The sequence below is a fragment of the Lemur catta genome, chromosome 1 (assembly GCF_020740605.2).
Source record: "Lemur catta isolate mLemCat1 chromosome 1, mLemCat1.pri, whole genome shotgun sequence".
NCBI classification, from domain to species: Eukaryota; Metazoa; Chordata; class Mammalia; order Primates; family Lemuridae; genus Lemur; species Lemur catta.
Window position 1 is genome coordinate 211,622,167 of NC_059128.1, and position 144,179 is coordinate 211,766,345.

The 144,179-nt window shown below is 43.6% G+C and overlaps 1 protein-coding gene across 5 annotated transcripts; it reads right to left on the minus strand.

Annotated features, from left to right (window-relative positions):
• Positions 1-13,390: 13,390 nt before the first annotated feature.
• MASP1 (MBL associated serine protease 1) lies at positions 13,391-80,529 on the minus strand. Of its 5 annotated transcripts, XM_045539895.1 has the most exons (17): positions 80,135-80,529; positions 74,827-74,924; positions 74,322-74,553; positions 51,249-51,426; positions 49,454-49,585; positions 46,679-46,875; positions 44,079-44,226; positions 42,846-42,964; positions 41,747-41,825; positions 35,464-35,601; positions 33,968-34,042; positions 23,394-23,531; positions 21,733-21,846; positions 20,660-20,845; positions 18,808-18,875; positions 16,887-16,986; positions 13,391-16,479 (listed from the first exon to the last, which is right to left on the minus strand). In XM_045539895.1, the coding sequence occupies exons 2-17, from the start codon at positions 74,853-74,855 to the stop codon at positions 16,289-16,291; spliced, it is 2,124 nt and encodes a 707-aa protein (XP_045395851.1). In that variant the 5' UTR covers positions 74,856-74,924; positions 80,135-80,529; the 3' UTR covers positions 13,391-16,288. The 5 variants fall into 5 exon arrangements, with proteins under 5 accessions (XP_045395851.1, XP_045395852.1, XP_045395853.1 ...); XM_045539896.1 differs by lacking the exons at positions 13,391-16,479; positions 16,887-16,986; positions 18,808-18,875 and having other exon boundaries at positions 20,752-21,305; XM_045539897.1 differs by lacking the exons at positions 13,391-16,479; positions 16,887-16,986; positions 18,808-18,875; ... (1 more) ...; positions 21,733-21,846; positions 23,394-23,531 and adding an exon at positions 26,165-26,259.
• Between the last annotated feature and the right edge of the window lie 63,650 nt (positions 80,530-144,179).

The following is a 144,179-nucleotide window of genomic DNA, read 5'->3' on the forward strand; positions in this document are numbered from 1 at the left end:
TATATACCATATTCTGTTTATTGATTTGTCTTAGTTCATTTCCTGTTGCTTATAACAGAATACCTGAAACTGAGTAATTTATCAAGAAAAGAAATTTACAGTTATACAGGCTGAGAAGTCCAAGGTTGAGGGGCCACATCTGGTGAGGGGGACTCTATGTGGCATCTCAACGTGGAGCAGGGCATCACTAGCTCAAGTCTCTCTTTCTCTTCCTATAAAGTCACCAGTTCCCCTCCCCTGATAAGCCATTAATTCATTAATCCACGAATGGATCAATCTACTTGTGAGGGCAGAGCCCCCATGACGGATCACATCTTCAAAGCCCCACCTCTTAATGCTGTCGTATTGGGGATTAAGTTTCACTGTGAGTTTTGGAAGGGACACTCAAACCATAACATTCTTCCCCTGCCCCCTCAAACTCATGTCCTTCTCACATACAAATACATTTATTCTATCCCCGTAGCCCCAAAGTCTTAACTCGTTCCAGCACCAACTCAAAGGTTCAAAATCCAAAGTCTCATCTGTGAGCCCGTGAAATCAAAACAAATTATCTACTTCCAAGACACAATGATGTGACAAGAATAGGGTATGCTTCCTATTCCAAAAGGGAGAAATTGGTAAGAAGAAAGGGGTAACAGGCTCTAAACAAGTCTGAAACCCAAGAAAGTAGGCATTGGGTCTTAAGACTCCAGAATAATCTCCTCTGACTCCATGTATGGCATATTCTGCACCCTGGTGTGGGGATTGGAGTCCCAAGGCCTTGGGCAGCCCCATCTCCATGGCTTAGCTGGGCTCGGGCCACTAGCTCTCCCAGACTGGCACTGCATGCAGGTAGCTCTACAGTTCTGGGGTCTTGGTAGTGGTAGTGGTCTTACCCCTAAGGTTCCATCAGGCATTGCCCCAGTGAGGACTCTCTGCAGCAGCTTTGACCCCACATTTCTGCTCAGCGTTTCTCTAGTGGGGGCTCTCACTGGTGATTCTGTCCTTGTGACAACTCTCTGCTGGGCTTCCAGGTTATCAGTGATATTTTTAAAAATCTAGGTGGAGGCTTAAACAGCTTTTGCTTTTGGCAAGCCTGCAGATTTAGCACCATGTGGATGCTACCAAGGTTTATAACTTGTACCTTCCAGAGCTGCAGCATGAGCCATAACTGAGGCCACTTGAACCTTGGTTTGGGTGGACTCACAGTGCTTTCCCAGCATGCAGGGAGTACAGTCCTGAGGTGGCTCCAAACAACAAGCCCATGGGGAGTGTTCCAGGACTGTTCCCTGAACCCATTCTGCCTTCCTAGGCCATTGGGCCTGTGATGGGAGGGGCAGCCTCTTATGAATGTCTCTGTGGTCTTTCTTCCATTGTCTTGAGGAATAGCACCTGGCTTCCTTCTAGTTGTGCTAATCTCTTTAGCAAGAGGTCTCTGGGCCATACCCTGGTTTCCTTTCCTGAACATAATTTTTCACTCTTTACATGCCAGGCTGAGAATTTTCCAAATCTTTCCACTCTCCTTCCCTTTTCATTATACATTTGGTTTTTAAATTATTTCTTTTCTCCTGAATCTCACTGTAAGCTGCCCAAGGTAACCAAGTGGCTTCTTCTATATTTTGCTTAAAAAGTTCTTCTGCTAAATACCCTAGTTCATTACTCTCAAGTTTGGCCTTCCACAAAGCCCTTGGGCATGGACACATTTCAGCCAGTTCTTTGCCAATTCATAACAAGGATGGCCTTTACTCCAGTTTCTAATACCTTGTTCCTCAGTTCCATCTGAGACCTCATCAGAATGACCTTTACTGTCCATATTTCTTTTTTTTAATGATTTTTATTTCAAAATATTAGGGAGTACAAGTGTTCCTGTTACATTTTTTAAGTCAAATTTTTCTTTTATTTTAGGGTCTCATGCCCTGCTCCCCCTTAGCTTTAATACTCACAACATTGTATAGAAGGAACCAAATTGAAACAAAAATTGAAGTTTTAGGATGTAATAATTTTAGAGCTTAAATAAAACACATCTCCATAACAAAGAGAATAATAATCAAATTATTGGTACTATAATCTGTAGCTACAAAATTATATACTTTTTTTTTTAATATACTTGTTTTTGAGAAAGACACATTCCCTATGGATGAACCAATATCTCATTTTAAAGTCCACTGTACAGAATTTTGGGCATCAAATCCCAAATTCAGGGAGCTGAATTTAGTTATTAATTGCTGGGAGTCATGATTAAAGGAAAACTTGGAACAAATGTAACCCTCATTTCTTAGTTGGCAGAGAACTAGTATTTGAAAAAATATTCAAGAATCAGAAAGCAAAGAAGTGAATCCAGAAACAAAATGGGAGCCTATAGTGAAATACTAAGCAATTTTCAAGGCACCTGCTTGATTGATATGTTTGTTTGCCTAATGAGCTTGAGAACTTGCTAGAGGTGAGGAGAAGTCAGCTCAATGGAAATAGGATGGGAATCTGTGATGATTTTGAATAGCTGTCCTTGACAGTGTTAAATTTTCAATGGAAGAAATACAAAAGAATACTGCCTGTGTATTTACTTTCTATTGTTGAATTGTATAAAGCTGAAGTCAGGGCTTTTAAGTGTGCCTGTCACCAGAATAGTGTACCTTATACCCGACAGGTAAGTTTTTATCCCTCACCACTTTCCACCCTCTCCCCTTCGTAGTTTCTGATGCCCTTTACACCACTTTATGACCATGTGTGCCCATCGTTTAGCTCTCACTTATTAGTGAGAACATGTGGTATTTGTTGTTCCGTTCCTGAAATACTTCACCTAGGATAGTGTTCTCCAAGTCCATCCAAGTTGCTGCAAATGACATTATTTCATTCCTTTTTATGACTGAGTAATACTTCATTGTGTGTGTGTGTGTGTGTGTGTGTGTGTGTGTGTGTGTGTGTGTGTGTACACCACATTTTCTTTATTCACTCATCAATTAACAGGCACTTAGGTTGATTCCACATCTTCGCAATTGTGAGTTGTGCTGTGATAAACATTTGGGTATGGCTGTCTTTTTGATATAGTGACTTCTTTTCCTTTGGGTAGATACCCAGTACTAGGATTGCTGGATTGAATGGTAGATCTACTTTTAGGTCTTTGAGGAATCTCCATACTGTTTTCCATAGAGGTTGTACTAATTTACAGTCCCACAACAGTGTATAAGTGTTTCTTTTTTACTGTATCCATGCCAACATGGGTGATTTTTTAATAATGGCCATTTCAATATGGGTAAGACAGTATCTCATTGTGGTTTTAATTTGCATTTACCTGATGATTAGTGATCTTGAGCATTTTTTCATGTCTATTGACCATTTTTATATCTTCTTCTGAAAAAACTTTGTTCATGTCTTTTGCCCACTTTTTAATGGGGCTATTTTTTTTTTGTTGCTGATTTGTTTGAGTTCTTTGTAGATACAGGATATTAGCCCTTTGTTGAATGTATAGTTTGAGGATATTTTCTCCCATTCTTTAGGTTGTCTATATACTCTGTTGATCATTTCCTTTGCTGTGCAGAAACTTTTTAACTTAATTAAGTCCTATTTATTTATTTTCATTGTTGTATTTGCCTTTAGGGGTCTTAGTCATAAACTCTTTGCCTAGGCAGGTGTCTATAAGATTTTTTCCTATAGTTTCTTCCAGAATTTTTATGGTTTCAGGTCTTACATTTAGGTCTTTAATCCATTTTGAGATAATTTGGGGGTATGGTGAGAGATAGGGATTCTGTTTCATTCTTCTGCATGTGGCTATCCAATTTTCCCAGCACCATTGAATAGGGCATCCTTTCCCCAGTGTATGTTTTTGTCTGCTTTGTCAAAAATCAGTTGGTCATAGCTATGTGGTTTTATTTCTGTGTTCTCTATTCTGTTCCATTGGTCTATGTGCTTACCTTTATACCAGTACCAGGCTAGTTTAGTTACTATAACCTTATAGTACAATTTCAAGTCAGGTAATATGATGCCTCCGGATTTGTTCTTTTGGCTTAAGATTGCTTTGGTCATTCAAGCTCTTTTTTGGTTCTGTATGAAGTTTAGGATTATTTTTTCTAGATCTGTGAAAAGTGAACTGTTCATATTTCTATCAGCGTTCTGGTCATGACCACTTAACCCATCTCTAAGGAGTTCCAAACTTACCCTTGTCATCTTGTCTTCCAAGTTCTTACCAAAATCTAGGCTTTTTCTAGCCTGCTCCTCCAAATTCTTCCAGCCCCTGCCCCATTACCCAGTTCCAAAGCCACTTCCATATTTTCAGATATTTGTTATCAAAAACACCCTACCCCTTGGTACTAATTTTCTCTCTTCGTTCATTTTTTTGTTGCTTGTAACAGAATATCTAAAACTCTATTCATTCATCCAAAGACATTTAGTTGTTTCTGCCTTTTGGCTATTGTAAATAATGCTGCTATGGGCATTAATGTACAAATATCTGTTTGAATCCCTGCTTTCGATTCTTTCGGTAATTTTTGTTGTTGTTAAAAATGGGGCATTTAAAGAAACAGCCACTTCTCCCTGTCTTGCAGACTGGCTTTTGTGCCAGAGAAGTGCTTCACTTATTAGATGGGCATGCCCTGTAACAAGAGATCAGCTATAGGTAGAAGCTTAAAGTCTTTATGGCTCTTTTCAGAGCATGCATCTTGCCTGGGCCTGTGACTTTTTCTATTTCCCAGTATACAGGGCTGCTTTTAAATGTCTTCATTTCCCAGAGTCTCATCCCAGCTTCTCCTCTGTGTCGTAGACAGTCCACAATATGTGTCCACCTATAATGTCTTGCTCCAGGCATCTGTGGGTCTGTAGTCTCTCAGCAGCTTTCCAGAGGGGAACCCCCCGACTGTAGCCCTAGGGAGACAGAGATCGGTCCTTCAGGCAGCCCCAGACAGGTTAGTACATTACAAATAAGGCCTGCTCTGCTCCTTCTGCTTTGAGGGAGGAAACTGGCCACTGGGGTGCTGCCCCTTCCTGATCAGGACTGTGCTACCCAAGAAAAAGGGTGGGTTAAGAGTGGGTAAAAACACCATGAAATTTCTTACTGTTTTGAATGTGGCTTTTTCTTGACTAGGCATTTGCTTGGTTGCTGTCCTTTGACTGTTTTCTAGAGCTCCTATAGGGTTTTTTTTTTTTTAATTCAGACAGTTTCTGGTTGTTTTCTGATGTTTCTGTGGGGGAACACAGGCTCGGATCTTCCTAATCTGCCATTTTACTACGATGGACTCAACTGCTCTCCCTGTTGCTGCCTTCCTGCACCCAGCCTCCACACAGGGCCATAACGACACTTCACACACGCGGTTCCATCTGTTACTCTTCTCTCTGTGCCAGGCTTATTCCAATTCATTCAGCTTCCAGCCTACAATATTTCCTCTCCATTTTGTCCATTCAAGAATAGAACTGATGCTTCGGCTAAGAACTTGTATAACTCCCTCTGCTTCCCCTTTCATGGCCTCCCTTTCCAACTCTAAGATTTTGTGGTTCCGAAAGTCTATTCAGGGAAGCAAGTATTTGCAGAGTCGTGGGATGTTAGAGTTGGAGGAACCGTTAGAAACCTGATCGCTTTATTTTGCAGACAACGAAGTATGACCTGAGTGTGGTAGTGACTTACCCTAGGACCCGTTGTCAGGTAGTAGTAGAACAAGGAGTCCAACCCTCTCCTAGTTTTCACCTAGAACTCTTTCCCACCACTCTTCCTGCTCTGCTAGGAAGATGTCTGCAGTCTAAGAAGGCCTCACTTGTCTCCCTTATCATCCCTTATATTTGCTACAAATGGGGAATTTCAGACTTGTTCATAGGCTTAGCCCCTGTCTTGGCGACGACTTCTCTGGGACGGCTCTTTCTTTGTCACATGCCACATGATGAACTTTTTAGATGTACCCTGTGTTATAAATAAACTCCTTGGGGACATTCCAGAATCCCCGGCCTCTCGCACTGGAGCTTCTATACACTAGTCTTGATGTCCAAACCAGGAAGGGATCTACAGGCATTGAATTGTGGTTCCAGAGGCTGGAATCCTTAATGCAGGGTCAGCAAAAAGTGCTGCCTTGATTACTTCCCTCAAACCCATCAGGATAGAAGACCAGTCCAGTGGGAGAATTCTTCCTGGGGGTCAGGAGCCCTGAGAACCAAGAGGACTGCCAGCTAAGGAAAATTCCTAATGTAGGAAGGTCATAGACTCTTGGAACTATGAGAAAAGTTAGAGATGCCTTGATAGAGGGCCCTTATTTTATAGACGAGGAACTGAAGCCTAGAGAAATTAGGGAACTTGACCAGTATTGTACAGTATAGAGTAATAGAAGATCATGAAATTTGGGGACAGGAAACACTGAGTCTTGGCTCTGCTACTTACCAGCTCTGTGGCCTTAGGCAGGTTACTTGAGCTCTTTGAGCCTCATTTTCCTCCTCATCAGGATGGGAATAGTACTGCCTGCCTTGGAGGGTGATTGTAAGGAATAAATATGATATTATACCACCTGTGACAATGCCTGCTATGGAGCACATGCTCACTAAACGCATATGCTGTTTTTCTTCTTGTTTCCCTTTTAATTTTCAGCTTCCCCTTTAAGTCTAAAATTTCTCTTTGTGATTTCAGCAAAGCTCTGTTGGTAAAGGCTTTAGGAAACAAAATAGAAGTCAAGGATTAAATTCATAGCCCAAGATTTAAGGGTGGTTTGTTTTAATATATTAATATACAGTCATTTCTTTTCTTCCCCTCATGCTTATTTCAAAGCAATGACTTCATTTTTCCAGAAGCATGGTGGTCACTCTTCGTTCTTCAAAGATAGCTATTTTAAAAATCAAACAGAAAACACCAGTGATTTCTGGGCTCCATTCCCATTGCCTGGAATACCCGGCAGGAATTTAGTTCTTTTCCAACTCCCGTTCTGATTCTCTGTAGGGCTCTCAGCTAAGGAATTTCCTTTGGAGTCATTTTTGGCATTACTTGGGTACTGCCACATGCATCAGGGAAATGAAATCCGCCTGTTGTATGACTCCTTTGTGACAGGGCCTTGTAAGTGTGGTGGATGAGTGTCTGTGGCATTAGAAAGCTCACTGGCCTGGGAGTCAGGGAAAATGGGTTTCAGCCCTGGTTTAACTATAATCTAGGTGGCTGACCTTGTTGTGACTTAAGTTTTACCCACCTCTAGGCCTCAGTTTCCCTATTTGTAAAACAGGGAGGTAAGGTGATCTGAAGGGTCCCTGCCAGCTTTGACCTTGCTCACAAACTGCTGCTGAGCACTATTTGATTTTGGGCATTTAAGGTGGTACCCTTACCTTGACCCTCCCAACAGGCCATTTAGTTGTTACCCCAGCATTTCAGTCTGCCTAGGGAGGTTTGGAGTTTGATCCTCTTATCTGAAACATTCATAACATCTTCATTTTCATTCCTATCTGGAAGCAAACTTTCATACGTCTTACTCTCTGACTTTCCTCTAAAGGTATTCAAGCTTTAAAAGGCAGTTACCTTGAGAGGTGTTACCTTACACAAGGATTTGGGTGGTAGTGATGAAATTTCAGGCTGTGTTTTATTTATCCCCTCACTTTTAAAACAAGCCCAATAATTCTTCATTCCTGTCTTAATAGGATCATAGTGATATCTTGAGAATGTAATGAAATATTCCCTATTTTCAAAATCATTCATTCAACAAATGTTAATTGAATGCGTGTTATGTGCCAGGCAGTGTTCTAGGTACTTGGGAACTTAGCAGAGAGCAAAGCCACTAAATCGCTGTTATTGTGGATAGCAGAGGAGCTTGACAAAATGCAATGTGAGTAAGATGTGTGAAAAATTAGATAGTGTTAAGTACTAAGGAGAACAATGAAGTAGACAAGCGGGATAGGAAGGGCAGGGGATGGAGCTCAATTTTAGATTGGGTAGCTAGGGAAGGGCTCACTAAGAAGGTGACATTTGAAATAAAAGATGAAGGAACTGAGGAAGGGGAATGGCATGTGCAAAGGCCCTGAGGGGAACAGCCTGGGATGTTCAACCGTGAGGTGGCGCGTGTGGCTGGAGTGCAGTAGAGCCAGGTGACAATGGGGATCAGAGCATACAAACCATAGGTCATTGTCAGGATGTTGGTTTTTAATCTGAATTAGACAGGAAGCTACTGGAGGGGTTGAGCAATAGGGTGATGTTACCCAATTTACTGTTGCCATGTTGATAATAGACCACAGAGGGACAAGAGTGAAAGAGAAAACATTACCTAGGAGCCTCCTGTAGTAATCCAGGCGAGAGGCGATAGTGGTGGTAGCAACTGCTGTTGAGTCTGGATATATTTTAAAGGTGGAGCCGAGAGGATTTGCTCATGACTCAAATGTGTGTTATGAGAGAAAGATAGGAGTCAATGAGGTGCAGGATTTTTGGCCTGGATAACTGGAAGAATGGAGTTTCAACTTTCTGAGATGAGGAACAAATTTTGGGACACTATTAGGAGCCGGTTTTGGACATGTCAAGTTTGGGATGCTTGTTAGATATTCTGTTAGACATTAAATAAGAAAAATGCCAAAGTGGCAGCTGAATATTCATGCTTGAAGTTCAGAGGTGAGGCCCCAGCTAGAGATAAAATTGGAGAGTCATTAGCATTCAGGTGATATTAAATTTCATGAGACTAGATGAGATTATTTAGGGAATGAGGGTAGAAAGGAAAGAAAAGAGGCCCAAGGACTGAGCCCTGGAGCTCTCCATATATAGAAGTTGGAAAGACAGGGAGAAACCAACAGGGAGACTGTGGAAACTGAGGCACAGAGAGCAGCATTCACTTGAGTTTTCAAAGTCCAAGCAGCAGAAGGAGGACTGTAACCCAAGTCTTCCCTCACTGTGGGCTTCAGAGCTCTTTCTACCGGCCCAAGGCACCTTCTCTCTCATGGCACCAACTACTCCTTGGGTTGGAATCCTGCTGATGTCTCTTGCATGGGATGTGTTGTTTCATCAAGTCTGAGTAGGAGGTGGATTTTTGTCTCTATTTTTTTCCCAGTGTGTTTGGAGTATTTCATACTTATAAAATGAACTAAAATAAAAAAAAAACTTAGTGGGAGACCTAGACTGCCAACATGGATTTGGGCATTGGACATGCAAACTCAGACCACAGGGAGATGTTACTGGAGTAGTTTAAAGGAAGGATTCTGTTGTCTGGGATCCCACTGGCAGGCCTGAGCTGTGTGTGAGTGTTTAATGGGCAGGGATTAAATAAACCAGATGGTCCCAGGAGATGGGATTATGTTATAGGACAAATAGCCCAAGGGGTGATGAGAGTCCTTGCTTTCAAAGTCGGTCAGCATCTTCTGCCTAGACTGCGTCTACGCTGTACCCCTGAAGCCCCCAGGCTTGCTCTGGTTGGTGCTGGCCTGTCGGTTTGGATTGAGGTATCATAACCTCTCACTTTGCAGACGTCTCCACTGGGACTGGCAGATGCCAGTGGGGAGACATTTTCTCACCCACACTGGTCTGCTCATGATTCAGACGCTCGCCCTGGGCACCGTCCAGTGTCAGCACACCTTCCCCTTGTCATAACAATGCTTTGTCCCAATGCCCATTCCTCTGAGGGGACTCCCTTGGAGCCTGAGGGATCTGTGTAGGTGTCAAAATGGTCCTGGCCCTTTTTCCCTGTGATCAGAAGCTCGTTGCTGGAAATGGAGTCTGTATTTTGCATCCAAATGATGTTTTCCTTATCTTCTTGGGAAAAAAAAAGGCCAACACATACCAGATGCAGGAAATTGTTGTAAAGACCCTGTTTGACTCCTTCCCTCAAGTTCAGAGAACCCAGGGCTTCCTTTCTAGAAACAAGCGCTGGTGCCAGCAGGTCACAGAAAGATCAGGGACCTGGAAAGCCATTCCTGCCTTTGGGTTTTGCTTCCTGCCTTCTTTTCTCGCTATTTCTCTACTAATTCACTCTGAAGTATTAGCAGATGTTGGGAATCTGTTAGCAGCGGCTTCTGTAGGCCCAGCCCTAGGTCCCCAGGGCCCCAGATTCCTCCCTCTCTGCTGGGTCGCCTCCCTCAGGACCATGGGGTCTCTCTCCTGGTGCTCTGCAGCCTTAGTCTCCCTCAGTTCACTCTGCATTAACGCCTCATTTGAAAGGGAAAGATGATCACATCCCTCTTTGGTTCAAAAACCTTAATGTCTCCCTATTCCCAAAACCAATCAGGCTTCTCATGACCTTACACTTACAGATCTTCCTGAACGGTATGATGTTCTTTCCCCCAACCTTTCTGTCTCTCCAGGGACAGCATGTCACTCAGTTTTTCCCAAAAATTCCATGTTCTTTCAGATCCCGGCTTTGTCTTACGCTATTCCCCAGTTCCTGGAACACTTTTCCCTTTTTTGGCTTACTACTGCAAAGTAAAAGAGCACTGTTCTTTCTAGAAAAACACTAGTGCAAATGTCTTAGTGATGGTGTTGCTACGGAGAATCACAAAAAAGTTCTGGGTTGTGGGCTACATCACCAGGGCACCCATTTCATTTCTGTCCCTTACCAGCTGAGTGATGTGAACAAAAGACCCACGCTTGAGAAATGGAGACTCCCACTATTCCTCAGGGGTTACGTACTGGCAGGATAGCCTGGAACAGTGACTCTCAAACTGGATGCACATTAGAATCGCCTGGGAGTATTTTAAAAGCCTCACTGCTCAGGCCTCACTTCAGACCGATTGTATTTGAGTCTCTGAGGGGTGGGACCCAGGCATCGGTATTTCTTTAAACTTCCCAGGTAATTCCTGTGTGTGGTGTAGTTTGAGAACCACTGGTGTAGTAGTTCAGGGATTGGACTCCAGAGTCCATCAGAACTGGTTTCAAATCCTGTTTCCCCATCTTGTAGCTGAGAAATCTTGGGTCACATTTTTAAAAATGACACATTTATTTTTAGAATAGTTTTAGAAAAAGTTGTGAGGATAGTGGAGAAAGTTTCAATACACCCTACCTCAGTTGCTCATGTGATTAACATTTTACATTAGTATGGTGCTTGTGTCACAATTAATATATTAAAATCATTATTGGTATTAATATATTATTATTAAAGTCCACACTTTATTCAGATTTTCTTGGTTTCTGCCCAATGTTCTTTTTCTGTCCCAGGGTCCCATCCAGGATGCCACATCGCGTTAATTACCCTGCCTCCTACAGTCTGTAGTAGTGTCCTAGGGCTGCCATAACAAAGCACCCAAACTGGGTGGCTTAAAACAACAGAAATTTGGTATTTCACAGTTCTGGAGGCTAGAAATCAAGGTGCTCCCCCTGAAACTTTGAGAATCTTTCCTTGCCTGTTCCTCGCTTTGTTGGCAATTGTTAGCTTTTCTTGGCTTGCAGCTGCAGGGCTTCAACCTCTGCCTTCATCATTACGTGGTGTTCCCCACTCGTGTGTCTGCATCTCTTCTCTTCTTACAAGGACACCAGTCATATAGAATTAAGAGCCCACCCTACTCTAGTATGACTCTTCTTAACTAATTACATCTGTGATGACTTTATTTCCACATAAGGTCATATTTGGAGATACTGGGGATTAGGACTTCAATATATCTTTTTGGGGGACACAATGCAACCCATTATAGGCTTATTTAGGCTATTACAGTTTCTTAGACTATCCTTGTTTTTGATGACCTTAACAGTTTTGAGGAGGATTGGTCGGGTACTTTGTAAAATGTCCCTCAATTGGAATTTGTCTAATGTGTTTCTCAAGATTAGCCTGGGGTTATGGGATTTAGAGAGGAAGAGTACAGAGCCATTTTTATCGTAGCATATCAAGGTCACATACTATCAATATGACTTGTCAATATTAATATTACCTTGGTTACCTGGCTGGGGTAGTGTTTATCAGGTTTCCCCGCTGCAGAGTTACTGCTCCCACCCCCATACTATCCTCTTGATTTTTTATTTTATTTTATTTTATTTTTTTGAGACAGAGTCTCACTCTGTTGCCCAGGCTAGAGTGCTGTGGCATCAGCCTTGCTCACAGCAACCTCAAACTCTTGGGCTTAAGTGATCCTCCTGCCTCAGCCTCCTGAGTAGCTGGGACTACGGGCATGTGCCACCATGCCTGGCTAATTTTTTCTATATATATTTTTAGTTGTCCATATAATTTCTTTCTATTTTTAGTAGAGACAGGGTCTCACTCTTGCTCAGGCTGGTCTCAAACTCCTGAGCTCAACTGATCCACCCGCCTCGGCCTCCTAGAGAGCTAGGATTATAGGCGTGAACCACTGTGCCCGGCCCATACTATCCTCTTAAGTCACTAATTGCTGCCAACACTTAAGGAATGAGGAATTACGCTCAATCTCTTGAGGGCAGAGTATTTACATAAACTATTTGACATTCTTTTCTGTGGGAGATTTGTCTATTCTCCCAGTTTATTTATTTGCTCAATAACTTATTCATATATGTATGTACTGTTGGGTATTTATTTATTTTCTACTTTGGGTTATTACCCAATACTACTTTTTTTTTTTTAATTGTTGTTGCTTAAAATCCCAGCTTTGGCCATTGGACACAATTGGCTCCTGTGTCCCTTTCATGTATCCTCACCATTATGGATTCTCTGAGCATTTCCTAACTTTCTGGCACTACAAGACACTCCAGGCTCAACTTGTATATTTCCTGCCCCAGTCTTAGAATTAGCCATTTCTAAAAAAGCCCTCATTACTTTTATTGGGGAATGATATTAAAAACCAAGATCTGAGTACTAGCTGTGTTGGTGTTGGTGCTTCTAGGTTGGGCCACATTTTTAAACTCACTGTGCTTCAGTTTTCTCACCTATAAAATGGTGATAAGAATAGTACTTTCATCACAAGTTGTTGTGAAGGTTAAATTAGAGAATGTGTGTGAGAGCTTAGTATAGTCTCAGCTGGATAGGAAATGCTCAAAAATGTGAGTGATTATTATTTACTATAGAACTTTTTATATTTGAGCTAAGTTTATAGTTGAGCTAAGTTTATAGTTTCCCAAGTTCTTTCCCATCAGTTAATTCATCAGATTCAACAACCTCAGACAGGGGTAGGGCAAAGATTATTCTGCCAGTTTACAGATGAGAAAACTACATGGATAAGGGGTCAGCCTATGCTGCCCTGAAACCTAAGTCTCTTGATTTCAAGGCTCACTGTAGACCAAGATTGGCTACCAGTTCTGTCATATGAGGGGTCTAGATTTCCCTTCCCTGACTCTTGCCTACTTCTCGCTTGAAGAACTTCTTGGTGGTGGTACTTCTTCGATTCCTGCCCCCAGTGAATGAGATTAACTCATGGAAGAAGGAAAATATATATTCAATCCAGAACAGACTATTCATAGGCATGGTGCCATATTTTCTGAACCAAGCATTGAACATATGATTCAAAATTGTTTTTTCTATTCTGGGTATGGGTGGCATTCAATAAATGTAATTTAGATGCTGAAACATTGACATTCTGGGACATTTTAATAATTTACAGGAACAATAGAATGGGGTATTTAAACAGAACTGACCTGAAAAACCCAAGACATGCTTTTTATCTATAATACAATCTTCCCTTCATAGTCTCTTTCTCTCTCTCTTCATGGTACAGTGATCCTAATCGAATACAGCAAAATGTTGATAAATGAAAACAACTCACCAGAATCAATGCGTGAAAAACATAAAAGCCAAACAGGGAGCTTTGACTCAATGCAGATGTTTACGGGAACAAATGTGTAGTTTCCCATAAGAACAACAGCTTCGGTTGCTAATAAAATCTGGGCATGATTGTTATTGCTAATAATAGCATCACGGTATGAAATCGTAGCTTTAGTTATACAAACTGCATTCTAGGGAGGTGGATTTTGGTTGCATAGAAGACAGACCTTTTTAAGAGGCAGCACATTTTAAAGTTGGTATGGCCTGCATTTGGAGGTAGTGAATTTCTCATCACTAGAAATGCTTAAGAATGAGGTCGTGGAGCTAGACAAGGTGGTTCTATCAGATATGCCAACCCTCTGCTTCTGTGGCTCTATGAGAAATTTGGGCTTCTTGGACCTGAGCAGCAGTGCAAGAGCTGGAACATCTAATGTTTGTAGAATGACAGGGAAGCCTAAGTTTCATGGCCCATTGAGACATTTTCTCAGGATAAAGATGAAGTTGCAATTGGGGAAATAAACAGAATAAACTGGGTCCAGCCAGAAGTCATTATCCATACACAAATCCTGAAGCTGTGTCAAATCCCATTTAGTATTCTAACTGTAAGGAGAAGGGCTCTTTTAGATGTTGGTTCTGATCCCAGAACACTGGTCTACCGCACACGTAGTTTTTGTGAGAGGAACTGGCATAATCCAAGGAAAGCTCGAGTGGACATTGACTCTTGTTCTCCCTCCATCTGGAAGGCCTCCCTCTGTCTTACCTGTAGGAATGCCCACCCTGCTTAATGCTCTGCTCCAGCACCATCTCCTCCAAAAGGCTCCCCCATACCTCTGTACCAGAATGGACTTTCTTCTGCCTCCATGCCTCTCCGAAAAATAGCACTTGCTGGGGTTCATTCTATTGCACAGTAGTCACTTATGTATGAGTCGTATCTCCCACTAGGAGCTCCCAGAAGGCACAAATGGTACTCTCCTCATCCGGTAGCCCCCGTAGCAGCCCGCACAGCCTGGGACATGGCAGTACTGTGAAATAGTATGGTATCTTGAATTCCTTGGGGCAATTCCAAAACTTTGCATCATAATTCTTTGGTATTTAAAATAGAGCTCCAGGTTGCTTGACTAGTGAGTGTCTGATAGAGTTGAGTTCCATTGCCATTTTTTCTTTATAGAATCAATAGCAGGGCACAGAGAGGTAGGACAACTTCCTCACAGTACTAGAGGCAGGCTGTAAATTGCTGTCCCTGAGTGTTCAGCCTAGGGCCTAATGCCCATAAATTCTCATTCTTCATTATCTTCCTCTTTCAGCAAGAGACCCGGAATGACTCCAGCAGCTGCATACGGTCAAGAGCTAAAATCCCCCACGAAGACCAGTTTGATAGAACAGAAGACAGGAACTTGAGATCAGCCCCTCTGATCCCTTGAAGGGCTTATATCTTGACACTCTGGAGGGGATAAGGCCTATAGAAGCTTCCTTAGAGAGGATGAGGGGAGGCATTCTGCTTGGGAAACATTTATGACCTTGCAGGGCTAGGGAGTTCAGGGTGAGGCACAGGGGTGAGGAGTCAGGGGAAATGGCTGCTTGGGGTCAGCTGTGGATGTAGGGAGGGAGAGTGTAGGGGCCTGAGCTCTAGCTTGTTAGGGTCCACCCTGTGCAGCCCAGGTTCCCAGGAAGGGAAGAAGGCTAGGGACCAGAGTGAATGCTCTGCTTAGTAGTAAGGAAAGATCCCTTGGCCAGCACTTTGCCTGGGCCGTGTCTTTGGGAACCAGCATATGGTGGATGGGGGTGGGTGTTGCAGGAGCAACAGTAGTATCTTGTCTCTATCAAAGCCCTTTGGAACCTAATGTAATTTTTACCTTTGGGTTGCATTGGCTTTAACTCATCAGGGAAGAAAATGGCTTCATGTGATCCTAGATTGTCAGAGCTGGGAGGCCCTTTCAGATGAGGGGAAAGGATTTGCAGAGGGTAACACGGGGAGCTGGGGGCAGAGCCAGCTGCAGAACCAGGTGTCTGCCTTCCCAATCCAACATTCCCAGGCTCCTCTGCCCCTGATTCTCTCAGGAGGCACTCTCCCAATTTGGTATCTAGCCCATGTTCATAAGTATGTTGCTAAGGGACATGCCATATGACTAAGAACCTTGTCTGTTTCACTTCTTCATGACAGGAGGATGCGGATTGGAGTTGGGAAAGTTGCATGATGGCAAGTAGCATAGAGCATTTGGGGGCAGATGAAGGAGCTGGTCAAGGTTGAGGTGTGTGCCTAATCAGCTCTAAAACCCAGCCAGGAGTTTGTAAGAGAACTTGGTCTGCCTGGTAGACACATTGATTTTTTGCTACACCACATTTATTGAACACTTAGTTTATGCTATGCACTGTGTTAAGTGCTGCACATCTATTAATTAATTTCATCCTCATCAGACTTTTATGAGGTAGGTAGCATATGCCATTTCCATCTTATGGATGAAGAAACTGAGGTTCCAAGAGGTGAAGTCGCAAGCCCAGCACTGCAAAGCTGGTGATAGAGCCCAGAGTTGACTCTGTTCTGACCACTCTGCTGCTCTGCCTCCTTAAAGAGAGTGAATGGGGGCGGGGATGCCCCTCTATTGCCCAGTAATGGGTGGGCTGAATTAGGGAGGTGAAGGACGAGGGGCAGAGGAGGGACGGCCGCTTGCATCAGATAATTATTCTCTGCTGCTGACTGACCCGCAGGTGGTGCCCGGGCTGAGGAATGGAATTCAGTTCCTCACTCTCATGACATCCTGGATCCAGCCCTTGTGGTGGTGCACGTAGGAGTACACTCCATAGCGGTCCTTCTTCCCACAGTCCACGCCCCAGGACACCGTGCCCACCAGGTACCACTGGCCTCTTTCTCTATCCAGGGTCACCATGGGGCCTCCAGAGTCGCCCGAGCAGGCATCTTTCCCCCCTAGATAAAAAAGAGATGCAGAGTGTAGTAAAATGTCCCTTCCCCAGCCTTCTTGCACGTCTAACTTGTTGTTCAGAGAATTGGGCACTAGAGGGCGCAGCAGACCGTTTGACCCAAACCTGGGCTCCACGCAGCGCTAGGTGGGCTTCCTAGGTGCTCACAGGGATTTTAGAAAGTGCTAGTTCAGGCCCCTCTGTTTCACACAGGAAGCATTGGGCTTGAAAGGGCAATGATGGACATGCCTTAGAATTCTTTTCTCTGATGCATCTTCTTCAAGGGAATCCCTCCCCCATCACCTATCGGGCCCTCCGCCCCGGCCCCCCACATGCCAGCACCCACCCAGCTGGGAGGTTTCCACTCCTCCCTGGCTGGCAGTGTCCCTATTGTATGCCAGCTTCTTAACCCACCTTCCTTCTCCCCAGCGCAGATCATGTCCCTGGTCACTTTTCTCTTCAGTGGGGCATAGGCCTCCTGGCAGGTGTGGTGGTCAACAATAGGGATTTCAATCTGGAACACAAGGCTGTTATTGGTTCCATCCTGGCTCAGGAGCCCCTGCTGTCCTGACATCCCTGGAGCTGGCTCCTCCCCACCCCTTACCTGTCTGGGCCTGGGTCTACCTGAGACTTGGTTTTGGAAACTACCCTATGGTACAGGTGAGGGAACAACTGGACAAAGAATCAGGAGACCCATGTTCTGGTGCAGTTTCAGCTGTTAAGACTCAGCTGAGTGAAATCGGGCAAGTAACTTTCCCTCTCTGGGCCTCAGCTCTCTTATCTGTAAAATGGATGTAATAATTCTTGCCTAGGAGATGCATTTTTCAGATGCATTTCATCTGAAAAATGGAAGCACAGTATTTGACAAAATAATCACATGCTAATCATTAATCACTGTACAAAGAGGAAATGCATGAACAAGTGCTTTGTAAACTACAAACACTATAAATATTAGGTACTTTAGGTGTTGTCACTGTTTGCTTTGCAGCAAGCACTTACTTATATTATTTCCCTCACTACAAGATGAGCTTCTAGACACTGGGTCTGAGTCTTGTCCATTTCTCTCTTACATTGCTTAGAACATAGAAGGTACTCAGGAAAGATTTTTTTATAATTGAGGCAGTAAATTGATGCATATAAAACTAAGGCATTGTGATTATTATTGTCCTTGATTCAACATGGGGGTAAATGTTAGAGCAAATATCTAGAATAAAAAGGGGAAACATGTGAGTCTCATTCACCCAAATCCCAAACTGAATGGGCCATATTCCCTAAACATGTAACTCTTGTTCCCTTGCTAGGAGGTAGCCAGAGTCCATTCAGATCCCTCTTGGACTGTGGCCTTCCCTGGATATGTGGAAAGAGGAAGCCAGGGGAACGTGGTCATGATGACATGTCCTCAGCAAACATCGAGTACCCCATTAACCTTTAGTCATCATTCAAGTATAATTTCAAGTGTCACTTCCTTTGGGAAGCCCTCCTGAACCCCCACGATGAGGCCAGGTCCCATGCTATATGTTCTGGAGCATGCCACACTTCTCCGTCATCGCCTTTATCCATACATAACTATTTTCCGTCCATCCCATTTGACTGTAAGCCCAAGGGGGCCAGGGACCAGATCTGGCCTTTTACCTCCCAGCACAGCTAGTAGCTAGTACTGTGCCTAGCACACAGGAGGCACCAAATCAACTCCTGGGAGTTAATGAATGAAGGGTTGTTAGTCATAGAACCTGGTGATGTCAGTGCCAGGCAGCTCTTAGCAGACATCTAGCGTTGCCATGAACTTTGTAGTTTGAAATAGTATCCTGTGGTCTGGAGAGGCAAAATGACCTGTTTCAGATCACCCACTAAGTTAGTAGGCGTGAGGACTTGGAGCCATGACTCCTATTCCTAGTTCGGTGTTCTTCTCTGAAATGATAGGAATGTGAACTTCTGAATGTGGCAGTCAAGTTCATCACTGCAAGGACTGCAGTTCTCGAGAGCCTGGCTCATTCTTGGCTAATTTGCTATATAGTCCTCATGGTATATAGGTGGATTATGACCCTTTCAGGTACCTAAACCTGCTGTTTTCTTGGAGAATTTCCATAAGCTGAGCATTTAATAAGCTATAAGGAACACTGAACAGTGTTTAGAGACTAGAGCCCATGACGTGTAGAACAAACAAATCAAGCTTTCTGGGGTTCAAAGTCCCACTGAACTTTGGAGGTAAGTCTGGGCCCCCAGCATCTCTCTTAACAACCCCCTGCCTAAGCCTCCAGATCTCTAAGGGGGCAATGTGGAGAAGGAAGGCCCAAATGCAGGTGTCACTGTCTGTAGGGTATAAAATGAATGTCACCTCCATCAGGGTCTCTGGGAACCTTTGCAAGAACTGCTTCCCCCAGCCACTGACGATGACCACGGCTCCTGGAGGAGAGGAGACACTGTGAGAACCGAGAGGCTGTCTGTGGGGTTTCCAGAGGGTTATATCTTACAGCCCTATCATTCTCTGTCTGTGGAGGAAGGGCCAACTTGTCCCCTGCAAGGAAAGGCAGCATGGTGGGGAGGGAGACAGGAAAGGCTGCTGGGCTGGAGGTTACCTGCAACAGAGCTGGGGACACTTGTTATCTGGTTTACTTGCTTAGTTGTCTCTTCCCTCCAACCCCCAACTAGCATGGAACGTAGGCTCCATGAGAGCAGTAATCTTTTCTATTTTGTTCACTGCTGTATCCCCATGCCTATAACAACGTTGGCACATAGTAGGTGCTCAATCAGTAATAGTGCATAAATACAAAGCCCAGCCTACTCAACGATATGTTGTCCTGCCTTCAGCAAGGCCTTCTCCCCTCCCCCCTTCTAAGTCTCAGTTTCCCAAAATGAAGATGTTGAACTCAGTATTTTCTAAAACCCAGCTCTGATATTTTAGAAGTCCATGAAATTGGCCAGTTGGGTGCAATGTGGAAATGGGTTGAACATTGACAGAACAATTATTTTTTTATTTGAAATAGAACCTGGATACTGAAAACAGCCTGAGCTTAAAGACGGAAAATCTGCGCTATAGCCCCAGATCTCCTTCATATAAGCTGTATCCTAGGTGAGTCACTTCACCTTACTGAGACTCAGTTTTCTCATCTGTAAAATGAGGCCACAATGCCACCTTGCAAGGCTTTCATGAACAGTAAGTTGATGAATATAAAGCAACTGGCACATGGTAGCCACATGGCACCCAGTGTGGCAGAGCCAGCTGTACCTGTGCCTTCCCTGTTGGCTCAGTTCCTGTAAGTAATTCTCAGGGTTCCATTGTAGCCATTTTTTTTTTTTCATATTTGAGCTAAAGGAAGTGAACTATGACATGGCCCCACTGAATTTTTCATGAAAGGAAGCCAACTGGCATGGGTTGGACTCTAACTCTGTGTTAGATAAGTCTAAGTATGTTATCTCACTTAAATATCACAACCCCCCATGGAATATTATCTCCAGTTCTTCCTCAAGATCACCCAAGTAGGAAGCGGCAGCAATGGGGTTTGAGCTCGTGTTGGTTATTAAGCCTTTGTCCTTCGGCTCTAGACTTACTCTTCTATACTTTGCTCCATGGTGCTGTGGATGGGACCCTGACCTGGCAGTTCTGCTTTGCTAGCTGTTTTTCTGAAAATAACAGGCACTTTCAGGGAGACTGGAAGACTTTCTGTGATTGTTGGTGTCACTCTGGTAATGGTTTTTCATCCCAGTAGTGGCAGTTGGTTCTAGCTATTTTCCTTAGCACATCAGCCTCTTCTTCAGAGGCCTAAGTCCTGGCTCCATAGGGCCCCTTTTCCAAGCTTCTAGGTTCTATAGTTCCAGGCTCTTCCTTTTGTTTCCTCTGCCCTGGGGTCGGTGGCTTCTTCCTGCAAGCACTATCTCTATTATCTCAGCTTTTCCCTTTCACTTATCCAGTCCTCCAATACCCTGTATTAAATTCTCCCTGTTATAATAAGTAGTCTAGGTTTTGTTTTCCCATCTGGACCATTAGACCTACCTGTGTACTGTGTGCTTCCTACTGCTTCTGCTACCTGGGGACCAGTTCTGACGCGGCTTTAGTGGGGAGGCAGCTGGTGCCATGCAGACCCTGTCAGCTGACTCAGCTGGCACCAGGGCTTCACCAGCAATGGGGAAGAACTCCCTGCTCAGGCATCAGCTGCTCTGCAGAGGTGGGATCAGGTGGGGGAGGATACCTTCCTGCGGGGGCTCCTCAGGCAGACAGATGGGCATTACGAATTGATTCAGCGTTGGGCTGTCCAAAAGCTCCACCAGAGCCACATCATTCTCGAATGTTTGGGGGTCATACAGGGGATGGAGGATGATGCGTTTGACCCTGAGATGCTGTTCACTTTCATCTGACCGGATCCTCCAGTGCTTGCCTGGGTAAGAAGAAGGCACATAAGGCATGGGAGCAGTGGAGGGTAAGGTTCCCCCTTACTCCCCATCAGCCCCCGACCTGGGTCCCATCCAGCCCATGCTTCCAGCCTTAACCCTTTCACTGCCCTTCACCCACCTTTCCCCAGCCATCCCACCCTACTTGCCATTCCCCACATATTCTCATGAGTTCCCACCTCTGTCTTACCTCATGAGCTGATCCCATTGCCTTATAATGCTTGTTCTTATGTCTGTTGCCACATGTTGAATCCATATACTCACCCTCAGTGCCTGGGTCACACGTTGCTTCCTCCATAAAGCCTCTAAGATTCTTTATTAGAAGTCTTTTCTTTATGAGCTCCCATGGCACTTTATCTGTTCCCCTTCTACAGAACTTACTGTTTCCTGCCTTCTGTTAGAGGTCTCTGTGCTCACATCTTATTCCTTTATTAGACTGTAAGCTCCCTGTGGGCAGGAACTAGGTCTTAATTATACTGTGTCCTTGGATGCTGGCATAGTGTCAGTAAATAAATATGTGTTGAGCTGAGTTGAATCAGTTAGTGGTCTTGATTTTATAAAGGAGAAGGGAGTCTGATTGTATATGTATGATCGATTTGAAACCATGGATTTGCAGGAGCCAAAAGGATCTTTGGAAATTACCTAGACTGGGCTCCTTACTTTACCCTTGTGAAAACTGAAGCCTAGACTTTAATGACTTGCTCATGGTCACATAGCCTTGGACTTGGACTCAGGTCCCTGAACCTTCATCCCAGGTGTCCTGCCCTGACAAATGAGTGAGGGAGTGAGTGGGCATGCCTTGCAAAATGGCAGCAGTGTCACCCCATTCCCAGAACCACAACTGGCTTCGGGAATCAGCTTGCCCCTCACTCACCCATGATGATTTTGAAGTCAGAAGGGCTGAGCAAGTTTGAATTGTGCAAGGTTGGGTCCTCTGGATCAAGCGGCTGGTGGAGGCAGTGAGCGGCTGTCACAATCCAGCTGGAGCCTGGAGAACGGGGCATATGTACCCGCTGCCCTGCACTGCCAGGTCCCGCCTACCCTGCCTGGAGCTGAGGACCTTCAGACTGCTCCAGGGCACCCCTCCAGACCCTGCAAATGGCCACACCCCTCTCCATGGTATTTCACAGCCCCTACTCAGACTCTCGCATGATCCCAATCTGAAGGTGAAGGGTTAAACCTATGATGTCAACTGCCTCTTCCAATCCAGGCCAGGACTGGACATTTTAAAGAGGGTTTCAGGGATCCCTTAAACCCATGTTGCTGGTAAGCACCAGATAGAGCAACGCAGGTGCACAGAAACCCTGTGCTCACGGGCTGCCCCTCAGGCCTTGCCTCTCAAAGTGTGGTCCCTGGGCCAGCAGCACCAGCATCACTGGGAGCGTCTTAGAAATGGAGACTCTTAGAACCCCCTTGCATCCTCTGAATCACAATCTGCATTTTAGCAAGATCCCCAGCTAATTCCTATGCACATTAAAGTTTTAAAAAGTACTGATCAGTAGCTAGCTGTACTGGCTGCAAATTGGAGTAACCTGGACAACAAAAAAAGAGAAAATCAGTTTCTGGGCCTGTATCCAGAGCATTTAAGTCATGGGGGTGGAGCCTACGCACAGGTAAGTTTTCAACATTCCCTTAGGTAATTCTACTGCTTCCAGGACTGAGACCCACTGCTCTGATCCAAACCTCTCATTTTATAGGCATAGACCCTGAGACCTGAAGAAAGCAGGGATGTCCAGGGTCAGCCAGCATGTTAGTGGCAGGGCCAGGCCCAGGCCCTGGGTCTCCTGGTGGTCAGCCTAGTACGTTTCTACATCCAGACATAGATCATCTGGACCAACCGTGGCAGGGAGAGCCATCAGCCATTCCTTTCCCATCCTTGCTCCTACCCACACTCCATCCAATACAAAGGTGGCAATCTTATTTCCCAGTGCTTTTGAATCTGCCTCCTTATTTCCATCCCTCATGCCCTGTTCTTATTTAAAGGCTAATGACTTCTATCTCTGCTCCTGCAATAGACCCCTCACTGAACTCCTGGCCTCCAGACACCCTCTCCTTTTGGTCCATGCTGCCTCTGGAGAGAACTTTCCAGAACATGCTTATAAACCTACAGCTGCATTCAGGGTAAGATCTAAATTCCCGAGCATAGCATTTAAGGCCTTTGTATAATAAATCTACCTTCCTGACTCTCCAGGGGTGAGTTTCCTGGTTAGCCTTGATCCTGAAGCCTTGGGACACCCTGCCTTTGAGCCCCACATAGGTGTCTTCTGCTGTAATTCATGGCTGGGGGGCTGACTCTCTGACTTACACCTTCCCAGTGCCAGAGGCTGATCAGGATTCAGTAGCTATCTGTTGACTGAAAAAATCAGTAAGAGCAAGAACACATGTCTCATGGCTCCAGTTAAGGACTCTTTCTACCACACTGTACTGCTGGGCCCTGACACCAGTGGGGACAGTGATTCTCAATGGAGAAACCTTGGTCAGTCTTTAGGAAGAGGGTTCGGTGCCTTAGCGTCCACCCTTCTACCTTCTCCTTACCTATAAGGGAGCCCCCACAGAAGTGTTGCCCATGCGGCTGTGACAACATGGCAATCCAGGGAGTGGTGCCCTTCTGGGCTGGGCGTCCATTGAAGATCCTGGCCATCAGCGTCCGGGAGAACTTGGGGAGCCCACACACTGCAGCCAAGGGAGGGAGGGACAGGTCATACTCTGGGCTCCTTCTTGCCCATTGCCAGAGCTACTAACTCATCACCCTGTTGGGAACAACTGTTATTTTTGATCTCCCAGCACCCTTTGCCCCTTCTGATAATACCAGCCCAATTTTTCTTTGGGATCTGTACTTACCCCATCCTTAGTCTATGCAGCCAGAGTTGGAATGACTTCACCTCTGGGCTCAGGGATAGGAATGTGAATGCTCAAAGCCATGTACCCCCTGGTCATAGCAATCGCTCAGAGGTGGTTATGTAACCTTGGCCAGGCCAATGAAAGCCTGACTTGGGAATTTTGCTAAACATATTAGAAAAAAAGAGTCATTCTCTGCTTGGGCTGCTAAGCTGTTGGCTATAAGCTAAGATCTTCCAACAATCACTTCATGGAGAGTCTTCTGAGAATGACCCTACCTGTCAACATAGAGGGAAGTGGAGCCGAAAGATGAGGGGTGTGGAAAGCAAGAGAGATTATTTCCTGGCAGTTGAGCCCTTTGATCTAACCATACCTGAAGCCTTTTGGTATGGTCTTTTCAGTTACGTGAACCTATACATTCTCTCTCTCTCTCTCTCTCTCTCTCTCTCTCTCTCTCTCTCTCTTTCTTTCTGCCCCCCTCCAACTCCACCCCTTAAGCTGTTTATGTTGAGTTTCTGTCACAAATGAAAGGATCCTGACTAATAAGGAATCCTCATGTTCCATCCACCGAGATCTTGTTTCCTCAGAGAAGCCCTTACTCGAGGCCTTCTGGGGTTGGAGACCCCATAAATGCCTGCCAGTTCCACCATCTGTTTTCCACTGATGTGGGTTCATAGATGCACACACACACACACATTACAGCTGAATAGCCCTTGGAGACCACCTAGTCTGTCCCTCCCCTCACATAGCTGAAGAAACCAAGGCCTAGAGAAGGGAATTGGCTTGCCGAAAGCTATTCTATGGGTAGTGGTGGCAAGGCTGTAATTCTGGATCTCCTGACTCCCAGCTCTGGGCTTTTCCCACTCTGGCCAGCACCACTAACTCTTCACTATGTGGTTTCCCAGAGCACTCCTCCCCCAGCCCCTGGATCCAGGCAGTCACCTGCCCCCTTAGTAGTTGTCACAGTCTGAGAAAAATCACAGATCAATGTGCTGCAACCTCAGCACCTCCCAGCAGCATCCACATGCCCTTGGCCAGCTGCCCCAAGCACACAGCCTGCCCCGTTCCCAGCAGATGCTCAAAGCCCACTGGTGGGAACTCCCCGGACCATCGTCCTCCCCATCTTCTCCTCCTGTAAACTTTCTTCTCTTCAGAACAAATTCTGTGCTCTGGGTCTCCTCACTTCTAAACTCCTGGGGACCTGGCCTTGGGGATTCTCACCCCTTTCCTGTAATTTCCATTGCCCCTCCTATGCCTCCAAAACAAAGTCAAGACTTCTCTTCCTAAAAGTAAGTTTCCATTTCCCTGCTTCCCACTCATTCCCTCTCTGCCCGCCCATAGTAAAGCTTCTGCAAAGAGGAGTTGACACCCAGTCCCCACATTCTTCCCTCTGCTTTGGAGCTGGATTCAGGGGAAGAAAGCGCCATGCACTGCACAAACTTGGAAATGAGCAGCCATTTGAATATTTAATAGACCTACCATCATAGATGAGCTAGAATGGCTCTGGGACCATAAATGGAACTTTAACAGTGATATTTACATATATAGGAGGTTACTATTTCTGAAATTTTATCTGATGTATATTCCATTCCTAGGAATTCTCCTTGCCTTGTGGCTACGCAAGCATTGAAGAATGGATGGGTCCCCATCCGCTGTTTTAGGTGAAGACTGGATATGGTTTTGAATTTTGGAAGAGCCAAGTAGAAACCAAAGTCTGGAAATGCAGACTTTCATTTGAATGGTCAGGCTTTGTGGTAAGAATAAACATTTGTAGGTTTCAAGGAACCAAAACCTGGAGAATTGGGCATATAATTTTTATCACAAGCCATAAGGAAGGGAGGATGCAAGGGCAGTTTCCTGACTCTCAGGAAAGAGCTAAAAATCCTTCTTGCAGAGAATGAGGCCAGAGAGAGAGCAGGGAGGACAGAGGGAGGTGGGAGAGAGGACAGGGGAAGAAAAAAGTGTTAGAGACTTTAAACACAGGCACTGAGCCTGCTGCCTGTGTACTCCCTCAGACATGACGAAAGACTGGCCCCTGTCCTGGGGCAGTACCATCCTATAGGCATTCGCCTGGACCCTCAAGCAGTGTTGGACACTGTGACCACTTCATCATCCCTCTTGACAGTTTTCCCTCCTTGGCTTCTGAAGCATGAGGAATGATAAATTCCTCTTTTTTTTTTTTTTGGTCTATGTCTTTCTTGGGACATCTCTTTTCTTCATGCCTTCCATGCTGGTGTTTCTCTTATTCAGCTCTTGGTCTTCCTTTCTTTTCTGCAGATTTCCAGTAGTTAATACCATCTATCTCCATGCCATCACATGCTGATGAATTTCAAAGCAGTGTCTTTAAATCTACCCTGTGCTCTGAAATTCACTCCTTTTCACTGCCTACTTATAATTCCAGCTACACTGCTCATAAACTCTTCAAACCCAGCAAAACCAAGCCCTGGTCTTCACTGTCACCAACCTCCTGCCCTTTGTTATTCCAGGTGTCTATCAATGTCTGCACCAACTGCCTCCCTTTTCTTCAGTCCCGATGATCAGTCACTAAGCTGGTGGTAAATCACTAGGAGAAGCAGAGAGTAACTCCATGTCACAAAGTCACAATGCACTCTCCATGTAACCAAGGTACCCCAGGGTCTGAATATGTCACAACATAAAGTCCAAATACCTAGAAGAAAATGAAAATCAGAAATATAACAGAACATCAGACGTAATAGTCCTTGAAGCCAGCAACATATAAAAATGTAAAGCATAATTTATGCTTCTTTTTGTTCTCAGTAGTGTAAAAAGCATGACGTTTTCATTAAGATACAAACCAAAAACAAAGGCAAACCAGATTGCGTCCCCTGGCAAGCCCTCACTCTCAGGTTAGCTTTGCCACACAGGCACCCCCATGCCTGCACTTTCTGAGAGATGCCTACAGTCCAAGCCCTGCCGAATATACCACTTAAATGCATTTAAACGGCCTGCCCCATGTCTGCACTGCCTCAGCCCTAGGCTGGTGGTTCTTCACCATCTCTCATCAGGGCAGTTGCAGCAGCTTCATAGCTGCCATCGCTAGCTCACCTCCCCACTTTCCACACCGTGCTGCCTGCCCTCAGACCTGCTGAATTCAAAATTTCTGATGGGTGAGACCCAGCAGTTGGCACTTTTAACAAAGCTCCCCCGGTGGTTCTGATATATATATATCCTAAACTTAGAGAATCACTGGTTCCAGAACAGAGTCCAAATAGAGTATGGCTTGTAAGACTCCTCACACTCTAACAACGCCCGCTGCTCCCACTGGCCTGACTTCCTGCTTCAGTATCTTTGTCCACTCTGCCCCTTCCCTCCCACCTCCTGGTGCATCCTTTGAAGCCTCTGCAAAGCTATTCCAGTCCCTTCTAGCTGTGTGAATCCCTCCGTCCTTTAAGTCCCCATAGTACTTCAATCTCTATTCCTCTTACGTTTAACTCCTTTCGCCTGTGTGAGAGCTTTGCGCACACAACCTTGTTTTTCAGGCTAGTTTGAAGTCAAGGACTTAAATGGCAGCACATAAATGAAGGAACATGCGGCCTCTGAGAAGGAAACCCATCAGTGTACCAACTCCTTTCTTCATTGCCTCTTCCTGGATGATGTCCAGGTGCCAAAGATTGTACTTTTTCTGTAGCAAGGGAGATTTTGGCTTAAAAAGGGGCTGATTTTTTTTTTCAAAAAGTCAAAACCAACAAACATACTTCAACAACAATAACCAAACACCCAAACGGAGGCTGTTGGTTATCCACAGAGGGTTTATTTCCACTTTAGACCACTGGCAGGAGAAACAGATTGCAGAGGCCCCTTACAGAGTAGTGAAGCATGTGATATAAAATATACAAAATACAGCATCCTCTACATGTGCTGTTCGCAGACATAGGAGTGTGCTCTGATGAACCAATGGGAAAGCGGACACTTCCCTGTTGTTCTCCTGGAATCCCTGTCCCAGGGTTCCCTGGCTGCCTCTCTCTGATGGAGATTCCCAAGAGAGAGTGCTCCAGGGGGAAGGAGGACAATCGAACCTGTGAGAGCCAGCGACATGCTCCTGGCAATCACGGCAGCTCTGAGTGCTAGAGGGTCCTCTTGCCTTCCTTTTACTGGTGGGGACACTGAGGCTCTGAGAAGGAAAATGATTTGTCAAAGGTTACACAGCCAGTTGGGGCCAGAGCTGGAGCTAGAACCCAGGACTTAGCTCTCCATCTCTTTTCACTGCCTGTCACGGGTGAGTCTCTCCTTCCCTTGACCTCTGGTCCCTGGAAAACAAAGAAGTAGATCCCTCTGCACATCCTGCTGGGAAGATTCTCCACCCGGCTCAGGCCCAGGGATGCTGGGCAGCCTGGCAGGACTTGGGTGACTCCTAATGTCCCAAGCCCACCCTTTCTTCCATCATCCTGCCCAAAAGCACAGCAGGGCACAGTGCGGGTCTTTTCTTTTTCCAAATAATCAGCCAAGTCTTCACATCCGGGGCTGGAGCTCAGGTAGCCTTTCTAGATGATACATTTAAAGGCTGAAAAGTTGCTTTGTGCTTGTTTGGAGCAGCAGGTTGGACACCCTGTGGTGTCAGCTGGTGTTCGAGAGTGGCATATGGGCCCAAATGACGTGTTCTGAGTCAACAGTAGGAATTTAAGGAGTTGGAGGAGCCTCCTACTGCTATTCTACTCGCTCCAATAAACATGAACCTTCCCAACTTTCTCTTTGCCCTTTGAAATTCCTATAATGGGGAACATAAGGGATAAGGCTTAGATTGCAAGAAGCTTTTGGGAAAGAAACCCCAGGGCTGAAAGTGCTCCGATGCATTACACTAGGAGAGGGGGCCTCCAGGCTGTGAGCCCTATCTCGCAAGACCTCAGTGATTTTCTCCTAGAGGCAGAGCTGGGAAAATATATAGACTAGAGTTTAGTTCAATGTAAAGAACCATTTTGTAATAATCAGGTCCAAGCTCAGTTACATCAACAGTGAGACCAATAGGTTTGATAAATGGTGAGGAGTGAATGAAGGCCACAGGGATGAAGCCGGGCACGGCCTGGCCAGGAGTGCTGGGGTTGGCCCAGAGGCCTTGGTCCAGCTCCCTCCTTGTATTGCTGGGGAAACTGAGGCCCAGAGAGGGGACGGGACTTGGACACAGTCAAGGGCCCAGGTCTCTTGCCTAGAGCCTTTTCCCTGACCCACACTGCTGTCTTGCAGGAGGATGGCGTCTCTGCTCGGTCAGTGTGTTCCATTCTATGTGGCCTGGTCAGGAACATGGAGTGTGCTGCTGGAAGTGTGTGGTGTAGCCTCGCTCAGCCTGGGGCAGAGTAGATAGGCCCTGAGGAAGTGAGTCAGCTCACCGCTCTACCTGGAGCTCCCCCAGACTTTGCGGAGAGCCCATCTGCTCCCACACCCAGTCCACATAGTTGGAGACCTTCGTGTAGACTCCATAGACCTGCTTGCTGCCACATTCTTCAGGTCCACCCCAGGACACCAGCCCATGGGCCACCCAGCGCTGGCTCAAGTCATCAAGGATGATGAAGGCCCCACCACTATCTCCAAGGCAAGTGTCCTTGCCGCCCTCATAGTAGCCAGCGCAGAACATGTTCTCTGTGACGCTGTAGTTGCCGGAGCGGGACTCATAGCTGGTTTTGCACTCAGCGTGCGGCACCACGGGTAACTTGACATACTGTAGGACATCCGACAGGGTCCGCGTGCCACTGCTGATGATCTCATCCACCGTCACGTTGGGATTGGAGATGCCCCAGCCGGCCACCAGGCCCAGCACGTGGGGGGCTGGGCCTTCGGGCTCGAGCCTGGGCAGGCAGACAGGCATGACGTGGGGCCCCAGGGGCACGGGCTCCCGCAGCTGCACCAGAGCTATGTCGTGGTTGTAGTTCTGGATGTTGAAGTCTGGGTGGAGCACCACCCGGGCAGCTGAGCTGTTGACTGCCCCCGATTTGTCCCGCACGTCGTGCAGGCCAAGGTAGACAGTGACGTGCTCCTTGGAGACTGGAATCACCGTATTGTCCCTACGCTGCGAGCGCAGCACATGGGCCGCTGTGAGGATCCAGGACTCAGAGAGCAAGGCCCCGCTCCCAAACCACTTGTCATTTGGCACCCTCGAGGTGTCCTCCACCACTATCAGGGCCTGCCACGGGAAGAGGCCGGGCTCAGCGTTCCGGCCGCCGATGATCCGCTTGACCAGGTTAGGCAGGGAGCGGGAGGGCTGACCACACACTGTAAGGAGAAGCGGGGTGGGGACAGGAGATAGACTGATCAGGTCAGCCATGTGAAAGGAGCCTCTAAGAGAAATTCAAATCTCACCCACTATAGATTATGCCACGGTGGGACCCTAACCTGCATGGGCCATGCTAGCCTGGGAGAGCCCTGTCTAGGGTCACTTTGGTTCTAAGTCTCTCCAGGCCAGCCCATCTCCAGTCTGGCCCTTCTCTAGCTGGGCCTCTGGACTGGACCGTTTCATGCTTGGGCCTTCTCCATCCTAAACCACCTCTGGCTAAGACCACTTTGGGCCTGGACCATCTACAGCCAGGCCTGTCCCTGGCAGTGCCACTTCTCCCCTTTCTTCCCTAGAAAAGACAAGTCTCATCCCAGAAGGGGGCCACATAGTGGGCACTTAGAAAACTTTCTAAAGTTTTCTCTCCATGTCCATGAGCATGGAGAGATGGAAGGAACCTAAAAGGCCATCTAGCCGGCTACAGCAAACACTGGACTGGGAATCAGAACACCGGGAGCCTTCATCAGGGTTTTCTCTTCTGTTTTCTATGTTACTCTGAGCCCACAAATTTCCCTCTCCGATTCCAATTTTTCTGATCTGCCAAATGAGGCAGGTGGTCAAGATGATCTCCAAGAAATTTTCACATTCCAAACACCTGTGGTTTTTATTTCACTTGCCCTGGCCACTGTCGTTTCGTAGGTGAGTAAAACTCTTCCTGGGTTAAGTGATTAGCCTAAGGTGACATGGCTGTCAAGTTGATAGCAGGGGCATAACTAGATTCTAAAATGGATGGCTTGTCCTTTATTGCACACTGCCTCGTTACATATGAAGAGCATGGTCGTGGGCCCACAAACTTTTTCTTCTCTGTCCTACAGGACTCATGCTGCCTATCTATGCCTGTGAATCAGACCCAGGGCATCCAGGGTTGGGGAAAGTGGCATAATCTACAAGCAATGATGCATGAGCCCTGCTCTGGGCCACCCATCATTGCACCCAGGAGCCCTGTAGTACCTTAGGGGAAGAAGAAAGGTCTGAGCAAACTTCATTCCACTGAGTTGCACCCTGAGCATGCACATGCACCACCAGCTTCCTGCAGCAAAAGGCCTCTGGCCCATGAGCAGAGGGTCTTCAGTACCAGCCCCCTGCTGGCTAAGAACAAGCTCACATGGGTCCTTCCCAGGCAGGGTGCTTGGGCCTGGGACGTAAGCCTGGTGTGGGTATGGGCCTCCTCCCGGTTGCAAATGGCCAGGCTACACTCCTTAGCCTGGAACCTTTCGGCAATCCTTTAGATACCGTGAAACATTCGCGTTTTCTTGGTAACTTTGAGAGAGCAGTTTCGGCAACCTAATGTTTTTCAGATGCTCTTCTTGCTGATACCAAATGCTTCTTGTGTGATCCTGAGGCAACCTGTCATTCACCCCAGGCCAGATGTAAATTGGCTTTTGTAACCTCTGTGGCCTGGCCTTTCAAAGTTGAAGGCCAGCCTCCCCATTACAAGCAGCAGCCTGCAAGGTGACATCTCAAGGCAGAGCTGTGACCGGCCCTACATAACAACTCATTTAGTGCTGCAAGGCCTTCATCTGCTGAGGGACATGTCTGTGGCTCAGTCCATGGTCACAACAAAGCCAGCACTGATCAATGCCTTTCCTCAACCAAGGTGCTGATGGCACACCCCAGGTCACAGAAGATCAGAGCCAAAGAGACCCTGGAGAATAGCTAATTTTCAGATGGAAAAATGGAAGTTCAGAGAAGGCAAGTGACTTACTCAAAGTTGTTAGTGGTAGAGCCAGAAGTGGGACCTGTTTCTCCTGACTCTAGTTTCATGTATCCACTAAAATCTATTTTTCTCCTTGATGTACTCCTGTCCTTTCAAGAGGCTAAATGATACAACACGCCCTTTGGAGAGCCCATTGAAATGGGGTCATTCTTATTGGCTGCTGCCATTCCCTACCCAGTCTTTCCTGAGACAAAGGAATTTTCTTGAAATGTTAGCTTTGGCTGTGCTGAAGCAAGATTTGGGCTCTAGAAGACAATGGGTAGTGAGGGAGGGCCCTTGAAACAAAGATGTGCTGCTCTAGGATCCTGGATTCATGAGCATGATGTGGAAAATGACCAGAGTCAAAGAATAGCTAAGCATTGCTTATGATGACATCAAAATTCTTCAGTTCACCTTCCAGCTCTGCCCCTAACTCCCTGGGGGTAGCCTTGGACAAATCACTACACCATTCCATAGTTTTCTCATTTGTAAGATAAGAGGGCAAATAATACTTGATTAACAGGCACTCTGGAAGAGTAGGCTTTGTAATCCTAAATGAAATGACTTTCTCTATTCTGGCACGCATCCTCGTTCAATCTCAGGGTTTTAAGAGGAGATAACCTAGAAATTTCTGGCCTGGTCCAATGATACAACATGGTTCTCCCAAGCACTGAGAGTTAAAAGCATTTTGTGACTCTTTGTACACAAGATGGTTTGTACAAACATAGAGAATGATGACCATTGAAAGTCATGGGATGACCTAGGTCTCCTGGTCCTGCCCCCTCACTTTTGAGATATGGAATCCCCACCCTACAGAGATATGATTCCTTACAAAGATCATAGTTAAGAAACAGTAGCACCAGCACTAGAATCCAGGCCCCTGACTCACAGCTCAGCACATCTTCCCCTTCCCAAGGTTGCAACATGGTTTCCCAGAATAGAATCCACTCCTAGTTTTCTTTGGCGCACATAGTCTCTTAGCAAAATCGGGATTTGATCCTGCAGTTTGCCACAATGCCACCATTGCCCTCCTCTATGAGGCTTCCCTGCCTGGAGTCCATGGGTGTGCTCCTGGGCCAGCCCAATTGAGCAGAGTGGGATCAGCCGATGTGAGTGGGGTGGCCTTTCCCTTCTTCTGCCCTCTCACAGGTTCCTTCTTAGGCATAAAGACTCTTATGTGAGGTCTTCCTAGCCAGCTCTCACCCCTGCACTCCTGGACAACCAGGCACAGTTACTTCCTTCTTCTCTGGGATCCCATAGCACTTACAATGGCCAAAAACTGACTCTCAAATGCTAACATGGTCTTCACTTCTTGAGGATTAATGATAGATGACTCCTTAGTCTTTCCATTTTAGTGTCTAATATGTAGAAGCCCACTGAGTGAATATGGAGGATTATTGAAATGTACCATTAATATAATATACTATCTCAGTTTACCCAACACTCTAATTCAGTAACATACAAATGCCACCCAATGCCTAAGCATATTGCAAAGCTCCTGCTGTTTGTGTAAACATGCAGATGCAATTAGGACAAACACTTTATTGTTCAGCATTCCTCAGTGCTGTCTTGAGTTGCTGTATCATTTCATTACTGCTGTTTTTGTTTTTTTAAAAAGTATACATTACTCTGTTGTGAATATTAAACTTAATATTTTGTAGATTATTTGTTTAATCCTACAGTGTTCATTTTGGGGCTATAATTTTCTAACTCTATTTGAATATGTATACACTGTTATTGCAATGCAAATCATTCATACCAAAGCAAATATCCCCAAAATCTATAGGTATAGTGACACTTCCTGTTACCACAGAACTTTCTTTCCATTTTAAAGTGGGGTCAGTGGGTAAACCATGGGCAAGGCAGCAATCAGAGACTTGAACACATTGCTCTTTGGAAGAACTTCTTACTCTGTCCTACAGTTATTTGTTATTTGATAGCATGGTGAATGCTGGAGAGCAGGGTGCCCACTTTCTTGATTTCCCTGGCACAATAGCAGGCGCACACACAAGCTGTGTTGGATGAAAAACCTGGTGGGAAGGGCACAGAACTGGACAGAGGAGACAGAAGAGTTCTTGGCAGGATAAAGCAGGAGGACCATAAAGGCTGCTTGGTTAGAAAAGGTGTGAAGCTGGTCTTCCTTGACCTTTAACCTTTTGAAGACATCTCTTAAAAAACAATCAAAGCATCAGCCTCCCCACCCCCCATCTCCCTATTAACAACCAGAGCACCTGGGGCCTAGGGCCTCAGATGGGAGACCTTGGGGTAGAGGGTAAGGAGACCAGAGTGAGGTACCTGGAAGACAGGTAGGCAGGCTTCTTCCCAGGACTTTGTTCATCCAGACCCCTTGGGCAGAACAGGAATATATACCTGGGTGAGTTAAAAAAGGTGGAAAATGAGAGAGAAAATGGTTGATTTATAGCATATGGGAAATAGATCTAGATTTTTAATTCCTTTAATATGGATCATTGCAACAGTCTTCCCAACGGTCTCTCTGATACCATTCTCTGAGCCTGTCCTCTCTGCAACCCAAAGGATCTTTCTAAAACGGGAATCTGACCATGTCCCTTAAAATTGCCAATGGCTCCCCGCTGTCCTCAAAAATAAACACCACACTCCCCAGGATGGTGTCCAAGGTTCTGTGCAATCTGACTCCTGCCTGTCTGAGAGCTGCTCCCCTCCCTGCCTGAAGCTGCCCAGGCTCTGGCAGGCTCTTTCCCCTCGTTAGTCACACAGACCTGGGCTTACCCTCTTCTCTGTGGTGCACAGGCCCTTCCCTCCCTTCTCCACTCGGCAAACTCTTTAATAAGCCACATTCGTGTCCACCACCTCATTTGAGTCTCTGCGAGGTGTTTCAGTATTCCCTCTTTGAAAAGTGAGGACTTGGTGGCTTAGAGAAATTAGGAGAATTTCTTAGTGCTTGCGTGCCACAGAGGCAGAGCTGATGGCCTCTCTGCCTCCTGAGAGCTCCTTTTCTGTTGGGGACTGTGGGTGTGCAAGGGTGAGCAAGGGCTGCCAGAGGCAGGGAGGGAGGCACATCTCCAAGTGCTTCTCCTCCCCATGCCTCCCACAGCTCCACTGTGGCTAATGGATTGGCAATCCTGGTCCTTCACCCTTTGGCCTGTGCACTGCTGCTCAGCCCCTGGGGCAGCTAGAGGTCTCCCTGCCAGGTGGTGTGGATGAGGCCTGGCGGGGACAGCTGCGGCTGTGCTTCAGCCTTGATCAGGGAGGTGCTGGGCTACCTGGCGAGGCAGACAGATCTTCTCCTCACCCCCCCCCACCCCACCTGGACCCCTGTGCCTGTCGGAGGAACAGGGCTGTGAAGGAAGGACTCCTTCGCGCTGAATGGGTCTGGTCTGGTCAGGTGGTACACTCAGCCGGGAGCCAAGGCAGAGACTGGCTGAAGCAGCAACGCTGGCCATTTTTTGGAAATCCCAGCTCAGCCCCAGGCAACATGAAGGAATTTATCTTGGGAGATCTCAAGTGTATGACCCCTATATCCTCCCACCACCAAGATCTATGTTCATTCATAGCATCAGTGCTACATTTAAAGTTAAAAGAAAAAAAGCCTGGGTTTTGGTCCTGAGTCTCAGTTTCTGCATTTCTAAATGGACACAATAATGGGAGCTCCCGGGCAGTGAGGATCAGAGGGGATGATGTGTGAGACGGCGTTACAAGGCTTCCCAGACTTACAACAAGGTGTTCCTTTCAGAGCTGTCTCAGCCCCAGCCTAACTCTGAGGCCCGGAGAGTAGGAGGTGGACGTGGGATGGTTTAGCACAAAGGGCTTACCTGTGATATTGTGGAGCATCTTGTAATAGGGCTGCTGGCAGAAGTATCTGATGTCAGATTTGTATGTGGTGAGATTGTTCCTTGTGGAGAAGGTGACTAGTCCATGTTCCAGTTCTGCTGGGGCTCCACAGTCTACAACTGATAGAGAAGAAGTGAGACCCCTCAGCTACATTTTGCCCTTCTTCCTAGGGCCATCCAATAGGTCTGACTCATGAGATGTGCAGGTTGTATAGTCTATCTGAATGGCGCACCTGGAATTGTGCAGTGTGCAACCTGTGCAGCTACCAGTGGCCCTGCTTTGGGGTCTCTTCCTTCCATTATATACTACTGTGTGGTCCACTCACCTGGCCTGGTGTCAATTTCAGGGAAGGGGCAGTTCTGCTGAGAGTTAAGCAGACCCTAGTCTTTTACCCACCACGGTCCCTTTCTTTGACTTTCAGTTCTATTGTGCAATCCTCTGTGCCTCTTCTGCCCAAGCATGAAGCCCTTGGCCCAGTGAGAAAAGTCTGGCTGAATTGAACCAAAAAATCTTCCATTCTTTCAGTCCCAACTATAGGCTGAGTAAGATCAGTTAATGTGCTCACATTGAAGTTAGCATAAAAAACCAAAACCAACCAAACAAAAGCCCCAGTTCCTGCATGAGTGCACAGCCCCACCCCGTGGGCTCTCTCCGGGCAGCTTGCTTGACCACAGAAGGCAGGAGGTGGGGTCATGGTGGGCCAGCTTTTACTCTGTGAAGACTCTTTTCTCCAGTTTCTGCCCATTTTCTCCAATTGTTGGTGGCTGGACACTGGGGCTGGCTGTAGTCCCAGTACAGGACATGGCCAGAGGTGCCTGCCCCTCAGAGGGGGGCCGAGGGGAGTTGCCAGCACTGATGGAGTCCAGCATGGTCACCTGAGCTTCAGGGCATCTTTTCATGGCCACATGAGAGACGGAGGACCCAGTATGTCTATGTCTTGTCAGGAGCCTCCTTTAGAAGATGATGCTTATTTCTAAGGAAATCCTAGTCTTAGGCATAAGTCTATGCCAGAGTCAAGGAATCATCCAGGAATCACAGGAAGTCACAGCTGGAAAGGAACCTGAGGTAGGCGATCTAGAATATCCTCTTTATTTCACAGGTGAGCCCAGAGAGGAGACTCAACTAGTCTAACGTCTCACAGTGAGTTTTTGTCAGAGTGAGAACTAGGTCTGACCGTGAAATTCATGCTGCTTTAGAAAATGGAACTAATAGTTCTTAAGGATCTGTTTTCCAATTAAACGGCCTGTCCTAGATATTAGCTGGCTAGTAGTGGACATCAGTTGTGAGTATTTACAAATCCCTGGTAGAATTTCCAAATCCACCTCCTCTTGAATTTTACCTGCTCACCTTGGGAAACAGCTGTTAAACCCTGAGTGCTATTCAGACATTGCGATTTTAACTTTAGGACTCAAAATTCATCTCTTTAATTGACTAGAGGGTTATCTCACTTGAAATATAGATAATTCCAAGGCCCTTCAGGAAGGGGATGAAGGAAGGGAGTAAACGTAGATACCTCTTATCCCCAAGAAAGGCAAAAGCCAAGAAAACTGCTTTTGTCCTGGCCTCTAGTCCCCCTGGACAAATAATCCTTATTTGTTTTGATTGCTTAAAAGTAGACATTCTTTTACTTTGTGAGGTGAGTGTGTGAAGGTCAACAGGATGATAACAAGAGATAATATTTTTTTTTATTTAAAACTATGAACAATTTTAAATTTATTTTCCTAGGGAGACTCAAAGCAGATATTTTTCTCCTCTTTTAGGAAATGCCATTGACTGGTGCCTAGATATTGGTATTGCTTTTGTCAGGCAGTTCATTTTTCCTACAGTATCCTCAAGACCTAACTACCTAGGTCCTAGTGGAGGAAGTCCAGGGTGACCTTACACGGTCAGGCTACTGAGAGCCTGGTGTGTGGCTGGCACTGGCAGGGAGGTATTTTTGGGGTGGAGGGCCTGCTTTCACATCACTCCAGAGAAGTGACTTTGCCCACTGATATAGCTGGTCTTACAGCCAGATAAGGGGTGGGGATAAACAGCAGGAAACAGAGGATCACGTCAGCTTGGGTATAGTGAGCGGGGAAGGGTGCCCCTTCTTCCTTTGTCTATGGTGCCAGGCAAAAAGCCATGTCTCTCTGGGACCTGGAGGCAAATTGTCTTCACGAGGGGTCTTGAGCATCTCTGCCCAACCAGCACACATCAGACCTGCTTCCTCAGCTACTCTATCTTCTTTGCTTTAGGAAGTTTCATCCTTTTCTCTAAAGCTCTCTCTGGCCACTTCCACTCCCTGAAATCACCGCTTCCCTTTCCAATTCCCTTAGCCTCCCATTCTCATTGTTCTCTGGGGTGGGCTGTACCACCCCACACCCCATCCCCACTGTCATCTCCCGCTGCCATTCATTTTCCTTCAGACACACCTTTCTTGACCTACAGTCCTGAGCATGCTTTGCCATACGCAGGGGCTTCCTAGAGAGCTAGGTGCAGGCAGCTCACCCTGGCACTCAGGCCCCAGGGGTGAGGCTGCGGCTTCTTCCCTCCCCTCCGTGCACCCGCGCTCCGGCGTCACCAGCCCCTTCAGTGTGCCACTCTCCCTGGCTGCCTCCCACGCTCAGGCCTTGCATGTGCCATCCTTGCTGCCCAGGGCACCCTGTGTCCATGCTCTGGCCACCCATGAGGCCATCATCAAATACTATTTCTTTTTGAAAGCCTTTCTAATTCTTCTGGCAAGGCTGCTTCCTTGTTCTGGAACTTTTATTCACGTCTCTCTGATGGCATGTATCTTATGGTGCCTGGTTTTGCAATTATTTGGGTACGTATCAAATATTACTCTTAAATTATGATTTTCTCTATCACACCAAGTATGATGTCTGCTAATACTTTGTGGGCTTCCAGATAGTTATTCAACTGATGCTTGTTGTTATAGGCAGCCCGTCTCCTCTCTCAGTGGCTCCTCTAACCTAGCACAACACCTGTCTCCACACTTCTCAGAATTCTGCCCTCGTTAAGTGGCCTTTTAATCACCAAATAGATTGGGCAATCACAATTCAGTGCAGGATTTCTCTGACATGTGTATCCAGATGGTGTTCAGGCTGAAGCAGGGACTCCATAGCCCTTTCTCTATCACTGTTCAGGACCCAGTGACGTCCATGGCACCAGAGCTGAGGACCATTGCTTTCAAATGTGATGCCTATCTTTTTAAAATTTTTAATGAGTGAATTTTAAGAAACACAGAACTTGTAAGCCCCAGAGGGAAATACCCTCGAATGAATGGAATTTCAGCCTCGTGTTAGGTAGGGGTAGAAGGGATACTTTTGTGAATGAGAAAATGTCCATATTCTCAAACATTCACGTTATATGAGCTATCATTTGTTTTACCTACTCATGGTTATTAAGAAAGTAGTAACAGGTAACAATTTTAAAGTCATAAAGTCACAGGCATTCTGGCCCACTTAAACTTGAATTATGTAATGGATTAGAAACCAGGGCCCACTATGATCTCATCAGGCTAAGGTCACGTGAGTGTCTATTAGATCTTGTGTCTCTAGGACCGAAGGCATTTTTCCTTTGAGAAGAGTACAATCCACTTAGAGGTGACAAAAAAAAAATTCTCCATTTTTTTCATTATTTTCTGGAGTAATGTTTGAATGATGGGCAAACCCTCAAGTGGAGAATCTGTGTTCTCACACAAGCAGCAGCTTCAACTGCTGAGACCGTGTTGCCTTGTTCAGAGCCCGTTCTAATCCACACTGAAATGGGCAATGGAGCGTTGGCAGGTGGGGAGGGGTGGAGCAGCTCTGGGACCCGGGGGTCTTGTGAGTGATCCATTCTTGGATGTCTGCACTGTGTGGGGTCCCGTCATTCACTCTGTCACTTGCTCTGACTTGAGTTCGCTCTCCAAATCGATTTCGCTTTCTGCCACCATGGTGAAGATCAAAGAAGGATAGAGAGATACAGAGGAAGGAAGCAGAGAGGAAGAGAGAGAGAGAGAGAAAGAAATTAGCAAGCAAAGCAGAAACAGTTTATGCAGGAAATACAGAAATCACTCCACCAGAATTGATTAAGAATGCATAGTTTAGGTAACAGCCAGTATGAAGAATAGTTTGGGTTTGTGGAGTTTGTACCATTCTGAGAATTTGCATAGTCACACATCCTGGTTCATGAGAGTTATAAAATGTTGTCCCTGGGGGGAGCTTTGTGTTCATTTAATCTAAACCCTCATTTGACAGACAGCATTCAGAGTAGCGCAGGACATGTCCAGGGTCACCACAGCAAGGCAGAGGCAGGGCCAGGACAACAACCCATAACTCTCACTTCCTTTTCCCTCATCTGATCCGAGTCCTTTAACACACAATCCCTGAGGACTCTCAATGTTCCAGTCTTGTCTTTGCATCTTCCTTAGGACCTAGCACAGTGTCTGGGACAGAGAGATGGCTCAATAAATACCTGCTGAGTGAGCAAAGATGCCAGGGATGTCTGAATGGGAATTCTCATAGTCTTTATACAGCCTACTGGGGGAGAATAGGGTCATATTAGGGAGGAAAAAATTCCCTTTTCATTAGCACAAAATGACAGGGTATTCTGTTGTGTGTTAACAAGCCAGGGAAAAATTATTAATCAGAGAAAACATTATTAATAACATTTCCTACTTTCTAAAAGCAGGAATGAGAGAAACCAAACCTCTTCCTAGTGAGAGGATTAGGTAGGGGCTGGGAGTGGGAGATAAGCTCTACCTGAGCCTGCCCATACTCCTGGCACTCCTCAGGTGTGGGATGCACATTGACCAGTTAGTCTCCAGAACAATCTTGAGGACAGGAAACCAAGGCCAAAAGAATCTGAGTAAATTGGTTACAGATACTCAAATAATAGAGTCTGCATTTGAATCTAGAACTTCCTGGCTCCAAACCCAGATTCTGTCCTGAACTCTCCATACCCTCCTTTACCTCCTCCTTCAAAATGACTCCTGGCTTGTCCTGCAAAGTGCTTTGTAGACCGCCGTCACAGCACTGCCCCTCAAGCCAGTGCTGGAGGAGGTGGTGGCTGCACCTGCCAGCATGTGAGTTCCTCCTTGTCTGGGCCTTGTCTTTCCACCTGAATCCCCTGTAGAACTCTGTGCAGGCATCCAGTAAAGATTGGTTCAAACTTTTGTCAAAGCCATAAAATGCCCCTCTTTTCCTACACTAGATTTTAACTCCAGCCGCATCATCATATGAAAAAGAAAAACTAAGAACAAGCACTTTCTGCTTCAAAGTTTTGCCTGGGATTCATCTTTAGGGAGCTCCACGTCCTGAGAGTGTCCCCCAGTGGATTTGTCTGCCTACCGGATGGGACCATTTAGGAGAAAGGGAAGAAGACAGCACTCCTGTTTACAGGAAAGATCATGAAGTGAAGGTGGGTGGGACCAACCCTAATTCTTGACTTCTCACCTCTCCATTCTACAGCAAATCCTCTGTCCCCTTTCCTTCCTTACTTCCCTGACTCTTTCTGTCCCTGTGTGTCTGCTCATCACTGTTGCCATAGGTAAGTTTCTAAAATTGTGGTACTTATAATTCTCGCATTGAAATCACCTGGGTGAGGAGTGAGGGGTAGTGGTTGGAAACTTGTATTTTACAAAGGTCAATAGATGATTTATACAGACTACTTTGTTTTAGAGCCACTGGCATACATTCTAGGCTGTTAAAGCTAGTCCAAGCTCTTTATTTTACAGTTGAGGTGAAGGATCTTGTCCACAGTCACAAAATGGGTTAGGGGCAGAGACTCTGGGTCCCAAGAGCCGGGGAAGAGCCATAACCCCTGCTTCACACAGGCCCACTGTGCCGACCCCACAGCCCCCACAGCCCCCCACAGCGCCAAATCATGAGCTGCCCCAGAAGACCTAGTGGACCTGGCTGGTGGCCACGTGGAGACCAGCAAGGTCATGAAACTCTGGGCACCAGTGACAGACTAGTTTCCTGAATTAGTGATTACCGGACCTAGTTTTGAACCTGGAGACGTGCTATTCCTTTAGCTAGCATGGCAACCTATCTGTGGACTGAAGTAAAATTAGTATTTAGAAGGTAAATGGCGGGGTCACATGAAGTTTCTTTTGGGATCCTAAAGTGTTTTTGCTGAAGGGGGCATTGATACTCTTTTTTTCCAACTCTCGCATGTCTGTTGAACTCCTGCCCCTTAGAGAGCTCCTGCCAAGCTCCTGCCCTTTCATGGTCTCTGCCTGGATCCCACCAGTGTGGGGGAGCTCATTGTCCTCATCATCACCCCGTCAGATTTTCTTACTTTTACAGGTGGGGATCCTGTTGCTCCATGTCCCATCCTTCAGACACTCGATCTGGAATGTGTCCATCTCCACATTATCCTGGGGAGAAACAGGAAGAAGGGAGGGGAAAGAAGGAGCTGGGGGTGGGGTCCATGTCTGCTTCCTAACAAACCAACTCAAACTCCAAACCTGGCTGTCCTCGCCTGAGATTTTCCCACCCAGGGCCTCCAAGGGAAGGCTTAAAGATATGGGAGAGATAGATGCTGAGTTCGTAGTCTCTGTTCCTACTCTGGAGAGAGGCAAGGGCTGTGTGCAAGGAGTTTGGGCAATTGTCTCTGAAGGGAAATCTGTAGCCTTGACTCCTTTTTCAGAGCAGTGGTTCTCAAAGTAGGACAAGTGGTCAGCATCACCTGGAGGGCTTATTAAAACACAGGCTGCTGGGTCCCATTCCCAGAGTTTCAGAGTCAGTGGGTCTGGCCCTACCCAAGAACTTGGATTCTAACAAGTTCCCAGGTGATGCGAGGCTGCTAGTCCAGGGACCCCTCCTGAGAACCATTCCTTGAGAGCAGTGGTCCTCCAGCTTGGCTGCATGTTAGACTCTCCTGGTGAACAACAGAAACCCAATCAGCAGTCCTAGCCCCAAAGGTTCTGCTTTAGTTGATCTCAAGTGAGACCTGGGAGGTGACTTTTGATTTAATGCTAGCCAGGTGATTCCTAGCAGAACCACCATTTCAGAGGGTGGGGGAATGAGGACTGCCTGTCTGCCATGTTTCAAACCTCGACTTCCTGCCACTCACTCCACCCTGTAAGCCTGATGAACATTGTTACCATTGTCAGCCTTGATTATAGAGCTGAATGGATCCATATTTTTAAAAAATTCAAACCAGTCCCTGCTCTGACTAAGAACAACAGCAACAAAAACTTCTGTCCCACTTCCAGAAGTGTGAGAGACAGCCTGAGACATATGCTTTGGAATTTCTGGAGCATTTAGGAGGTTTATGGGCCAGTTAGGAAATATTGTGCTGGGACTATGACAAGCTCTGGCAGCCCATCTGCCCCCAGGGGGTTGGAGAGTTTCTCTGGCCTGGTTGCTGCCCCTCCCCAGGCAGGGCCCCGCACCTTCAGCACTTTGTAGCCTGTGTCACAGCTGATGAGCACTTGGTCTTTGAAGGAATAGTTGGCTTGCAAGGGCTCTATTTTCCCATTGACAGGAGGATGTAGGTCTGGGCACTCATTTCCTGTTGGGGAGTGAATGAAAGAATAGCAGCAGGTGAGAAAATCAGAAGTCTGGCAGTAAACAGCCAGCCCTAGAACGCAAGGCCTGATGGAGGTGGGAAAACCACAAGACTGGTTACTGGAGGCCTGGGCCTTCTAGGCCTTGCAAGAGACTCACTCTGGATCTGTGAGCAAGTCACTTTCCAACTTGGTGGTTGCCCAGATGGTTTCATTAAAATTTGGGGTTGAAAGGAATATTAAATGTCTTTGAATACAACCCTCGTCTGATGATGCTTCTTTCCAATTTCCTCCACAGTAGGTACCAAACAGTGACAGGGAGCTCGGGAGCTCCCTAACCTGCACCTTCCATACGCGGATTCTGCTAATTTAGTGAACAATGCTTTTCTTTTCAGCTGAAATGTGTGCCCTTGTAATTTTTACTTCACATAATTTGCCCTGTTGGGCCACCCAGGAGGACCCCAATCGCTCTTTCCTTCTGAGACCCTTCTTCAAATCATTAGAGAGACTGTGATCACATGCCTCTAAGACCTCTCTTCAAAAGGCTAAATCAGACAGGATCCCCAGGCCTGGGCCTATCTCTGACACTGTTTCCTGGACAAACTCTCTTTTGTTAATATCCTGTCTCCACTCTTCTCCGCCATGGGGCACTGCAGGTGACCATGCAGGCCAGGCCAGGGGCTCCCTCTGTGAACTGGATTAGTCATGCCCAGCTGGCTCTTTTGTCTCTGATGTTCACTCTCTTCTTCCTTGAGTTATTTCAATCAGTTACTATGGGTCAAATGGCTCTGTCAGGGTTTGGGCCAGGACTGGCTGCTTCAGAGGACTGGAGAATGAGACCCACAAGAAGGCAAAGCACCATAATGAAATGTTCTGAGCTTTAGTCCACATCCAAATTCCAGCCTCAGGTTTAGAGAAGCCAGTCTGGTCTACCCAACATTATTGCTGCCCTTGTCCCCATTTTATAGATGGAAAACCGAGTCAGGAAAGCACCTTGGTCCCAAGCTACTCAGCTAGGAGTCCCACTAGGTCCCAGGAGGCATTCTTCTTCTCTTTCAGCCGCTGCTTCCGGGCCGGCTGAGCACAGTGGCTCAGTGTGGCCTGGGAGGGAGAGCTTACCTGTCGCCCTGTAGAAGAGCCGCCAGCCCCGGTTCTCGCCAGAGTTGTCGCTGCGGAACATGATCTGGACGCTGTGGCTCTGGGTATTGATGGGTTCTGGGGCTTTCTCTCCACAGAAGGGCCCCAGAATGTTTGGACCAGCCTTAATCTGTGAGAGGCCAGATAGAGAGGGTCACATCTGGGCACCCGGGTGGCTGCTGCAGGCAACACCTCCACACTGCACTCTAAGGTTTTCTGGAAGCCTCTATGTGAGCCCATGGTATTCTTGTACATTTTTAGTGGGCCTTACCTCTCACCAAAAGATTTCATCTCTACTATCTCGTTTATAATTTACAGTGGTCCTTAAAGTAAACAAGACAGGTTAATAATCCTCTGCTTAAAGATGAACATATCGTGGCTCAGAGAAGGGCAGAGAGCACTGTCTGGAGCACAAAATAGACAAGGTCTCTGCTCTCAAAGAGCCTGTAGTCTAGTTGGGGAAGACTAACAGTAAATAACGAACAAAAGAAATATAGGCTGTCATAAGGATAACAAAAAGTAATCAAGATGATATAGGGAGGGACTCGAGTGCAGCTTCTAGATGGGTGCTATCAAGTGTATAGATAGGTGCATGGCTTATACGCTCACGGGCACCCATCTTTACCCCAGCTCAGTGTCTCTCATGGGATCAGACCCTAATATTCAGTTCCACTTGGATGTTTCATCTTATCACTCTCTAATATATAATATATAATAGAAATATATACTATATGTTTATAACTTATCTATTAATAGTAAAATATATGTAATATACAGAATTCATCTTTTATATAATAGACAGTGATATAATAGATAATAACTTCAAATAGGTGACCAAGGAAGGCCTTTCTGAGGGGGGACATTGGATCTGAGACATGTAGGATGAGTAGGAGCCTGTTTGAAGATGAGGGAACGGGACTTTCCAGGTAGAGAAAACAGCCCATGTAAAGGCCAAGGCCAAAGCAGGAAAGAGCTGGGCAAGTGTTAAGAACAGGCAGGAGGCCAGGATGGCCGGGACAGGGTGAGCGCCATGGCATGAGGCCAGAAGACAGGTGAGGGACGCATTGTGTAGAGGAATTTAGGTTTAATTCCAAGTAAAATCTTACTTTAATCTAGATTTTATGAAGATAACCCAAGATCCTTGGGGGAATAGATTGTGTAGGGAAAGGGTGGAAACAAGAAAATCAGCCAGGAAGCTTTGCAGTTGAGCAGGAGGAGGCAATGAGGTTTTGACTGGGATGGCAGAAATGGAGGGCAGATGGCAATGGGTGCTATTAGCTGATCCAGATTCCCACACACACCAAGTCCTGGGTCCCTTCTATGCCTTTCACCCCTTTTCCTTCCATCTTTGGGAACCAGGACTCCTTAACCATCATTTGGTTACTTCTGCAATCCTGGGTGACATCTTCATCTGGTCCCCCTCATTGTGCAAAGGGGGAAGAAATGCAGCCCCAAGAGGTCACATGTTTAGGTGAGGTTCTCATGTGTATCTCCTGGGACACTATGTGGGGCAGGCAGAATTCCAAGACAGTCCCCTCAACCTTCACCCGAGCGTTACTTTGTGATTATATCACATTCTATGGCAAAAAGGATTTGCAGATGTATTAAAGTTATTCATTGGCCGCCCTAAAGACAGATCGATCATCTGGGTGGGCTTAACCCTTCACACGAGCCCTTCAAAGCACAGTTTTCTCCTGCTGGCAGCAGCAGTAGTGGAAGTGAGGGTAATTTGCAGTGTGAGAGGAATTTGATATAAGTGACCATCTCTTAGATCTGTTGGGAGGGGACAGCAGGGAGGGACTCGAGTGCAGCTTCTAGATGGGTGCTATCAAGTGTATAGATAGGTGCATGGCTTATATGCTCAAGGGCACCCATCTTTACCCCAGCTCAGTGTCACTCATGGAATCAGACCCTAATATTCAGTTCCACTTGGATATTTCATCTGATCACTCTCTAAGAATTGCTGATTTCACTTCCTGCATATCTCAAAAGTGTCTCCCCCACTATCCCAGCTGTGGCTCAAATTCAGGCTGCCTTCACATCTCACCTGTACTATTGGAGTGACCACACATTGAGTAGTTATTGGCCTATGGCATTCTGCTCACTATTTGCTTTTCACATAGCCTCTTCCCAAGCAGGACCAGCACCATAATTTGTGAGGTCCACTGCAAAATGAAAATATGGTCCTCTCGTTCAATATGTATTAGGAATTTCAAGATGGTGATGGCAGGACACTGAACCAAGCGTGGGGCCCCTCCGAGCCTGGAGCCCTCTGTGACTGCGTAGGATGCACACTCATGAAGCCGGGCCTGCCCCCAAAGGCACCTTTCCAAAATGCAGATTTGACCCTGTGACTCTCTTCCTCAAATCACCCTAGTGGCCAGGGAACTAGTTTTGGATCAGAGAAGATTCCTAGACTGGATCTGATTAATATGGTAAATGTTATTTTAAATAATGACTTTTTGGGAAACTAGCTGCTTGGCCACTTATCCTAGGAGAAGATGAAGGGCCCAGAATATCAGTTTTTCCAATTAGCCAAGATTTTACAGCATCCTCAGGACAAATGTCCATTGCAGGCTCACCTTGATGTAGTCATAGGGACAGGGCACCTCAGGATGGTCCTCAATGTCGAAAATGTCCTCAAATTGTAGGCTGACCATGAAACCCTCCTCCAGCTCGATGGTGTAGAAGCATTCGGAGCTCTTGGGGTAAGGGTTTGGGAAGTCAGGGCTGGTGATCACCCCTGTCCTCTGGGTAAAGAGGTTGTCACTGCACTCCACTGTTGGAAACATAGCAGAGAAATGGCACACTACAAGCATGGCCACAGTGGCCCCTTGCTTATCTGTTACTGTATGATTTCCCCAGTAGTCCCATGCAGTAGGCAGGGAAGGAATCAGCACCCCCATTTTACAGATAGGGAAACTGAAGCTTAATGAAAGGATGTGACTTATCCAAAGTCACACACCTAATAATTTGCAGAGTCAAGACTCAATTCTGTCCAGGGCTGTTCACCCTGTGTGATAGCCCTTCTCATCTGGTATAGGCTGGGGTAAGGGGAGTCTGGGATGCTGGGATGGGAAAGTTTTGAGATAGAGCGGTCAGGGGGGTGTCTGGACCTCTTTGGTCCTGTTCTCCCCTCCACCCAGAACTTCACTCAGACGTCTGCACACAGCCACCTCGATCCTTCATCTCCTACAGGCCCCTCACACACTCTCTTTCTAGCCCCTGCCTTGCTTTGCTGTTCTTCATGGTGCTGTCCACTCTGTTAAACTAAGTTTAGCCTAAAACTGTCTCATTGCATATTTCAAATTCGGCCTAAAGTTTTCTCTGTCCATAGTGAACTGTAACCTACCTGGATGTGTAAGCAGACTATAACCTACTCTTGCACTGGTCACTGAGTTTCAGCCAATCACAGGGAGCCAACTATTCAAACTACAATCAAACAAGGCAAACACTGAGCTATAACCAATACGGCTGTTTCTGCAGGTCACTTCAATTTTTTGTCGGCCGCTTACCTTTTTCCATCTATAAATATTATCTGGCCATGTGGCGGCCCCCAGAGTCACTCTGAGCCTATTCTGGGTTAGGGGGCTGCCCACTTTGCAAATTTTTCTTTGCTTAATTAAATTGTCAAATTTAATTTGGGTGAAGCTTTTCTTTTAACAACTCCCTGATGTTACGTTGTATATTCATTTGTTGATTTTCTTGCCCTCACACGACTGTAGGTTCCATGAGCTCAGGGATTCCACTTTGCTCCCACTGTGTTATTGCAACCAGGAATCCAGTGTCCTGGGATCCTAGACATGACCTGGCACTGCTGAGGGACCTTTATTTGCCACTGCACCTTTACCCTGGGCAGAGCTATCCTAGATCTGGGATGTCAATCTTTCTAGGGCCTTGTTCCTTCTGCTCATTTGCAAAACAGAAAACTGTGGCCCAGAACAGGAGGCATGACTAACAAAGTTTCACAGCTACAAGCTGCAGAACAAGGCTAAATTGGCATTCCTTGAGTCCCCATCTGTTTTCGTTTTCTACCCCAAGGGTCCTCATGGGGTGATCTCACCCTCAAGGGGTGGAAAATTGGTTCTTGGTGGGGGAGGTCTTACTTTTCTATGCCTAAGAGACTACACAAACAAATATACGGTATATCTGTAGTGTTAGAATGTCATGGGGGTGGGGAGTTATTAGAAAAATAGTGTTTGAAAAGGCTCCTGGAGGCAGGGGTGAACATGAAAAGAATGACTGAGAAAACTTGCTCTACCCTTAGCCCCCACTGTACTCAGCACATAGTAAATACTCAAGAAAAACTTAACGGAATAAAAGCAATGGAAAACACAACCCTCTTCAGGAATCCTCTGGGGTGTGTCTATTCTTTGCTCTACTATTGCTTTATGCTGATGGGTTCTATGGAGTTTTACTCGGAAGCAAATAGCAGTTTTTGAAGGAGGAAAAGCCACTCTTGTCCCCAGCTTTGCCCCCCTCCAGTGCTCTTTCCCTTAGGTTCCGAGTGAGAGCTCAGCGCAGCCCCTAACCCTGGATCGCACTCGTCTACTGGCAGTTCCCCAAACGTTCCAAGTTCTATCACACCTCTCCATGTTCACAGAAAAGTTCTCTCTGCCCGGAATGCCCTCCTTCTCCTTATTCTTTCATCTGTTATCTCTGCCCACTTCTCCAGGCCTCCTCAGGTCTGACTGTGCCGTGTCCACGTTTCCATGACACGGACGTAGTAAATGTTGCACTTACTACACTTCATATTTGCTCACGTGGCTGTCGCCCCACTAGTCCAAGAGCTCCTCCTGGAAAGCGGCTGAATCCTTCCATTCTTCCACCCCTCCCCCAGCCTGAGACTAAAGTACAGTGGCCGCATGGATGAGAGATAGAAGAAATGGGAAGATTTCCTGCTGTGTCTGTCTTTTCCTCTCTCCTCCCTTTTCTTTCCTTCGGGCTGAGGTCCCTCCAAGTACAGGAATTTAGGGCCATGGAAGAGAAAAGAGAAAGGAACTGCTGGGGCAGGCATTGTTCATGGCTCAGAGAGAAAGGACTGGGAAACCCAGGTTTCCCCCTAACTCTTACATGAGGAAAGGAGACAGGACCTATAGAGCAGAAATGCTGCCCAGGAATAAGGAAGGCCTGGTAGTCCAGAGCGTCTCTCACGCACTCCTTGGAGAGCTCAGGCTTCTGGTCTTTCCAGGCTGGCTGGGCATTTCAGTATCTTCATCCATGTGGTATCTGAGGCACATCTCTGACTTCATTTTTAATTGTTCCCACGGGGTATCTGTCTTTCCTATGAGCTTCATGTAGTCTTCCTAAGGATGTGGCATCTAATGGTAAGGTACAGAATCATCCCTAGGCCCTACCTCGGCAGGTCCTGTTGTCTGTGTGGAGGATGTAGCCAAAGCGGCAGGAGCAGTAGTAGCCACCAATGTAGTTGTGGCAGTAGTGGTCACAGGACAGCTCCTCGTCCTCCCTCTCCTTGCACTCGTCCACATCTGCAGGGTAGGAAGAGCCTCTCTGTCAATGTGTACGCTGTGATGAATATGGCAGCTAACATTTATACAGCATTTAGTATGCACTACTGTATTGGGAGGTTCATGCATTCTCTTATTTAATCTTTACATCCAGGCTAGAGGTAGCTATTATCTTCATTTTACAAATGAGGAAACTAGAGCTCAGAGAGGTTAGGCAACTTACCCGAGATCACAGAGAGCCAGGTTCAAACCCAGGCAACATGACTCCTGGTGGGACCACTATCCTTTAACAGTTGTGATAATAATTGTGTGCCAGGCAACAACCTTAGGAAGCATTCCACATTTATTACTACATATTCCACTACTATTCTCATTCTACAGGTGATAAAATGGAGACATAGAGGCTTTACTTACTTACTCAAAGTCACACAGGTAGTAAGTGGCAGACCCCGGATTCAAATCCAGGTGGGCTGGCTACAGAGCTTGTGCTTTTAATGTCCACTCTATGTTGCCTCTTTCTTTCTTTCTAAGCCCCTAATGTGGGTCAAGTCTTGTCCGACGCATTTCTCCAAAAGGGGTATGTGAATGGCCAACAAACACATAAAAAGATGTTCAATATTGCTAGTCATCAGGGGAATGCAGTTTAAACCATAATGAGGTATCACTATATACCTGCTGGAGTGGTTAAAAATTTAAAAATTGACAACATCTAATGTTGGTAAGGGTGTGGGGCAGCCAGAACTCTCATACATTAATGGACAGATATAAAATGGTGCAATTGCTTTTGAAAAGATCTGGTAATTTCTTATAGAAGTAAACATATAACTATTCTATGAAGCAGCAATTCTACTCCTGTATATTTACCCAATGGAAATGAAAACATATGTTCACAAAAAGACTTGTACAAGAAAGTTCATAGAAATTTTATTAATGAGAACAAAAATATGGGTAAATCCCAGGTGGCCATCAATGGGAGAATGGATAAACAAATTGTAGTATGTTCATATTAATAACAATGGAAAATTACTCTGCCAGTAAAAGGAACAAATGACCGATGCATGCAACACATGAAATGAATCTCAAAAAAATTATGCTGAGTTAAAGAATCCTCCCTCCCAAAATATATTCTCTGTGTGTTTATTTCAATGAAGTTTTATAAGAGGAAAAAACCAACGTATGGCAGAAAAAAATCAGAATAGTTGTTTCCTCTAAGGGAGGTGGGAGCAGGAATTGACCAGGCAGGAGCATGAAGGAACTTTCTAGGATGATAGTAAAGTTCACTGTCTTGTTAGGTGTTTGGGTTACACACAAATAGAGATTTTTCAAAATTCAACAAATGTATACTTAAGATTTGTGCATTTCATCATATGTAAATTTTATGCTAAAAGAAAAAACTTTGAACAAATATTGAACTCTAGCAGAATGATATGTATGCTGAAGTATTTAGTAAGGAATGTACTAATGTCTGCAATGTACTTTGAAACACATCAAAAATATGAATTGCTGAATGGACAGAGGATAAATGGATGGATAGATATGTGAGAAAGCAGATGCAGTAAGACATTAATGGTAGAGTTTATGTGGAGGGTATACAGGTGCTCACTGTAAAGGAGAGGGCACAGGCAGCTTCACCTTTAGGCAGACAGGGAGACCTGGGGATGAACCACCCAGTTCTCCAACTTACCCACAGCCACGTAGTGGGCATCAAAGCCTGTGAATCGCTCCTCATTGGAGAAATCTGACCGGAAGGTGACAGACATGAAGGAGCCAGGGGAGAGGATCACCTCCTGGCCAGGGGTCTGCTCCGTGTCTGTGGTCTCCCTGCCACAGAAGGTTGCCAGCACTTGGTCTTCAGTTTCTACCTTTGAGGTCAAAGAGAAAGGGAACAAGATGAGCAGCTTCCCATTTTAACTTATCTCCTGATCTTTAGAAAGAAAGAGGAAGGGACTGCCCATGAGGAGACTAGACAGTCTGGGAAACCCAAAGAAAGGGGATTAGGGATTCTGGAATTTGAGGAAGGACATGTTATAGGTTAAGGTAATGTGGTCATCTGACCATTCATTCATTTTATTTAGTTCCATCAGAAGTAGCTTGACAATTATCCTTCCTATTGACAACCAATTGGTTAGTTTATTAAAAATAATTCAATGCTGAAATTTTTAAAACTTAGTTAACCTGGCAGATGGGTTCTATGTGCAACAGGAACTTACCACAGAATTTTTAAAAGTTAGTTAAACTTGTAGATGGATTCCATGTGCAATAGGAACTTAACCACATTTCCAAAGCAAAGAAACTTCATGCACAATATAAGTCATTCACTGAGCATCAATGACTGCCTGCTACTGAACAAAGCATGAGATGGAGCTGATGAGAGATGAGTAAGACACAGTGCTGTGCACAGGACAGCAGTGTTGAGATCGAGGAGAACAGACACAGACAGAGCTATTATACAGTGTGACACGTGCTTTAATAGAAGCACAAGTACACTCAGAAGGAGATGAAAGATACCCATTAGAACATAAACTATAGGAGAGCAGGGCTTTCTTTTCTTTACAGATGTGTCCTCAGTGCATGGAACAAGACCTGGCATATAGAAGCTACCCAATAAATATTTGTTTACAAGAACTAAAAGTGCAAGACCCATTCTAAAAACAATGAGAACAATGAGAAGCCAGGGAGTCTGTGGGGATTGTAGGAGGAAATGTACTTGGAAGGATATGTGGAAAGTAGATTATGGCTGGCCTTGAATGTCATTAATGCTGTAACTGGAAAACATTGAAAACTTTTAAACAGGGAAGCCATGTAATCAGAACTATATTTAATAGGTAGTCTTAAGAATACAGAAACTATTGATTAGAATCATCCAGAAAGTGTGCATGTTTGTGTATCTCTGTGCATGTATGCATGCTTGTTAAGACTTAGATGCAAAAAAATTGCCTATTTGCTAAAAGAATTCCCTACTCTGGAAAAGCCAGAAGCCCTGTGCAAATTCAGAGACTCTAGCAGAGATCCTAAAGCAGATTTTATGACAGTCTGATTTGAGAAACTCAGTATGTTAGCTGGTGGGTATATTTATTTGACTATGAATACTTGACCTACCCACTACTCACTCTATTGTCTTACGCCTAACTCCATTCTTTTAAGCTTGTATTTGTGTTTGAAACTTCTGGACTAATGTTTTAGCCAAGATACATGAGAAAATCTTTTACCAAGAATGATTTCTGCTGCCTTTCAAAGTCATTAAAGAAAAATTCTCAAAGACTGCCTATCTCTAGTAGCCTCTAATGAATTCATTGTTTTTGTTCATTAGCTTAGTATGTCAGAAGTATCTTGACATATGACACTTCTGTTTTGAAACTAATGGTTTATTTATTTAAAATAAGTGGGAGTTTTAAAGAAAAACAATTTGCCCTGGCAACAAAACACAAGGACAATTAATCACTAACTTTGGGAATTGAAGTGTAAACAGAAGATGAGATCATGGCTTTGCTATTTATTCCTCTTCTCTGCAGATACTAGGCGAACTCACACCAGACTTATTTATTAATGTAGAATGTGACTATCTGCACACAGTTGAAATGTCACTTCCTTGAATATCCCAGCTGCTGTGTTATTTTGTTTGAGTTTTCCAGATAGCTGAAGATTTACCTAACTATAATTTAAAAAAATTTGTACTGGTATAATGCTTTTTTTTAAAAAGTGCTTTATATAAGTTCCTACTTTCTTAAGTGAAATATGCTGACCCTTTCTTGGTGATCCAAGGACATTGTTATGAATGTCAGCCATCATGATACTACATTAAAGTAATAATCTTGGGATGTTGAGTTGTATAATGTTGCTTGCCCTACGTTGAACATTGCCAGACTGTAATGCCTTAAAATTCTTATTTCTTTTTAATGCAGTATTTTATTTCCTGCCTTTTTATCAGTCTATTAACTGCATTTTCCTGTCTGCTTAGTTTTAATATGTTACAAATTAGAAACCAGTTAAAGTGCTCTTGTTGGAACTTAATAAAAAGAAGAGTAAATAGATTTAGAGTGAGGGCCTAGGAAAGGAATTCTTGTTTGAGTAACTGCATGAACTAGAGTGCTCTGTCTTGGTGATGTCTGCTTTGGAGTAATGTAAAGTGTATGAACCTGGCAATTGGAGGTCCTAGATCCTATTCCTGATTCTACCATAAACTGCTATATGGCCATACCCTTTCCAGCTCTCAGTTATCCACCTGTAAACAGGGGCTTCAACTAGCCAAATTCTAGATTTCCTTCCAATTCTAACACAGCAGTCCTTATATATAGTCTGACATAGTGCTAACAAGTCATCATAGCCATATAGTACATAAACCAACTCAAAGATGGTGAGCAGGAGTTTCAATACACAGATTGTTGTCTGCTGATGAACTTGAACTTGTTTGTGGTTTATGACTATGTAATACCAAATCAATTACCAGTGAATAGTCATGCCTTGAGTATTGACAGTTTTAGCCACATAGTGTCCTTTCTGTAACTTGGCATCTCCAAGACCTCTTGGGTTCCATAGTGACTAGAGCATGAATACTTTCAAGTGAACCAAACCAGAGATCATTTGGACTAGGGAGACACTACCTAGAGTCTGTAACAAATAGCCTTCTTCCTTGTAACTTCTGAGCTTAAGGACCTTTTCATAATGTCAGGCAAACGGTCATCACCTGCAGAGTCACAGTATTCCAGAGAGTAGGTAAGAGACCCATGAGGAAAGCTAAGCCATATACACTTAAAGAAGCAGAGAGGAGAAGACCAGTGGCCTGGGGCCCTGGGAATTCAGCCTGCAGCCCAGAATAGAGCCCTGGAATATCAGGGTGGGGAGGGACCTTTAAATGCTCTTTCAGTCACCCTTCTTCTAGAGGAAACCAAGGTCCAGAGAGGGGAAGCGACTTGCTCAAGGGTAGAGAGATAACATGAGCATTTTCTGATATCAGTTTTGCTTTTGGAACTGTCCTAAGACAGGGGAAAAGAACTCAGCAATGCAGTACATGACAAAAGACACAGATGCTTGGCCAAACAATTTTCCTGGCTCGAGGGCCTCTTGAAACCTTATCTCAGTGCATGGACTGTCTCCTAGAGAGGATGTGGCTGTGACAGCTCCAGCCATAACCTAAACAGAAGGGTCACTGGCCCTGGTTAATATTTGCATCCCCTGCTGTGGAGCATAAAGTGCCACAAAGAGTATAGGAGGATTGAGCTCTAGCTTCTGCTTGGACTGTCCCATGTCTGGGGTCATCATATCAACATGATGGGAGGAACTTATCAAGTGAAGACAAGAAATTCACTTATCACAAGGGTGATAATAGACACCCTTGTGGTTGAGGATCACAGACTCTTTATTTTTCTATTATTGTAGGCAACGGTGTCCTTATAGATTATTGCTATGTAAGGCACCAACACGTGGCTGCATGTCCTCGATGTTTTCTTTTAACTCAATTCAACAAATATTTATGCACCAAGTTCTATATAGACTATAATGTGGAGGATAGCAAAAATTATTTATTTGTTGTATGAGCTTAATAAACAAGTCCCCTGCCTCTGGGAATGTGACATTTAGTAGGAGAATAAGATAAATACTCTTATGTACATGTGTTAGGGTATTGTCAGGGTATGGAAACTGCAAGGAAAGATGGAAGCCCTGGGGCTTTAAAGAAGGGAAAAAGCTGCATCTAGCTGAGGGGAATCAGAAAACATTTATAAAGAAGAGAAATGAATGATGTTTGCATTGAGGACTGAAAGGTGAGTAGGATTTAGGCAGGTAGAAATAGTGAGTAGAGGTTGGGGGGTGGGGGTGGGGAGAGCATCCAGGCAGAGGGAATGGTGAAGGCCTGGGGTACTCAGTCTTCATCGTGCTCCATGTCCCCCACCCCAAATCACCTAGTCTTGGAAAGGAGCTCTGTTGAAAACAGGGAGCTGGGAAGGGAGATCTAAGGAGAAGCCGGAGTCTTTCTTTTCCTTGAGTTTTCTATCTCAGCAGATATAGAACAAACCTCTTGGGCAAAACTGAGGCAGAGCAGCAGGAAGTTGGTCAAATTTCTGTGGAAGAGCAGCTACCAGCTGCTCTCCACATGCACATAGATTCATCACATCAGCTTAACAAATGCATTGACAGTTACCAATTGGCACCAAACGGCTCCCTGAAGCAATGTATGGGGAAACCTGCTAAGGAGTGATTGTTCCCATTTGATAGATGAGGAAATTGAAGCCTAGATAAGTTAAATGAATTGGACAAGGTGAATGGTGAACAGAGAGAGTGGTAAATGAATCTAGTGAGTAGTGGATACAGGTTCAGAGTCGCAGCATCCTGATTCTCTAGCCAGTGCCCCTTTAAGACACAAAGTGAACAAACAAAGGCTGTTTTGCAGTCCAACTGCCTCATGGCTTTGCTTGTCAATGTTCCCGAGCTATATTCTGGAGCCCTTCTGAAATCTACTCTGGGCTCTTGAGCATTTCAGACTTTATCTAAGTAGATATTCAGGGATTATGCTATTGTCAATTTAGTTAGTCTGGGAACTACATTCCCTGGAATCTCCTTCCCTGTATAGTTCCAGGTTAGAGTGGCCAAAAGAGGAATTTGTGCACTCTTGAAGGGCAATAGACATTACTCTCAAAGGTTGCTTTGCAATCATATAGAGAGATGAACAGATGTAAACATGTCCAATGAGTTCTAACTTGTCCTCACATTTATGCATCCAGCTCTTCTTTCCAACTACTGGCTCCAAGGACCAACAACGACCCAGGTCTAACACCAGATGCTTGCAGATGAACTTGTAAGAGAGTTCTCTTACAGCTGCTTAGAACCAACAGCTTCTCCGAGATTTCCTTCTATGAGCCTCACCTTCTCAGTCCCACTTTGGCCCCTTAGATGGACTTGACTAACCAAATCCCCTTGCAGATGCTAACATTTCCAACATTTCCACTCATTCCAGGGCTTTAGGAGAACTAGTTGGTGACCTTTTCTGTGGTCCTCTGACTCCCCATTTACAGCGTTCACTTGCCCATCTCCTCCTATAATTGCATGAGTTCTAATGCCCATGATATTCATTATCTCATGATACCCATACAAACTCTGCTTTCCTGATTGAACTCAGACTGATACAGTTATTGGTACCAGAAGTAAAATGCTGCAGTAACAAAAACTAGAACATGTGGCCTTGGTTTTGGGACTGGCTAGCAAGTGCATGCTAAGAAAATGCTGAGGAGACTGCTATAGGAGGCTTGAAAAAAGGCAGGTGAGTTACGTAGTGGTGAATCAACTGGCAAAACTTGTTTGTGGCAACCTAGAAGGTAGAAAAATGTACATAATGAACATGTGGGTCTGGCTAAGAAGATCTCTAGACAGAACGTTGAAACTGTCAGCATGCACTTCTAGCTGCGTATGGCAAGGTACTTCAGGAAGTAAGTCTTCAGTGTGCAAGCAGAACGTGGAAATATAGCGGGCCAAGAACTAGCTAGATTGGAAAATTGTCTCTCCATTAGCAAAATATTTTATTTTATTTTTTTGAGACAGAATCTCATTCTCTTGCCTGGGCTAGAGTGCCGTGGTGTCAGCCTAACCCACAGCAACCTCAAACTCCTGGGCTCAAGCTATCCTCCTGCCTCAGTCTCCCAGGTAGCTGGGACTACAGGCATGCGCCACCATGCCCGGCTAATTTTTTCTATTTTTAGTTGTTTGGCTAATTTCTTTCCATTTTTAGTAGAGACGGGGTCTCGCTCTTGCTCAGGCTGGTCTCGAACTCCTGAGCTCAAGCAATCCTCCCGCCTTGGCCTCCCAGAGTGTTAGGATTACAGGCTTGAGCCACTGCGCCCGGCCCTAGCAAAATATTTTAAAAGCAAACATGGCTTCAAGGTAAATATCAAGTCAAATGTGTGGCTATGATAACCCTTTGTTAAGATTTAAGGTAGTGCCTAGTACTCCCAATCATCTAGACCAGAGACATCTAAGACTCTTAGGGATATTACTTTATAGCACCCTGACATGCCCCCAAAGTAGAGAGGCCTATTTTGAAAAGAACTGTGGGTGTGTTTTTCGTCTAGTGGAGTGGCCTATATTCTGTTGTATAGAAGATCCCAAGAGATGTTAAGGGAAACATATCAGCTTGGACTAGAAATGACTAAGACAATTCAAAATGAAAACAGGCCTCTGGGCTTCAGGTTTCTATGTACAGAGAGTAGGCTGAATAGACTACCCAGCTGCAAATACTAGCCATTTCTGATAGAAAGGGGGGAATGTCTCAGAAGGTGAAGCTAAAACGCCAGAGGCAGAATCAAGGCCAGAGTTAAGAGCCACAGAGAGCAATGGACTAGGGAACTGTTTTATCATTCCTAGGGAGCAGAACTGGGCTCTAATCAGGAATATTCCTGGTATCTGGAGTAGGCCACATGTGCCTGGCTGTATTTTAGAATTACTATGAAGCGATGATTGTTATATGACTCCCATTCTCTTTGCTTTTTCAATAAGAGTTCTGTTGTTGTTATCTTGTTCTTATCTCACCAAGAAAAGGAATTATTGGGTACATGAAAGCAAATCACTTTCTTTTTAGGTTTAGAGATCTCTGGAGCTATACCTAGAGAGCTATACCCTTGGTGTCTCATCTGCCTCTAGACATGATTTAGATCATGAGGTCCTGGGCTTCGAGCCTGATCTGCTAATGGGATGAAACTCTGGGAGAGGGGGCAAAAGTATATTTTGCATATGAGAAGGATGTGAATTATTTTGTACCAAGGGTGGACTGTGATATGTTGTTTGCAAAAAAAGTAACCACAATAATCCTTTCCATGCCTACACTCAGAGCCTTTTGCAATGTGACTTTTCTGCTCATAGATTGGTCTGGTGAATTGTTTTGACAAAAAGCATATGATGTATTAGAAGTGGTATGTCACTTCCAAACTTAGGTCTCAAGGGGCCTTGTGGCTAATGACAAAGATTCTTTGCTTGGCCACACCTTAGTTATGCTTCTGAAACTTCTCCTAGGCTCATCTGTGCACTTCTTTGTAAAATCCAGTTTTAGAAAAGAGCATTGCTGAATCAGTCTAGCAAGAACTCCCAAACTGAAATCTTATCACCCTAAATATCTAATTGGGTTCCTCATCCTCCACCATCCCCCAGGTGATGTCTGATCACCCTGGCCTGTCTTCAGAAAGCATCCTGTTGGGTTGGTTTAGCCAGAGTCCCCCTAACCCCTGATGTTTCATCTTATAATTTTTTATCCACTAACCCCACCCTGCTCCTTGGCTGTAAATCTCCACTGGCTCATGCTGTGTTCGGAGTTGAGCTCGATCTCTCTCCCCCTCTGCAAAATCCCATTGCTGTGGTCTCTATGTTTATCATCGTGATCCTGAATAAAATCTGCCTTACTGTGCTTTAACGAATATCACTGGATAATTTTTCCTTTAACAGTTTCCCCGTGGAACACTGCCCTGAGGCCACTGTGTGAAGAAGCCCTGTGAGGCCTACTGGAGAATGAAAGGCCACACAGGGCAGAGAGGAGCCGTCCAGTTGAGACCTCTAGACCAACCCACTGGTATTCACCACCAGCCCCTGGATGAGTGAGTGAGTCCACCTGGGACCTTCCAGCTTCAGTCAAGCCTCGGAACAACTGTAGCCGCCTGAACGACCCCAGGCAAATCCAGCAAAAAGAACATACCTCTGGGTCCAGTTCAAACTCCTGACCACAGAATCATGAGCACACAAAATGCGTGTTGCTTTAGCTACTAAGTTTTGCAGTGGTTTGTTACACAGCAAAAGATAACTTTTATGGGGAATAAGAAAATGATTTGGGACAAAGAATAAGACCGATGTTTTGTAAACTGAAATTTGGAGAATCACAATGTTATAGGTTCTTGAGGCCTAAAAAGCCACCTAGTCTAACCTATTATCTTTGTATCACACCCTTACCAAAAAAACCATTGCCACTTTTTCATTACTAGCTGCAGAGGTGAGAAACTCAGTATCTTTCAAGACAGATCATTCTGAGTTATCCTTGACTTAGAAAGTTATCCCTTTGTCTAGGGGAAAATATTCTAAATGTGAAAAAAATTATTATGAACAAAGATATTTATAACAGTCATACAATAATAGAATATTAGAAACAATGTAAATATCCAATTCTAGAGGAAGAGTTAAATTAGCATTAACTTAGTAAATATTAGGCAGCCATTAATTATCACATTAATGGAGAATTTACAATGATCTAGCAATATTCTTAATAGGTGATATTAAGTGAAAAAGCAGAAAAAAATTGTATATATGATATAATTACGTTTGTTGAAAGTATGCATTAAAAATAAAAAGTGGAAAGAGAGGAAACTGTTAGCAATGGTTAGTGGCAATGGAGGTAATTTTTCTTTGTACTCTGTTTTTACATTTGAAAAGAAACTTGGGCCCTGAAGCTGCTTCTCTGTAGGTTTTATGCAGATGCATAACATTAGTCAGTTCAGGTCAACAAACAAAGGGAGTGCAGAGGAGGGACAACTAAACTAGCCTGGAAGTTCAGGGTCCCTCATCTCCTATAATCCCCAATTCTTCCCTTCCTCATAGGATATGGCATGGGGATGCCTCAGCACTCTGGCACCTCCTTGGGTCTCAACAGAGTTGAAAAAGACATGAACATCTTTTGCTTTATAAACAGTAAGGTGACAGATAACATTCCGATAAAACAATCAAGAAATTCTGAACAGGCTGAACTCAGTGGCTCACACCTGTAATCCCAGCACTTTGGGAGGCTAAAGCAGGAGGATTGTTTGAGGCCAGAAGTTTGAGACCAGCCTGGGCAACATATTGAGACCCCACCTCACAAATTTAGCTGGGCACCTGTAGTTCCAGCTACTCAGGAGGCTGAATCATGAATTTCACTTGGGCCCAGGAGTTTGAGGTTGCAGTGAGCTATGATGATGTCACTGTACTTCAGTTTGGGTGACAGAGTAAGACCCTGTCAAAAAAAAAAAAAGAGAGAGAGAAAGAAAGGAAGAAAGAGAGAAAGAAAGAGAGAGAAAGAAAGAAAGAAAGAAAGAAAGAAAGAAAGAAAGAAAGAAAGAAAGAAAGAAAGAAAGAAAGGAAGGAAGAAAGAAAGAAAGAAAGAGTCAGAATAACTAAAATTCACATATGACAGTATACGCAGGGAGGGTCTCATGTCAGGGGATAGTGTTTGGGATTGTGAAGTCCAAGAGGGGGAGTAGGTGAGTGTGAGTGGATGGATAAGAGGAGACAGAAGAGCTTCTTGGTCTGGAGTTCATTAGGACTTTGGGAAAAGGAAAGGGAGTGGCAAGGAGGGAGGGACGAGGAGAGAGATAGAAAAAGAGAGACAGAGAAAGATGATAGATATTGGATGTTTAAGAAACACTGCAGTAAGAACATTTCTGCCCTTTTTAGATTTCTTAAGAGTGAGTCAAATTGTGAGTTGCTTTCAATTTTTTAAGTTTTTTATTTCTTAGGATGCAGCCCCTTACTGAGACTGGATCATGTGGGACCTCATTTTTACGTGGGTTGCACATGATCTTCACCAATTATTAGATGTTGGAAAAATTATTTAAGCTCTTTGTGTTGTCAGGTGAATTGTGTTCCCTCCCCAAATATACGTCCCAGTCCTAACACCCAGTATCTCTGAATGTGACTTTATATGGAAACAGGTCTTTGCAGATGCAATTAAGTTGAGATGACACCATACTGCATTAGGGTGGACCCTATCCAATGGCTGGTGTCCTTATAAAAACGGGGAAATTTGGACACAGAAACACACACAGAGGGAAGACGGCCATAGGAAGACAGGCGGAGATTGGAGTCACGCTGCCATAAGCCAAGGAAAGCCAAAGGTAGCCGACAACAACCAGAAAGCTAGAAGAGACAAGGAAAGATTCTCCCCTAGAGTCTTCAGGGGGAGCATGCTCCTACCAACATCTTGATTTCAGACTTCTGGCCTCCAGAATTGTGTGAGAATAAATTCCTGTTTTTAAGGAATTTAACCATTTAAGGTGGCTGTTAAGCCATCCAGTTTGTGGCTATTTGTACGGCAGCCCTAGAAAACTAATGCACTCTGTATATAGGATTTCTCTTATGTAAAACAGTGACAATAATAGTATTTATATCACAGAACTATTGTGACTATGACAGGAGCTGATATACACAAAACACTGAGAAAAGTACCTGGGATAGAATCAGCACTCGGGAAATCAGTGAGACACGCGGGACTGCTGAGATCCACCCAACCAGCTGAGGTGACACCTTCCTGGGCCCCCAGCTAGGCGGGGCAGGGGCCACACCATGGGTTTGAAGACGGATTCAGAAACTGCAGTTGTCTTGGGTACGCTCTATTTTCTAAATTTCACTCCTTCTTCCTAATCTCACTGAAGCCACCAGCACTGGCTTCTCCTTTTATGAGGACCCCAGATGCTGGGTGTGTAGGGCTGGAAGGGAACCTAGGGAGACCCCTCAGCCCAGCCTTCTCCTCTGGCGGGTGGCTTCCTAGGTCTGATTGGCTCTCTGCACTTTACAAAGCCTCCCAGCAATCCTGGGGGGTGAGATCTCTAAAGGCTTCTATCAGTCGATAAAAGGATAGTATCAAGTCTAGCAATTTCTCTTTTTACTGTCCTGTGCTTCAGAAGATTTTCCTAGGTGTGTGAGTGTAGGCCAACGATTCATTGACAGCCCTGGGCCCAGGACTCCTGCTCACAGGTGAGTGCTGTGTACCCCTGAGCTCACCCTCACTGAAAGTCAATCACTTCCCAGGGGCTGGGCCAGCGGTTAATGGCCCAGTCTTACTACTTTACCAGGTGGCCTCAAGTTTCAGCTAACGATTGTGAGTAGATGCAGGTTAAAGGTACCAGATGCCAGACAAGAACCTGAACCTAGAAAAAAAGGAGGCATCTGCTACGTGTGTTTGCATGTGTCCTGCATTTCAGAAGCTCTTGAAAGCCAAGTAAAAATAACACAGCTGGCAGATCTAAGACTCAGAGTAACCTCAAATGACAGATGCTGGAGGTTGATGCTCCAGTCCTGGCCCAAGGTATTTGGCCATTAAAAAAAAGTAATAATAATAATAATAATTTGGCCATTAAGAAAAGATAATAATAATAATGATAATAATAATTTCTTCCTCTACGTAGAACTTTCCAGTTGATAGGGCATGATCACTTTCCCTATTTTATTTGCTCCTAACAACAGTCATGTAATGAATGCATTTCAGGCAGATATAATTCTGAGCCCAGAGAGGTGATGTGACTTCTCCAAGACCACATAGCCTAGTAGTAGCAGACCTGAGACAAAATTCAAACTTTCTGAATTCCAGGTTTGGCTCAGTAACTGCAATCAGGCAACTATAGAAGGTCAAAGTGGAAAAGAGCATTAATGGACCACAAGTCTATACCTTTCCTTTTTCAGGTGGAGAAACAGACTTGTTCAAAGTCACGTGGCCAGTCAATGGCAGACCCAGTACCAGGGCCCAGGTATACTGCATTTCCCAGACGGTGTTCTTATTTTTTATTTGTTAATCAGAGTAAAAACCTCCTGAGAGAGTTGGGTGAGCCTCTCAGAAGGTATTGTGTACTTGCAAATGCCAGGCACCATAAAGAATGTGGGGGCCTGAGAGAAACAGCTGGCAGGTCCTAAGAGGCCAAGAATCCCACTGCTGCCAGGAAGGACTGCCCATTCTCAGGGAGGGCTCTGGACAGAAACGGGCAGCATAAGCAGGGGAGAAGAAAGAGCTGGCAGGGGAGGGGTCCGGCTGAGAGCCTGGGAAGCGGGCATCCCGCAGGTGGGAAACGGGCAGTGCCCACCGTCTCACAGCGGGCAGGGCTGGGGTGGGGCTAGGCAGGAGGGCCTGGGAGGATTTACACTCCCTTTGGCCTGAGAATGGCTCAGACTCCCCCTACCCCACCCCTTCTGGGACTTCAGAGCTGGGCTATTCACATGCAAATCCATTCAGCAACTTGGAGGCTGGGCCCCAAACATTTCAGTACAGGAAAATAGCCGGAGGACAGGAAAAACAAAGGCTTGTTGTGTTCTTCTGCAGCAGAGGCTGCCGGGCTCAAGGTATGTCACTGTCAGGACTGGGTGCAGACAGTGAATAGGCCAGTGCTGAGTGGACGAAGGGATCGCAGCAGGCCAATGTCGTCCAGCAGAGCTCCCGGGAGTGGAGTGTATGAGCTGGTGTGTTCATCTGCCACCGCCCAGGACCCTGCCCCGACCCAGCCTAAAGTCACATCCTCAAATCTCTGCACCGGAATGGGGACCAAACAACCTAGGCGCTGGTCTCAGCTCTGGCACTCGTATGTCATGTGTCACTTTCACCTCCACAGGCAGGGGTATGCAAGAGCCCTCAGCTCACACCAGCTTAAAGGACCCAATTGTCAACTTTTCAGGGACTTTGCTATCCTGTTGTTAAACACAGCCACCATTAAAACTAAGCTTCATCAACTTACAATTAAATAAATCCTATTAGAAACAAATTATATGAAAACTCATTACTGCCTGGTTATTTTAGCATGGTTCTATTACCTGTGCTCCTGAGGTTACTGATGTCTATGGTACCTGCATAGCGAATGGTGTGCCACTGCACACCTCTGTCCCCACCCCCAGGCTGGTTGTTAGCACACACGCCACTGTCTCCAGCCCTCAGTTTTCACAAACACAAAAGGTGGTGGTTAATATTGTCCTCTATGCATCAGATGAAATGGGACCTTGGGTGTGAAAGCAGCTTGTAAAGTCTGCCATTGCCCAGCAGCCTTTGCCAGGAACCCTATCTCCCGGCCTCCCTTCCTGCTCCCTACCTGTCTGTACCTCTGGGTCTTTGTCTCCCATTCCGATCCCTCCAGGCACGTGACCATCGCCATCCTAGCTGTTCTTCAAACATGACAGGCACATTCCACCTGAGGTATTTGCACTGAAGGCTCCCTCTAGTTGGAACCTTTCTCCCCAGAAAGCCACATCTTCTCAGTCACATCTTCTAGCAAACTTTCTTTCTTTCTTTTTTTTTTTTTTTGAGACAGAGTCTCACTCTGTTGCCCGGGCTAGAGTGCTGTGGTGTCAGTCTAGCTCACAGCAACCTCAAACTCCTGGGCTCAAGCAATCCTCCTGCCTCAGCCTCCTCTGCCTCAGCCTCTCGAGTAGCTGGGACTACAGGCATGCGGCACCATGCCCGGCTAATTTTTTCTATGTATTTTTAGTTGTCTAGCTAATTTTTTTCTATGTTTGGTAGAGATGGGGTCTCGCTTTTGCTCAGGCTGGTTTTAAACTCCTGAGCTCAAAGAATCCTCCCTTCTTGGCCTCCCAGAGTGCTAGGATTACAGGCGTGAGCCACCGAACCTGGCTGCAAACATTCTTGTCTTCTTCATGTCTTTGCTCAAATGTCACCTTCTCAATGAGGCCTGCCCTGATCACCCTATTTAAATCAGAGCCCCCATCTCAACTCATACATTTTTTTCTGCTCAATTCATTTCTTCACCTATCAACTTATTACTCACTACATAATTCATTCATGGGTTATGTTTAGAGTCTATTGTCTCTTTACTGCAATGTTAGCAGAGATTTCTATCTACTCTACTGCTGTACCCTAAGCTCTAGTAAATTGTAGGCACTCAATGAATATTTGAATAAATGAACACCTCTCCTTCCCTACCTTTTCCCTCTATAAGCACACCAAAGTAAATGGCAGCTCTGCTTTTTACCAAGGTGTTTCCAAGAGCAGCCCGTGTACACACAAGCACACAGATGTGCACGCGTGAGCACCCCGACACTCCGACCTCACACTCTGCCCAGCACGGGCGCTTCCTTCTATTTTGCATCACCCTGGAGTCTGTGCTGTGTGCACCTCCTGCATAAAATGAGCTTTTGTCACACTTTTCTGAAGCTCATTTTCACTTTCTGATTCTTCTGAATCAGCTGGAATTGGTGTTTGGGACCTGGTGTCTCTGGAGTGGAAGAATCCCACTGGGGCTACAAATGAAATTCGTGAGAAATGTTTATCCATTTCTCATTTCCTTCTGTGACCTCCTGTGTATTCCCAGAGAATTAGCAGAGCTGCTGCAGTAGGTGAAGCCGGTGCAGGCTGAAGGTCAAGGGCTTGTTCTAAGTAAACATAGAGCACTGCACAGAAATTAGGAGCTCAGGAGTCAGAAGAGTCCCCCTGGGGAGGGACGTACCTCTCCATTACTCAGCAGGATGCAGACTGACCAATGTGGCCTGGGGGAAGAGGCAATGGATAAGGAGTTGTAGACCATCAGCACTGGAAGGGCTTGGAGAGACCAGCTAATCCAAATTCCCTCACAGGGCAGATAGGGAAACTGAGGCCTTGAATGAAAAGGCCACTTGCCCAAGGTCTCAGCAGGAGGTGGTGGCTGTTTGCTAGGCCAGAGCCCTTTCCTTTACACTCACTGCCAGGAAACATGTATCTTTTCCTGTTCTTCCCAGGACTGGGCTTTCCCCTGGAGAAAACACAGAAATGTGCCCTGATCTCGTGGGGCTGACAATCTGCTGGGAGTAACCTTGAGCTCACATTAGAACCTGTGTGCCGCAGACAGATAAATCAAGCACTACCCCTGTCCTTGTGCCTCCGACTCCATTTCCTATTAGTTTTCTTCTCAAAGTCAGAATAAAAAAGAAATTCCTTTAACATAATCTAGACAACACAGGGACCAAGGACCCTCAAGGACCTTCTGTTTTACTAAGTTTCACTAAATTACCCTGCCAGGCGAAGCGTTGTCTTAGGAACACCACACGGCCAGAGAGCACATAAGGCTCCCTCCAGAGAAGAACCTGCTCTGAGAAGGGCTCACAGAGACAGAAGCATGACTCGGGATGACGGGCACTGAGACCTGGCTTTGCTGCAGAGACTTAGACAAACTCACTTGTGCCTCGGTTTCCTTTTTTGTAAACTAAGCGTAATATGGATTAGAAATTGCCATAAAATTTGTGTTTCTACAAGGTAAACACAAAGGAGAAGTAAACAACCTTCTACATTTGAATAGTCCTGTCCAAGCACTTTTCCATAAAGTAGGGAGGTGGGGACATTAGCGAGGTCACATAACATATAGCCAGTCAGTGGCAGAGTCAGAGAAGGTAAGAAAACTGACATTCATCAGGCAAGCACTTTATTGCTCATCCCATTGCCTTCATTCCCTCTATAATAGTATTTATGAGCTAATTACATACGTGTTGGACACACGTCATTAAAGCATTGACCTCATTTGGCATTCACAATAAGCCATGAGATAAGCATCGTTATTATTATTCCCATTTTTCAGATGGAGAAGGAGAACTTAGCAAGGTGAAGTAACTGCTCCAGTTTGAGGTGGAGGCAGGCCCTGACCTCCGGTCTCAATAGGTCCAAAGCTTGAGCTCCCAACTACTGAGCACGATTGCTGGCTGGAATACTGATCCCCTTACAGCCACCATTTCATTTGAACCCTCCTGTGAGGAAGATATTGTATCCATTTTAATTTAAAAAAAAAAAGCTGATGATAAAACCAATACCAAGGGAGATCAAGAAGCTTGGCCAAGGTGTCTCATTCAGATGGTAGCAGAGACAGGATTTAATCCCAGTGTGTTCACCCTCTCTCCACCACCGTCTCTGTGCTCTTTCCACATCTACCCTTAGGATTCTTTAAGCCCTGCCTCAAAATTTAAACCAGCATTTCCAGCTACATTCCAAACTCAAGGCACTTCAACACATTCTATATCTTCCTAAATCTACCCATCTTCTTCATGTTCCTGATCTCCATTTCTGGGAAAGAGGCCACTATGCTGTCATAACGTGGGCTTGAAACCTGTGATTCCTCCTTCTTCCTCCACCCCACACAGCCAGTTCCTGTTCATCTCTAGCGGGGCTTCCGTAGCTGTCAAAGAGCCCCGTGGAATGTACTGTACTCAGGGCAGCCATATCCAATCTATTCAATACAGTCACCCAAATGGCCTTATTCAATAACTCCAGTTGCTTTTGGCTTTACCTGTGCTGAACTCCTGTTACATGGAGTTCCAGATTAACCTTCCTCAGGCATCACCCTGACTGTGTCTCCTTCCTGTACCCCCACCCCAACCACTTCATAGCTTCTAACTGGAAGTCCTAGATCAAATACCAAAAAATGCCAGGCAGAAAACATAAATGAATGAAACAAGCTGCTTTGAAGTCTTTAGACAGAAATATACTTCGCACATTAAGTACAGAGAGATACCCTTCACTCCACAAATAAATTGTTCACCAATTTTTCCTGAAGTGTATGTCCTGCTTGCACACTTTCATCTTTCCTACTTTTCACAGAGATAGCAAGGGAGAAAGTTTCACTTTCTTACTGCGAGAGAATCAATGGTGCCATCAAGATGCTAGAAAGCTTTAGCATGGGGGGATCTATAGGGGATAGTGGGGACCCTACCCATAGTGCACCTCGACCAGGTGCCAGCTGATTGTTGGCATGCAGGAAGCTGCCAGAGTTGCCAGATTTTCTGATATTCTAAGGGAATTTAGAAAGTGGATTTTTGTTTGAGATCAGAAACCTTATGTTGATATTGTTTTCTTTTCTTTTTTCAAAACACAGTGTAAGCCAATACTAGGATGTCCAAAAAAAATATATATATATCTATGGAATTGATTCAATCTGTTGACCACTTATTTGTGACCTTGGGTACACATGCTTAAACCCAAATTCACCAAAATATTTTCTCAGTTGATCCCAAGATGATCTTTCTAGGCTTTTCTCTTACATTTCCCTAAAATATGCCAACCCTGATTATTCTCTGTTCTGCCTCATTCTCATCCGTTTCAAACGCCACACCTTTATGGTCGCTCTGCTGAGACTTCCTGCTTAGGGGACTGCACTACTGAATTCCTATTCACCCCCCAAGACTTATCTCAGTCACCAATTATTTTCAAAGCCTTTCCTGGCCATGCAGAAATGACCACTCCCAAACGTTTCTACTTCCTGATATCCCTTGTGTTACTTTGTATGACTTGACTCATGGCACACTATGGAACGGTGAATTCCTTGAGCTCAGGAACTGTCTTACTCATCTTTGCAGGCCCAATCTTTGGTATGGTGTCCAGCTTATGATAGGTTTACAGTAGGATTCTTGGGCTTTGTTCCATAGACAATGGGGAGCCATTGAAAGATTTTGAGAGTGGCATAATCAAAGCAATGTTTTAAGAAGATCCCTCTGGATACATGTATAGGGCAGAATAGATGGGGAGAGACTGACATCTGGTAGACATTTAGCAGGCTATTGCAATAGACTAGGTGAGAGGAATAAGAATTGGAACTAAGGCACTAACAGTGGGGAGGCAGAGGAAATGTTGAATACATCAAGGATATAGGGTTAACAGGAGGACAGTGACATTGCATTACATGAACATTTAACAGATACCAACTGAACTATTGCACACAGTGAGAGAATGAGCCACAAAGTGAACTTGGAAGTGAATTGTGTGAATCTGCTGTTCTCTTGGTGGTTCTGGTTTCTAAGTAACTGTACTTCTTTTCGTAACGATAGCTCCATGGCTCCTTTGTAAGTACATATTGAACACTTCATTTGATATTCAACCAAAAGAACTGTAATTTGTTGCATTTCTGGAAAAAAATATCTTCTGGACATCTAAAAGATAATACTCTATAATATTTAAGGGATTTTTAAGAGTAAGTTTGACTATAGACAATATTTGCCTTACATTACCTTAAAAACCTAAGCATTCATAAGATGGGACTTCACTGTAGTTTAAACTATTTAAAAGAAGAAAAGAGTGAGAGTCTTGACATGTAAATTCTGGGCCAAGTGTGACCTTGGCCAATGAGTTGCCCTTCCCTGGGCTTTGGACATGATGATCATGGAGTTGGACTCTGGTTTCTAAGGTCTTAGATACACAGATTATCAGGGCTGGGTGCACCAAAGAGAACGTCTGGTTGAACTCCTGTTTTTGACAGAGGAGGCAACAGAGTCCTCCCTAGGGGTAGTCACTTGCCCAAGGTTAGTTAGTATAGAGTGGCAGCCAGAACCTAGGTCTCTTGGCTCCCTGACTAGCATCTGTGCTCTGTCTCTTGCCAGCAGCATTAACTAGCTGTGATTCATATGCATCATCCGTGCACTGCAGGAATCCACACATTGCAGCCACATTCCAAGGAAGCAGATGCTGCTATGCAGATGTACACATGCCTTGAAGACCAAGAACTGCGGGAAATCAGGCTGGAGAGGAATTTTCATAAATGTGAGCATCCGGACCACAGCCTTGGGGTCCTGCTCTTCTTCAAGCTCCGAATGTGCAGTGTCAGCAGTTCCATCACCATCACCCTGATGGGCTTGGGTGGGAAGGCCAGTCTGTGGGCTTGGACTGGGCTATAAAGGGTTCCTATGTACTGGAAGTTTCTTAAAGCCCATTCCTACATAGGCCTGCTAGAGGAATTTAGTTATAGAGCAAAAAAGCCTCAAAATAGGGAATGTTATTCTGCCAAAGGGAAGTCAGTGATATTTAAAGTTTCTTGGTAAAGGGCAGTGGCAGCATGATATGTTTACAAGTTCTATCCAAATGACATGCCACCAAGTTGTCCCCAGCAGACTGCAAGCTGTGATTGGCATGCTTGTGGCCATAGAACTTTGAGAAGTGGCTGTTAGAAACATACTATTCCTGTTTTTTGGTATTATCCTGACTAGGATAATGAGAGTTTGGTGAGGTCATGTGGAAAATTCTGGCAGGAAATAGGATCGGGATTAGAATTCTGGAATTTAAGGGACCTTAGGGAATCATCTCTTCCCACCCTCTCATTGAACAGATGAAAAAACAGAATTTTGGAGAGGGACATTGACTTACCAGGGGGTCACATGGCATGCTCATGCTTTTATTCAGATGGAAATGGAAGATTTTCTCTCCCATTAACAGCCAGAAAAAGCACATATTCTGGGGGCTAAGGTTAGGGAGGCGATTAGAAAAAGTGAGTGGGTTTCAACTAAGTGTGGAAGGCTTCTGGGTTTGAGATTTCAGAGGCAGAGTGGTCATCCTGTCCCTGAACTCTAACCTTCAGTCCTCTCTTCTGTCCCATGAGAACTTGACCAGAGTGGCAAAATTCAAGCCATAATTCCTCAAGGTACTTCAGGGTAACCAAGGAGGGTGAGTGAGCAGAACCACCTTCACCTAGAGCAGCTCCACTTCTGTCTGTTTTCTATGTTGGGCCTAACTGAAGATTTGTTATAAGAAAGTGTTCACTGGACAGAAAATATTTGAAAAACAACAATAATAGTAATGAGACTAGGTAAGTCTCTGGAGGGCCCCTGAAGCCCGATATGCTGGGAGTTCTCAGCTCTGGGAGGGAGACTGGCAGGGCGTGTGCCTGCGAGGCACGAGGCTGTCTCCACGTGAGCGCTAGTCATCAGCCAGCATGGCTGCAGTTTCCTGCCAAGGGAGGCCCAGTCACCCCCCACGGCTGTTGGAGCCTCTGCAGGAGGCTAATATCGATCCCACAGTGCCATTCTGGAACAGGGACAACTGTGCCTGCACAAGTGGAGAAATATGTCTCCCTGCCTCCACCATGTTAATGTCCTTTTCCAAAGGAATTGGAAACATGTATATGACTCATAGACTCAGAATCCAGTAAGCAGTTCAGTCCCTGACTTGCCTCAAGTAGACAACTTCTTTGCTATGCCCAGAAGCCACCTGTCTAATTTTGGAGCAGAGACGGTGTTATAAGATTTTCTTGTCCACTCTAGATCATTTGGGGAGTTAGTGACAGGTCTGGGACTAGAAAAGGCATTTCTTGGATCCCAAGCAAGAACCTAGGACCATGGCTGCCCCTTCTAAAGGGCCCAGGTCCATCTACCTGGGGTTTCAGGAAGGAGTCTCACCACCCTGGATTGAAATCATCAATCAATTTCCAGAATATCCTCCAGCCAGAAAAACTGAGCTTTAGCTAGAAGTATATTTCAGCATCTGATTCAGTGTCAGAAGTGGTCTTCAGATTTTATTTTCACCCTTGAAAATACCTTGTCATTTTTTCCCACTAACAAAATGCTACTGATGTCAGCTGCTCCATCTGCCTTGCCAGATTCAATTTATTTGGAAAAAAGGAATGAGTTAAATTCTCTCTTGTGTGCTTATCATCTTGATAAATGAGTCCTAACAAGGTTAAATTTATCTTCTGTCTAAACAAGAATCAAACTTGTGAGAAACAATTGTTCAATGCACATCAAGTTGGAAGTCAGTTCTTGGGTGGAGAAAGGGAGGAATTATGAGAAGTAAGTGCTAAAACTAAGGAAAAAATTCTGTAATTTCTGAGCCTCAGACACCAATAAAGGCAAATGTTTGCACTGACAAAATTTCTAGATGGTTGGCATGTTTGAAAGTGGAGAAAAAAATGGTTAGAAAGTTCACACCTAGGCTTGTCTAAATCTGTGGAACTCACTATCATATAAAGCCAATGTTTGGTAATTTTCCTTCTGGTTAAGACCACTTTCCAACCCAAATGTTACAGAATGTCATGTTTTATGACCAGCATTGGTTTGGGGGATGGGCTGGGAGATTCTGCTTAACCTAATGCTCCATAGCCATAATCCATCTTAATCTAATGCTCCATACCCATATTCTATCTCATCCTGGAGTTTGGCTTTGGCAGAGGCTAGATTATATCCTGGAAGTCATAACTGACCATTTTGTCAGAATAGTTTAGGACCACACATACTTAGGGTCTCCATGAATACTCCTTTGGTTGATCCTTGTGACCCTGAGAAGTGGGCTCCATTTTTAGTGAATTTATAGAAATTGTATGTCAATGTACATTACTAACCCATGTCATCTCTTAGAGGACCAGTTCTACCTCTTCTCATCCTTTATCTGTCAGTCTTTTATTGTCATTACTCTTTTGTATCTTGTGCAATGGTTATTTTTCTAGGTTCAGCTCTCTTTGTAAGAGACCAGATCTTTTGTATCCTAATATTCCCATCATTCCTAGCACAGGGCATTGTAAGAGGGGCAGCACCCCATACAGCAGCAGTTCTGGGACATTGACAATATCTGGAGGCGACAGTTTGGATTGTCACAAGTGGAGGGGGAGCTGCTATTGCAATCTAGTGAGTAGAAGCCAAGGATGCTGCTAAAAGTCCTACAATGCTCAAGACAGCTTTTCTCGGCAAAGAATTATCTGGCTCAAAATGTCAGTAGTAATGAGATTCAGAAATCCTGCTCTGAAACACCAATTTTGGACAATTTTTAGATGTAGAAACCTATCATAAATGGGATTTTGCAAGCAGACTCAATATATATAATGGTAACGCTCTTCATGTAAATAGGTTGAAGATGGGAGGAGGCCACATAAGAAGGTGCCTTCTTACGTGGCCTCCTCCCATCCAGGGCTCAGTGACTGTTGGATGTAGCCAAAAGAGCATGAGACTCAAAGTCACAAGACACAGGTTTCAGAACTTGATCCATCCAGATGTGCAACTTTGAGTGAGTTGCTTGACCTTCCTGGGTTTGTTTCTTTGCCTGTGAAATGGGGTAGTAATTTCTATCTCATGCCTTTTTTTTTTATTTCAGCATATTATGGGGGTACGAATGTTTAGGTTACATATATTGCCTTTGCCCCACTGAGTCAGAGCTTCAACCATGTCCATCCCCCAGATGGTGCACACTGCACCCATTAGGTGTGAATATACCTGTCCCCTCCTCCCACCTCCCACCTGGCCGATACCCAATGAATGTTACTACACATAGGTGTAGTGCACATAGGTATTAATCAGTTCATACCAATTTGATAGTGAGTACATGTGATTGTTTTAAAGTTCGAATGAGATTAACAAGTGTAAAAACACCTTGTAAACTCACTTCTTTGCCGTTGATCAAATATTCTGGTTAATACAAGGTTAAATCTTATTGAATTACTGGCTGTGGAAAAATGAGACTATAATAATATTAATACTAAAAGTACATAAAGCCCACTCTAGAGTTTTTTGATAACAACCACTTCCAGGAAGCCAGAGAGAGTTTAGAAAGTAGGTTCTTAGGTCTCCACATCTTTTTAACTAGGTACAACTTCAGTAAACTTGATGTCTCAGAAATACTCTGACCTTTCTTAGCCCTAATTTAAAAGGAGAACGGCTTCCAACCCATGGAACTGCGTGGTTCTCTTTACATTCCAGGGTATATTGTTGTGATTTTGTGTTGTAATCTCCCCTGCTTTTCCCCCATGTATTTTTTATATCTACTTCTGAAAGTGATTCTCTCCTCCCTGCCAAAGCTCTTTACTGATAAACTGCAAACTCCCTGGCATGACATTCAAGGCCTTTAAGAATCTCTCTCCAGCCCACCCTTCCAACCTCATGCTCTACTGTCTGCTACTGTGCACCTTACACTTCCCAAACATGCAATCATTATTTCAGAAATTGGGGAATGCTTTCTAATACCTCAACTTTGGACATAATTATGGCTCTGTTTCTGTCTGATTACTGCTTACTTTGAGGTCTCTGCCCTTTCCCACTTGGTGAATTACAGGTGACCTTGGAACAGAGGTTAGTGGAATCACTAAAATTTGGGAACAGAAAGAAAAAAGATTGTGTTTGGCTGAGTCTACTGACCTCAGCTTCCCTCATGGATCTTTCTAGTTCTGCCCGCCCAGCTTTCACTTAGCACAGCACCCCGACCTTTGTTCATTACATTGTGATGTTGTGTATCTCCCTCACTACCTGCCATCCCAGGAGGGTAAGGACAGTGTCTAATTCATCAAGCCTTCTCTAACTGCCAGCAGAGAGCCTGGCCCAATGAGGGGGACATCGGGAATCTCACCTTCACATAGTCATATTCACAAAGGTAGGAGGATTCCAAGTTGAAGTGCATGAAGTAAAGCTTGATCCGAAACCCATCTGGGACAGTGATATTCCAAGTCACTTCTGAATCACTCGGATAGGAGTCTGGATAACCAGGCGACTGGATCTGGCCAAACATATTGTTTAGCTCCACGGTGTGGGCTGAAGCGTTCGACAGGAAGAAGCACAGAGCATGATAGAGAAGCAGCCACCTGAAAGACACGCATGTGGGTCACTTAAATTCATGGACACAGGTCCCCAACATTCATCTAAATCAGCAGCCAGGAGAACAAGTTCTCAGCATGTCTCTGTCTCTGGCCTGCTGTGGTTACTTTTCCCCTCTGGACCTTGCTGACCCAGTCTGCAACATGGGAAGATGGTAACTAGATGATTTCTAAGGTTTCTTCCAGTTTTGCTCATTTGAAGATTTTATAATAGTGCAAAACTTTTCCAGAAAGTGCCACATTTGGGACTCTGACACTTACCATTTGACTGTTGAAAATGTAATTTTCATAATTAGGTAAAAGTTGATATTTCTTCAGCTCAGCTTCATTTAAGAATCATAAACTCTTGATTCCTTTTTCTAAAAAGTAAATGATAATAACATGGTAATATTGGGATGAGACTTAAACTCCTTGATGGAATCTACAGTACCTTAAACAGATTTAACATTTGAAAGAGATGTTTTATCACAAAATAAGTCAGGGTGTGTGAAATCTTAAATAAAGAATGACCAAAACAAGTTTTCTTCCTCTTGGTAAGTGTCATAATAAAAGGGTCAAAATCCTACAACTTATTTCTGCAGGAATCAGAGACAATGGATTCATAAGGAGTTGCAAAAGAGGCAAGGAAAATTCAGTAGCCCCTACAGAACACACCAGTGTGGCTGATGCAATACTGAGGCAGAATGACCAAGGCTGGTCAAAGCCCTAGTGTTCAGCACACATCACGCCAGGCATCTGTCTGATGGATTGCTTCCCCTGGGAGACCCAGGGACCTTGAACTCAAACATCCCAAACTTGGTTCATCACATCTCTCCTAATCATTTCCTGCTCTCATTTCTGATTTCTGTGAATGGCATTACCATCTACCAGTTCCCTAAGCCTGACTATATACCATTCATGTCTCCTTTTACACCAGATTCAATAGTCACCAAGTCCTATTTATTCTACTTCCTATGTTGTGGAAATTCATTTCTCCCCCTCTGCAGTCAATTACTTAATTTAAACTTTCTTATGTGGCTTGGTGTCTAACTGATCTCCTCTGGCTCCCCAGCAGTCTTCTGCCAACGTTGACTTTCTAAAACACAGATGTGACTATGCTGCACCACTGTACCTGCAGGGTAAAGCATTTGCTCCAGGGATGGCTGAAGAGGCCTTTTTTGATTGGGTGCTGTTCCTATCTGTCCAGCCTCATCCCAATGCCAGCAGGGCTCTTGTCAAATATTCTGGGAGCATCTGTGCCCTTCCATGCCTCAGCCCCATTCCTGCAGCCCACATGCCCTGCTCATTCCTCACCTGCTGTTGTCTTAGGTACCCTGCACCGTCTGGCTCAGAGCGTCCCAGGCTATGTAGCGTCCCTTCTCTCCTCCAGATGCCACGGCTCCCTGGACATGCCTCTATTACAGCAGGAAATGCACTGCACTGCTTTAGGCACAGTCTTTGAAGTTAAATGTACTTTGTTTTAAATCCCACTTCTTCCACTTACGGGCTGTGAAAACTTGGGCATCTAGTCTGTCTGAGCCCTAGTTTCTTCATAGATAAAGTGGAGATTATAATACCTAATTTACAGGGTTCACATGAGCATTAAAGATGATGTATGTAAAGGTCCTGGTATAGAGTCTGATACGTAACAGATTATGAATGAATTAATGAAGTTGGAACCAGAGTCTTAGATAGCCTAAAAAGTCAGTGCTGGGGGACCATACCAGCATCATCAGATTAATAGTTATATCTTTGCCAACCAGGAAGTTGTTTCCTCCCAATATCCATCCCTCCACCCCCATGCATTCAGATACATAGATGTGGAGATATGCATATGTATGAGTTTTTGATTGCGTAAACAAAGCAACATAACTACCTACCTATATTATGCAGCTATCTCATGTAATATTTACCTAAAAGGTAAACAGGTAAGTACAAAAAGGTCCAGAAGGATATACCTCAAGTTATTAACAGTGGTTGTCTCTAAAAAATAGGAATATGGGTGTTTTTATTTTTTATGTATTTTAAGTGTTTATGTTTGTCTAGAAGGACCATGTACTATTTTTTCAATGAAAAGAAAATAGTGTTATTTAATTTTTTCCAACAGCCCTACAATAGCAACATATGAGTTGTTATTAAGAAAACAAAATGTTTTAGTCCAATAGCCAATGTCAATATTTTTTAAAACCAATCTGTGGAAGGAGGGCCCCAAAGGGGGAGAAAAAGGAAGACATGGGTCCAAGTTAACCAGTGAATTAGTAGGAACGCTAAGTCCAGAAACTATAACTGGCAGGGCCCAGGTGCCTCCATTTTCAAGTGAGGAAATGAATTGATCTTAACAGGGTTGGGAGGGCAGGTTCAGTCCCGCTGAGAAGGGAGAGTACTGGGTCATGGGTCAGAAGAGCTAGATTCAGCCCTAGGCTTTGACTATTTACCCTACCCATTTTAGGGAAGTCATGGAAGGTCTTGTTTCCTCGTCCACTAGTGGTAATAATTACGACTTCCCACAGGGCTGCTATCGGAGTAAAGGAGGATTGGAAAGTACTTTGTTAACCGTCCAGCCCTAGGCAAACATCAGTTATGATTACTCCATCATGCGGCTTCCCGAAAAGCAGGAGTTGGGAATGAGCTTTGGCTCCCAAGCTGGACTTCCCTGCAACAGCGACACTCGGATTATGCAAGGCTGAAAGGTCAGCTTTCTCCATGTCTGCTTTTTCCAGAGGACGTCGAGGAGACTCTGAGCCTCCTAAAGCCAGTTTTGTCAAGGGCTGGCAGCTGACAGCTCCATCTAGCCCAGAGGCCCAGAGCCATGTGTCGTAGGCAACTGGTCAGCGTGGGAGGAAGGCCTAGGAAGCTCTCTGTTCTACTTTGTTTGCATCTCAAAATGGTTTCAAACATATGAAACAAATATCTCCTTTCATGTAACGGACTTGAACATATGCTTGCTTGCTTGCTTTAGGGGCTGTAAATTGAAGAATATAAGTGGCAGCTTTCGTTCCTCATCACACTCTCTGAACGTTTTTGGCTTCTTGTATACCAGGCACCGGCTGTACGATTCCTGACACCTGCTATCTATCCTCCAGCTAATCAAAAAGTTTAGCTACATTTGCTCAAAATGTCAAAAGTAATATATAGAGCTGGGATTTCATAGGCTCCACTGTAGGAGCAGGCTATCTGAATGCATAAAAATGCCTGCACATATCTAAGATTATGGAATGGATAGCACTTTCTCTCCTCTCCATACACTGTCCTCATTTTAACCTACACAACATCAAGACTCTGTTTTTGAATTCAGGAGTTGGAAGGGACTGTATAGATCCCTTACACAGTACCCTAATTTGACAGATGATGAAAAGGATACCCCAAGAGATGTCATATCATGCCCAATACCATATGGTGAATTAATTTCAGCAGAAGAAAGGAAGTACAAGAGCTCACAGAAGAAGCTGGGTCCATGCCCATATCATGCCCAGGCATCTGGCCAAAGCAATTAATCCTGTGAAAAATAATTTTAAAAACCCAAGCCTTTATGTGGAAATTTTAAAAATACTAATGCCAGAGCCCCTCTCCAAGAGATTGTGGTTTACTTGGTCTGGGATGAGTCCTGGGCATTGGCATTTTTTAAGGCACCACATGTCATTCTCATACGTAGCCAGGACTGAGAGCTATCGATGTATAATAATACACTTGGTTAAGAGTCTAGTGGAATATAGTAGAAAAAAATCCTGGTCTTGGAGCCCAAAGACCCAAGTTCGAGTCTCGGGCTTTTCAAGATCATCAGTGTGGCTTTGGGCAAGTTACTTAACTGCTTTTATACTCACTTATCCACAAATCCTTACCTCATTCAAAATCTGAAAATCAGTGCCCATGAAAGTGCTTTACAAACTCTGAAATACCGTATCCATGTGAGGCAAGACCCTTTAGAGACTTTTCTAATGGAGCACTTTTCTAGGAGTTGCTTCGTTGTTCAACAATTGAATTGAATTCAACAAATAGTCACTGAATGCCTAGTAGGAAATAGACATCATGCTAGGTGCTGGTCACACAAAGATGAAGACATAGATCGTGTACCTTAAGGAGCACTCAGTCTTGTAAGATGAAGTGGACATTCAAACAAGGAGATGTAATAAAGGCGATAAAAGATGTATTATAGTTGCGAGGATGGAGAGAACAAAGGGAGAGATGCTCACTCTGGAGGATGGTGGTCAAGAAAGAGAAAATGATATTTGATCCAGTTGGAACAATCAGGTCTCCTAGGTAGAAAATAAAGGGGATGGTTGTTTCAGGCTGAGGGATGAGCATATGCAAAAACATAGGATGGTTACTCAAGTCCTTTAGTATGGCATGGCTGGGCATTGAGTGGTAGGGTGGGATTCAGATGGTTGACAGGTAAATCAGATCACCATCCTGTGTAGATGGACATAAATCCCATATTTTTTAGGAGAAAGGAAAATGAAGTTTGATGGCAGGTTTAAAATTACAATGCATTTAAAAAGAACAGAGTGATTGAAATAACTGTAATGACCTGATCATCTCTCTGAACCACAGGTAATTGGAGTTCAGAGAGTAGCACAGTCTGAAGCCCCTCATTGGCCCCAGACCCAGCAAAGTTGCTAGGTTACTGCAGAAGAGAAACAAATAGACACACTTTCCCAACGGAAAAGAAAATTAATGGGAAAAGTGGTGTTTAGGGACTTTACACATCTGCAGAGTGTTTGTGTGGGTGTGTGTATGTGTGTGTGTGTGTGTGTGTGTGTTTGTGTGTGTTTAACAGCATTAACACTTATAAGTAATATAAATAACTAGGGTGGTTGGGTTTTCAGACTTGCAGAAAAAAACTTGTAAGGAATGTCTAGTAAGGAGCATCAAGCAAGATGAGAAATAAGAAAGGCTGAGGAGCTTAAAACCAATTAGAATTTAAAGTCCTAGGTTTCAGAACTCCAAAAGACCCTTTAAAAAAATTGTAGTATCTCTTTAAGAATCATTTGGTACAATTCATAGCCTGATTCCTGCCACCAGCTGCCTCAGATTTCAGTGAGAAATGAAGAAATTTATAGGGAACTATAAAATGGGGACAGGTTTTTAGCTTTCTAAATTGAGGTTTAACTGGCAAACTTGTTAAGGTTTAAGAAACCGCAGATCGGAGCTGTGATAAGCTGGTTTCTTTTCTGGTCAGAACAAATAAACACACAAACGTACCTAACTCGCAAAGTGTTGGGAGAGATAAATCAATGCTCTTTGCAGAGGAGGAAAATGAAAAATCAGCCTTGTGGGCAACAGGAGGAGAGTCACATTCACCAGCAGGCAGCACCCTGCACTGGCAGAGGGAGAAATCTGGGCTTCAGCAGTGTCCCGAGCAGGATTTGTACAAAGTCTCCCATCTCAAGTTGCATGTCTCCAGAGTCCCAGGGACGGCGCCCAGCCCGCCCACGGCTCCCTTCTCAGAGCCCCAAGAATTGATGAGAAACTCCCTCACCACCACCCACAGGACACGCAGGTGAGCCTGTCCAGAGACAAGGTCAGACCCTCCTTGCTACTTGACAGCTGGTCCCCAAAAGGGCACTGTGCCCTCTCCTTCCCTGGCACTCACCTCATTTTCCTGCCCTGGGTGCTCCCGGCTGCCCGGCCTTGGTCTTCCGGGCCCGACTGGTCTGTGAGCTCGTCCCCGGTGTGGTGTCAGCGATGCCTTATCTTTGTTCTGAGGTCCCTGTGTGTCTCTGGAATTGGCTGGCATTCTCCATTCAGGTCACGCCTTCCCCTGCCTGCAACAGATCCCCTCTCCCCCTCTCTCCCTCTGGCTTTTCCTCTCTCCTTTCTCTCTGAGCTGACTTGCTCTTACACACACTGAGGAACCTGATATAAAAGAATCTGTCTTCTTCCTTAAAAGATCTGCTCCTTTAGTTCCCTCCTGTATCCGGTGTGGCTGACTCCAGCCCTTGAGAGAAAATAACTGGGAGGCTCAATAGGTATTTGTATTACTGTGTGTGTGTGTGTGTGTGTGTGTGTGTGTGTGTGTGTGTGTGTGTGTAGAGAAAGAGAGAGAGAGAGAGAGAGAGAGAGACAGAGAGAAGAGGCAAACAAAGTCTAATTTCTCTTCAGTCTCCCTTGCCTGATGGCTATAATTTTCTGCTCTTCTTCAGCAAAAGAACAGCAATTAAACAGAAACGACCAACTAAGAAGGCAATTCTAGCATCTACACTAGGAGGAAAAAAAGATCGAAATCCCAAAGCTTCTGTCTGCAAACAACTACAGGTTTTCTTGAGAACAGAGCCGCTGGCCCAGAAAGTGATGAAGCTCCATCCACATCCTGCAGTTGGCTACTTGCTCTTCCCCACTTAAAAGCAATACTTGTGGTGCTGTTTACCAACTCAGAGTGTGCAGGGGTCTAATCCAGCCCAGAAAGGGCTGTCACTGCAAGAAAGCCCATTACCCAACAGGTGTAGAAAGACTTGTGCCTTTAGACACACCTACACTCATGGTTTGTGAAGAAATCAACACTGGATCTAAGCTGAGCTGAATAGTAAGAAAATTATCCCCTCTACACCATTAACAATCAACACTGAATAGAGGGAGATATATCTGGGTGTAAAAATTAGGTTTGACTTTGCATCTTTTCTGCATTAGACACAGTGCTAGGCACCTACATCATCTCAATTACTATCACAAACCTGTGAGGGTCCTGCTATTATGCTCATTTCAGAAATGAGAAAACTGAGGCTCAGAGAGATTATCCAATTTGCAAAGATTATCCACCTATTTATTATTCCCCACTGCTACTACCACTAATAGGTAACAGTTATTGACCTGCTTAATGTATTAATTCTTTTCAGTCATTTTTATATCTTGTATAGGTGGGTAATAATATTATCCCCATTTTCCAGATGAAGAAAGGGTAAGTTTTACACAGCTAGAAAGTTGATGGAGGAAGAATTTGAGGTCTTAGCCACTATATTATACTGCCTGTCACTGATGTATTATAATACATATGGAATTGCAGACACACACACACACACACACACACACACACACACACACACACACCCCATTCATAGAAACTCAATTTGAGTCATTTTGAAAGAGTATTAGACTCTGAGTCAGAATGTATCCGTAATCTTTCCTTTCTACCTAACCTAAGCTGGCTGTGCACTTTGGGCACAATACCTAACATATCTGATCCTGTTTCCTCATTTGGCAAATGGGCATTATTATGAGGCTTAAATGAGATTATGCCTGTGGAAGTGCTTTCTTAGTTGTCCAGTGGGGCACCAGAGAGATGGCCACCAGCCACTCTAACCAAAGCAGCAAACACACACACCCTCCAACCTCAGATAATGCTCTCTTGGCACATTTTGGGGAGAAGTGGCTTGACTTTTGCTGGAATTCTTGATCCATTTTCTCTCTGTTTTAACACTTTTGAATGTCAACCTTGCCAAGCTTGACATTAGTAAGAGGCTGTAGTTGATAATGCAGCTGCAAGTATATGAGATGAGAGAGTACATTTGAACTCAGGCACTATTTCAGCAAAATGTTGTTTTCTGTTTCAGGGAGAGTAGGAAAAAGGCCTTTAAAATTCCCAGTAAGAAGACTCACAGGCTCCTCACACATCAAATAACTCTCACAAAACAACATTTTAATGATTTCAGTGTAAACGAATCAGAAACACATGGACTACATTTCTCTTGGAATACACAAGGGCTTTAAAACTGAAGGAGAAAGAGCTAGGGAAATTCATACTGTGCTGGGGAGCCGGCCCTGCCCAGTAAAGACATTCCCTTGATTCACGCTGCCACGAAGCTGGCCCTTTCCTAATTTGGGGAATATATTGGAAAATTCAGTCATTTGTTCTGGGCACAGAGGGAAGAGCTTGGGCGAGAAAGCCATCAGCTTCTCCTTGTAAAGTGTCACAGAGCAATTAGGCCTCCTAGAATAATTTCCTGGCCATGTTTTTTCAAGGCTGCCAATGTTCAATGGGAGGCATTTGAAATATGTTCTAAGCCAGAGTTCTGCCAATATACAGCAGATCTGATATGTGTGCTTCCCTGGGAGTTAGCCAAGGCTCAGATGAGATCTGCATAAAAACAGGAACTGCGTAGCTTAGCGAGTGATCTGGGTGCAATTCAGAACAGTTTTCCATTGGATTGGACTGTGTATCTTCCTATGCTTTTGGTAAATACCCCTGAGGTGTCATTAACAGATCATAGGGTCATGAGGGGTGGGAAGCACGGAAGGGATGTTGGTCTGGGAGCAGGAGAACTGTGCTCAGCATCTGTGGACTCACCGGCGTGTGTCACCACTTTCTTAAGTGGGGGTGTAGGAGTGACGGGAGGGGACATCCATTTGTTCAACTATAAAATTGGGGGATTGGACTCAGTTAAGATCATGGAGCGTGGGTGTGGAGACTGTGGGACGGTATTGTGGTGGAGGTGGTTACGTGGTGCTAGAGCTATAAGGAGCGTCCAAGAGCCCAGAGTCACCCTCATAATCTTCACACTTGCTTTATCTTTTTCTTTCTTTCTTTTTATTTATTTATTTATTTAATTCAGGATATTATGGGGGTACAAACATTTTGGTTACATGTTATGACTTTGCCACTTGCTTTTTCCATGATCATAATAGTATTACCATCCTTTGGGATTCAATTGTAGATATTCAAAAAAATAATTTTTAAAGGGATTTAACTAGGTTTTTTTTTAAAAGTTTGACAAAAATGGTTAAAAATGCATACAAGAAACTAACAGTACATCACTTAGAATCATAAAAGTGTAGATGATAGAGGTGGGCTCAACACCCTTGGGTTGCAGTCAGGGAAAGGGGTCAGAGAGCTAGCTGCTAAGAGAGTAAACGCTACAGCATTCCTACCACTGGAACAGGTTTGGTTTACATGTTCTACCCAAAGTATTTATTTTATGCAACTCCTGAGTGAGAGTTTCTGGAATTCAATGAATGTGTTAGAAAATGTAGAGAATTTGGGCAATGAGTTTTTGTTGGCAAAGGCCAAAATGCAGGCTTCCTATCTAAGAAACTGATAAATAGCTCAAAAGATTGCAGTTCAGAATTAAAATTTGGGTTGTTCCACACATTGACTGACAGTACGCTGAAAGCCGTGGCTTCTGAGCCTATCTGATTATTAGAACAATATGGGAAATTTAAAAAATGATAATCCTTGAGCTTTATCCCAGGGGCTTCAAATTCAATGAATCTTGGGGTAAGGCTCCTGAATCTGTCATTTTAAGATCTACCCTGGCATAGTTTTGCCACTTTTGGTACATGACATCTCCATCGATTGATAAGATATACTTAGTGTATGCCAGATGCTTCCCTATACATTAGAGCATGTAATAGTCACATCTCTTTTTAGAAATGAAAACACTGAGATTCAGAGAAACTAAGTGTGCCCATAAGTCAGTGAGTCATGCCTACAGCCCAGGCCCTCCTGACCTCAAATCCAGGGCTCTCCTCTTAATCTGAAGATTTCTGATACATCCTGTGGACTTTGAACACTCATGAGCCATGCTGTCGTGTGATTACAAGATTTCAGAGAAGAAAAAATAGCTTCTATTTTAAAAAATAAACTATTAGGCTGTTGTGGGCTGAATTGCATTCCCTCCAAATTCATATGTTGAAGTCTTAACCCTCAGTAGCTCAGAATGTGACTGTGTTTGGAGAAAGAGCTTTAAGAGGTGATTAAATTAAAATGGTGTCCTTAGACTGGGCCCTAACCCAATGTGATTGGTGTCCTTATAAGCAGAGATTAAGACACAGACATACACAGAGGGAAGACCATGTGAAGACACAAGGACAAGATAGCCATTTGTCTACAGGCCAAGAATATAAGCCTCAAAAGAAACCAAACTTGCCAACACCTTGATCTCAGATGGGTTTGGATTATAATCCTTAAAGACACAATCCTGAATGCCATAATCCCAAACGCTGAAATCCTGAAAGATCAAAATCTTTAAAGTCTAAATCCCTAAACTCTAAAATCCTTAACATCTAAAGTCCTGAAAATCACAATCACAAGATAGTTGCATCATGTTAGGCGGAAATAGTATCTTGTTATTGTCTTTATGCAGAAGAAAATGGATTTTAATTGAATCCCCAAACCATAACGATAGCTTCCAAATAAGGTACAAATAAGGTTTATAAAACTGAATTTCAAGGTGTTACCAATAAAATTTGTTTTCTCTTTCCATTCAGCGTAATGCATTTGGCAAAATATTCTGATGAGTGGATTGGCCATACAACATGGCAATGATGAAAACTGCAGTTAAAAAATGTGTCATTTGCCTGCATTGGCGTTCCTTCCAGTTGATGACATTCCAGGAGCTTCTAATGAATTAAAGCCACATTTGCCTGAAAAGGCTAGTGAAGTTACTAACTGGTTTGAAAATGATTATGTGCATGGTAGCATAAGGTGACACTTAAGAAACGGTGTTGCTGTTCCATCACCAGTATTCTTTTCACCAAATTTTTGGTCTGTATATAGGTGTGTGTGAAATGAATTTCCACATACCCAAAACAACGTAGAAGCATGGCACAGAAGATGGAAAAATTTCGTGAGGGCATGCTCATGTCAGTGTATATCAAATCATAGAAGAACTTCAAAAAGGGCAGAGCCACATAGAAAATGAAAGTGAGCATACTCTCTGAGGAAAGCCATGTCCTAAAAGATAAAAAGCAGCTATTCAGTGGTGCAAGACTTTAAAACACAGCTAATAATCGTGAAAGTTGGTCAGCTCTTATCAACTATCCCCATGCAATTGCCCATAATCTGTCCCTGTAATGTACTTTTTTATATGCTAAATTTTCTTTTTAGTTCATTAGGGGTTTTTCTGTGTTTTTTTTCCTTTTCTTTTTTGGTAGGTTTTTTTTTTTTTTTTTTTTTTTTTTTACTATTTTAAATTGTTGATATTATTTTTCACAATTCGCTACGCTATGTATTTTGTCCTCACATTAATTCCAATACCGGAGGTATTAAATTGTGTAAAGACTTTTAGAGAGTTCTGATTCATTTTATGCATGTTTTGCGAATGTGACTCCATGAAAATGCATTATCACAACACTGACTCTTTGTGTAAGCATTGTGCATGTATGTATTTTATGTAAAAATGTTGAAATTTCCTCAGCAAATGAAGATACATCCTTTTTGTACATCTTATACAATATACAGTTTCTTGAGATCTTGGCTCTTTGGGTGACTGGTGCAGTGGTGGTGTGGTGGGGACCCATCACAGTTTTTGATCAACCTCATCAAAAGACTTAGGTTGTCTGTCACAGTATTTCAGGTGACTGCAGTTATAAATCTGGGTGCCCACAGTTACCAACTATAGTGATGAGCATTTATACATTCGCTTTTTGACCTATTTCTTTATGAATATGGTTTGTCTGCTCATAACTGTTACACGCATGTGATACCTGTTTATGCTTGCAAAAATACATATGTTACTATTGCCTATTTTATTGTGTAAAGTGGTCTATGAAATATTCTGTCATGTTTTTATATGTTTCTCAAATAAATCCCCTTTAAAAATGTAAATAAATATCCTTTAAAGATTTTTTTTTTAATTATTTTTTTCCAGAATTATACTTTTAAGATTTTGATCTTTCAGGATTTCAATGTTTGGGGTTATGCCTTTTGGGACTATAATTGGCTCCCATCTTGGATTTCTAGCCTCTAGAATTGTGAGAAAATAAATACCTGTGGTTTAAGTCACCCAGTCTGTGGTGGTTTTTTATGGTAGCCCTAGCAAACTAACACAGCACTCTAACAGAAGGGTCTCCCAAAACATGAGACAGATACCACCTAGGATCTCACACTGATTTCACACATCCCTCACACGGAACTAACAAACACTAGGTTGGTTGAGGTTATGTTTGGTAGGAAATAACAGAAATCTTGACTAATGTTGAAGCAGATAGAGTTTATTTTTCTCACATAGCAAAAAGTAATGAGGTAGGTAGGGCGAGGGCAACTGCTCAAGATTGTTTTCTTTCTTTCTCCTCTGCCAGCCTTAGGATGAGGCTTTCCTTCTCATGTTTGTCATCTCATGGTCACAAAAAGGCTGCTGTAACTACAGATGTCATGTCTATATTCTAAGCAGGAATAAAGGAGGATGGGGAAGAGATGGCATTGGGAGATTTCTGCTTATGTCTCACAGGCCAGAGCTGGGTCACACAGCCATCACCAGCAACAAGGGAGGCTAGAAAATTGAGTTCTTACTTTTACAGGTTACATAGCAAGGTGGGCAGCAAGAAAAACAGGAATGGAAATGGGTGTTTCATAAATCAACTCTCAATATCTTCTACTATCATGTGCCAGAAAAGTCTTGCCTTTTTATTTCTCTTTCATTCCTGATATTAAGAAGAAAGTCTCAAGATACTATTATGCCATTGACGCTAATTTGCCTTTTAACAAAGAAAGGTCTATATAGATCACAGGTTCAGAGTCTTGTGGAGGCATTAGCATTGTAGAATTTGACAATTTTAAAATTCATTATCTTTTTACTTTAATGGTAGTGAAATACTTTCAAATATGTGGATTTCAGTTTAAAAATTCAGTATGGATTTAAGTAAAATATAAAATAAATGATAATATAGGTGGTATTCAAGAATATGAAAAAAATTGTAATGATAAACAACTAAATGTTGGAAACTGTGATGGTTAATTTTGTATGTCAGCCTGACAGGGTTCAGGGATACCCAGATAGATGGTAAGAAATTATTTCTGGGTGTGTCTGTGAGGGTGTTTCTGGAAGAGATTAGCATTTGAATCAGTAGGCTGAGTGAAGAAGATCCTTGCTCACCAATGTGGGCAGGCATTACCCAATCCCTTGAGGGATGGGGTAGAACAAAATGGCAGAGGAAGGGTGGGTTTGTTCTCTCAATCTGAAGCTGAGACATCCATCCTCCCCTACCCTCAGACATCAGAGCTCCTGGTTCTTGGGCCTTCAGACTCTGGGGCTTATACCAGTGGTCTCATTCCATCCTTCCTTCCCACAAGTTCTCTGTCCTTGGGCCTTGGACTTAGAGTTACAAGTTATATATAACATTGGCTCTCCTGGTTCTCAGGCCTTTGGGCTCATATTGAATTACACTATTGGCTTTCCTGGTTTTCCAGCTTACAGATGGCATATCCTGGGACTTCTTGTCCTCCATAATCATGTGAGCCAATTTTCATAATAAATTCCCTCTTATACTCATCTCTATATACCCTGTTGGTTCTGTTTCTCTGGGGAACCTTACTAATACAGAAACATTGCTCTAGAGAGGAGACTCAGTAAAAGCAGCCCAGCATGGTAGAAGAGGATCAGACCATAAGTCCCAATGCCTGGGACAGAGGCCAATTTCTGACCCCAACCCAGGTTAAAACTTGAACTCTTTGTCAGTCTTCCCTGGGCTTTGGATTTCTAATTCACAATGTTGAGTTGGATTAGGTGTTTTGTGTTTCTCTTTTTTTAAAGCACATTACTACCCGAACAATATATAACATCTCTGTTTCAGTGTGTGGAACTACATGTATTATAGCACTGTTAAGACTGGATTAAAGTTTTAGAGGACCTCAAAGTTTTAAAAGGAGGATGCTCTCTGCAATGACACAGAAGAAGCTATTTCCAAGAAGAAAACTTCTCCTTTATTGCTCCTTTCATTCTCAAAACTACCAAAAAGCCCATAAATTATCATCATTATTTCACATATAGGATTAGCAATATTGAGACGAGATAATTGAGGCTCAGAAAAATATTGTGACCAGAGTCATATAGAAAGTAGGTGGTGAGGCTGAGACCTCAGATTTCCATACCCCCACCATGCTCTTTTCCCATTTTAACGTTTATTTATTTATTTAAGTTGACAAATAAAAGTTTTATACATTTATTGTGTTCAGCATGTTTTGAAATATATATATGATGTGTAATGGCTAAATCAATGTGTAATGGCATAATTAGCGTATGCATTAACATAATTAACATACTTTTATTTTTTGTGTTGAGAACACTTAAAATCTATTCTCTTAGCACTTGTCAAGAATACAATGTATTGGTATTCACTATAGTCACCATGTTGTACAATAGATCTCTTGAGCTTATTCCTCTTATCTGACTACAATTTTGTGTCCAATTTCTCCCCAGTCTGTCCTTTCCTCCCACACCCTGGTAACTACCATCTACTCTCTACTTCTACAAGTCCAATTTTTAGATTCCACGTTGCTATGATTTGGATGTTTGTTCCCTTCAAACCTCATGTTAAAATTTGATCCCAGTGTTGGAGGTGGGGTCTAAGGGGAGGTGTTTATGTCTTAGGAGGGGATCCCTCATGACTAGATTAATTCCCTCCTTTGGGGGGTGCTTCTCACTGTATTAATTTCCATGAGAGCTGGTGCTTGACAAGAGCCTGGCACTCCCATGCTTGCTATGTCCCCATGTGATCTCTGCATGTGCCTAGTCCCCTCCTCCTTCTACCATGAGTAGGAGCAGCCTGAGGCCTTCCCCAGGTGCACCATCTTGAACTTTTCCAGACATCAGAATAATAAACCAAATAAACCACATAAATCTTTTCTCTTTATATATCACCCAGTCTCAGGTATTTCTTCATAGCAACACAAACAGACTAAGACATACATGTAAGTGAGATCATGTGGTATTTGTCATCGTGTGCCTGGCTTATTTCAGTTAACATAATGTCCTCCAGTTCATCCATGTAGTTTCAAATGACAGGATTTTTTCTTTTTAAAGGCTGAATAGTATTCCACTGTGTATATATTCCACATTTTCTTTATCCATTTATCTATATGGACGCTAGGTTGATTCTATATCTTGGCTATTCACATGCTCTTTTATATTAGGCTGTAGGGCACTCTATTTGAGAGTAAGTACTCTGAAAAGAAACTTAATTGTTTTCCTGAAGGCTCAAAGTGACCTTTGCCTGGTTAACATAACCTGCCTTTCTACCACACCATATTGCCAAATAAAGAGATACACTGAGATGTTTTGATCTCTCTTGAACAAATCTTCCCACTTTATCAACAGCCATTAGGCTTATCAGTTCTAGAACTCACTCTAGTCACTATATAAGAGGAGACATCTCTCCCCTTTTCCCACCTCTCAGACTAACCTGATCTTCACCTTCTTCTTTGCTCTTCTCCAGGCCAGAGTCTAAGTGTACCGGGGGGCAGTGAGCATGTGCTCAACTAGCCCTGTACATTAACTACTCTTGCATTCTGCCTCATTTCATACAGTGAAAAACAACTCAGGACTCCCTCTTGTAGGTAATTCTGGCTCTCACTTTGACTTTCTTTCTCCACACACTTGGCCACAGGGTGATAGGACATCAAGGCTAGAATTTAAGTGTGGGCAGGGGTTGGGAATGTTCCACTTAAACATCTCATCAAAGGAAGCCTTGTCATCCAGATTTACTGAAGAGCCCAGTGCTATGAAAGCAGGTAGTAGCCTAGCTGGTAACATAGGGTGCCTGGGCTCCTGTTTGGTTGTTTTCCTCATGGTAATTTTTCAGGAGAATGGGTGATATATTGCAAAGAATCCTGGAGTTCTTAAGTACTTGAGACACATACATCTGTTATGGGTTGGATTGTTTCCTGCCAAATTCATATGTTGAAGTCCTAACTCCCACCACCCCAGAATGTGACTGTATATAAAGATGGGGCTTTTAAAGAAGTGATTCAGTTAAAATGGGATTGTTTGAATAGGCCCTAATCCAATATGATTCATGTCCTTATAAAATGAGGCAATCGGGACACAGACACACACAGAGGGAAGACCATCGAAGACATAGGGAGAAGACAGCCATCTGCAGGACAGGGAGAAAAGCCTCAAAAAACCCCCAAACTTTCCAACACCTTGAACTTGGACTTCTAGCCTTCAGAATCATGAGAAACTAAGTTTCTGTTGTTTAAGCCATTCAGTCTGTGGTATTTTATTTTGACAGACGTAGAAATTTAATACACTCATCCATATCTCCCTTACCTTTGCTCACCCAAGTTTATTTTATACCAATTATAGTTTTTTTTTTCAAAGACAGGGATCTTGCTATGTTGCCCAGGCTGTTCTTCAACTCCTGGGCTCAAGCAACCCTTCTGCCTCAGCCTCCTAAGTGTTTGAGACTACAGGCACATGCCACTGCACCCTGCCCAATTGTAGTTCTTTCCACTCATGCTGTCTCCCTCTCCCAGAGGTTTTTCAGGTGCTAAGACCACATGGACCAGGCAGATCCAACCACAGGATAGGAGGAGGCCATATGAAGCAAATGGATCATATGGTGGGATCCTAGTGTGTGGGGGGCAGGACTTAGACCATGGAGGAGTCAGAGTCCTCACTTCCCCTACTCCTCACTGCTGTCTCATGGCCACTGATTATCCACCTCTCTTCTGTATTTCCCTGCTCTCCTACCACTCTGACCAGTCCATGCCTGCTTCCGTCTGTCATCCTCACCTTCCAACCTCATAGTCTCATCCTTCATTCCTTTCATTAAGAATGGCAGGCCTGTGCCTAAGAGGTCAACCAGTGTTTACCTCTCCTTCCCAATTCCTCCTGATGCCTGGGTGATGCTGCGCTCTCAGTCCTTGATCTCTTCATCTTCAGTGATGACTTCCTCTACTTCCTCTTAGCCAGGCCACCCCTGAAATCTTAAACTCCTAGCCCCTACTCTCTGGCCACAATCTCCTCTCTCTCTAGGTATTTTACTCCTGCGATGACCTTCCGTCCAGACTTCAACCTTGTCCAGTTTTTTGTCGCCACCTCCTTGTCTCCCAGTCTATCAAACTCTCTTGGCTTCACATTGTGCCTGAATCCCACACATTTGCCACTAATCCCTTGTAGCTTGTGCTTTCTCTGCTTGCTTCTTGGCTGTCTTCTTACTTTGGAGGAGTGGCGTTTCACCCTTCTGGTGAATCATTGAGAATCTGATGAAAGCTAGATTCCCTGTATTTGCAACACCCCGAATAAAGCTTCATGGTCCACTCCCTCCCCTCCCTCAGTTCTTTCTCAAAATGTCAAGTTGTAAATAAGGTTCTTCCCAACCACTCTGTTTAAAGTCGCAGCTTCTGCCCCTGTCTGTACTTACTATCTCTATAATCTGTTTTATTTTTCTTCATGGCACACAATTACTAGCCAAGATAACTACTTATATTAATTATTTATTGGTCTATTGCTTGTTTTCCAATTCACTAGAATAATATAATCTCCAAGTAGAAAGTATTTTTGTTATTTTTTGTTCACTGTTGTGGTCTCAGTACTGAGAATAGTGCCTTTGTCTTGCACATAGTAGGACCTTAATAAATATTTATGGAATGGGCCTTCTTCCAAGAAAAACTTCAGCATGCAAATATTCTCAAAGCTTGGCATATAATTTCAGGGGCTTGATGGCCCTCCTGAGGCCATGAAGCTCTGAAGCTCAGTTTTAACCATTCTTCCTAAATATTTCTCATACACTTCACCGCTATAGCTTTAAGTACTGTTACCTACCAGTCATTTACAAATCTATTTCCTCAGTCTAAATGTCTCCCCACTGCTCCCCACCCACAAATCAAATGACTATTCACAGCTCAGTCTAAAAGTTCAAACATAGCTAACAATATAAACTGTTCAAACAGTCACTTGTGTGGAGGGTATAATCAAAACAGGCTTTATTCTTATCCATAACACTACAAAGCCTTTAGTGTCAGGCATGGCCAGGGGTTTGGCTGTACTCTCAGTACGACAGGAAATCACTGATGCATTACAAGCAGGGGTGTGGCACAATGCAATCTGCAACCATAAAAGATCCCTCTAAGTATTGGGAGGAGAATGGCCTCGGAGGATGGAAGGCAGGGGGACCAGTTATGAGGCTGTGGCCATAGTCAGGGCCCAGGCCGTCTATGCAACAGGCACAACGGGTACAGAGCCTGGGGCCACAGTATCTTTAGGGGCCCATGACAATTTTTAATTTTAATTTCTTCTAAAATTGGAATAAAAACGATAACTTCAGCTTGGATTATATCTGCCTTATACCAGCACAGCACTAAACATATAATTTTTGTTTGTTTTCTTTATGGATGAGGGAGCCCGAGAAAGTAAAAAAGCATCCGTAGGTATGGCTTGCATGGATAAGGGTGGTGACAGTGGACACAGAGTCAAGAGAACAAAGGCAAAAGCAAAAGATATTTTGTAAGAAGAAAATTGAGAGTGAGGAACGGTGGAGAGGGAGAAAGCAAAGCAGAGTCCCAGAAGTCTGACGTAAGATGGTGTTGGTCCCATTTGCTGAGAACAGGGAGAGAGGTGGAAGGTGTGAGGGGTCAGAGTGTAGAGACCCTTGCATGCCAGGCTAGTGTGGAAAACTAGTGTGACGTGCAACTCTGGCTGACATCAGAGTCATGGGGAATGTCAAAAATTCAAATTTCTGCCACAGCGCCCAGACCAACTGATCCAGAGTCTTAAAAGTGGGCCAGGGTTGAGGACTACTGAATTTGTAGGCAATGGGAATACAGAAAAGGTTTTTAAACAGAGAATCACATGACCAGATAGTGCTTTTAAGAATTTATCCATTTGATGGACAGCAGAAAGGGTGGTGGGAGGGAGTCGGTGAGAGACTGCAGGACAAACCAGGGCACTAACCGTACCTAAGTACCCAGGGCTCCTGGCTCTCTCACCACTCCCCAGGCTCAGGAAGAATGTCATGCAGCTGAAGTCACTTGAAAAAGAGCTGGAAAGATCTCCTCACTGAGCCAGAGCCCACCATGGCACAGGGTCGGGTGGCCCATCTGCATGCTCTGCCCAAGCCACAGGGCAAAGTTAAACACTTCAGTTGTCACAGCATAGCAAATCTGAATGATGATGACTTTTCTTAAAGCAGGATTTTGAAAATAAAAATACTTCTTCACAAAAAAGCATCTCAAGAAAGTTAGCTATTCCTTAGTCAATCTTTTTTCATGTTGAAAAATTTTATCTTAATAATTTTAAAAATTAATTGCTTTTTAATTGACATTTATATACATTTATTGTGTACAACATAAAGTTTTGAAATATGTGTACATTGTGGAATGGCCAAATTAAGCTAATTAACATATGCATTACCTCACATCCTTATTTTTTTGTGGTGCAAACACTTAAAAGCTACCCTCTTAGCTATTTTCAAAAATACAGTACACTGATATTAACTATAGTCACCATGTTACACAATAGATCTCTTGAACTTATTCCTCCTATCTAATTAAAGTTTTGTATCCTTTGACCAACATCTCCACATCCTACTTCCCCACGCCCAGCCCCGGGTAGCCAGCATTCTATTCTCAACTTCTGTGAGTTCATTTTTAGATTCCAGTGAGATCGTATGAGATTTGTCTTTCTGTGCCTGGCTTATCACACTTAACACAATGCCCTCTAAGTTCATGTCACAAATGGCAGGATTTCATTCTTTTTAAGACTAATATTCCATTTTACATACAAAACATTTCCCTTATTCTTTTAACAGACACTTAGGTTGTTTCCATATCTTGGTTATTGTGAATAATTCTGCAATGAACGTGAGAGTGCAGATATCTTTTAGAGATACTGGTGATTGTTTACACTGCAGAAACTTTAAGTTTGAGATAGTCTCGCTTGTTTATTTTTGTTTTTGTTGTCTGCGTTTTTGGTATTGCACCCCTAAAATCATTGCCCAGGCCAATCACAAGGAGCTTTTCCCCTGTGTTTTTTTCTAGGAGTTTTACAGTTTCAGGTTACTTTACTTCAAGTTAATTTTTGTATGTAGCATAAGACAAGGGTCCAACGTCATTCTTTTGCATGTGGATACATATTTTTTCTCAATGCCTTTTATTGAACTGCCTATCCTTTCCCCATTGCATATTTTCTTGGCACCCTTGTCAAAGATTAGTTGGCTGTATATGCATGGGTTTATTTCTGGGCTTTCTATTCTATTCCGTTGGTTTATGTGCCTATTTTAATGCCAGTACCTTGTTCTTTTGATTGTTATAGCTTCAACTATTTACTTCCACTATGGTTTGAAATCAGAAAGTGTTCTTTTTTCTCAAGATTGTTTTGGCTATTTGGGGTCTTTTGTGGTTCCATATGAATTTTAGAATTGTTTTTTCTATTTCTGTGGAAAATGCTATTGGAATTTTGATAGGGATTGCATTGAATCTGAAGATCACTTTGGCTAGCATGGGCAATTTAATAATATTAATGCTTCCAATTCATGAACATGAGATGTGTTTCCATTTATTTGTGTCTTCAGTTTCTTTCGTCAATGCCTTATAGTTTTCAGTGTACAGATATTTCACTTGGTTAAATTTATTTTTAAGTACAGTCAAGTGCCTTATAACAATGTTTTGGTCAATGACGGACTGCATATACAATGGTGGTACCATAAGATTATAATGGAGCTGAAAAATTCCTATCACCTGGTGAAGTCTTAGCCATACATTGTAGCACAACACATTACCTTTTATGTGTTTAGATATGTTTACATACACAATTACCATTGTGTTATAATTGCCTACAGTATTCTGTACAGAAACGTGCTATATATGCTGTAGCCTAGGAGCAATAGGCTATACCATATGGCCTAGGTATATAGTAGGCTGCACTATCTAGGTTTGTGTAGGTACACTCATGTTCACACAGTGACAAAACTGCCTAATGACACATTGCTCAGAACATATTCCCATCATTAAGCAACACACTACTGTATTTTATTTTTTTTTATGGTATTGTAAATGTGATTGTTTCCTTAATTCCTTTTTTTGGCTAGTTTGTTGTCAATATATAGAAATACTACTGATTTTTGTATATTGACTTTATATCCTCAAACAACTGAATTTATCTATTAGTTTTAACTGTATTTTGGGAGTCTTTAGAGTATAAAATCACGTCATTTGTAAACAGAGATAATTTAACTTCCCTCTTCTGATTTGGATGTCTTTTATTTCCTTTTCTTTTTCTAATTACTCTGGCTGGGACTTCCAGTACTACGTTTAATAGGAGTGGCAAGAATGGGCATCCTTGTCTTGCTCCTAATCTTAGAGAAAAAGCTTTCAGCTTTTCATAGTTGAGCATAATGTTAGCTGTGGGCTTGTTATATATGGTTTATATTGTGTTGAGACATGTTCTTTCTATATTTAATTTGTTGAGAGTTTATACATGAAAGAATATTGAATTTTATCAAATGTTTTTCTCTGCATCTATTGAAATAATCATACGATTTTTGCCCTTCGTTTTGTTAATGTAATGTGGTATATCATATTTATTGATTTGCATATGGTGAACCATCATTTCATCCCAGGGATAAATCCCACTTCAGCATGATGATGGATTTTTAAACGTTGAGGATTTTTCTATTTATGTTTACCAGGGATATTGGCCTATAATTTTCCTTTCTTGTAGTGTCCTTTTCTGCTTTGGTATGAGGTTATACTGGCTTCATCAAAAGAGTTTGGAAGTTTCTCCTCCTCTTCAATTTTTTTGGATGAATTTGAGAAAGATTGGTTTTAGTTTTTCTTTGAATGTTTGGTAGAATTCACCTGTGAAGCCACCTGGTCTTGGCCTTTTCTTTGTTGAGGGGTTTTTGATTACTGATTCAACATCCTTACTCATTATTGACCTTTTCAGATTTTCTACTTCTTCATCACTTCCCCTTGGTAGGTTGTATGTTTCTAACAATTTATCCACTTATTCTAGATTATCCAATTTGCTGGCATAAAATAGTTCATAATAATTTCTTATGATCCTATATATGTCTGTGGTATCAGTTGTAATGTCTTTTTTCATCTAGAGTTTTATTTATTTGAGTTCTATCTTTTTTTCTTAGATAGTCTGGGTAGAAGTTTGTCAATTTTTATTTATTTTATTTTATTTTTTTTAGAGGTAGGGTCTCACACTGTCACCCAGGCTGAAGTGCAGTGGCATGATCACAGCTCACTGCAGCCTCAAACCCCTGGGCTCAAGTGATTCTCTTGCCTCAGCCTCGCAAATAACTAGGACTATAGGCACTTACTACCATGAAGTGTTAATTATTATTATTATTTTTAATGACAGGGTCTTGCTTTGTTGTCTAGGCTGGTCTCAAAACTCCTGGCCTCAAGCAATCCTCCTGCCTTGGCCTCCCAAAGTGCTGGGATTACAGGCGTGAGCCACCATACCCAGCCAAGTTTGTCAATTTTACCTTTTCAAAAAAACAACTCTTAATTTTCTTGATCTTTTGTGTTGTCTTTCTAGTCTCTATTTCATTTATTCTGAAATAATCTTTATTATTTCCTTCTAAACATTTGGGCTTTGTTCTTCTTTTTCTAGTTCCCTGAGATGTAAAATTAGGTTGTTGATTTGAGAACTTCCTTTTTACTTAGTGCAGGCATTTATCACTATAAACTTCCCTCTTAGAACTAACTGCTCTTGTCGTATCCCATACATTTTGGTATGTGTGTTTCCATTTTCATTTCTCTTGAGATACTTTTTGATTTCTTCTTTGATCCACTGGTTGTTCAGGAGTGTGTTATTTAATTCCCAAGCTAGAATTTAGAACAGAAATTATTTACAAAACAGGCATTTGCTACCAAACATGTTTTGGTCTTTAATTAAATTCTTTTAAAACTCTGGCTCCATGGTGTAATGGTTCTAGAATTAGTAATAATAAAACATTAGTTACACTGATGAGTAATGGTTTTATTTAAAACAGGATAAAAATGTTAAAGCAGTGGTACCCAGCACCAGATGTAAAATCTCTCAAGTGGCTACCCTCTTGAATGGCAGAGGCCATAGTGGTTACTAGTAGCCATTAGGTTGGTGGTTGAGACTTATACAGCAACCTGCATTTTACCTAGCATTTATACCTTGCTATTTTGGGAATACTTACCATAACTTCTTTTATAGGCAAAAAAAAAAAAAACAACTGAAGCTCAGAAAGGCTGATTTGCTGAAAGTCACAGAGCTTGTAGGCAGTGACAGAGCCCAGGAAGTTATGAAGAAACACAGTGGCTAGAGCAAGAGTCTGATGCCTGTCTGTGTAACTGGGGTGCCTGTGTAACATACAGTTACTGTGTATGAATGGGGATAAAGCCTCCTGCGCGAACACAACGTGTAATGCACTCAGCGCAGGACCAGACACTTAAATGCTTATAAAAGTTAGCTATTCTTCATTTTCCACCTCATTTCCCACTAGTGTACAAGGGTGTTGACAAACACAGCCACAGGCAACCTTCAACTTACGCAGTTCTCCAAACCACCCAGGAACATTTTCCCCAACGACCCCGTCTGGGCTTGACTAGATTTCTTCTTTCTTCCCAGCTTGTATGTCTTGAACTTTGGAGATTTTCCTCTGTTCCTCCTTTCCCCGGCTCTGGCCTCATAGTCACCTGGCTCTAGAGCCACGGGGTGGGGGTGGGGCTGGGGTGCAGGGGGGCAGTGCCTCCTTGTGGGTAGGAAGAGAGAAAAAAAGAGGAAAAGCTGGAGCAACTCCTTGTTCCCTTTCTCCTGGAGGCACAACCCCTGCTCTGATCTCCCAGACTCCGTGCCAGCTGTCACTCTCTCCCAGACTTGGATCTCCTGCTCCTTTGCTTAGAGTCCTGCTCTAATCCCTAGGACCCAACTTCCCAGCAAGTCTGCTTTCCCTCTGGAACCTGGCAAGTGTAGTTGTCCTGTGGGCTCAAAGCAGAATCAGTACCACCTGGGAACTTACTAGAAATGCAAATTCTCTAAAGTCCCACACCAGATCTGTTGGATGAGAACTCTAGCAGTGGGACCCAGCAATCTATGTTTATACCAGCTTCCCAGGTAATTCTGATGCATGCTAACTTTGAAAACCACTGTTCTAAGGAAACAACAGAAAAGGAAGTGGGGAGGCCTGAGCATTCTGCTTTGCTTCAAGTTTTTGTTAAAGGCTGTGTCCTTGCTCCAGGGATAGGAGTCGGGGCATGGGGAGAGGTGGGGGATACTGAGTAGGTGAATTCTGCTTCTGGGGGAGGAAGGGGTGGAAGGGGCGTAGATCCAGTGTTTCCTGAGTACCTGCTACGTGCCAGGAACTTGGCATCCACTGTTTCCTTTCACTGTAATTTTCCCCTACATTACAGATGAGGAATCTGAAGAGTTGGGCTTGGAAAGGAGTAAGGAGAAAAGGGAGAGAGGAATAGAGATATTGGACCATAGACTGGACCATTGGTACATCAGCGGGATAGAACATTATATATGAATGGGAGGGCGAGATCACCTTGTCAAATGCCTTCATTTTACAGATGGGGAAACTGAGGGCCAGAAAGGAGAAAGGACTTGCCCAAAGTCATACAGAAAATCAATGTCTACTGATTCCTAAGCCAGTGCTCTGTCCCCTACCATATCAACAAGTGCTTTTTGCATCATTTTAAAAACTTCTTTCTAAACCTTTTTTTGAAGTAATTTTGGATTTACAGATCTTGCAAAAATAGTATAAAGTTCCCTTACATTCCCTCACTCCTCTTCTAACGGTAACATCTTACATACCTATAGTACAATTATCACGAACTCTCGGGATGTTTAATTAAACTTTTTACTTTGATGTAACTGTAAATTCACATTCAGTTATGAGAAAGAATACAGAGAATTCCCATGTATCCTTTATGTAATTTTCCCCAGTGGGAACTTCTTATCCAGAACTTTTATATTTGCTTAAGTGTTTTTGTTTTATTGCTCAGGTTCATCCTCAGGAGAGAGTTCTCATATATCTTCTAAGGGGCAAGAGAAAACAGAAAATAAAAAGAAATTATACTGACAAGGATTATTTTCAGACAGGAAAGGTGGGCACCTGCTTTTTCTGAACCCATCATTGCCTTTCCAGGGACTGCTCATGGCTTCCAACAAAAACCTCTGGATCTAAGCTCCTGTACGTGCCGACCAAAGAGAACTGCACAGGCAGGAGGCAGGGAGCAATGGCCGTGTTGCAGGAACCCCCAAACCTCCTGAAACCTTGCACCTGGAGGGTCTTGGAGGTCAACCACCCAATTCTTCTTCTTTTTTTTTTTATACTGTTTCTTTCCTTTTTTTTTGGAGACAGAGTCTTGCTCTGTTGCCCGGGCTAGGGTGCTGTGGCATCAGCCTAGCTCACAGAAACCTCAAACTCTTGGGCTCAAGCAATCCTCCTGCCTCAGCCTCCCTGGTAGCTGGGACTACAGGCATGTGCCACCATGGCCAGCTACTTTTTTCTATGTAATTTTAGTTGTCCAGCTAATTTCTTTCTATTTTTAGTAGAGATGGGGTCTTGCTCTTGCTCAGGCTGGTCTTGAACTCCTGACCTAGAGCCATCCTTCCTCCTCGGCCTCCCAGAGTGCTAGGGTTACAGGCGTGAGCCACCTCACCAGCCCCAATTCTTCCTCTGACGCTTGAGTCTAAATCAACCTCCACAGAACACTTCAGTGCTGGGAACTCACCCCTACCCAAAACCTTTGCTAACTCTGAATGCTAGAAAGTTCTTTCACTAGACATGAAAGCAGCACTGTTTTCTCATTCACTGCTGTCTTCTTGTCCCCAACACAGCACTCAATACATATTAGTTAAGCTAATGGGCGAATGAATGAACTAATGAACAGATACCTCCAGCCCTGTCCACGAGGGCGTAACCGCAGTCTCCCCATGCAGGAAGGGGTGGGAGCTGCCTGGGACACTGCAGTCACAACAGGCCAGCCTGTCAGAGACAGAGCCAAGCTGACCAGTCTGTGCCTCACCAAGGGTGGGCACCCTTGAAACTTGAAAGGGATGGGAGTGCTCCAGGGTAAGGAGTCACTGGGGTTGTTGACATGACGACTCTTTCAAGCATTCTAAGTGGCAGGGCTGAGTGGCAACCTTTCTCCATGGCTCTGACTTACTACATTCCTGGGTACGCTGAGGGAAATTCAATCCATATGTTCCTGGGTTATTTACCCAATTCTCAGCATGATGCCGCCATTGTGTAAGAGCCATTTGACGTCTGTGGTGCTGCTTTCTTTTTTCCTTTCTGAGAAGAGTCCCTGAAGAAGAGCCAAGTCCTCCACCCCTGAAGAAGGAGGGGCAGGAACACAGGGTACTGTGGTCTGGGGCTGGACCCGCCAGGCACTGCAGTGTCTGGGCAGACTGTGGTCAGTGAGATTCAGAGAGGAGGAGAAGAGAGGGGGAGATGGAGCACCAGTGGCTGCTGCCCAGCCGTGTGGCTGCGTGGGCTCTGCCAGCTGCTGCCAGCAGCACCTCAGTGGAGCAGGGAGGTGGGAACAGCCCAGGGTGTTGCAGAAGAGCAGAGAGGTGCAGCTGGTGCAGTGGGAAGACAGGGTCTTCCAGGCAGGGCACCTGGGTGTGTATTCTGGTATTACCTTGGGAAGGTTACTTCCTCCCCACAGGCCCAGTTTCCCTTTCTGCAAAGCATGAGGCTGTACTGGGTTCCACAATCTTTATGGATCCCAATAGCCTACTTATTCCAGGATACCTTTTGTGTGTCTTATTGTAAATATTATCTGACACTGCCTAGATAAATGTCTTTCAAAAAATATTTTTACCACAATCCTCAGTAAGAAATACATTTTACACAGTAACCTATTATACATAACTGAAACAAAGGTCTCATAAATCAATACTTCACCTTTCTACAGGGGCATGTAGATCAATGGAACAGAAGAGAGAGTGTAGAAATAAATGCACACGTTTGTGGTCAATTGGTTTCCAACAAAGGCACCAAGGTCATTCGGTGGGGGAAGGCGGTCTTTTCAAATGACAGCGTGGCGACTGGATCTCCAGGTACAAAAAATACATACATAAATGCATATGCTAGACCTTCACGTGCTCAGCATTCATGTTATGCACAAAAATTAATTAAAAGTGGATTACAGACAAATGTAAGAGCTAACAAAATGGGACGAGTTACAGTCCTTACACACGTAAGGGCAGGGATGACCCTCACAAACGTTATGCTAAGTGAAGAAGCCAAACATGAAACACTAAATGCTTTACGGTTCCATTCATAGGAAATTTCTGGAAAAGGCAAGAACAGTAGAGACAGAGCAGATCAGATGTTTGCTGGGTGTAGGACTGGCAGGAGGGGGCTTGGTCAGGCGACAGGGGTGCTTCTGCACTGTGGTGACAGTGGCACAGTTGAATACATTTACTAAAAATCATCAAACTACACACTTACAATGTATGAATTTATGGCATATAAATTATAACTCAGAGATACAACTAATAAAATTAAACCTAAAGAATAAAGATGATAAATGATTTGTTCACTTGACTTTTTATGCTCTTTGGGTGTGATGAGTTAGTTCCAAACCACCTCTTACTGTTTTTCAGTCTCTCCTCATAACATCCACAGCATCATCACACATAGATATTGCTTACACATGACTAGTGACTTGGACACATTAAAAAAGAATGGATACATACTGATGCAATTTATTTTGAAAACAACTCTTTTAAGAAAATGAGTTTATGAATCTAAGAAAGTCTTCCTACATTTTTATATCCAATGGCAACAAATGCCACCAGGAAACCATAATTAGCCACAGTTTCAAGCGCACAAGTTTGTTGTACTCACTAAAGACACAATCTAATGGTTCTGAATACTTATGACGCACAAGGAAGAAAGTCTTGTCTCTCCTTAGTCGTTGAGGATGGAACAAGTCACCTCCAAACCAGTTCACTGGTTTCCTAACCAGGTCAGTGATTTCAGACCTAACTGATCAGTAGAGTGATCCATGACTTCTCACCCCTGCCCAGACCCACACAGTCAGAATCTCTGGTGGTGGGGCGGGGGGCGGGGAGGTGCAGATACTTCTTAAGCTGTTTCTCCAGGTGATCAGGGAGGTATAGGAGCCTCATTTGTAGCCATATCCTTTGGTGAAATCAGTTTTAAGATAGATTACAATTATAGTTAAAATACAAAGGTTTGCAAATACATGATTTAAAAAAAATTATAAAGTATAGACTAAGTTGTCTCAACAATCACATCGCTCACTATTCCTTGCCTTCATATCTTTAGAAAGATGGAGTAACAGTTGCTAGTCTAGAATTCTGCAACCCCCCGAGAACCCACATTGATAACCTCAAATTCTTGGTTTTTAAAAGCCTCATAACCCTTTCCAGTCAAATGGAGAATATTATCAATGAATTTTTTTTAGCAGTTGGCTGCTCTTAGGGCAAGTCACCCTCCTATATTTGTGCAAGCTAATTTGAAAACCAACTGCAGAATTTTCATTTATGCTGTTGAAGCCAGTTTTTATCCCTTAACTCTAGACTTAATATATTTTTGAATCTTCATTCAGTTATTTAATGAACTCATTATTTCCCTCAGATTTATATTAACTCAAATTTTACCAAGTGAGTTTTTGTATTCATGACATTTGTTTTCATTTTCCCTCCCTGAGATCAACCTGTGAACCGATTTCCACTTATACCTTCCCCCTTCTTCTTCCCACCTGCCTCAGGAGAGGAGCCCCCCCCCCCACTGCTGCCTCGGGGGCTCTGGACCTGTCCCCTCCTGCTCGGTCCCCAGGAGCCTCCCTTCTCCAGTGATGTCCACTCTGTCCGGCAGCCACCACTTGTCACTCTCAGCCTGCCCATCTCCACAGCATAGGCAGATATTCGCGTCTTTCCTATTCTGAAAAACAAAATCCTTTTGGCACAAAATTCCCCTTCCCAACCAGCCTTGTCCTCTTTCTCATTTTCTTTCCCAGTCAAGCTTTTGGAGAAAGGGATATCTCCCGAGTGCCAATACTTCTCTTCTCCAGTTAGTCCCCCCCTGGTGGTTCAAAAACCCATTTTCTGTTCCTAATTTAACTTTCCTGTTGAGTTTGTTTTGTGAACCATTCTACCCTTCTTAAAACAATCTTCCTTCAGCTTTTTGACACTGCTGGTTCCCTTTTTCCTTCCTCCACCTCTTCCTTTTCGGCTATGATCCCGAGGGCTCTGTACTTCCCATCCCTTGCCTGTTGCCTCCTGCCCTGGGCTCCCTCTTCCTTGTCTTCTCCTCCAGTGGCTCTCCAAGTGCAGCTCTTGAACCATTTGTATCAGAAGCACCCCAGGAGCTTGCCGCTTGCTGAAGGTACAAATTCCAGGGGCCCTAGTCCAGACCTACTGGATCAGAATCTCTGGAGGGGGCCTAGGGGTCTGCATTACAAACTATCACTCCTGGAGATACTGTAACTTTCCCTAGGCCACACTCTTTAACATTTCCCTGTTCATCATCCCCACTGCTGCCTGGACCCTATCTCATTGCTCCCCTTAAAATCCTTTATGGGGACCTCATCCCTAAAAGTGGAGACTAAGCTCCATGTCCTGGCATAAAAGGCCCTTTGTGGTTTGGCCGTGGAGCAGCCTGGATTACCCTCCAGCTCTCAAATGGACTCTGTACTCCAGGGACACCTTTAACACACCTGCTTGCTCTCACCTCTGAGCCTGGCAGTTCCTGCTGCCAAAATACCTTCCACTAAACTCACCTAAACTCACCTTCAAGTCTCAGAAACTACCTTGACCCCACACCCCAGTGTCTCTTCTCTTTGCTCCTAGGAATCCCATGTGTAAGACTCCCCACATGATATTGTGATCAGTGACGGACTCGCTGGGCCTCGTACCTGACTGTGAACTCAGCACAGTGAGAATTATGTCTAGTTCTCTCCAGGACACAGACGGGAAGATGATTGATCACGATGACAAGTACAGCAAGGGTGCTGCTGGCCCAGACACAGGCTGTGCTGCTCACCTGGGTGACAGGTGCCACTCATTCATCTGCTTGTGGATGCCAGGCTCCCCCAGGTGGGAGTGGGGGTGTGGGGGGTGCGGAGTGTGAACAGTCTCTGCCCTTACGGTCTGTTGTTGAGTGAAGGACACTGGAAAGTCAGTAGTGACAACCTGGGACAGAGGATGCTGTTACAAAGGGAAATGCAGGGATCTGTGGCAGCAAAGGGAAGGGAAGTCAGCCCAGACTCGGTTTCAGATGTGAAATTTGCGTCCCAGGGAAAGAGAGAAGTGGTAGGAAAGGTTAAACATGGAGACATTGCCCAAAGCGGGAAAGAGCTCTGGAATGAGAGGAAAGGACTTAGCTCCAGTGTGGGCTTGGACAGTGATAAGTCCTAAGAAGCATTGGTTATGCAATCCCTGAGCCCCGACCCACATGTGAGCAAAGCGAAGACTTTAAACTTACTTCAGTTTTGGAATCCTTGAAAAGGTCAGAAGTACCAACGTGGAACAAATGTTGTGGAAGGCGCAGTAACAGCTCATAGCCACCAGGTGGCACTAAAGGCTCTCTTTCTGCACAAACTTGGGGCTTTGTCTCCGTTGCTTAAACCTCATCCTGGGGTGATCCACTAGAATTTGGGGCTGGTGCATACCACCAGCTCTACATTTAACCTCTATGTAAGACTACTCTGAGACATAGAAGGAGAATTTCTCATTAAAAACCTCACTTTGGGGGAAACAATGAAACTAGTCATCAGTTGTCTTTAAATGCACGAATTTCAAAAGCAGTCCCTTCTGTGCCTGCTCGTGCTACAGCTCTGGTTTGGACCCCATATGCTGGGCCCCTGGAAAGATGTTCTGCTCTGGTCCTAGTGGGACCACCTGCCCCTCCCCGATTCTCTGTGGAGAAAAGATATTGACCAGAGGAAACTGCCTGTGCTTCCTCGCAAATGACTGGCTTCTCATCCCTGGGGTTTTGAGCCAAGCTGGGGAGTCGGGGGCTGCAGACCTAATTCCAGATCCTCATGTGTCTGGCTTTGATCCTCTCTGAGGATCTGATGAAAGCCATAGACTCTCCCCTCCAGCATACTCATAACGTGCATGTTATTTCAGCAGCTTCCCGGGCCTTTTGTCCAGGGACTGAGGGTGTGGACTGCTTAGGGTTCCTCTCAGCCTTATGAACCTAGTATCTTGTTAGCTGTGCTCCGTGACTGGCTGTGTACATTAGCAACTCCCTAATTTGTAGTAAGACTAAATTGTTGGTTATTTCCTCTAGAGAAGCAGTAAGGGCGATGAGTCCCCCCACTCAGGCGGTGTTACTAGCTCTCCAGCGCCATAGCGAGGCTGCATTCTGCAGCTCTGCACCAGGGGAGGCTAAAGAACCACACATGCCCCCAGTCAGCATCTGCCTGCTGAGAGTATGTCCTGGCTACATGGGAAGGAAATGATGCTTCTTGCCATGTAGGTATACACATCTCTGTCCTGAGTTTTGTTTGTAAATCTTTCTCTATGCTGGGGAGCTCCAGGAATTCTGTGTGCTTTCCTCTGCATTGTGCAGTGTCTCTGTACAGTCGTGCCTTTGGGGTTCTTTGCATCCTGAAGCTAGTGACCTAGAAGCGTCATAGGACAAAATAACTAGCAATGACCTTGGGATTAGGAGTCTCGGTCTGGTCCTGACTCTACCATTTATTAACTGGGGGACTTTGGGCCTCAAATGTAAAATAGGGATATTGACTCCTATTTCTTACCTTATTAGGTTCTTTTATTTAACAAATATGCACCGGGCACCTGCTATGTGCCACTGCCTGCCCCAGGCACTGCATATACAATGAATGGGACACACATAATTCTCTGTCCTGATGAAGCTGACAGTCCAGGGTGGTTTGAGAATCAAATCAGAAAACATATCTGGACACCTTATGTTAAGTACGAAGTGCGCCCCTGACACGCTCTTCCTACTGTTTTTGTTTGAATGGTTTTATAGCCACTGTGGCAGGAAACACAGAGGCAAGGTTGCAAATATCACATATGGGGAAGATTTCTCCAAGCGGAGTTGATGGACCTTAGCCCTGGTCAACAGAAAACTGTTGTGGGGCTGGCCGTGCCTGTCCGTTGTCCTCCTTTGCAGTCTTCCTTCTGGAAGATACGTTCTTGGGCATGAAACCTCCATTATTCAGATAACACACAAAATCCTCTGTTGAGGTTTGGGCAGAGAGTGTGATCTCTCAGAGAATGGAGGCAGGATGGTGCTGGCCACTCAAGCCACGAGGACGTGCCTGGGCCAGGCTGCCGGAGAGATGTGGTGGCAGAACCATCCAGATGACCAGGAGATTTATAAAAATAATAGATGGTAAATTTTAGGGTGACTTCTTTTGCAGCAGTACCTAGCTGATACATCTGTGCTGCCCAGGTCACAGTCATGTATTTCTTGAGCTACAGTAGTGATAATTCATTGGTAATTCAATGGGAACTCATCTTCTGGCCTCCGGGCTATATTCTTCCAACCCAGCCTCCACTCTGTTGTCAGATTAAAATGAATTATTACCTGAAGAGACCACCAGGATCATCTTGTCCATTTCACAGATAGAGAAACTGGGGCCAAGAGACATAATGGGCCTTGTCTGTATCACAAAGACTTGAGGAAGCCCTAGTCAGCACAAGATTGGAAAATAAAGTCTCTAGATTCTATGTTTGAAACTCTTTCCCTGAGCTGGAAATCTGTTACCTGGTCAGAATAGCTCATTTTCATCTCCTGTTCTGTCTACTCTATCACACACCAGATTTCCTGGTAGAAAATGGCTATTACTCTCTCTTCACTGAGGAGCATTTCAAAAGTTCAAAAACCTCTCCTCAAATGTCAGAAATGACTAGTGGGTGATCAAGGACACAAAGTTTCCCTGGGCTGATGTTTGATCTGCTGCTCCCCAAGAGGCACTGAGCAGCGGGGTTCCCAGCAAGTCCCCAGGATATGACAGCTTTGCCCTCATTCCAACCCACGCTTCCTGGTTTTCCTTTGCTTTGTTTGGAGACAGGCTCAGGCCCCTCTTGGTCTGAGAGGCAGGTCAGTCCCTACGTCCTACGACAGCCAACTTTAACCTTTTATATTTTATTTTATTTCATTTTATTTTATTTTTGAAACAGGGCCTCACTCTGTTGCCCAGGCTACAGTGGAGTGGCACAATCATAGCTCACTGCCAACTCGAACTCTTGGGCTAAAGCAAGCCACCTGCCTCAGCCTCTTGAGTAGCTGGGCCTACAGACATGTACCACCAAGCCTGGTTAATTTTTTTATTTTTTGTAGAGATGGGGTCTCACTATGCTGTCCAGGCTGATCTCAAACTCCTGGCCTCCTGTGCTCCTCCCACTTTGGCTTCCCAAAGTTCTGGGATTATAGGTGTGAGCCACTGTGCCTGGCCTTGAACATTTTCAATGACTCCACACATGACGTATGAGGCCCAATTGCCTGACATACTCTTGTAGACATTCCCAGGGTTGCCAACATTTTTAGCTTGAAGCTTTAATTTTACTTCTTTCACTCTTTAAGAAGGCACATGGGAAGAGGATGAGGGTGATGTTATTAAGGAACAACACCGGTACATGCAGACTTTCCCAGGGTCACAGGGCAGAGCCCCTGGCTCTCTCCCAGCCATCACGGAACTCAGGAGTCTCAGCTGTGCTTTCACACTGTATGAGTTCTCTCCCCAGGGCACCCTGAGCCTTCCAGGCAAACTGATTTCCCCAAACAACCAGGTCAAGGTTTCCATTTGCTCTTACTGCTTCATGGGGTCCTAAGTTTCCACAACCACAAGTTGCATATAGAATGCAAATTAACATTAGTAACGGGGAGCTGGGAACCCTCAACTCCAATTTCCCACTCTTGTCCCCTTTCATCTCCAACAAGTCCCCTCGTAGGGCCGGGCTCTGTCTCTGGGTGAGGAGCTGTCAGTGGACAGGCTACAGCTGAGCAGCAGCACAAGTCCACTGCCCAGAGGACGCTGGCTACAAAGTGGGGCTCTTTCTTACCCCAGGTGTTTAGAAATATCATCTGTTGTCCCTAGTCTCTCTCTAGTCCCCTCTCAGTGATGGGAGCACCCACCCCTCTTACTGGGTGGCTTTAAGTAGACACTGAGGCTTTCAGACAAGACCTGTATGTTGAGGGGCTGTTCACTTGGTGGGGGGGTGGGTATGCAGAGGTCACCACAGTCTGCATTTTTATTGAAGAACATGTCAGATTTGAGCTATTTCTGCTTTGTGAAAATTATTCAGAAGAATCATTTTTCTGGGCAGAGTGAGAAGGCAGGGGAAGGAGGAATTAATGATTAAGGACTCTGAAAATGAATTCTTCTCTCTTGTTTCTGAGAAAATGGAAAAACATGAGCCTGTTCTGCCTTAGAGAAGGCATGTGAAATGCACAAGTACAAAGCGATTTAATGCAGCTACACACACATTTTCTGCACACCAACAGTGGCCCAGAGGTGTGTGCGGTGCTCCGAAGCCTCCCTCCCTTTCAGCTGAGGGCACCTCTGTCCTTCCAGGTGCTCAGTCCCCAAACCATGCTGTCATTTTTGACCCCACTGTTTCTCTCATGCCAGAAATCCAACCAGTCAGGAAATCCCATGGACTCTACTTTCAAGACATATCTAGTATCCGACCATTTCTCATCTCTTCGACTGCCCCTGCTGTGATCCGAGCTGTCGTCAGCTCTCACCAGGATGACTGCAGTAGCCTCCTACCTGGTCTCTCTCTGTCTACCCCTGCCCTCTACTTTAAAAATCACAGCCAAAGTATTCCTGTAAAGCAGAACTCATCTAAACTTATCAAGTCAATTCCCTTGTAAATACTCCCATCAAAAAAAAAGGTTAAAAAGATTTATATTTTTCTATTGACCATTGAAATGTCCTGACAGGCTCTGCAGAAACTTCCTGTTCTTTGTTCAGTAGCATTAACCACCACCAGCTCATGGGTTTCGGCTTAATTCTCTTATTTACTCTTAAAGACAGAAAAATTCTGGAAATGAGGTAATAGCAGAAATAGGTTGGGATTTCTTTCAAGTTATTGATTTTTATTTCCTGCTCGCTAAATTGGGCCTGTGGTTCTCCTGAGAAGCCCAGAGCAGTGATTTTAGCCGAGCTCTGCCAGGGTAGGTCCAAGGAATCCATCCAGGGCTAGCACAAGAGAGCATCTGGAGGAAAACCAAAAGAGCCCATGCAAAGCCAACTGGAAATAAAGGAGTCTTCAATGAGCTTCATCAACCTGCAGATTTTCCCTGCCCATCCCCCTCACCCATTGTCTTTCTTTCGAGGGGTGCTTTGTCAACCACGTTTCTAGATCTTTATGCTGCAAAATCTGATCTGAATAGTGGGTGGTTATATAGATGACAGCTAATAATTATCAAGCACTCTCTTAGTGCCAAACACGATTCAAATATTTTATATTTATTCATTCACTTATTCACTCATTCATCAAATTAATATTGGGTACTTACTACATACGTAAGTAAACAAAGCAGAAAAAAAAAAATCCCCATCCTCCAGAGCTTATAGTCTAGCACAGGGAGGCAGAACATATGTGATAACCATTATGAATAAATAAATTACAGTGAATGTGGGGAGGAGATGCGGTGAAGGAAAGGACAGGAGTATCTGAGAGCAGGAATTGTAATTTGAGACAGTTGGTTCAGGTAGGCCTTGTTGGAGGTGGTAAGAAGGTTGTTTCCGTGGGTACCCGGAGGCACAGCAATCCAGACAGAGGGACCGGCCAGGGCAAAGACTCTGAGTGAGAGAAACGTGGATGCTCTGGGACTGGCAGAGAGCCCTGTGGCTGGAATGGAGGGAGAGGGGGCAGAGGGGATGCAGTCAGAGACATAAATGTGGGCAGAAGTCATGAGGGGCCCAGGGAGCCGCTATAAGGCTTGGCTTTCTCTCTGAATCAAGCAGGATCAAGTGGGGGGCACTGGAGGATGTTAAGAGGGGGCTGAACTAATGTGATTTATGTTGAGATAGACTGTGGGGTTAAGGGTAGAAGTAGGCAGACCAGCCAGGAGGCTCCTGCAATCCTTCTGGTGATGGGTGTTGACAGCTCAGCAGAGGGAGTGAGAAAGGTTAAGATTCCAGCTATGTTTGAAATGTACAGTAGGTTGGACTTCTCAACTCGGTGGCTGTGGCATGAGAGAAAGTGAAGAGTTAAAAGTGATGGCCAGACTCTGGCCCAAGCACCTGGAAGGATGGAGATGGGGAAGAGTCTTGGTGACAGGCTTGTGGAGGAAGATGGGGAGTCCAGTTTGGGGCATGTTAAGTTGGTGGTATGTACTAGAGGGACAGCTGGGCCTGTGAGTCTGGAGTTCAGGGCAGAGGTTTTTGGCATATAGGTGGCAGTTAAAACTTTGAGCCTGGGTGAGTTTGCCCAGGAAATGTGTGTAGACAGAGATGAGGACCAAGGACAAGGCTCTGGGGCTCCAACATCATGAGTCTGAGAAAAGATAAGGAACTACCCAAGGAGAACGAGAAGGAGCAGTCAGAGAAGGACCAACACAATGGCGTCCCAGAAGCCAAGGGAAGGAAATGCCTCAGGAGGAAGCAAGATCTGCAGCATCAAATGGTGCTGGTGGCCCAGGTCCAGCAAGGCTGAGAATTGGCCACCGGGTGTAGCAGTGTAGAGTCAGTGGTGACCTTGACGAGAGCCCATATGTGGAATAATGATCATAAAAGCCCCAGTTTGAGTATTTTTAAGGGAAATTAGGAGGAGAGGAACTGGAGACAGTGAGTACATCCACACAAGCATTTTTGCTGCAAAGTTTTCCAGAGAAAAGAAGTGGGAGAAGGCAGAGGACATGGGGTCAAAGGGAGTGACAGACTATTTTTCTTATAAGACGGGACAAATAATAGCCTGTGTGGATGCCGATAAGAATGACATAGTAGAGAGGGAAAAACTAACACTGTAGGAGAAAAAAGGCAGTGGGGCTGAAACAAAGACTCTGAGTATTCAAAGGTGGGTGGGATCTAGCCACTTAGGTGATGGAAGGGTTGACTCTTGCGGTGGTCTGCTAGGCTACCATAACAAAGTTCCCCACACTGGATGGCTTAAGCAATGGAAATTTATTGTCTCACAGCTCTGGAGGCTAGAAGTCCAAGATTAAGGCGTGGGCAGGGTTGGTTCCTACTGAGGGCTGGAGGGAGAATCTGTTCCATGCCTCTCCCTAGCCTCTGGCCAGCTTTGGTGTTCCTTGGCTTGTAGGCACATCACTTCACTCTGATCTCTGCCTCCATCTTCACGTGGCGTTCTCCCTGTGTGCATGTCTGTGAATACGTTTTCCCTTTTTTAAAGGATCAGTCATATTGAATTAGGGGCCTGCCCTACTCCAGTATGACTTCCTCTTAACAAATTACATCTGCGATGACCCTATTCCCAAATGAGATCACATTCTGGGGCACTGGGGGTTAAGATTAGCATATGAATTTTTTGAGTACACAATTCAGGCCATAATGGCTTTAGATCAGAAATGGACAATTTACCTTTAGTAATAGGAAGGAAGGTAGAGTATTTGTTTGAATATGCTGGCAATTTTATAGATATCTTTGTGGGAGTCCATAGAAATGCTCTTCTGATAGCTTCAGTTTTCTCAGAGGTGTGAAAAGCAAGGTCATCAGCTGACAGTGCAGGTGATAGAGGATTGAGGAGAGGGGAAGTTGTAAAATCGTTCCCAGCAGGTGGGAGCGTGAGTGAACTAAGGAAATACAGGTGCCCTGAAGGGCACACCTGTGGTCCTGGTCCTTTATTTAAAGCAGGGCTCTTTGTGTGCTCATGAGTTTTTCTCAAGCTCTACTCAGGTGCCTGGTGGCAGGCAGAGAGTGCAAGGAGAGCTGCAATTAATGAGGGTTGTGGTTTTGCAAGGTGAGTGCAGCACACAGAAGAGAAGGAGGGGCAAGGGAGCTGAGAATAAATAGGGAGGTTATAATGATAGACCAGGGAAATCAGATTGGGTGAGAGGGAAGAGAGGACCCCGTGTGGAGACACTGAATACTCCAACGTTACGGATGGGGAAAGTGATGTGCAGAGAAGGTATGTACTTTCTGAGGTTGGATCAGTGGCAGAATCAGAATCCAAATCTAGTCTGCGTGGCTCAGAGCCCATGCTCTCAGCTCCCTGTGAGAGAGACGCAGGAGCAGAAAGGTGGGAGCACAGAGGCAGGAAGCACAGGGCATCGGATTAGCGCTGCCAGAGACTGTTCTCTCCACTGACTGGCCACGTAACCGTAGCATTCCTGTTCCCGGCAATGTGGCATTCCACAATGCCGGTGATTTCCCCCTCTCTGGAAAAGGATCTTTGTTCTTTCATTCTACCACCCTCCCATCCTTCCTTCCTTTCTTCCTTTAAGTGTATTTCACTGTTCACAACATCTTTTACGTTCATTTTCATACTTTGTGTTCACAGCTACCTTGTGATAGCAGTTGTTATTAATACTACATTCAAGATAAGACAATGAGGCTCAGGATAGTGAAGAGATGAACCCAAAGGCTGGTTAATAGCAGACCTAGACTTCAATCTAAACCTTTAACTTTAAATTCAATTCTCTTTCCGTCTCTTAAAATACTTTCTTTTAAAAATTATGTTTTCCTGAATTTGAAATCGGTGAATGGGAGAACAGGTGTATCCCTGACACTGGAGGAGTTCAGGAACCTGCATTTGCCCTCTTCTGGGATTCTATAGAATAAATGCGAGCAATGAGTGTGGTGCTAGAGTAAATGACCACTCACATGCCTTCTCCTTGACTCCAGGATATATCAGGGAGTAAACGTCCATGTTACCAGAAGAAGGCCTGATTAAAATGAAGTGTTAATGTGTATGAAGTTCACTATCATTTACCTCATGTCTAGTGTGGAAGGTGAAGTAGTTGTACTTGTTCTTGGGGCTGTTTTCTGTATAAACAAAAGTCCTTCTGAAATATTTGGCAAATCTCCTTAGTAAAGTCTATTTATTCAAACATTCATTCATTCATTCACAAAACTTTTATTGAGTTCTTGCTATGTGCCTGGAATTGTTCTAGGTGTTATATCTTTGCCTTTAGGAAGTTCACAGCCCATCAAGTAGGATGGACTGATAAACATTTACCCTCTCAGTGCTGTAAGGGAAATATGTACTGAGTACTAAGGAACGCAGAGTCAGACTGACCACCTGGCTGGGCCGAGGAAGGAGGACTTCCAGCTGTAGGTGACATCTGTTACTCCTTAGAGGAGTTTTCCAGTCAGTGCGGGGAATAGCCATACGGACCCCCAGCTCTCCCTGACTGGTCTTCGCAGGACCTCCACACCTGCAATGACAAAGATAACAAAGCCCATTCCACACTAATACTTTAAGACAAGCAAAGAGAAGAATGATTTCTTCAGCTCTGAGAGGCCATGAAATTCGAGAGACAGATGTGTGACCAACACCATTAGGGGCAGGAAACAGGGCATGAGCAGGGAGAATTGAGGGTCATCTCGGCTTCTCGTATGAGACAATAACTCTACTCAGGCTTGTAGTCAACCTTGTGTTTCTCCAACCAACAGGGAAAAACAAAGCTTTCCTATTTCAGAGAGGAGTACAGGGGACTGGCCTGGAGGAGATGTGCCCACTGACCTGATAGATTCTTGGCCCCCCACTTCTCCTTCCTGAGCCACAATTCATGAATTATGGAGCTAACATTGCTAATTGTCTCTGGTGATAAACTTATGAATGATTTTTTTCTTTATATTATTTTACCTTTTCTGTACTTTCCATATTTGATACAATTAGAATGTTTTAATTAACCTTGAAATATTAATGTAGTAATTAACCTTAAAAAAGTAAAAATGGAGGGATTGAAGCAAATGGCTTCTAAGACCCACTCCAATTCAAATCTGATTTTAAAGAAGGAAGGGGTAAAGACAGAGGAAATAAGAGGAGAATATATGACTTTCGGTGACAGTAATATATTATGTCAATGCTGTTTCGCAGTAACCTTCATTTATTGAGTGTCAGGTCTTGTGAAAAACAACGTATTTAACTACGCACACTTAACTACTAGGATGGTCTCAAGAGCCACTAGCAGTGAGAACAGTCTTCATCTCCAATCCCCTTCACTGAGCCAGGCAGCAAACCACACCGGTTGGTGTCCTTACCACGGAGAGTGCCTCTGAGTGCTGGGGCTGCAGCGGCAGGGAAGTGCCCGTGACACCCGGGAGTGACTGGGACTCCCACAGCCAGAAGTCTGGCCAAAGGTTCAACTCATTGCCTTGAGCAAATCCCACTCTTCCGCCACTGGACTAGAGTCAGATTTTGATAAAGGAAAAGAACTTTTAGATGACCTCAAAAGCAATCTCTAACATAAGGTTGAATATGTTACCAAGAATTGCTGAATATTTAAAAAAAACAAATATTGTAAAAGAAAGGAACAAAAATTAACAAATAGGAAAAGTAACATCCCAGGAAAGAGACAATTCAATAATTAAAATGGAGAAAATGCTCAAGATAGAGAGAACAGACAAAATAAATGGAGAAAAAAATCAAAGATGTAACATAGGAGAATGTCCTAGTGCTGGGATTTTTAGATTGAAAGGGCACACCAGGTTTCTGAGCAGAATGAATGAAAAAAAAATACACCTTGGACATATTTTGGAAAATGAAGGGAAAAACAATAGAAAAGCTTCCAGAAAGAAAACAAAGATTCTGTGCAAAGGAGAAAGAATCTGAACAACAATAAACAAGCTTCCAATTGGAAATAATGGCTACAAGAGACAATGGAATAATGTCTTCAGTGTTATGAGAGCAAATCATTTTCAACCTAGAATTATATACTGACTCAATGATCACTGAGATATTAATTAAGATCAAAATAAATGCAAATGCATTTTAGACAAATAAAGTCTGCACAACTCTCATTATAAGAATTTCTGAAAGCTCTAGTACGTGAAATGACAGAGCAATGCAAGGGGAAATCACAGGAGAGAGAAATATTCTTGAGCAAAGAAACAAAGAAAAGATTCATTAAATCTAAATGTTGACTATTTTAGAAAATCAATATTATGCTGATCCCAAATCCAAAATGATCCCTATGTAGGATATATAGAGAAGGAAGTTTTTGTCATTATATATGGGAAAGGATATAGATGTCGTTTTAATTTTAGATTATACAAAATTATGTTATTGAGTTGTTTGAACTACAGCAATAAGTGTATACTGCTTTCAGAGTTTGAAAGGAAAATCAGCAATATGTACAAGAGAAAAAAAAGAATCCTCTATTAAAATAGGAATAGCATTCTTAGCTAACACTTTGATTACTGAATAAATAACTCCTTAATTTCCTTCTAACATCTATCAGTTGACTATCTAAATAAGAAAAGTATAGAAGCTGTGGCTCTCAAGCTTTGCTGCACATTAGAATTACCTGGGTCATGTTTATAATGTTCAATGCCCCACCCCACAGTAGTTAAATAAGAATCTCTGGGGGTGGGACCCAAACATCAACAGGTTTTAAAACTCCCAAGTAATTCCAATGTGCAGTTGGGTTTGCTAACCAGGGCGACAGAGGACAGGTACTTCAAGAGAGAAGCATTTCGGGTGGGACTAGATGGCAGAGTTACAGTGGGAGGGTCCCTGCACTTCAGACATTTCTTTGTCCTCTGAGCTGTAGGAGTTGGTATGCAGGAGCTCTACAGGCCCTGCCAGAGCTGAGGAACTCTGATTCTATAAGACCAGTCTCAGAAAAGATAGAATTCATTTACTCCTTTATAAAATGTACCACATGGGACTCTGAGCACAGAGCTCACCTGCTTCTGGTCATCAGAACTGGTACTCACTCTGCTGCTCTGCTTGTGCAGTAACAGCCAAACATTGCCTCCTTCTCACTAGGAACTTGTTAGATTTTCCCACAGCCACAGGTAATAAAACCCATCAAGACTCTTTTGATCTACGACCGTGGTCAGGGACCTTGCTGAGTGCTGCTGTGGGTCCCAGTGCCACGCCTTGCCCAGCCTGAAATACCTGCTCCTCTCCTCTGTGCCTATTTGGGATGTGCCCAAGTCTCTAAGGCTGTGCACCTTCGCTGCTGGGAGAACGTGCCACTCAGCCAAGTCCTCCATCCCTCATCTCTGCGAAGGCTTCCTGGACTCCCTGCTGGGAGTTGAGTTCTCCTGCCTCTGTGCTCCCTCACCTTGTTTCCCCTCCTCATGGCAGCACTCATCACTGTGGGTTATAATTACATTGTTTACATTTTAGTTTCTCTTGCTAGGTAGACCACAAGGAACTGGAAAACAGAGGACAAGTCTCTGCCTTCACCCATAACTAGCATACTGCCTAATGAAGATTAATGAAGATTTATAAGATAAATGAATAAGATCATCTAAGACCCTAACTGATCTGGCAAAAGAAAGATCTTAAGCTGGGCTAAAAAATCAGAATTAAAATGAGAGTTTTTTAAAATGCTTATTCCAAGACTTCAACCCAAAAGATTTCGATTCAGTAAGATCAGGGCAATTCTGCATTTTCAAAAGCCTCCCCAGTTGAGTCTAATTTATCAGTTCTGGGGACCTGCTGTGGCCTGGGGGATTCTTTTGTGAGAGGTTTGTGCTTTTGCCCTTCTCCCGGGGCTCACAGTCTGGAACAATGTGGCTAGTCATTGGGTCAGTTGTTCCTCCAGCATCCTGACACTGCGTAAGGAAGAGTTTCAACAGCCTGAATCCTTCTGAGGGCTGCACAGCAGATTTGCATTTTGGCTAACTTCTAAATCCAAGAGGATTTGAGGAAAATAGAGGAACATTTTGTTATTAGGGTCCTGTCATCTCATTACTGTCTGATGTGATTGACAACCCTGGTATGAGCAGTCTGCCTTTCAGCCTCCATCTTTTTCTAAATGAATATTGATGCAGTGTTTATCTTTAATTAATATTCATTGCGATAAATGAATTACACTCATTCACTTTTAATTATATCTTTCTTGCATAAACAGGCTTTTAATAACAGATCTTCCAGGGTGGAAAAACAAGCTCTTTGCCCCTAGCCTTGTCTGATGCCAGGAAAGCTGCCTCTGCATTTGATAAAGGGGATTACAATTTGTTATTTGGTGCAGTGGCAGGAACCATGGGTGCAAAGTTAGCTCTTGTAAGTTCTGGCTCTAGCTCTGCCAAAGCTACTGCAGGTTCTTGGGCTAATTCTTTTCCCTCCTGTGCTTCAGCTTTGGTATCTTAAAATAGTGATTAGACCATTTTTGGGTGGTCCAATGAATCTCATCCATAGCTGCATGCTGGGTTTACTCAAGAAAATTATCTAAAAATATCAAAGCCCAGGCTACATTCCAGACCAATTAAATTAAAATCTCTATGGGTAGGGCTCAAGTACCAGTATTTTTCAAAAGATTCCTAGTTGGAACTTTTTTAATATTAAGAATTTGAGGGTTGATAACTGCTGATATGGGCATGATTCTCACCAGACTTCTAGTTGCTTGTGGTTCCTATTTGGGTCGCAGTTGTCCAGGGCCCAGGAGGGCCAGCATGGGCCTCAAGTGCCAGCTCGGCTCTTCCCTTTGCTCCCCTGTGCTGCAGTCTCACCTCCTGGGATCGCCTTAGTGGTGTTCTCTGGGAGAGGAGAGGAGGGAGTAAGGTTCATTGGGCACCTGCTATGAGCCAGACACATTCAACATTTCATCTGCTGGTCGTTAGAAGTATGTATCTCACGTCCACTAGGTGCCAGGCGTGGGGATTTCATAGTGGTGAGCAAGGCAGTTTTTGCCCTCATGGAACTTATGATTTAGTAAGGAAGAAAGACTTTAAGCTAATAATGAACAATTACACAAGTTTAAGGAGTTGCAAAGGAAAACTACAGGTTGCTATCAGAGTGCAGAGCAGCAGTGGGGGAAAGTTGGTGAAGGAAACCTTCTTCATGAAGCGCTGTTTAAGACCTAAGACTGGAGAACAAGGAGGAGTTAGTTCAGTTAATAGATGGGGGAAGCAATTGAGTCTGAGAATTCTCCCACAAGGCAGATGTCGTTACTCCTGTTGTACAGATGTGCAAACTGAGGCCCAGAGAGGCCCATTGCTTTTCCTGAAGTACAGAGCAACCACTCTGGTTCTACTTTTCAGTGGGATATTGGAAACCACTGAAATCACATGGTGGGACAAAACTGGCCAAAAGACTTTAGCTGCAGCTGGATAGGGTAGGAATCAGGATGGAGTAGGGGAGGAATGAAGTCATAGGCCTAGAGAAGGCAGTCTATTGGCAGAAAATACCACCTTCTTGGTCATGCAACGGGCACATTGTATTAGTCCTGGGAAGAGCATCACCGTGTCCAACAGGAATCCAGGATGGGAGGGGGATTCTCTGTGAGGAGGGCGGCATGACAAAAGGAAGGGCAACAGATGGTGGCAACAGATGAGAGTTGGATAGTCCCAGCAGGTGGTCGGACCAGGGCAATCTTTCAACCAAGCAGGGTGGGGCAGGGCCATCATGCCACTTACCTAGGGAGTAAGGTGTGTACTACATCTTGAAATCTGGGTGGGGCTTAGGTGGGAGACTGACACAAGAGGTCAGAGCCAGTTCAGCGCCAGGGGCACTTGATGCTGAGGTCCAGAGCTTTGGCCTGAGGCTGAGGGCCTCCACCTGAGCATAGGACAGGTGCTGGAGGCTGTGGTCAGCTTATCCTGAAGGTGGAGGTCAAGTAGTTCCAGCTGTGGGGAGCCGGCATGCAGAGATGGAGGCAGGCAGGGCCCAACTGTCTATTTCAGTGGCTCTCAGTGGGCTCTCAGTGGGCACGAGATTCTAATTCTCCCTCGAATCTACTTCAACATGTCTGCAGTGGAGCATGGACATTTTTATGAAGTTCTACAGGCAATTCTGATGTACGTTTCTGGTTGAGAATCACTAATCTAGACCAACCTTTCCAGTTTTCAGATGGGGAAACTGAGGCCTAGAGATAAGAAGTGACTGCCCAAGGTCATACAACTATTAGTGTCAGAAATGGGATTAAAACTCTGTTTTCTTTATTCCCAGTTCAACGTACCTCAATGTTCATGTTAGCAATTAACATCAACAGCAGTAACCACAGCTCCTTACATGAGTTTACTGTCTGCAAGATGTTTTCATGCTTCTGACACCATCTGATCTTCACAACCAGGGATTATTTATGCCCAGGCAATAGACAAGCAAACAGAGGCTGTCAGTGAAATGATTTGCTTGCCCAAGGTCATCTGGCTGGGCTGGGACAAGAATTTATTCCTCTTTTCTGGTTGTGAGATCTTTCTCCTGCTTCAAGCACCAGATTGCGAAGCTAGAGTTTAGGCTTTTCTCCCAGGGGGCGAGACCTGACCTTTCTCAACCTGGATGGTCTAATGGCCTCCAATCCATTTCCTGTGCGTGTCACCAACAAGCCCCTAATGGAGAACAGCAATAAGGCTAAAGGGGAGCCTGGTAATTAGTGGCCCAGAGGCATAAGTGACGTTTGGACAACTGGCTGGCCGGCTGCAGTGCATTTGGCACCCCAAGGGCTCCAGAAACCGGAGCCGAAGTGCCAAGTACATCAAACTCAAGTGTCACCAAGGTCTGAGCTCAGCTGCTTCCTTAGCATTTGCAAAATGCCTGCCCACACTCATCCCATCACATCTGCCCTTGGCCATTTTCAGGAGCAGATGAGCTGAGGTTATATCCAGCTGATCCCAGACTTGCTGGTTAATTATCTTGGCCTGTAATTAGTGTTTCCTATTCCTCACTCCTTGCCAACTCACGCGGTTAATGTATCATTTCATTCTGCAGAAAGTCCTTTGGGAGGGCTCTGAGGAAGCCAAGAAATAAAATTTTCTGGTAGTGGCAGACTTTTGGAGGTGTTCCCTCTGCTGACTGTCCCATCACCCCAAGACAACCCCCCTGGCATCATCCCAGATCTCTTTCTCTATCTCAAACTCTCTATCACTTGTCAAATCTTTCCAGGGTTCCCTCCTTAGCACATCTTGAAGGTATCCTTGTCTCCTCATCTTTGTGTACTCTGACTTGCTCAGCCCTCATCCTCTCTCAGTGGGACTCTTACAGTATTTTTTATGGGCCTCTCTGTCCTCATCCTGCAGGCATCTCCTCTGCAGTACAGGCAGAATGAGCTTTCTAAGCAGCCAGTCTGGCTGTGTCTCCCTCTTACCTTAAGCCCAACCATTTTAGTTTGGCATGTAACCCCCTATGCAATACAGCCTGCCTCTTTTTAAATACTTTTCCACCTGGTTTTTATACTGTAATAATTCAGAACTGCTGCAGTCCTGCCTCCCTTTCCTCCTGTACACATCCCATATATACATACATGTGTGCACACACAAGCCCTCTGTCTCACACACACGTACCATCCATCCATCCACTCTGTGATCTGGAGGACAGAAGATGGGGCAGGAAGGGATCTGATTACCTCAGGAAACACTCTAAGAACCAACATGAGAAAAACGAGAATGCATTCATTCCATGTGGCTTTTGGAGACAGGACTAGAAACCTTAAGTTCATCTCAATGTAAAGAATCATTATTCAAAGCTGAAGTTGTTTCAGCACAACGCGGGTGCCACTGGGAGCCTGCAGCAGAGCCTGTCTGTCTGAGACGCTGCAGGTGCAGTTCCTGCTCTGAGCATCATCTGGGAGTTGGTGGCCCTCAAACAACATTCTAATTCCAAGATTCGATAAATCTCTTATACAAAATCCAGACCAAGTTCTGCTATTTCCAGAAAGACTTTCCCATTTGGGGAAATCTCCCACCTCCCTGAACATTTGTACTCTCATCCCATCCCCTGCTCCACACACTCCCCAACACAATCTCCACTGGACACTGAGAACTTTGCCAAACACAGCCTGGTTCTCAAATTGCTTCCCACTTTCAGTGGAGTCACACTCACACACACTTAACTACACGAACTTGAGGGGGGAATAAGAGCAGGAAAATAACTGGAATAATGCGGGGCAGCCACCTGGCCAGGCTGAGTGTGTGCCCTTCCCTCACCGTGTCTCAGCCTCTGTGTGCCGCTCAGAGCTGTAGGCATCCTGATTCATACGGCTGCCAGATGCAAGCCAGCAACTTCATCTGAGCACCACCAACAAGCAGAAATCATTTCCAGCCCTGGAGGGTCAACGGCTGGTATTGGACTTGTTGAGAGACATTAAGTCAGTTTGCACTGTGGGGCCTTCCTTAGAGAGTTTAAAGGGAAATTGTGATGCTGTATGATTTCCCCTAGGACACAGAGGGTGTTTAGATACCACTCCACGGTGTGAGGTCTCCGACCACTCCTGGGGTAGACCACATCATGGGAAGGCAACGAGCCTCCTACGGCAGCCTGAGAAGGGATGGTGCTGGGTACCCAGTGTCTCAGGAGTTAATGACTCAATAGTTGTTTAGAAAACAAGTCACTTTGGTCTTTCAGGATTGGTGTGGTAGAAGGAGCCTTGGTCTGATGGCTGGGGACCCCAGTTATATTCCCTTACCTGCTCTGTGATTGTAGGCAAATCTCTTTCTTGGACTCAGACTCTTTATCTATGTTGTGGAGTGGGAAAAGGGGAGAAAGGAGTGAATTGCATGATGGCCATTCTTTCTTCCAGTGTGGACATGCTAACATTTTCTGAAGTTTCTATTTCAGAGGCCTGCAAACTTTTTTTCTGTAAAGGGCCAGATATTTTAGGCTTTGTGGACCACATGCACTTTGTCACAACTACTCAACACTGTCGTCATTGCATGAAAGCAGCCATGAACAATAAACAAATGCATGAATGTGACTTTGTTCCCGTAAAATGTTATTGACAAACCAAGTGGCAAGCTGGACTTGATTTGCTGAATCTTGGTTTGTTGACTTTTGTCTCTCTTCTATCTATTCTCCACATAATAGGGCCTTTTTAGTGTGAAGTGTGTGGTGGGGACTCAATTCTAGACCAGTCTGTTGCCTACCTGTAGCAAGACTCCTTACTTCTTTGGAGTCAAGGGGTTCCAACTATGCTAAGACTTTGGGAGTTCTACATACTTCAGAGCTAAGAATCATGTGGTAAAGAAAGTAACAGCAGTTGACCATTTTCACTTTTGTCAAAGCAGTCTAGGTTTTCAAGATTTCCCAAACCATGTGATGAGTGGAAATTTTAGCCAATAACAGATATACTCAATCTTTTCATTAACAAGATCTAGAGAGAATACCCCAAGAGCTGGACACATTTGCCACCTAATCTTGGCATCCATTGTCCTCTTGATTAAGCATGAGCAGTTTTACACATCCTCCTGTAACCAACACCAGACATTGTATCAATTCTATCACTTCTAAGCTGTGTGACTTCCAGCAAGATGGTCTATCTCTTTGTGCCTCCATTTTCCCAAACAAAATAATTTGTTTCAAGAGCTTTGTGTAGCTCCTGGCATACAATAAGGACTTGATAAATTAGCTTCTTGTCCCATGAACATTCCCCACTCTTACCTGCCTCTCTGGTAAGGCCTTGGCTCACCTTCATCCTGGCACATCTGTGTTCTTCTCATTCTCAAAATTGAGCTCAAATACTGACTAGCCAGGAAAATTTTCCCGATTCTCTTGGTAAGAAATAACCTCCCCATGTTCTAGCCACCTCTTAACTGAACCTCCTACTGCTACATATCACAGTTATTTTCTACTTTGTTTGGTATCTGATACTATACATATCGTAGGGGCAAAACATGTCACCAGTTCTTTTCTGGATTGCCTTGTGTTGCTGAACCAAGGGCCTTGATAGATAAAGGATTCTAGGTAAGTGTTGGTTGAATTAATGAATCAAGTAAATCAAACAAAGCCTCAACAGCCAGATTGATTTTTTCCTTTCATTTTGCATTCTTACACTTTGCTTTCATGAGGATGGGGCTCTACTGTCAATTTCTACAAGTCTCATTAGTTTTCTAACAAGACTCATGGGTTTTCAGAATATATTGGATATAACTGACAAAGGTGGATTTTGTTCACTTTTCATTTGAGCTGGGTGGATGGGTGTTTTTGATGACTTGTAGCCTATAAACTCATCCATTTATACCACATCTAGGCAAAGACTGAAGACTTTGAGTTCTGAGCCTCCAAAGCAGCAGGAGCAGGTGGCCTTGGAGCATAGGGCTCGAAGGAGAATTTGTCAAATTTTGCTAATTAAGCTGGGATTCATCTCTCCCTCAGCCTGCCAGGGTGATGCCAGTGGGCTGCAGCTAGTAATTTTCCTGAGGAATTCCCATTGTAATTTTTCTCTGTCATTAGTGGAAGAGAAGTCTTTGTGCATTAGCCACATGTTGCGGTCACACTTCACCCCAATTTAGAATATATATTTGCTCCCACTTGATTTCAAATTCATGGAGTTGAGTTTAACTTCAGGGAAATTTTTCATGGAGTTGAGTTTAACTTCAGGGAAATTTTGGTTCCCAGGCCTATGACACTTCCAAGTGCTGGATAAATCACAGACTTTTAGAAAATTGAAAAGGGACTCAGAGTAATGATTCTAAGTTCCTGTGCAACTCTCTGGGTGATGGACACACTTATAACTCTGACTCAAACTGTACAGAAGTGTCCATTTTCTCTTGGAAAAACAAGCACCACATGTACTCTCCATCAAATTGGTATGAACTGATCAATACTTAAGTGCACATATAGTAATAGCATTCACAGGAGGGGGAAGGAAGGGATGGATATATGCACACCTAATGGGTGCTGTACGCACAGGGATATGGACATGTTTGAAGCTCTGACTCGGGTGGGGCAAAGACTATATACGTAACCTAAACATTTGTACCCCCTTAATATGCTGGAATAAAAAAAATTAAAAAAAAAAACCTGTACAAAAGCAATTCATGTAGCCAAAACATTTGTACTCCTGTAGTATTCTGAAATAATAAAAAATAAAGTCCTGTGCATTGGTCTCCCTGAACATTTCTAGGAGAAGGTTATGCAATTTCTTCATAAATGCTTACAGTGACAGGGAGTTTTATTACTCTTTGAGGCAGTCCATTTCTTTTTTGTTTCTGGTAACTCTAATTCTTATTGATATTAACAGTAACATCAGCTTCCTTTCTCATGATAGTTTACCTGCAAGAAAGCATTTTCACAGTTGTATTATTTGATTTTCACAAGGTTGTTGGGAAGAGGCCTGGGCCTATTCTACCACTGCTACATCAATGATGAGGAAGGAACACAGGCCTGTCTGGCTGCAACCCATGAATCTAGTATAGGGTCTTTTTTATAATTTCAGAATATTATGAGGGTACACACGTTTTGGTTACATAATTTGCTTTTGTACACTTTGGGTCAAAGTTATAAGTGTGCCTTTCACCCAGATAGTGTGCATTGTACCTGTTAGGTGTGAATTTCTCCATCTCCTCCTACTCTCTCCCACTTGTTTGATTTCTGTTGAATTTTACTACCATATGTACACACAAGTGTTGGTCATTTAGTTCCAATTTAATAGTGAGTACATGTGGTGTTTGTTTTTCCATTTTTGAAAGACTTCACTTAGGAGGATGGTCTCCAGTTCCATCCATGTTGTTACAAAAGGTAGTAGAGTTCACCACTTTTTATGGCTGAGTAATACTCCGTGGTATACATATTACACATTTTATTAATCCACTCATGTATTGATGGGCACCTTGGGTTGTTTCCACATCTTTGCTAGTGTGAATTGTGCTGCTATAAACATTTGAGTGCAAGTGTCCTTTTTATAAAATGTCTTTTTTTCCTTTGGGTAAATACCCAGTAGTGGGATTGCTAGATCAAATGGTAGTTCTACTTTTAGTTCTTTGAGGTATCTCCATGCTACTTTCCACAGTGGTTGAACCAGTTTGCAGTCCCACCAACAGTGTAGCATTCTTTTCTCTCCACATCCACACCAGTATCTGCTGTTTTGTGATTTTTTTCTTTTTTTTTTAAATATTGCCTAGACCAATTTTTATTTTATTTTTTGGATTTTTTATTTTTTTATTTCAGCATATTATGGGGGGTACAAAAGTTTAGGTTACGTATATTGCCCTTGCCCCTCCCCCTGACTCAGAGCTTCAAGCATGTCCATCCCCTAGACGGTGAACAATGCACTCATTTTGTATGTATACACCCATCCACCCCCCACATCTCCATTCTGACTAGAGTTAGGTGATATCTCATTGTGGTTTTGACTTTCGTTTCTCTTATGATATGATATGTTTGTTGGCCATTAGTCTATCTTCCTTTGAAAATCTTCTGTTCATGTCTTTTGCCCACTTTTTAATGTGATTGTTTGATGTTTTCTTCCTGGTTTGCTTAAGTTCTCTGTAGATTCTGATCATTAGCCTTTCATTGGGATGTATAGCGTGCAAATATTTTCTCCCATTTGGTTGGTTGTCTATTCGCTCTATTGATCATTTCCTTGGCTGTGCAGAAGTGTTTTAATTTAATCAGGCTTTTCTTTCTGCCTTGGTTTCTTCTTTCAAAGTATCTTGGGTATTTGACTCTTAAAATTTCTATATAAATTTTATAATCAGCTTATCGAGTTCCTCTGGGAACTTTTGGGAAAAAATAATCCTTTGGGATTTTGATTGGGATTGAATTGCATTTTTAGATTAATATGGAAGAAATGTCATATTTACAATACTGAGTCTTACAGTCCTTAAGGTATGAAGACTTGTGATAAAATTACAGTTATTAAAACACTATGATAATAGCACAGAAATATAACCAATAGACTAGAATAGGGATATAACCCAGAGAAAGACTCCAGCATGTATGGATACATGATATATGATATAGGTGACAATGCAGAGTAGTAGAGAAAGAATAGTTCTTTTCAGTAAATGATATTAAGCTTGAGTATTAAAATGAAGAATATTATTAATCAAAAGATATTATTGACAGTGAAAAGACAAGCAATTGAGTGGGAGAAGATTTTTATAAGGGATTCATATTCAGAAAATACAATTCAAAGAAACCAAATCAATAACAAAATAGCAGACAGCCTAATAGTTAACAAGATTTTTGAACAGGAATCAAACAAAAGAGAAAAATCTAATGGGAAATTAATGTTTGAAAAAGCAGCCACTTTCGGTAATAATCCCAGAGATGAAAAATTAAAACCACTGGAAGATAGCACCACATAGTCATCAGAATGATTGTAATTAAAAAGACTAGTCATATATCAATAAGAATGTGAGTCACTAGAAACTCATACATGCTTGTGGGAGTTATAAATAGATACATTCCCTTTGTACAGTAGTTTGGCAAATCTCAAATTTGATGATACACACTATGACCCAACAATTCTACTTATTGTTTTATAGCCAATGTAAATGTATGCACAAGAAACTTGTTCAAGAATGTTCATAGAAGCATTATATGAAACAGCCCCAAAGTGGAAATAACCCAAATAGCAGACAACAGTGGAAGAGAAAAGTAAATTAATACATATTTAAACAATGGAATAGTACAAAGCATCATTAACAATAACCCAAAAAGCTGTATCTTGTGAGATTGTGAGATAGATAAACCTTTAAAACATTAACATTGAACAAGAGAAGTGAGACATAAAAAATTTATATTTTTTTTTAGTGTAAATTTAAGAAATAGGCAAATCTAAACCTTAGATTCAGGAACGAACACTTTGATGGTTAAAATATGAAAAGAAAGGAGACAATTCCTATAAAAGTTAGGATAGTGGTAATATTTGACAGTAAGTATGAAAAAACAGCTGTTGGCTTTTGGAGTTCTTTCAATATTCTACATTCTATTACTGGGCCTAGGTAGTGAACAAATGAGTGTTCTTTAAGCCATACAGTTATGGTTTATGCATCTTTTTCTGTATGTTATATTTTATAATAAAAATATTTACCATATATCAGTAGAATACAAAACAAATACAAAATCCCAAAGATCTTTCTTTCTGTGCCTGGCTTATATCACTTAGCATAATTTATGGAAGAGATTTTCTTTCTCATTGTGTATAGAATCTAAAAACATTGAATTCATAGAAGTAGAGAATAGAATGGTGATTCCCAGAGGTTGGGGTGGCAGGAGTAGTGGGTAATGGGAGATGTTGGTCAAAGGGCACACACTTAGAGTTAGACAAAAGGAGTAAATTCTGGAGATCCATTGTACAGCATAGGAACTATAGTTAATAATAACATATTGCATACTTGAACATTGCTAAGACAGTAGTTTTTAAATATTTTCACCACAAAAAAAATAAGTATGTGAGGTGATGGATATCTTATTTATCTTGATTTAATTATTCCTTAATGTATACATATTGTACCCACAAATATATATAGTAAAATAAATAAGTAAACTCACATGGTAAAAAGAAAAACCCTGAGGGTTGTACTATTAATATCAGATAAAGTAAATTTTGAGGCCAAGAGTAAGAATGGAAAAGGAGAATATTTTCTACTTGATTAAAAACACCAAGATTATATTTGTCATAACCTTTGATGTATGATAAACAATATATTGCAAGATGAAGAAAGTACAATCCTTAGACATAAAAACAAAATTTGACAAAATAGAATTAAAGAGTTTTTTAACACCTCATCTCAGAATTTGATTGACCAAATAGATAAAATATATAAAAAAAAATAAATGAGTTTAGTCATATAATTAATAGGATGAATTTACTAGGTAAGCTAGTACTGGGTACCTTATTGAGAATATATATTCTCATATATATATAGAAATAGAAAAAAGTCACATAATTAGTTATTAAAAAATGCTTAATAATACATTTCAATTTGTATAAATCTTATGGACTACATTCTGGGACTATCATGCAATCAAGCTAAATCCACATAAGTGGTAGATAAAACTGAAACCTCTTGAAAACCTTAAAAACAAAAACTGAACAAATGAAACCTCATGATTTCTTTCAAGAAATTTCTTTAAAGAAATTTAAATTAAATCAAAACTATACTCTGAATTATCTAAAAATCAACAAAATGAGAATAGTACGTGGAAAAACTGTGGGCTGGTGATAAGCATAAGGACTATTAATAGGTTTAAATTTGAAAGGCCCAAAATAACAACCAAGCTTTCAACTCAAGACGGTAGAAAAGTTATCAAAATAAGCCAAATCTATTTAATTATATAATTAATAAAATAAAAGCATAAATCAATAACTCAGCATACTAAAAATAAAAAATACAATTAATGAATGAAAGAGGTGATTCTGTAAACAGGTAAATGAAATAAGCAAGTTCCTAGGAATTTGGGCTTTGAATAAAGGGAAAAAATAAAAATACAAAGCATTAGGAAAGAGAAAAGTATAACTAGATGAAAAATCTAAGTGAAGTACATAATTCTTTAGAAAAACTAAAATAACCAAAATTACCCCATTACTCCTGTGTATTTGGGACTAGGGGCGGCAGTGGGAGAGGCTGTGGTTCTCCGGAACCTTCTAGTGCCTGGAGAGTTCAGTTAGGAGGACCTCGCTTTGGCTGCAGAGCTCAGAATGTTTTTCAGTCCAGCTTTGCCAGTAATAAAGCGTACATTGTATTTTAATTTCCTCCTGGGTCAAAGTCCATTTTTCAGTGTTTTCTGTATATAGGTGGAAGAAGGTTAGCTTTCACAACGTATTTCAGAGTATAAATAATACGAGAATTCCCCCAGATGTTTTTTGGGGCTAGCATAGACTTGACACCAAAACTTAACAAGGAAAGCACGAAAAAAAATATACAGACAATTCTATTTATGAGTGTTATATTAAATTGTGTCAAAGTGACTTAAGGAAAAAAGGGAACTTATGTGTTGATGTTACCAAAAAATACAGGAGTATGTTTTTTGGCATGCTGGAAACAAGTACTTAAAGCTTTCCTTTGTGTTGCTTTCATTCTCAAGCACATTTTCAGCTGGCAGTGGCAAGCTGCCTACCAGGAGGTACAAATTGACATGCTATCAGTTTGGCACTGCAGCATAATGAAAGCATCTCTGTACCAGCAATTCCAGCACAAGTCCCCAGAACGGAGTCTCATTGGTCCAGCTTAGTTCTCCATGCCCATCACTAGACCATTAATTGTGGTTAAAAAATCTGCTGCTTCTACTGGCCGGGAGTGGATTATGCATCCACTCCTAGATTGTGGATCAGTATTGGGAAGCCTATGAATGGAAATCAGAACATTAATTATTAAGAAAGAAAAACCATGTAGGGGAAAGGCATTGGACTTGATTCAGCATTTATTTCTGGTTAGTTCACTCATTCCTCCAACAAATATTTCTTAAGCACTAACTGTGTGCTAGATGTTTTTCTAGTTTGGGTATGGGAGTGAACAAAAACAGGCAAAACTCCCTGCCTTATGGAGGTCACATATTAGTGATTAAATCTGCACAAAATAGTAAGAAGGTGAACTATACTAAATATGGTAAAAACTATGGCAGAAGCTAACATAAAGACATTCCCATCCTAAGTTTTTAATTATCTTTCAGGGCACAGTTTTAATAAGGTTTCTGGGAAGTACAGGTATATGTACTACTATCTGAGGTTTGACCTGTTAAAAATGTATTTTCCCCCTTTTGCAAGTGAAAATAACTTGACTGGATAGACTTTTCAGCCTGAGTATTCTTCCTTTAGACTCTGTAAATGTTGCTTTCTTTTCTTCTGGCATTTAATATTAACAAGGAATGATCTGAAGCCAACTTAATTTTTGTTTCTTTGTAGGTAAGCCATCTCCTCCATTCTTGCCTGGATACATGTAGGTTTCCCCCCACCCCCCACTTCAATATTTAGAAGATTTGCCAGAGTGTGTATGTGTAGAACATTATTAATTAATTTTGATTGCTCTTTATAAAATCCCTTCACACTGAAACTGCTTTAATTCTTCTTTGACTTAAGAAAGTTTTCATTTTTTCTTCCTGCTTTTATTGATTCTCCTCAATTTGTACTTTTTCCTGAACACATTTTATTTATATGTAAATGAGATCTTCTTCATTTGTTCCCTGCATTTTTATTTTTCTTCAATTGTTCACTGCCTTTTCCCTTTTCTTTAATTTTGGGAGATGTTTTTGAACTTGCACATTCCTGCTTTGTTTTTCCTTGGTATCCAGTGCCCTCTTGGTTGTTTGAATTTTGTTGGTGGTATTCTTTGTTTTCAGGGAGTCTTTCCTTCATAAAACTGCATCATGCTGCTAAAATGAAATATTTATTTAATTAAACATTCTCAGAATACAAATTGAATGTCCTCTCTTTTCCCTAGCAATTTTATTTAAAATAAACATGTTGCTCAGATTCCAGAAGTCTGTGCTTTCCCAATATTCGATGTTGATCCAGAATTTCTCAGGCATTATTTGTGGACCTTTTAGATTTTAGATCTAGACAAAGATAGACTGAAAAGGTTTGGGTTTCCAGTAGTTTTTCTTTATAGTCTGCATTCCTGAGAACTGTCAAGGCTACACAGCAGGCTCAAAGCAAGGATGGTCAGGGTCTTTGAGTTCTTTGCCAAGGCTTCTTTTCTTTCCTATGTTTTTTGTGATCTGGGAGTTGGCTGGGGCAGTGACTTTATTTGCTTGCCCTCAGGGTTCCACATCACCTGGCTTGCAGGACCCTGGACATGCTCCAGTGGACCGGTACACCTTTATGCTGCAAAGACCAGGAAACCTAATTAAAACCGGCCCAGACGATAAAGGGAACAAGGTGCTCAGTTAACTGAAATAAGTGAACTTTGCAAGGGTTTTTTCCCCACAGCCTAGTTATGTTGTTAAGGACCAAGTTTCTTTTTTTTTTTTTTCATATTTTTATTTTTATTTTTTTCATATGTATACCTCTATTTTATTTATTTATTTATTTATTTATTTTTATTTATATATATTTTTTTATTTCAGCTTATTATGGGGGTACAAAAGTTCAGGTTATATATATTGCTCATGTACCGCCCATCCCCCTGAGTCAGAGCTTCAAGGGTGTCCATTCCCCAGACAGTGCGCATTGCATTCATCATGTAGTTGATCTTTCTTCTCTGCCTCTCAGATGTCAGCTTCACCTCAAGGCTGAACTTCCTTAAGGAGACAGTAGTTGCTGCAGTTCCAGAGTTCACCTCTGCACAGCACATGACCGGGCAAAGAGGGAGCTGCCTGGCTCAGGCTGGAGTACACCAACTTTTTGTTGTTGAAGAATGAGATTTCACTAATTGGCTTAGACTCATCTTGGCACTCTCTGTGCCCCCAGGGCTGGGATGGGGCCAATTCACTATTCCCTGTACCACCACAAAGCTGCTACCCAGGAGAAAGGGTTAAATGGGAAATGGGTAGTTATCCATAACATACTCGGGTTTTTAAAGCCCCTCCTGTGTGTTCTGAGTTAGAGGTAAGTTCCAGAAGTGGTAGAGACATTGCAGGGGTAGATGTGTTTAGCTTTGTGAGCCTATTCTACCAACCACAGAATTTATCAAAATGGTGTGATTCGATTTTGAGAGTGGATTTAGGAAAGCCCAATAGCTGTTATTTTGGTTTTATTTCACTTTGATACTCTGTTAAGTTCAAACTCAATGAAGAGGAAGCAAGGAGGCTAATGGAAGCTCATAGAATAACAAAACTTTGATATTAAAATAGTGATATTTGGATTAACTTACTCATGTAAGAAATATTTTTGAGCACCTACGACTTGTTAGGTACTGTAGACCATTGAACAACAGGGGGGTTGGGGCGCTGGCCCCCCAAACAGTTGAAAATCTGCATTTAATGTTTGATCCCCCCAAAACTTAACTACTTAGCCTACTGTTGACTGGAAGCCTTACTGATAACATAAACAGTTGGTTAACACATATTTTGTAAGTTATATGTATTATATTCTGTATTCTTACAATAAAGTGAGCTAGAGAAAAGAAAATCTTATGAATAAAATCATAAGAAAGAGAAAATATATGTACTATTTATAAAGTGGAAGTGGATCATCATAAAGGTCTTCATCCTCATTATCTTCATGTTGAGTAGGCTGAGGAGAAAGAGGAAGAGGACGGATTGGTCTTGCTGCCTCAGGGGTGGCAGAGGCAAAAGAAATCTGCATATAAGTGGACCCGTGCAGTTCAAAACTGTGTTGTTCAAAGGTCAACTGTATTTCAGTGCTGAGTGTGAGAGTACAATGTGTACTAGTTAGAAAAAATGTTTCTGCTTTCAAAGAGTTTAAGTCAGGGAAGAGATCATAATGAGGTCAATAGATTTGTAAGTGTGAAATTATTATAAAAAGAGGAGCACCAGTTACCATGGGAGCATATGGGGCAGGCACCAGATCTAGGCTTGGGGCAGCAGAAAAAGCTTACTTATTAGAGAAAAATATCTGAGCTAAGACTTGAGGGGTGGGTTGGAGTTGGCCAGGTGTTGAAGGAGTCTCTTGACATGGAGAGCCATGTGGAAAGGCCCAGAGTTGAGAGGGCAGCAGAACAAGGTTCCAGAGTCAGAGCATCTGGTTTTGAATTCTGGATCTTCCGCTGTGCGATCTTGGACGAGTTATTTCAGTTCTTTGTGCTCCCACCTGTGAAACAGGGATAAGAATGGCAGCTACCTCATGAAGGGGTTATGAAGATCGGGCAAGTTAATATTTGTAAAGCACTTAGAACAGTGCTTTGTTTGTTACATAAAAAATGATATAAAACTTACAGAACAAAATACATCTTTCCATACTGCATCAGTCAATAATGAGTAAGAAAGAATTTACTCTTAATGTCTCCCGTTCAAAATGGTCATGCTTATTCTCTGACCTCCACAACAGTGGATCCAGCTGCCCAAACTAGACTGTCTGCTTGCTTCTTCCCTGGAATAAATCTCTAGCCTGCTCAGGAGACAGGCTAAAGCACAAGGTCAGAAGGGAACAGTGAGAGTGGAGATAGCAGTTCAGTCAGCAGTCAGCGAGGCCACGTGAAGAGAGTCAATCAGGAACCCTTGAGAGGCCGTCACGTGTACATCTAAGATAAAAACTGGGGCAAGGCAGTAGTCGGTGGTTTGGGCAGGCAGTCAGAGAGACTAACAGCAGGGCCTGGCACAGCTTCCACACCTGTGAGAAGGCAAGACTCCATCTCTGGGAAGCCTGGCTAGGGTCAGGCTGCATCCAGATCCAAGAAAACCACAATATCAGGCAGGTTATCAAAGGAGTAGCTCATTCTTTCTTTCACTCATTGAAATGATTATTTTAATAATAAAAAATTATTAAAGTACTTAACTTGTGGTAGGCAATGTATCAGATACTGAAAGTATTAATAATAATACATTGTCTCTGCCTTCAAAAGGTTTAAATTAGAAAGACAGACCTCAGATGATTTGATGCTTTGATAAAAATATAGACAGGACACTAAGTTAACAACCCCAAAGTTCTGACCTTACCAGCCTCAGTTGCAAGGGTGAAGAGAGAGGTGAGGAAGGGAGGCAGGAAACAGGGTTAAGAAGGTCTTCACTGAGGAAGAAACCAGTTATTAATATAAGATGAAAGCAAGATGACCTCTAGTTTGGCCAGTCCAAGCCACTCCATAATACAGCTCTGTTTCTAGAGCTTGGGGTAGAGGTTGTGGGTTGGCAGTGTACAAGCACAGAGTCGCACAATGAAGGTAAGAGCGGTGGCTGAATAAAAGAGAAAAAAATGCAGAGTGTCCAGAAAATAGGAAAAAGCCTCAAAAATACCATTGTAGAGAGTATTATTCAGCAATAAAAAGGCATGAGGTAATCACACATGCTACGACATGGATGAACCTTGAAAACATTATGCTAAGTGAAGGAAGCCCATCACAAAAGACCATGTATTATATTGTGTAACTCCACTTATAGGAAATGTCCTGAAAAGGCAAATCTGCAGGGACAGAAAGTACACTGGCAATTGCCTAGAGGTGGGGGAATTGTGAGAAAACTGGGAGAGACTGCTAATGGGTATGGGGATTCTTTTGGGGTAAAGAAAATCCGGGGGTGGGCACGCTTATAGCTCTGAGTTGGGCAGTGCAAAGGCAATATGTGTAACCAAAGTTTTTGTACCCTGTAATACTCTGAATTTTAAAAAAATAAAAAAATTTAAATATATATCTATATAAAGAAAACATTCTAAAATTAATGGTGGTAATGGCTATACCCCTCTGTGAACATACTAAAAACCATTGAATTATATACTTTAAATGGATGGAAAGTATGGTATGTGAATTTGATGGGGATAAGACCACTCGGGCTTAGAGACCCCATTTCTGAGGCCATGGCAGGAGAGGAGGTGAAGGAATGCTGCCTGAGCAGGAGCCGGAGATAAGAGCAGAAGTTAACTGCCTAGTTGGGGGACATTGCAGCCATCTGGGAGCACAGCAAAGCAGACTCCCACCTTAAAGCCTGAGGGGCCTCATGCCTAAAAAGCTGCCCACGGCTGTAAAGGAAGATTGCGAAATGTCAGCCCTAGAGAAGGGACCCAGGCTCCAATTCTTAAAAACACCAGGTTGAGTGCCTTCCCTCCCCTTTCTCAGTAGAATGCCTCAGTTAATGGGGAGCTAACCTCCCAATAAGAAGTGCTAATCTCTTTGTTCCTCAATGGAATGGGCCACAGCTGCTGAGTTCAGAGATACTATCTGTACATATCTTTTTATTTATTTATTTTTTTTTAATTTAAGCTTATTATGGGGGTACAAAAGTTCAGGTTATATATATTGCCCATGTCCTGCCCATCCCCCTGAGTCAGAGCTTCAAGCAAGAGTGTCCATTCCCCAGACAGTGCACAACACACTCATCATGTACATATCTTAAGACGTAGTTGTGCTTAGTAACGAGCTGTGTGTTCCTGCTTCTATAGATAAAAGAGTAATTAGCTAAGACATCTTGTGACTATTAGGGGACACTTGAAACGTCTACACATTGTAACCCACGAGCCTTTCACGTGAAATCATTGTAATCTATAGCATGAAGAAGAATAGAAACAGGTGCTAGATTTCAGTCAGTGCCACCTGGCTCATGGAAATGCTGGTGGACCCCTGATCTTCCCCACACCTTTTTACCTTACTTTTTGTGCCCGTTTCTTTGTCTCTCCCATATCTTGCAGAGTACACTGCCCGGGGACCCGGTTATATTGGGGGCATTGTGAACCCCCAATATGAATTTTATTTCAATAAAGCTCTTACAAATATTAAAAATAATAAAATAAGTATAAAATTGTTCATTAGTGGAATAGAGAAAAGTTGAGTATGGCTAGAACTTCAAACCTATAAATGTAGAGAGTAGTAAGACATTAGCCTGAAGTAGTAGATCTCAACTAGGTTTAATTTCGTTCTCCAGGGGATATTTGGCAATGTCTGGAGACATTTTTAGTTATCACAATTGGGGTGCTCATGCTACTGGCATCTAGAGGGTAGAGGCCAGGGATGCTATTAAACATCCTATAGTGCACAGGGAAACCTCCCGCCACAAAGAATTGTTCAGCCCTAAATACCAATAGTGCTGAGGATGAGAAATCCTGGTCTAAAGAGATAAGCAAAGGTCAGGTCATGAAGCATTCTGGGGTCAAATTGAGGAGTTTGGCCTTCCTTTTAGGAGGTATTCAGCAAAGGAGGAACATGATGAAATTCTCCACTGTTTACCCAAATAGATCACTGGGTGCAGCTTAGAAAATGGCTTAGAGTCAGGAAGGACAGAGATAATGGTAACCCAGGTAGGATGATAGCAGAGGGAATGAAGGGATTTGAGAAATATTAACTTCGGAGGAGGAATTGGCTGGATATGGTGATTTGTTTGACGCAGTGTTCAGGAACATGGAGAAAGGGGCAGTTTGGCATCCTGGCTTCCAGCTGCACTAGTAGGTGATGGCTGTGGGGTCATTGGCTGAAATAGGAAACAAAGGTGAAGGAGCTGGCTTGGAAAAGAACATGACAAATGGAATTATGGACACATTGAAGGTCCTGTGAAAATTGAAGTGGAGGCATCCAGGGTAACTGAGGATAAGGTCAGAAAACTGGAGAGGTAGGGACTGTGTGTTGGCATCAGGGTATACGATGCAATCATATGTGGGACTACATGGGGCAGCCCAGGAAGAGTGTGGCATGAGACAAGAAGGCGGTGCTTAGGGAACACTAAAAGGCATAGGACAAAGAACTTCCAAGGGACATTTAGAAAGTGGCCAGCAACTTGAAGAAAAAAGCAAAACCAAACCAAACCAGGCCTATCTGGCATCATAGAAGTCAAAGAAAGATGGTTTCAAAGAGGCCACAGTATGCAATTCATAGTATACAATATGAAGATGGAGAATTACCCAGTGGATTCAGCAATAAGGAATTTGGAGGTGACTGCGATGAGACGAGTTTCAGTGGTGTGTGAAGGAGAGAGGTCAGTGGGAATGTCTCGAGGGGTGAGTGGGAAGTGAGGAAGGAAATCAGTGAGTGGAGGCACCTCATTTGAGAAATGTGGCTGTGATGGAGGAAAAGGGACTGGGGTAGCTGGAAGGGGACTTTGGGTCAAGACTGGGGGCTTTTTGAGTCAAGAAAGACTTACTTCAACATGTTTAAATGCTGAGTAGAAGGGGCCAGTAAAAAAAAAACATGTAGATATATAGAATACGGGAAATTAAAATGTCAGGATTTGGGGGAAGGACCGATGTTATTGTTCAACTTAGGTTGAAGGATGCTCTACTATTAAGCACGAAGCAAGGATGAAAGCATGAGGACAGACCAAAGAAAGTTTATAGGTTTGGCATACATTTGAGGAAATTCTCATCTGAGGATTTCAGCTTTCCCTGTGAAGGAGGAAAGGTCATCTCCTGAGAGTGAGCTAATGAAACAGCAGAGTTGGAATTTTGTAGCTAGTGAACACAGGTTGAAATAGCTACAGCAAAGCAGGAGGAAAGAAAGCAGAGAGATTTATGGACAATATGGAAGGCTCTATTGAGATAGATGAACATAAGTGTGCAATGGCATCACTATGTGTGTGTGTGTTTTCCTAACAGCACTCAGCAGGCTACTTATATACTTGAATGAAGCAGGAAGTAGATTAATCCTAGGTTGAGATTTTTACCATCACATGGGACAATTTCTAGTGTTGGACTACATCTTCTAAACAAGGAGAGAAGGAGGTAAAGGCACTGATGGATGGAGAGGTCAGGGACTGGCAAGGTCTAACAATACACTTGGTGGGTGTAGCAGAATTAGAGAGCTGGATGTAGTTAGACAGAGAGATGACCTAGAACACGATAAGGTCCAGTATGTGGCCATGGGACTAGGTGACTTAAAAGAGTGGAGGTGAAGGGCATTGAAAATGAATGGAGTCAGGAGTAGGAGATGGATTTTCTTCATCAAAGCTGACTTGTCTCAGCAGAGTAAAATTATATCATGCCTCTCCTGGTAAATGCAGGGTCTAAGTAATGTCTTGCTTTGTTTCCATTCTATGTTGGGTTTTATCTATAAAGCTATACTCAATAGTACTGTTATACTTCATATCTGTCTAGCACTTACACTTGAGGAAATGATGCAGAAAAGAATGGAAACATTTCAGAAGTTTACAAGTGAGTACAGATCATTGTGTGCTCATTGACTTGAGGAAGCTATGGAGAACGTAATAGCCTAGATTTTATGATAATCTTTTTGTAAACAAACACCCACTTAACCCACTTATAATAAGAGTTTGACTTACACGAGACCTAGCAGGGCCATGCCAATTTCTACCATATTTTATTTTCAATTCCAGGTGACAAGGGAGATACACCTGAAGATTTTCAAAAATCTAGGACTGGAGAAGCCTTAGAGTCATCTTCTCTAGCTGACATTTGGTGCTGAGCTATTCAGTATCCTCGTCACATGGCCACACCACCTGGGCATTGCAGCCCAGTCCTGGCAGAACTTGGATTTGAATCCAGGTCTTTAATTCTTAATCTGGCCTTCTTTATGCTACATCAAAATTCCTGGGCTGGGTGTGGTAATCCTGGGCTCACGCCTGTAATCCTAGCACTCTGGGAGGACAAGGCCAGAGGATGGCTTGAGCTCAGGAGTTCGAGATCAGCCTGCGCAAGATCGAGACCCTGTCTCTACTAAAAATAGGAAAATCAGCCAGGTGTAGTGGTGTGTGCCTGTAGTCCCAGCTACTCAGGAGGCTGAGGCAGGAGGGTCACTTAAGCCCAGGAGTCTGAGGTTGCAGTGAGCTATGATGAAGACCTTGCACTCTAGCCTGGGGTGACAAAGCAAGACTCAGTGTCAAAAAAAAAAAAAAAAATGAAAAAAGGAAAATAAATTCCTGGGCTACCACTAGTAGGCGGGAACTGGTGGATGGGATAATGCGCACCATCTTGTGTGGCTTGGAATGTTTTGCTCAGTCATCCTGTGTTAAGCGAGCTGCCCTCCTTGCAGTTTCTCTCTCCTGTGCATAGTTCAGCCCTTTGGAGTTATCAGGGATAAAATGCTTCCTGTTGCACATGGGAGGTCTTTTTTTGTTATTTTCAAGCAGCCATCATTCTAGAGAATCTTCCTTCCTCATGGAGAGTAATCCTACCTACTTTACCATCTTTCCTTCTTCCCGGGCACTGACTTACATACACTGTCCTCCTCCTCTTCCAGCTTCACCTCCACTCCCCAGCTTTCTCTGGGGGAAAGCGAGCTCTACCAGGAGGTAGTCCCTAGACCTCAATGATGCAGGAGGACATCACTCCATTACACTTTTATGACAACCTATCACAGCACCAACATGAGATAGAGGAAGACCTCCTGCATTACCTAATGTAGAGCCAGAGGCCTGATCCACCCACAGAATGCCAGAACTGGAAATGAACTTGGAGGCCACCTAGTCCAGTGCTTTACTACACAGAAAAGGAAGCCAAGGCAGGTAGGTGAAGGAACTCATCTAGGTTATGGCAATCGGCCAGTGGCACAGCCTAAATTCAAATCCAGGTCCTCTTAGCCCTTATCTGGTCCTCTTTATGTTTACCAAATTCCCTGGGAAAATATTGCATTTTCTTCTCCCCATATATCTGTGCCAGGATAATTTTCAGCTCGGTTTCACATATTCATCCTCTGAATATTCATTTCCCAAACCTCAGGAGCTTAGCAAGAACAAAAAGTGTATCCAAAAATTAATTTGTTATTGGGTGACATGGATTATAACAAATACAAAGTAGGAGAAAACACACACACAAAAATAAAACCTCACAGTGTTTACAGCCTTATGACATCCATCAAGCTGTGACCAAAATTGAGTAAGACAGAGCATTATAAACCCTGGGGCTGTGAGGGAAGAGCAAGGAGAGAAAACAGTGCAGTGGTCCTGCAGCCGCAAGCAACATGCACCACCTGCGATCTCCAGCCAGCTGACTCTGGAGCGTGCCGTGCACACAGTGGGTTTTGTTCTGAACCAGCAGCCCTCACCGATCTCTCTCTCCATTCTTGATACATATGATGGATACCCAATAATTAAAGTGCACAGGGCCAGCCTAGCCCTTCCTCATGAACCAGGGTTATAATGTATCTGAATTTTTAAAAATGAAAATGAAAAAGTAGAAAATCTCTGTTTGAAGAGCTGGCAGGGAGAGAGAATTGACCTCTTTGCCCCAACAACAATAGAAAACCTATTTCATGATCCTGTGGCTGAGAATTGAAGAATGCTCCACAGAGAGGTACACAGAACAGGCTGTGAAAATGATCTGTCAGAATGAACTTGGGAGAAATCAATAATTTCTGTGGAAGACTCTAGGTCAAATTCTGAAACTACTCCAGCAAGAATCTTGTGAATTTTCCTGGGGAGGGAGGGGGACAAGTCTGAATCTTTGCAGAACATATGCATTGAGGCAAAAAAACAGAAGTCCTTTAATATACTCACCAACCACCCCTGTGTGAACCCGCTTGTTTTCTGCTTGTTTCCTGGGGTCTTGGCTGCTCTTTGCACAGACTTGCAATTCTCACTGACATCAGGAGGGTTGCAGGGGGTCACTGAGGCCCCTGCTGCGTTCTTGTGCCCAGACTCAGTCTGCAGAGGTAAAAAGTCAAGTCGCTGCCTATTGGCGTTGTTGGGGCCAGGCCGCCTGGCCTCTCCTCAGCCTTGCATTGTAATGGCCCTAAATGATGTCTGCATTGCTCTCTCCTCTCTTGCTTTCAATGTGCTCTGCCATTAATTAAATTCATACTTTATGACTGGGGCTGTCTCCTGGACTCTGTCCATCAGAGAGCAAGCCGCTTTCTGGTGCCAGGTCAGTTCAGCCATAATGACTAGACTCATGAAGGCTGACCTTGCCTTCCGGATTTCACTGTGGAAGAAAGCACACGACCTTGCTTCACATCCTGCCTCCGCCACTCGTAATGTTAGATCTTGCAAGTCACTCAAACTTCCTGAGTTTCAGGTTTTTTATTTATAGTGATTTTCATCCAGGAGTATATTTCAGTATCATTCTTGGAGGTCTTTATAAATCTGAGACCCCACTTTGGACCTGTGAAATCAATTTCCAGAGGTGGGCCTGGACACCTGTATCTTATAAAGCTCCATTAGATGCGCCCATTCTGAAACATCCTTGGTAAGATTGTCAGCCACTGAGTTATTGCGGGGACCATATAAATATGGGGGTGAAGCTGCATTCTAAGAGATGAAGTGCTCCAAATTTTATTTATTCATCTTATCTTTTGGTTTTTTCCTCTTCAACACACAGACACTTTCTAGATTTTTGGTTTGTCTATTTTCCATATGTGGGCCCTTATCTCTTTCTCAGTCTTTAAATATTGAGTTCAAATGTTCTGTTCCATCCAAATGCTATTACTTCAAGCCTCTTCACATCTTTCTTTCCTGAAATAATACTATCTGATATTTTGTCATTATGGTCCATAAGTATATTATATTGGCATACATATCATTAAATCTAATGGATGGGTATTATTATTTCCATTTTACAGACAAGGCCATTATGGGTCAAAGATGTTAAGTAACTCAGTAAGTGCTGGAGGTGGAATTTATACCCTTGTCTTCTAATTTTAAGTCCATTACTTACCCCATTGACTTATTCAGGGATAGTATACAAATTTTTACTTATAATTCAAATGTTAACTATTACAAAGCCAACAAGTAAAGAATGGGATTTAGAGGACCTTTAAAATCTCTTCCATAGCTTGATGGCTTAATGATTCTTGTAGTATGTTTAGAAATTATGGTGACTGATTGAATTTTTTATTTCTCCCCCAGATATTATGAGCTGAGTAGAGAATTAGTCTGAACTGGGTGGGACCTGGCTCCTCACCCAGAGAAAAGCACACAGGTGGCCCTGCCTCTTTGAGGTTATGCCAGGCTCTCCTCTCCTGTCACTGCAAGCATGGTGGGCTTTGTCCTCATTGTCATGCAGAAAAGAAGTCACATGTGGGAAAAAGTGGGGTGGTTCCCACCTCAACATTGAGGCTAGAGAGGGCTGGCATTGGGTATTTTCCTTCTCTCAGGTTGTAGGCTTTGGTGAACTCAAGTCTGTTAGGCTGTGTTGAAAATTCCCTAGAGGGCAGACAGTGTCAGGGAGAACACAGGGATCTGGTATTTTAAAAAACGGTTATTTTTCTCCTCCCCTACTGGAACCACAAGAAGATTTTTCTCCATCTTCACAGTGACAACCTGGTGGGGCTTCTGGAGGTAAAACTCATGAAAGGAACCCACCCCCTTAAAACTGAGCCCCCTGCAGCTTCTAATTCTCACGCTTATTCTCATTGAGCTTCTAGCAATCACCAACTACAATTTAAACTGTTCCTATCCTACCAGTAAGTAGTTCCAGCTTTGGGCTTCTGTTCCTGGGCTTTGGCTCTGGGAAGCTATGATTCTCCGTATCCACCCATCTGTCTCTCCAATTTTCAGGGCGGCGGTTTTCCCTGTGACCTCAATTCTCTGACGGATTTAAGAAAATATGTTGATTTTCAGTTTGTTCAGCTTTTCTCTTGTTATGAGGATGGCAGTGATGACTTCCAAGTGATTTACAATAGTGCTGTAAACTGACTATTTTATACATGGGAAGAAAACGAAGAAAAATAAAATGAATTGTGCTTTGTCTTAGTTGAGGTTCTTTTAAAAGCAGAGCCTGAGACAAGAACTTGGTGCAAGTAGTTAATTTGAGGAGTGATCCCTGGGGACAGGAGAGAGGGTTTGGTAAAGTGAGTCAGGACAGGAGGAAAGCTCATTAAAGGATATAATTTTGAGCTACTTGTCTCCTGACACTGGCTTAATGTGGAGGTGGTCAAAGACCCTGCTTCTCTAGGGCACATGTTCATCACAGTCTTGGAACAGAGCACGGGTAATTCTGCCTCTGGTTGGAAGATCACCTGTGCTGACAAAGAGGAAATGGCTGTTAAGAATGGGCATAAGTGGCCTCGACTAGCTGAGCAGCTCTGTGTTGGCCACCTCTCCTCTCTGGGGCTCAGCTTTCTTCAAGTTCATGGAAGTTCTCTCTACCAAAAAATATCCAAATGGTTATCTATCGAGGCAAACCCCAACATTCCAGCAATGGACCTTGAGGGGTCTGAGGCCAAGAAGGTTTCCATAGATGTTGGGAAACAAACTCCCCCCTCCTTGAAAACTTGTAAATTTTTGCTTTAGTTATTTTGATTTTACACATTTCTTCTGGTTCTTTCTCAGAGGTTTCTTTTAGTATGATCTTTGCTCTTTTGAATGGTTTTGGAACTGAAGGTTAACTTGATTAAGCCTGTCAAACTCAACCTGCCCTGCTCACTTTTAATCTCTTACTTTTCTAGTTGTTCTTAAAACTCCCACTAGCAAGTTACTATCCAAATAATACAGAAGTAAACTCCTATTAGCATCCTTATTGACAACATCTCTGACTGTGAGACACTATAGCAATAGGTCCTTAAAGTTATTTTTCAGGAACTAGGGGGCAACTTTTGTCCAGTTCAAGCCAGTTAAGACCACTGGCCCTTCAAATGGGCCTATGTGGGTGCCTAAGGAGTGACCTTTTGATGTCAGAGGGTCAAAAACTCCACCCTCAGATCATCCTAACAATGCCATTTTCCACATAAGGGTCCACTGAGGAGACATGCAGCTTGATTATGCCTGCACAGAAATCCTGATTACCTCATTTTTCCTACCTGCCACTCACCTTTCTCCATACTTTAGACCATCCCACTTTCTATCTCAACCCCTAGTTTTGGGGAGGTGGATTTGAGATTTGTTCTTCTGTCTCCTCACATGGCAGCCTTGTGAATAAAATCTTTTTGTTTTTTGCAAAACCCATCACCACAGTTATTGGCTTGTTGCATGTGGGCAGAATAAACCTGGTCACTATCAGTTTTCTTAGCAGGCTTAGCCCCTGGGCCTGAGCAGCAGATGGCTCCAGATGTCATCCTGGAACTGAGGTTAAGCTAGTACCACTTGCTGCAGGACAGCCAGTAAGTTAAGAGGCAAGGTGTTGGGGCAAGGAAAGCCAGCAAACTGAGAAGATGGTAAACTAATATCCCAAATAATCATCTTAAATTGGTGATCCTCTCTAATTAGGCTCGTTTTTGTCTTAAAGGAAGGGAAAAGGGAGTTGGGTTGCAAGAGGTAACTGAGGATCACAGACATCTGGGCGTCAGTGAGGGTCTGAGAAGGTTGAAAACTTCTTTACTCTTGGTCAGTTAACTATGGAGGATGAAGGTCAGAATACTCCTAAAAACCTTTAATATAGTATTGATACTTGTGTGTATACTTTTCTTATCTCCCCAGGAGTTAGTTTTGGAAAAAGGATGGTTGTCACCTTTGCCCTAGCCTATGTGCAGAGATAAGCAGAAGCTTTTAACCTAAAGGATATTACCTCAGTGGGTTAAAAGCAAAATGGAGCTAGTTATGTTAAATTTCCCTTTCTCTGTTATAATACTTTCTTTTACTTCTTGTTATATCTTTTATAGGATAATCGGCCACGAAGACAGAGGTTGGACAGGTGCTCTGTGGGAAGAGCTGGTCTTACCAGCCAAGTTCCACAGACAGGGCCTCCATCTCCTTTTTCACTCCAACATCCATAAATCCTTATCACTCATGTCTAACCTCCTTTCTTTCCAAGCCTAAAATGTCCTCAAGAAGAACACATTTATTTGTGTTAAGCTTTGTGCTAGCCCTATTTATGATGAGTCATGTGACGTTCCAAAAATGGAGGCATACCTAAGATTACAAAAACTAAAT

Excerpts from the sequence above, each read along its gene's own strand:
- MASP1 (XM_045539892.1), bottom strand. The coding sequence starts at position 74,855 with ATGAAAATTACATTTTCAACAGTCAAATG. Across the intron at positions 74,554-74,826 it reads ACATTTTCAACAGTCAAATG|GTGGCTGCTTCTCTATCATG; the intron begins GTAAGTGTCAGA and ends CGTGTCTTTCAG. Across the intron at positions 29,919-33,967 it reads CCTGCCTACCTGTCTTCCAG|TGTGTGGTCAGCCCTCCCGC; the intron begins GTACCTCACTCT and ends TTCTCCTTACAG.